Consider the following 119561-nt stretch of genomic DNA (forward strand, 5'->3'; position numbering starts at 1 on the left):
TTGTGTACTCTGGTTGGCTGATGTCCCTAACCATAGAGCTGGCTTAGAGAAATGACTAAGGAACTTGATGTGGTTGTGTTTATGTTTTGGGAAACTCAGGCTGGTAGCTGAGGTGTAACCATAGTGGGTGCACTGGTTGCGGTCACACCTGATGCTTGATTGGTCCCAATGGCCATGGTACCACATAGAAGAACACTAGTACTATAAATGGCACATAACGGTCGGGGCCCTACCCTGAAACTACACATGAAAAGAGCTGTCAGGTGAAAACCACGTGGTTGCCAACTCCACGCACGTTTGAAAAAGTAAACAAGATAGTCAGTATAAGATCTTATTTTAATGTTATTTTTTTTTTTCTTTTTGGCAAACATTATTTTGGCGAACAAACACCATTTTGAATGAAAAAATTTTGTTTTCAATTTGCACTTAAGAACAGCAAATGTATCTATTTACAGACAGAATTGTCAAAATACATCACATTTGAACCATGTAAAAATAATGTGAGTTTCTGAGAGATAATACTGCAGTCTCTATGGTTTCTTACATATATATATTTTTATACTCTTTTCACCCCTTTTATACATGATGGACGGGGCAGTATTCCCTTATTTACTAAAGCTCTCCTATACCAGATCTTATAGAACCAAATGCGATGCATTACACATCATTGACAAAAAAAGCAGTGAAAAAAGTCATTCTGTATTTCTGACCTCGGCCTAAAACCTCGTTTAATAATAGAGAAACATTGATAGTGCAACAGTATTAAAAAATTTCTAAGATCGGTGAGTGGTGGCATCATCTACTATAACTCCCATTATTATCACAAGATCATCAGTCTATTGTAAGTCACCTCAAATTCACATGTCATGAACGATCATGAAACTAAAGGTGAATAAACGGAAAAGATTTAGTAGGCTGTACAGTGTCGCACATTCGACAAAGACACAAAGGTAGACATTTATGAATACTGTTGCATAGAAGGACCCAGACAACAAACAGGTGAGTCCTTGTGAAATAGGTAAGGAAATGAAGCTTTTATCTGACTGTTCCTGGGGGCTACATCACTTCTTGGTACATCAGTTGTAAATGTTCCAGAGTTGATTTGAAGCACCCATACACATAAGGCTCTGTTCATACTAACAATTTGCTCTAATATGTTACATTTTAAAAAATAATATAGGAGAAACATTTCCATTAAGGGCCCCATTGCTTTCAATGGGACTTTTCTAAGGGCAAATCATTTTCATCATTTCATCTCCATTCCATCAATAGACTTTTTTTTTCCTTAGGCAGAATAGCACAGCCTGCTATGCAATTCTTATTAATAACAATCAAGAGGCTTGACTTTCCATTATTTTTACGATTGAAGTCAATGAAAAATTTATTGTATCGTTATGCTCTCTATTTCTAGCCATTAGAAATTAATCCATCAAACATCAGTGTGAACAGAGCCTTAGTCATCGAGTTGTTCTGATCTGTCTACTTCTGTTTAGCTGTCATTAGTTATAACTTTTTCTGGGAATGATGGGTCATAACCAGGATGGTCGCCATAACAGCTTCCCTAGTTGTTGTCACTCAGTTTTCCTAGAATTCTAAATGGCGAATCTGCCAAGGAAAATGGGTAATAGACCATGCAGAAGCTATGAAGGTGGTAACACGGAATATGTTGGTCATCATATAGCTTTCTAAGATACAATAAGTAATTAGGAAACTGATAAATTGAGGTTTTACAGAAGAGAACATCTCAAGGACTGTGATTTTTTTTTGGAGAAGTACTTAACCTATCATTATACCTTCAGATCAACGTCTTAGGAAGCTTTCACTGTGCAAGTTTTTTAACACTTAAAAGACATCTGGTTCAATTTGACTTTTACCACTATTATATTTTAAAGAAGCAATACTAGATGATGACAAGATTGATTTATATAAAAAGCGTTGGATTAGCAGATAGCTATTATTGTGCCTGTCTGTAAGCTGTAATTATACATATACATGCATATATAATATACACACACATATATACAGTATATATACATAGTATACAAACTTGTGGCTTTCAGCAATATATTTCAATGTCTACAGCCACACGTAGAACAGGATTAGATAATCTTTGAGGAGGGTATAGTGTCAGATAAAGCTTGGTGCCAATAAGGTAAGATAATATAGCTCTAGTCTATCCCTACCACCATCAGTGGGACAAGCTACATAAAGTAGGCGGAGAGGTGTTAGTAATTAGAATACTACAATAGCTCCAATTTTGGGGTTGGTTAATTCCAATATTTTGACACTCTAGTACCATTAGAGAAATAACAATACAGAGGCCACATATAGATAACCCTAAAAACACATCCCGCTACAACATGTATTGCAGTATGAAACTAAGACCTAACAGGGAGAACTAAATCTTATGTAATAACGAAACAAATCTTCTAACTCATAAAGTCAAGGACAGTTGGCATGCAGGAGTAAAGCCGGCCATACACATCCCAATGTTTTGACTTGATCGATTCACTAAGCACTGAGTGGTGCATAGAGAGATGTCAAGCTCTTCCATCAATCAGACGCAGTCAATGTTAAAAAAGAACATTTTCCAACTTTTAGGGCGTTCAGTGAGGTAGATTTCTCATGACCATATCTTCTAAACTAATGATATGCAGATGCTTGGCATCTTACAAAGAGACCTCCTAACATGTTGGAAAATCTTTTTACAAATAACAGATTTCCCCAGTGGCATAAAGGGGTTGTCTGACAATGGGAAGATGTCTCAATAGCAGACATAGGGTGGCACCATTTCTGGAAAAAAAAGAGATCCCTTTTTCTAATCCCAGACAACACTATTAACCCCCACATAGAATAGTAACAACTTGAAAAACATCGAAAAGGAATTAAGATCTGTGGTCTAGAAAATACAAGTGTTGATGTTTTGTATTGTTTGCAAGATATTTTGGTGCACTTGCCCTATCTAGTACTGCTTCTTTAATAAGGAGAGGGAACATACTGCTTACTAACAATTACCTTTCTTTAGCTCACAGTTATTATTTAACAAATAAAAAAAATATGGATGATTATTAAAAAAAAGATAGAAAGTAACATACAAACACACATTCATGAAGCCTGGATTCTTACGATGCGTCGTAAAAGCCGTACAAATTTGTAGTAGTCCACATGATGAGATGGGTAAAGGCTATGCCCATCACGGGAACCAGAGAGAACTTGGTGCTGACCATGGTGTGAGCTGAAGAAGACATGATCTATGGTTAAGGAGTGCATATAGTGTAATTTTATAACAAACCAAGACTTCAGAATAGTCATTAGCTTTCTTCAAAGAGGAAATCCAGCATGTAGAAGGTGAAATTAGAATATCAACCAATATTGGAAAATCTTCTTAAAATGAAGCAAAATTGTTCCTATTGTATCTGTAGTAGTGAAGTTGATCTTTTTTCGCTGTAGAAGTAAGAGTAATCAGGAGAACAGCGAGTTCATGTCTTCTGTATTGTTGTCCAGTCAGCTTGGCAATAGTGATCTAATAAAAACATATTCCCACCAGTCATTGAAAGCAGCCATTTGTATCCCAGTGGCCAATAGCACAGTCATTTATATCATCCATCTCCATGTGACTCCCACTTTATTTCACAGTAAAATTCCAAAATCAGGTCTAGTATGCATCTTGCAGGTATTGTCTCACTACCACCAGTGCAAACAATAATAATAAAAATAAAGTCAGCTTTGCAGTGAGTTAGTTCATTGTACCATTTGCATTTATAATAGTTCTCTATATTCCAAAAGTCAGTTATGTCATTGCTTTAACCAATAAGGCTCCCTATTGGCTTCATTTGGCACTACGAGTAAACCAGATTACCACCAGCAGCAGGTTTACAGTCTGCAGTTACTTTGCAGGAAACAGCTTGGGCTATACACAGAAGGGGATCTATGGAAAAAAGAGCAAAGGAAAACCAGCGACATTGCACAACATTTTTTTTATCAAACCTTACTGCCATTTTTGTAGAACAGTCAGAGGCATACATAGAGGACAGGTGGCCTTATAACAAAATTTCAAGTGAGGCCCTTCTATTAGCGCTGGGTCAGACAACACCCCTCTACCAGCTCTTCTCTACCTCTCATACTTTGCAGGAGGGACGGACCAGCACCCTTGCCCCACTTTCTAATGTTGCAGAGTATATGGAGAGAGAGAGAGGGTCCTGTGCAGAATCATACTACCCATGGGGAAGAGACTGGTGAAAACAAACTCGGGCCGTTCCTCTCAAGGGACCCCACATTAGCTGCTGGGGCTGCTGCTATGGCATATGGTACATTGCTTTCCATCAGGAACCTCAAAATCTACCCACTTTAGGAATATGATATAATACACATTGATTTTTTAACTTCAGAGTTGTTAGCCTTTGATAGTAGAGATGCTCAGAGCTTAAAAAAGTCACTAATGGCTATTCCTGTCTCATCTCACCTGCACTAAAAATGTCTATGTATTAATAGTTCCTGTACTTACACAGCTTAAAAAACGTCTTCCCCACTGCATCTGTTCTTGAAAAATGTGTCATTCGGCAGTGCAGACAATGTTTTACATTTTAAGTTAGATTTCTATCTAATGTATTCTGCCAGCCCTGCCCCCCAGCGGGCAGAACATGTCAGAAGGTGTCAATTCTCCACTTTTATGTAAAAAAAAGACTGCAAGGTGTAATTCCAATACAAAAAAAACAACTATATTAGAACATAAACATATTACTGAAACCTGATTATGAACAGTGTGGCCTAGCGTAATGTAGTATAAAGGGTCGGATATATTTTTGGCACTCTGAGAATAAGGCGGATATCCAAACAAAACATTCCCCAAAAATTTTTGTTTCCCAGTTTTAAGACTTGCATCCGTGGAGAGTTTATACAGCACCTTGCTGTGGTGGAACACACACATATATAGCAACATAATGGAGCAAGTCAAAGGAAAATAAATTCAAGACTTACTAGATTTTCATTTAAATGGGAAGTCAATATGATTGATGCTTTCGTGGCCCGAATACCCATGTATGATAAAGAAGGTCTCTACACTTTAAAATGGATTTCAGCTCAGGAAGCTAAGAATTTAAAATAATATGGTTAAAAAAGCAATAAAAAAGAACTGTAAACTGAGGCTGTAAAAACTGCAGTCCAATTCACCTGGGCCCACAAGACATTGACACCGATTGAAGACCAAAGTTGGAACTAGACATCAAATAAAATGGAGTCAGTTTGGCACATTATTTTTTCAATATGAAGAAATCATCTTGCACAGTAGACAAGATAAGAGCTGATTTTCCAAAATATCTGATGAAGAGTTCCGTGCAAGCTTGATTATGAAGAGCATGTATAGGACCGTCAACATTTTCTTTTGAACCTACGGTGCTCGTCTACTCATGGATCTTGATAATCCAGAGAGAAACTACGGTTGTGGAAAAGAGTATATTCGCTCAGACCTAGAGCTCGCCAAGCATAAAGAAAACCTTAGAAAGTCCGTAGAAAAGTAGCATGAGGCTTCACTGACTCCTGTATGACTGTCAGATTTCTTGGCAGGAAAAACATCTTCAGTTTTCAAAAGCACCTGGAGAAAAAGACAACAGCCATGTATCTTACACTACTAGAATTAACAAGGCATGTCAGATTTACTGCCAAAGAAAATTGGTTTAACTCAGCTGATATAAGTCTGCAGGTTTGAATTCATCACTGAACTCCAACCATTTAGATATTTGTAAATGAGCCAATAATAATACTAACCTGCAGATGGAACTACATCAGAATCACATAATGGAACATGTGGTTCTACAGCGGGAGAGACAGTGAATCGGGTGAACCTCAGTGAGTCCATCAGCTTTCCTTCCGCTCGCTTGCCTTGAAGTGCAGGGGGTACTGGTGTAGTAGGACTAATAGGTGACTTTAGAGCTGCGCCTTCAGCTGACAGGGGAAGGAATGTGGAGTTCTGAGTCATCAAGGGAAAGTCATCGTCCCATTCAAAACTTCCACCTATCAGACATAAAAGACACTTTATGAAATAAAAATCTTACATTAGAACAATACTTTGGTACCTAATATATTAGGTGCGGTGCCCCCTTGCTAATCTGGGCTGCTCCTGGTTTAGGCTTAGGAGACACCAGGTCAGTCCATTTGATAACATTTTGGTTCAGTAAGTTTGTGTACCCTTGATGTTTTCAGGCCACTCAAGTCTCTAGTGTGCTCTGTTTAGAAATAAGTTGATGTGTTAATTCCAGGTAAGGGTCTGAGGACGTAGGTGTAGCTAGGGGTTAAGCACAGGAGGGGGGGGGGAACACATCTGAGTGAGCCCCAATCCAGTGGGGCCCCCAGACAGTATAATGACTCTTTAGTGTGCTCCATATAGTATAATGCCCCTATAGCTGCCCCCACATAGTATAATGCCCCTATGGTTGCCCCCACACAGAATAATGCTCCCATAGCTACCATCATATAGTATAATAACCTCTTAGTGCCCGCCACATAGTATAACAAACCCTTAGTGGCCCCCACACAGTATAATGCCCTTATAGTGCCTTCCCACACAGTATAATGCCCCCATAGCTGCCCACATACAATATAACGCCGCATAGGTGCAAAACATACAGTATACTGCCCCCATAGCTGTCCCCATACAGTATACTGCCCCATAGCTGCCTGCATACATTATAATGCCCCCATAGCTATAATGCCCCCATAGCTGCCCCACACAGTATAATGCCCCATAGAGTCCCTCATACAGTAAAATGCCCCCATAGCTGCACCATACAGTATAATGCCCCCACACAATATAATGCCCCATAGATTCCCTCATACAGTAAAATGTCCCCATAGCTGCCCCTTACAGTATAATGCCTCCAAAGCTGCCCAAATAGAGTAAAATTCCCTATTACGGCCCCCCTTACCCAGTATAATGCCCCCTTAGCTGCCAGCACATAGTATAGTGCCTAATAAAAAAATAATAAAATTAATATTTACATATCCTCGTTCACACGACGAGTGGAGAAGATTCCTCTGCTCCTCCGCTCTGTGCAGTCTGTGGTTCTGCGCAGACAGGCGTGATGACGTCACTACATCGTGCCTGTCTGTGTCAAGCCGCTCACAGCTGGTGCTGGCATTACAAAGTGAATGCTGGAGCAAGGAGCCAGCATTGAATTCAACTGTATCTGCATCCTGAGGACACTGATACAGTTGAAACTGGAACACACCACTGCTGGGGGACAAGCCCTGGGCCCCACCATCTCAGTGGGCTTTGGGCCACCGCCCCCCCTGCCCCCCGCTACCTACGCTATTGCGTAGTGTGTACAAAAAAAAAAGCTCAATTTTCAAAACGTAGTCCTTTAGAAAAAGTAGAGTGTTTCAAATCTAGCTAGACTAAAACATTTTGCATTATTCAGTCTAAATATGAGTTTGTAGCTGTGTATGTCAATAGACTATAGGACATTAATTGAAAAATAAATACATTGCTTACTAAAACCATCAGTTGATGAAAAAGCATCCAAACTTGACTCCAGAGAAGGATTCTGGGAAATATGATCATTTTCAGGTGTATTCTGATTACTCAGTTCATTGGTAGGCGTCTCCTGCAAAAAATACATACAAAACACGATCATAGTGGAATACTTATAACCAGGATCAGAATGACTGAAGCACTGTATTGAAATCAATGGAAAGTTGGTAATCCAAGTATATACATTTTAAAGAAGCACTCCGACAAAATTATTCCTCCCTCCGTTTGAAAACGCTATTGAGTAAAAGGTAGTGAGGTTTAATCCCTTACCTGGCACTTTATTTTTCTGTTAGCCACTCCGTTCGGGGCCACGTGATCCCCACTCTGAGTTCCTGAATACTACAATGTATGCTGTAGGCACCGGAAATCAGTCTCACTGCCTTTTACTTAATCACATTATCAAAACGGAGGGGAGGGGGAAATTTTATAAGTATGTATGTATGTTTTTAGGGATATGAAAATATTGGCTGTGGAAATACATGTGACATGCCAGGATGTTACATGATTGGCAGCTGGGATCTGAAGGATGCTGTGAAATAAAACAGAATGGCAGTGCCAAAGATGTGTATTTCCCAGCACTGAGGACACCATTAATCCTGACCAAATCCCCAACTTAATTTGCTGAAATGCAGCCCCAAACTTGCAAAGAACCTCCACCATGTTTCACTGTTGCCTGCAGACACTCATTATTGTACCTCTCTCCAGCCCTTCGGCGAACAAACTGCCTTCTGTTACAGCCAAATATCTCAAGTTTTGACTCATGAATCCAGAGAACCTGCTGCCATTTTTCTGCACCCCAGTTCCTATGTTTTCGTGCATATTTGAGTCACTTGGCCTTGTTTCGACGTCAAAGTAATGTTTTTTTGGCCACAATTCTTCTATGAAGACCACTTCTGACCAGACTTTTTGGCTGCCAGTTCTGAGCTGATGGCACTGCTGGAAATCTTCCGATTTCGAAGGGAAGTAAGCATGATGGATCTTTGATCTGCTGCACTGTTCCTTGGCCGACTACCGCGTCTATGGTCCTCAACGTTGCCCCTTTTTTGTGCCTCTTCAAAAGAGCTTGAACAGCACCAGTCTGCTTTGAAATCTTTGCCTGGGAGAGACCTTGCTGATGCAGTATAAGTACCTTGTGACTTGTTGCTGTGCTTAAACTTGCCATGGTGGACCTGTGACATGAAACTGACTTCCACAGCCTCACTTTTGTAGCAAGTTTGGCTGTTTCTCACCTAGTTTTAAACTTCCTACACAGCTGTTTCTGTTACAGTTAATGACTGTGTTAAATATACACCTGCCTATAATCCTACAAAATCCATGACATTGTGCAAGTCTACCTAGAAGAATTGATGCTCTTTTCAAGGCAAAGGGTGGTCGCACCAAATATTGGTTTGACTTAGATTTCTTTTCTGTTCATTCTCTTTGTATTTTGTTAATTGGTAAAAAAAAACAACTATTAACACTTCTATTTTTGAAAGTATTTTTACTTTGCACCATTTTTCCAAAACTGCCTAAAATGTTTCACAGTACTTTAGGTGTGTGAGAAACAATAGAAGATAACTAATAATTTATTCCTTTAACTGGTTGCCGATACAGGACGAGAATACTCGTCCTGAGCGGCAGGTGCTTGCCGCATTAGGACAAGCATTCTCGTCCTGTGTGACAGCCAGTGTGTGCACGCAATCAGGAGCGGGGCAACAAATGTATTACACAGCTGCAGCCCCGCTCTTCTCTCCACCATTAACCCCTTGCATGCCGCGATCAAAGCTGATCGCGGCATTCAAAGTGAATAGGAGAAGGGGGGACTGCCCTTTGAGCACGTCTCAGGAAATCCCTGTGATGCGATCGAGGCCCATAACTTGAATGGCCAGACAGCCTAGGGTCCATTGAAGGCCCCTAGGGCTGTCTGACCATATTCCATGTTGTTAGAGCATACTAATTGTATTATTTATTAAAAAAATTATTATTTATTTAAAAAATAAAAATAAAATGAAAAAAACCCTCTATGGGATAAAAAAAAAAAGGTAAAATTAATTTAAAAAAAAATGTTAAATTAAAAAAATATATTATTAGAAAAGAAAAACACATTTTTTACAATGAATAAACTTTTTAAAATATAAGTCCCAAAACATGAAATAATATAGACATATTTGGTATCGCCATGATCGTAACAACCCGTGTAACATTATTTATGATGATCGGTGTATGGTGTAAAAAAAAAAATTCAACTGCAACGGAACTGCTTTTTTCCTGCATTTTTGCCAAAATAAAAATGTATATAAATTAAATGATAATGTATTTGTACCAAAAATGGTACCTACATAAAGTACAACACGTCCCACAAAAAAAAAAAAAGTCTCATACAACTACGTCGTACAAAAAATAAAAAAGTTATGAGCGCCCGGATGCAAAGAGGGAAATATAAAAAATGTGTTCTGTCCTCAAGGCAAAAATTGTCCGTGTCCTTAAGTGGTTAGATCACCGGTTACTGTGGCCTAAAGGGTCCAGTAGGCAGTCTTAACCATTGATTGCCAGCCTTAGCTGTGTGAATGTGTGTACATAAATAGCTGCCAATCACTGAGTAGGACTGCCCACAAGCCTGATGAAGACCTCGGTTCGAGGTTAAAATGCATTGCATCTGTCTTCACGGTTTCGAGATGTTTTTGGCTTTGTAGATGGTTTCCTTAATTTTTTGTCAACCTTAACAATTGAGAAGCTCTCTTTTTTTTTTTTTTTGATGTACTAGTGGATAATGTTTGCTTCTGGTGCCTGCAGCTGCTGCTTGCTCTGAGTTTAACGACTCGATATGACTACTTTTGAGGTGCGCCAAATATCACAGCACAGCTCAGCCAGGTGAGCAAAATTCTTACTATCTTGTTTGAACAATTCTCCTGGCAATCGATAATACTACCTTAGAGATGCGCTTTTCCCTCTTTTTTTTTTTTCTCTCATCGGGCCCTACCAGGCAGAAGGGCATGCATGGGTGAAACTGCTACCTCTGCATTCACAATAGCTACACCTGTGCACAGAACAAAATGAAAGGGGAATCTTCTTACCATGCAATAAAATGCAGCACTAAGGTAGGAACATAGATGACGACCGAATACATGGTTTTAGTATGTTGACGGAATTGTTATAACACAGATGATTAAAAATTTATCTTACCTGGTCAAACAAGTAAACAGTTACATCATCAAAAAAGGACACCATTTTTCGCTTTCGATCAAGATCATCATCAACCTCATCAGCAGATTTTGGTGACTTTAGGAGACTCCGCAGGTTTCGTCCATCATCCATCTCAGTTACCACAATTGGGACTCCTGAGACTTCTTCAGTTTCCGAGACTGTTCTCTGCTGCTCTTCAAGTCCAAAGGCTTCATCTTCCTCATCCTCATATTCCTTGATGTAATGTGCATCCTTTTTTTCTTCATCTCTGTCCCAAAAAGACTTGCGTCCACTGGAGCTTGGGAATGCTTGAAGGTTTAATGGTGGAAGAGACAGAGAAAGTCTTGCCACTTTTGCTGCAGGATTGAATAACAAAAGAGAAATGAAAAATTTGAGCACAGAAAACTCTGGAATAAAATATATTCAACTTCTGATTAACTTTATTTGGCTTGCAGAGGGTGCAATTTCCAAATAAATACTGCTAGTGGCCTTGGTTATGCAGTAAGCAAATGTAAAATCCAGCAGCTTTGTAATATATCTTCATTACCTTGTTAGGCTGTTTTCACTTCAACTTGTTTTACTCATCTACAAGCTGTCATAGACAGACCTGTTATTATAACTACCAGAAGAAATATATGAGAGGCCCTGTAATGCACATGTTTTCAATAGCTTTCTTCTGTGCTGAGTTATCAGTACTTTAAAGAGGACCTATCAGTTCTAAGAAAAACACAAAAAGTTACAATAGATTAAATTATAAGTCTTCAAATACATATAATTAGCAAAACAGCAGATTTCCCTCAGTATTCCAGGACAGAGCTCTACTTCCTAATTTCTCTTGATATTTTGACTTTGTAACATGTAGGGGGGGGGGGGGGTTACACCCGAGCAGAAGGAACTCTAACTGCGTGCAGCGATGGCAGACGGACACGCAGTTCAAATGCAGCAACTTAAACTTTAGTATTCAGGCAATGCAAATGTTAGGGTTTCAAATATATACTAGAGACAAGTAATCCGCGGCACACTATACAGAGTGATGCAATTAGTTAAATTTTATTTTTTGAACAGGTGGAAAAACATAAGTAAATATATTTATATTCCATCAAATTAATTGATTTGCATGCAGTGAAAGCCAGAATGTTCAAACATTTTCATATATATATATATATATACAGTTTAACAAGCTTACAGTTACAGTCTCTCACACAGAGGGCACAAACTTGAAAGTTGCAGACATATATGCAATGCCCGTGGCGGTTTGCAGATTGGTGGCAGTTATTCATTTAGGCACAACAGGATTTCTGGTTCCACAATGGGCACAATTCTTACGTACAGTGTTTTGCAAACAACTATTTACGGTGGTTGGCTGTGGTGGGTTCCCCATTAAATGCTCTTTCAAAGTCTTTGGCAGTAACTCGTCAGCGCGATGCGAACCAATGGCCTGGGTAGGAGAAGGATGGTTCTCTCACGATGCCAGGTACCTCTCTGGGTCTCTAACACTTTATTACTCATGGTGGCCCTCTGAAGCCAATCAGTTGTAGTTTACTCCATGCGACTCCCGCTCAGGATCGCAGCACTCAGCCTCAATGAATCTGTCTCTCAGGTCACTCAGCACTCCTTACACTGCCGCAGCCTCAGATGCTCAGACCCCGTTCATATCACAAAGTTTCTGGCACTCTCTTGGCCTGCTCCGCTCTGCTGCATCACCAAATGCGACCTGGTCACTGAATGGTTCTTCCTTCTCTTACCAAAGTCACACGCCCAATGGCGTTTGGCGCCAATGGTACTTACTTTGTAAACTCCAGTTGGCCTGGCCTCCTGAACATTTGAGGGATGTGTACCCACGCCTCCACAAACTGAAGAGTACAACTTCAGGGGAACTGCCACCTTAGTAATGGCTCATTCTGCACATCCTGGCCATGTGACCACAGGTCCTATCTACATACCTCACAACAACACAATATCAAATGCTATTGTGCACAACAGCACAATATTAAATACTTTTGTAGTTTGGCTAGTAGGTAGCATCAACACACTACAATTACATAGAACTGTTGCTGAAACCAACATTTACAGACGAATGCTTGGTGTTGAACCTGCTAAGAAATGACAAAAATAAAAGAATAGTCACATTCACGTTTGGTGCCCCAGGCAAACCTTGCATCTCCTCCCAGGTTTACCAATAGGGAATTTAGATTGTTTGCCCCAATGGGGACAGCATGTAAATATGTTGGCACTATATAAATGTTAAGTAACATAAATAAAATAAATAATTAACTAACTCCATCCTCGGCATCACACTGGAACTGGAACCTGAAACAACTTGAAACCAGAAAGGTCCAGCATTTCTGGACCTTTGAATGGGGGCTCCTTCCACAACTTACATCTGCACTGTGAAATTTTCTTCTTTGATGGGAGGTACCAAATGTAAAGGGTAGGAGCTGATTCTATACAGCATCTGAATGGCAAAGTGAAGGTCTGTGTTCAGATCTAGGCAGGAGTAGGAGTGAGCGAATCAATTTGACTGTTGCCTTTTTGTTGATTTGCTGGTCCACATGATACAATGGGGGACTCGGTTCCCCTATTTCTCGAAAAGCAACGTTTAAATGTAGTGAAAAAATTCGCCAATGCATCGTAATGAGTGACAAATCAGTAAAATGTACATTAGGCAAAAAAACTCCCTCACCTCCAGCCAGGAGCTTGAACTTTACGTCATACTGAATATTGTTATTTTATCAGCCATGTAATAAGATTTCCCTGTGTATTATGCAGTCCAGGCAGAAGAGGAGACAGCTGCTTGTAAAGGGTTAAGCTGCTGGAAAATAAGCAAACAGCTGCTGACAATGGTTAATCTGATAGAGGAGGAAGAGACAGCTGCTTGTAAAAGTTGACTCTAAATCTCACACTAAAATTCACACAGAACCAGCAGCCACACATCGAGGAGAAAGTGGGAGAGAAGCTGTGACAGGATTTACGTTCCTTGTATCTCTGCTGTTCTGGTATTCCTAGTGAGGGATTTCAGATTATCAAGATTCCTCCCCCTTCTCCTCTAGGTATTCTTTAATACAATGGAGAATCATCTAAGATTGCTTGTAATATAAGCACACAAGAAAATGGCGACAGCACACTGCGAACACTAATGCCACCTAAGCCACTAAACATAAATAAATACGCTTTACTGCTAAATCTACTTACAATAGGGAGGTTCTTAGCGCACATTTTGAGCAAATTGTGTGAGCCCACCTGCAATGGCAAGGCGACCATCATTAGGTGGTAAACTATGCTGCACATACACCCAGAACTGAGACTAAGCCTACATATACTTGGGGATGGTAGGAACCAGCAAATGTGCGCTAAGAAGCTCCCTATTGTAAGTATATTTAGCAGTAATTAATATTTATTTATATTTAGCGGCTTAGGTGACATTAGTGTTCACAGTGTGCTGCCGCCATTTTCTTGTGTGCTGTAAAAATTTGCAGTCACAGGCGTTCTTGCACCTGTATACACGTTTTATTTCATTTTGTCGGAATGTGCTGTTCAAATTTGTGTGTTGTTTATGTGCTTTTAATATAACAACATCCAGCATGAAGTAAGATAGAGAGATCTCCACTGTACACACATGCTGCACACTAAAAGTTTACCCCTGACAGTGGACTCTCCCAGCTCAGAAGCTGGAAGTCTCATAGAGCAGTCAGAGATATGGACTGCTCACTGATTCATGTGGGGAGAAATATATGAAATTGATGGCACAAAAAGACCATATGATCCATCTAGTCGTCCCTTATATTACTTCCTTTTTATTTTTATCTTAGGATTGACATATTTATCCGATGCATGGGTAAATTCACGTACAGTTAATTTTCCAACCATAGAGACATCATATAAATTCAAACCACCATTCACATAAATGCTCACATCCTAACTGTGTTGAATATTGGTGTTTGTACATTCACACAATATCCCTACAAGGCCAGTACACAAAAAAAGAAAGTTTGTTCATGAAGAGCTTACAGTTCAAAACTTTGGACCAGTCATTTCAAACACAATAACTCAGAAAAAAAGCTGTTTTGTCAAGTTTCATTTATACAAAGGACCTTTTACATATTTTGTCTAGGAAGATCTACTTTAGGTACTCCAAGTGCACAAGGGTGTACTGTTGTGAATCTGTTGTTAATTCCCCCTTATTATGCACTAATAAGCCTGCTTTTCTTCACATAGTATGATCTGCTAGCCTATTTTATGACAGATTTCAGTCAAGAACATATTTTTCTTCACTAGACAAAAACAAATGAAAACAGCAAAAAAGATAACATATTGCAATGGGTTTCACTTTCAAAATTCTTTAAGCCCCCATATATTCTATATTATAAGATAGAGATCCACGTGTATATATACTGTTTGATTAGACATGATTGGTTATTATTTCAACGATCAATGCTGTATTACCTTTTATAGCTTCACTTCCATTATTTGCTGTAGAGCCAAAGTCTAGAAAGAGTTTTGATTGATCTTCTGACTGTTCTTCTGTTTGTTCAACAGTAGTCTCCTCTTGTTTCTTTACACAGTTTTCAATGGCCTGTTCTGATGGCAGTTCAACAGCATCTCCACTGTTTTCACAGTCTTCTTTTTCTGTGTGGGTCTCATAACAATTGTTCTCATTTACATCTACGTTCACAATCAGCTCAGTAGGATTGCTAACTCCATCTGAAGATATGTCCTTGTAGATGTCATCTTTGTTAGGTTTGCTTTCATCCGGCTCACGGTTGTCAGATGACTCTTTGAACAAAGGTTTATTATTTAATGTTCCCTCAATAACTGCATTTGATATAGGCTCCATAGACCACAACTTCAAAATAGCTTGGTCTTTTAAGACACATGAGTTCACAGTCCCAGACTCAAAGGTTGACAGTACATTTCTGGTAACGTTTTCTCTCAAGGAGACAAGGAGCTGCTCTTTACAAACCTGAACTACAAAACCACTTTCTGGTTGTTTTTTCAGGATGTTATCATTCGAATTTTTTTTATCTATAACCGATTGAGAATTTTCATGTTTCTCTACCATTACTTCACTAGTATTGCTTTGAGAAACTGGAAAACTTATGTCCTCCTCTGGAATTACATTTATCCCACCATTGCAATTCAAAATGTCTTCTTCACTTTCCAGGACAATATCTTGAATAGACTCTGAGTTATGATAGTTTTCCTCTTTATCCACTACTTTTGCTGGCAACACTTCTGGTAATTCCTTGACATTTACACTAGCTTCATTGTTATCCTTTTTTGAATTTTCAACTTGAGAATTTTGAATGTCTTCAGCAGTCGATATGACAACTGATATTTCTTCACTGCAAACTCCATTGAGATTTGCATCAAGTTTTTGTCGAGATACTCTATTCTGCTTATCAGGTTCATTGTCATAGTCAGAAAAATATGCTGAATCTCTATGTGGTGTGGTCAGGTTTAATGTTCTAAGGGAGCTGTCTTCTTCCACAGGTGTAGCCTGTGGTTCAGAGAAGTCCTCTGTTAGAGTTAAGTCGCTAGTTGATTCTGATATAGGAGTTAAAGGTAACTTCAAGTCTTTAAGATCAGTTTCTTCTTCTTTCACTTCTTTGAAAATGAATTCTGGAGAAAATGTGTTTTCGGTTTCATAGCCACTGTCCCCAAACTTCTGTCCAGGGGATGAGAAATGAGAAGCTGGGCTACAAACCTCTGATGAACTAGTGTTGGAGGGAATGTCCAGAGAATCAACAGAGTCTAGTGTTGCTCTAGAGGCATGTGGTGACTTTTCTATTTGAAATGTGCTCTGGTTCCCTGGGAACCTATTTAGCACATCTGGAACTATCTCTATTGTCTCCTCTTCAATGCTTTCCGCTAAGGTGGAAAGAGGTGGGATTTCAATTGGAACAATAACACTGCAGTTGGCCATTGAGTTGGAAATTCCAATGAAAGGGGAAGGAGGGTGGTTAGAAATACTCTTCTGTAATGATTCATAACTTTTTACTTGACGGTTACGATAGTCTTGAATGTCATAACTTTTCACAGCAGCTCCCATTAAAGGATCATAAAATTCTTGGTGTTCTGCTGCACAAAGACTGTCACCAAAAGGACCAGCATAGAGATCTCCATCCCCAAAAGTTCTTGCTGGTATAGAACACTCTGATAAGGAACCTTGTTCAACTTTTAAAGAAGAATCATCATCTAAGCCATAGTGGTCTTGATGCATGGCAACATGTGTGGTCCAATCAATCACAACATCTCCACGTAGCATTGCACAAGAGCATCTCTGCAGACTACCCATCACACCTCTACTACACAGGGGGCAGGAAGGCATGTTGCGATGACTGCTGTTGTCTGTACTGCTACTACTGCTTTCAGTGCTCTGATCTTCCATTAATGAAGGTTCACAATCCCAAGGTGATGCACGATCATCTAAAAACTCTGCTAAGGACTCAGGATCTCCAGCAAGAGTCTCTCCAGCTCCTCTCTCTTCAAGTGTATCTGAATCCCAGCTCCTCCTGTGATCTTCTATGTCTCTGTAAACATTCAAAATTGAATCAGAAGAAAACATATCAGATAGAGAGGGCTCCATTAAGGAAGTCTCCTGTACCTGCCTTTCTACTGGGCCACGAAAAGGATTTACATAACGAGGCAATTCTCTTCCTACGGCGATAAAAGGATTATTATTATTAGGTGTCCATCTATCTATAAGTTTAGGAACTTCATGTAAAATCAGATGAGCAGGGGGATCATCTGGACTTGTTCTACCACTCTCAAGTGGATCCCAGTCAGAGGAAAACAGTGGTTCTAGTGGTGAAGATGGGCTTCCAAGTGATAAGCGCTGATGGAGAGATCTCTGCTCCTGCATGTCATACTTTCTTTCATAGATAGGACTTGGAGCACAGACAGTACAGTCCACACTGCTGTTCCTGTCTGTATGTTCCTCTAACCGTATATAATATTCACTGCTTACTGAAGGGCTACGAGCACTGATGACTGGGACAACACTTGGAGTCTCCAAGCTTTGGCGTGAATGTTGATGGGTGGATTCATAGAAAGGATTAGCAGGTACTGTCAAATTCCCATTATTTGGTGGATAATCTTGACACTGAGATGTTGCTTTCCAGCGTCCTAATCTAGCTTTCTCCCACATGTACTCAAAATTGAGACCACGACTGCTCTCAGTTACAGTTAAGATGTCATCCATGTCTGCATGAAAACCATCCCCACCACTAAAGTTATCTAGCAGTGGGAATGCGGAAATCTCATCGGAGTGCCTCAGTGGTCCCACTGATGATTTCGTTGGCTTAAGTGCATTCCAGCGCCACTCAAAACTTTCCTCTGTCTGATTAGAGCATTCATGTAGCAAGTAAGTGAGCTGCAGATGAAGTTCTTCTACTGTAGGTCTTTGTTCAACAGACAGCCAGCAAGATTGCATCACCTCATACCTAAAGAAATTACAGAAAATTATTGATAAGTAAAAACAAATTGGAACTATACCAGTTACAGAGTTCCAAAAAGTATTTAATTGTTAAAGTTAAACTAATATAAATCATAAAGACGTTGATAACCATTTAATAACAATATATCAAATATTTTTTCATAAAATACAATGAATAAAAAGTAAATGATTCAATCATCATTTGACATATGTTATTTCTCCTTATATTGGCACTTGATGAGAAAGTGCAGTTGCATGATAAAACCTTAATTTTCTATTGTTACGGGTTAAAGTTAATAGTAAACTGTTCCTTTGTCAATAATGTCTAAGGCGTCTTGCCTGATAAACAACTAATATTGTTATATTTAATTTTTCTTTTTATAACTAAAGGGTAACTAAACTTTTAAAAAACTTATGACAGGTCATAGTGACATTTTAGAAGTTTTAATTGGTGGGGGTCCGAGCACTGAGACCCCCACCGATTGCTAAAACAAAGTGGCAGAAGAGCCTAGGTGAGCGATGTGCCGCTTAGAGTATGATCAGCTTTCCTCGGTGTACGGGCACAATAGAAAGTCTATAAGCTCGTACACCGCCAATCAGAAACATAGTAGCCTAGCGTTCACTCGAGCACTTCTGCTGCTTCATTTTAGCAATCGGTAAGGGTCTCATCGCTAGGACCCCCACCGATCAAAACTTCTAAAATGTCACTATGACATGTTAAAAAATTTGTAAAAGTTTAGTTACACTTTAAAGCATACTTTCTGAATAATACCCTTACCAGTAATCAGAGTGGGGCAGCTTTAGTCGTGGTTTCGCCAGTTTCATCTGCTGTTCCTTAATTACAAAAGCTAGGACCTCCTCATCTGATAGGTGGCGATATGGCTGACTTCCGAATTCAAAGAGTTCCCATATTGTTACTCCTAGAGACCTGTTTTGGATTAAAATCTATTTTGTTACATTTGTTATTCACTGCATAGGAAGACTAGGCGTTGAAACTATGTTCATTCTTATTTAAAGGGTTGTCAGAGCGCCAACAAGCATTTTAACACCTTAAGGACCGAGCCTATTTGTTGTCTGCGTAGCTTTTTTTAAGCCTTGTTTTATGGCGTTAACCTTAATTGACAAAATAAAATTATTGCATGGGTCATTATGAGTACACATATACTTAATAATTACATGTTTTTTTTTTACTGTTTAACAATAAAAATTATATATTTTAGCAAAACATTTTCAATACTATTTGGGGAGTTTACATTTTTTTTAACTGTAATTTAATGTCATCACATTACTGCCTGTGCATATAAAATTCACAGACATCTTGTAGGGCATACCCAAGGTATGCCCTAACTAGGACTAATACTGGAGAGACCTGGGGGCCTTTGTTAGCCCCAGACTTCCAGCACAAAATCCTCAGCTCTGTGTTTGCAATGCCAGGACTAATGGGGAGATGACAGGTACACATTCCCACCTTTGTCAGCACCGCGATCAGCATTGCAGAACAGGTTAAATGGCTGGTTACTAAATTTTCTACAATCCTGGGATTAAGTGCAGCTGTCAATCACAAGTGATCACACGGGCACATTGTCTGTGATTTAGCAGGAAGAGGTTAATATCGGAGCTCCCGACACCACCGGAAAACAGCTGATTACTCCAAAGAAAGCCATGACCAGCCATACATTTCAATGTCTGACCATTTAATACATTCCGCCTGAGTGAAAGCCGTACTTGTTAGCGGATCTCTGCCGTGGCTTATAGAGGTTGCTTCCGAGCGATTACATACATATGCCCTATGAGGGAATATGGACAGGGGTTGTCCTGATGGGGCAGCACTTTTAATTTTATCTTTTTAGTTAGTTTTGGTCTTATTAAATAGCAATTTTACCTAGTATATAGATATAATTGGATGCGTAGGCCTCATTGGTTACTCCTTTTTTTAAATGGTTCAATAGAGTGGCCGCCCCCTTATATCACCGAGATGAAGGTCACAAGGGTGGTGTTATAAAGAGTTTGAAATATGGTTACCACAAGTTATTTTACAGAACTCATGCCTTTCTTTATTAATGACTGTTTCTCCCTTACAACATGCAGCAAATGAGGACAATTCTCTGCCCGTCAGCTTACAGAATCATTATAATAATGTATGTTTTGATGTGTGGTCTTAAATAATGCAATACATACGCGTGCATAACTTGTGTACAATAAATTAGCTGTCTACTAAGAAAACAAAAGCAGAAATCTAGGACAGCATAAAAGTGTTGAGAAGAAAGATGGAGACCCACCAGACATTGCTTTCCTTGCTTTGGTCTACCACTACTAAGTTTCCATGAACTTCATCTAAAAGTTCTGGAGCTATCCAGCGCAGTGGGATCCAGAGACGATCTGGAGTGATATAGTAGTCCTCCTACATACAAATAAAAAAACTGTTACCATGTACAAATCACATCTTTTACAGATTTTTCAATCGTCCTCAAAACAACTACCATATATTTACATAGTTAGTATGGCTGAAAAAAGACATATATCCATCAATTTCAACCAGGGGTAGGGAGAAGAAAAGGATGAAGGAATGGGGTAATAAATACATGATACAATTAATTCACTTGCATTAAATTCTGCCTGTATTATAGGGATTATAACTAGACTGTTGGATGTACCAGCACCAAGCACTCTGATATGGGAGCATTGATGCATAATCATCAGCATAAACCACAATGCAAATTACATGATATTCTGAAAATTATTAGAAATAAAAATAAATATATCTATTCCAAATCATTGTATATTGCACCAAGAAAAGATGAGATAAGATGTATTTTGTAGGAAATAACTACTGTTAAGTGTTAGGGTGATTTTACATATGAAGATAAATTTGCATCATTAGCATTCAAAAGACATTTATCTATACTGTGTGTAACAATAATCATAGTTTGTTTTTTTGGGAATTTCGATCACTTTAGGGATGGCTTGTCTTTGCTTATTTGAGCATTCACTACGCCTTGGCCAACATTTCCACACCTCCTGGCATCGGCTGCTGATGGCTAGCAGATGTCTGTTTACACAAGATGAAGCACTGCCACCAAATGATAATTTTTAGGTCATCATTAAAGATTTGATCAACAACAAATGATCAATTTCTCAATGATCGTGCAATCTCTGCACATGTTCACACTGGACAATGATTGTGAACGTTCTGTCAATATTACATGTAAAAGACCCCGAACGCTCCATTGCTTAATGTGAAAATGCAAAACTACACAGCTACTACACAGATAATCCCATTTTGTTTTTCATTCCTTCATGTGGCATGCTTGTTGTGTATGGTTGGTTCTTGTGTGATTGACATACAGATGAAGCAATCTTTAGCTTGACTCTTAACGCATTAAATACACTGTGGAATTAAACTGTAAGGCCTTATTCACACGACAGTGAAAAACGGCTGTGTGATGGCCGTCCTTTTAACGGCCTTCACATAGCCGTTTTCAGAACAATGATATTCTATGGGTGCATTCACACGGCCGTTTTTTTAACGGCCTGTGAATAATGGCTGTCAAAAAATAGGACATGTCCTATTTTTGGGCCGTTTTAACGCCCTGACGGCCCCCATAGAAGTCAATGGATCAGTTTTTAACGGCTGTCAATACATGTAACAACCGTTAAAAACGAATCTGTTACATGGGGATTGGCAAGGGAACTACTAGTTCCCTTGCTGGCTATCGTTGGCATACTCACTGTTGCAGCGCTTCTTCAGGTGTGGTCACTCGTCTTCACGGGTTTGAAGGCGCCTCGATGACGTCATCGCCCCGTCACGCTGCCTTGCCAGATCCCGTGCAGACCAGTGACCACACTTGAAGAAGACAAGAGACGGCACTGCACCCGTGAGTATGTGGCATCATCTACAGGCAGGCTGGTGTGGCATCATCTACAGGCAGGCTGGTGTGGCATCATCTATAGGCAGGATGGTGTGGCATCATCTACAGGCAGGCTGGTGTGGCATCATCTACAGGCAGGCTGGTGTGGCATCATCTACAGGCAGGCTGGTGTGGCATCATCTACAGGCAGGCTGGTGTGGCATCATCTACAGGCAGGCTGGTGTGGTATCATCTACAGGCAGGATGGTGTGGCATCATCTACAGGCAGGCTGGTGTGGCATCATCTACAGGCAGGCTGGTGTGGCATCATCTACAGGCAGGCTGCTGTGGCATCATCTACAGGCAGGCTGGTGTGGCATCATCTACAGGCAGGCTGGTGTGGCATCATCTACAGGCAGGCTGGTGTGGCATCATCTATAAGCCGGATGGTGTGGCATCATCTACAGGCAGGCTGGTGTGGCATCATCTACAGGGAGGCTGGTGTGGCATCATCTACAGGGAGGCTCGTGTGGCATCATCTACAGGGAGGTGTGTGGCATCATATACAGGGAGGTGTGTGGCATCATATACAGGGAGGTGTGTGGCATCATATACAGGAGGTGTGTGGCATCATATACTGGGAGATGTGTGGCATCATATACAGGGAGGTGTGTGGCATCATATACAGGGAGGTGTGTGGCATCATATACAGGGAGATGTGTGGCATCATATACAGGGAGGTGTGTGGCATCATACACAGGGTGGCTGTGTGGCTTCATATACAGGGAGGTGTGTGGCATCATATACAGGGAGGCTGTAAATAGTGTCTAGGTGAACATGTGACCTTCCTTTGGGTGTTTTCAGGGGGCTGGGACAAAAAAAGCCTGACCAATGAAATTCATCAGTTTTTTTAACGGCCATGAAAAACTGATGCAAAATGGATGTCAAACGGCCATTAAAAATGGACAGATGGACTGGAAATGGATGAAAATTTGAAGACACACTGATGCAAAATGGCCGTGAAAAACTGACAGTTTATCAGTTTTTAATGGACATTTTTTTTCACTGTCGTGTGAATAAGGCCTAACCCCTTACTAACCAGGCCATTTTGCATGTTAATGACCAAGGATTATTTTTTTTCTTCTCACGGTCGCATTCCAAAATCGTAACTTTTTTTTTTATTCCATCGACATAGCCGTATAAGGGCTTGGGTTTTGCGGGACAAGTTGTATTTTGCAATTGCACCCTTTTTGGATGCATATAATATATCGATTAACTTTTATTAACTTTATTTTAGGAGAGAGTTGAAAATAAGCAGCTATTCCAGCATTGATTTTCACGTTATAAATTTACACCGTTTACTATGCAGAGTAAATAACAGTTAACTTTATTATATGGGTCGGCACGATTACGGGATACCAAATACTCCTCTTAAATGCAACTTTCTTTCCCCTCAGATGTCCCATTGGGAGATAATAAGATTGTCCATATAGTCATGACATAATCAGTGGGTTTGGCTGACCATGATTTAATGTGATTCAACACGGTAGGATTATAGGTTGGACTTGATGGACCTGTGACTTTTTTGAACCTTATCAACTATGTAACTACCATATTTTTCGGACTATAAGATGCACTTTTTAGCAAGAATAAATCCTGCTAAAAAGTCCCTGTGTCTTATAGTCAGCAATCAAGGGGCCCAGCTGCGCCAAATTCCCTAACCGCTTCCTCAACCCCTTCCCGACCCATGAAGTGCCGGCACGTCATGGAGCAGGGAGGGATGATTGGAGCAGGCTGACGCGCTGAGCCCGCTCGATACACCGCAGGTGTCAGCTGTGTTTTACAGCTGATGCGCTACTCTAATGGCCAGGAACAGCAATCACGCTGTTCCTGGCCGTTTAACTAGTTCAATAGCGACTGCGGCATTTAAACCGTTAGGAGGGGGGACGACCCCCTCCAACAGCCCAATTTCCCTACCGCAATGCGATCGGGTGCCGCCGATGGTTGTCATGTCAGCCCGGGGACTAATGAAGGCCCCCAGGACTGCCTTCTGTCTGCTGGTAAGAATGACAATATTGTAATGATGGGGGTAGGGAAACAGACAAGTGAGCCCTAATCTACCCGCCACTCAGTCCCTGCCTACTTGCAACGACCCGCCCTAGGCGACGGGGTACAACTGGGCGACGGTCCCTACGCTCAATAAGTGCACGACAGACAAACAGACAAGGGTACACAGAAGCTAAGGGAAAGGGGCAGTTGCCCACGGCAACACCGTGAGCAACAAGAGTAGTGAACGAGCCGAGTCAAACCAGGAGTGTACGAGGTACCAAACGCAGAGCAGGAGAGTAGTGAACAAGCCGAGTCAAACCAGGAGTGTATGAGGTACCAAACGCAGAGCAGAAGAGTAGTCAGTAAGCCAGGGTCAATATGAAGCAGGGACAAATAGTTCAAGAAACTGCAGCAGGGCCAGGAAACCAACAGAGAAGAATCACAAGCAAGGAGGAACAGGAAAGGCAGGTATAAATAGACAGAGGGCAGGAGCTAGCTCCGTCTGGCCAGGCTTTGATAGGCTCTCCCACTCCTAAGCCTGCCATCCTGAGTGGTGGAAGATGGAGTCAGTCTCACAGACATAGAAGCAGGTGCAGACTGATTACCTATGGGCGTTGACATAGAAGCTGTGCCTGGCAGATCCTTTACAGTACCCCCCCTTTTCTGAGTGGCCACCGGACCCTTTCTAGGTGGACCTGGTTTATTGGGGAAACGAAGGTGGAACCTCCTGACCAATACCCCAGCGTGAACATCCCGGGCGGGTACCCAAGTCCTCTCCTCAGGCCCGTATCCTCTCCAATGGACCAGGTACTGGAGGGAGCCTTGGACAATTTTGCTGTCCACAATCTTGGCCACCTCTAATTCTACCCCCTCAGGGGTAAGAACAGGGACCGGAGGTTTCCTCGAGGGAGCCAAGGACGGAGAGCAGCGTTTAATGAGGGAGGCATGAAACACGTCGTGTACTTGAAAAGATGGGGGCAACTCCAGTCGGAAGGAGACAGGATTGAGGACTTCAATGACCTTGTACAGCCCTATAAACCGGGGAGCAAACTTCTTGGACGGGACTTTAAGGCGCAAATTTTTTGACGATAGCCACACCAGATCCCCGACCATAAACAAGGGGTTAGCAGAACGTCTTCTATCTGCCTGAGTTTTTTGTATGCTCTGGGATGCCTCTAGGTTCTTCTAAACCTGGGCCCAGACTGTGTACAGTTCCCGATGAACGACCTCTACCTCGGGATTGTTGGAACTACCAGGTGAAACGGAGGAGAACCGTGGATTAAACCCAAAATTACAGAAAAAGGGGGAGACCCCTGACGAGTTACTGACCCGGTTATTAAGGGAAAATTCGGCGAGGGGAATGAATGAGACCCAATCATATTGACAGTCAGAGATAAAACACCTTAAATATTGTTCTAGAGACTGATTAGTCCTCTCAGTTTGGCCATTAGTTTCAGGATGGAAGGCAGAGGGGAAGGACAGATCAATCTCCAACTTTTTACAGAAGGCTCTCCAAAACAATGAAACAAATTGTACCCCTCTGTCAGAAACAATATTGACAGGGACCCCATGGAGACGCAGGATGTGTTTGACAAACAAGGTAGCTAACGTCTTAGCATCGGGTAGTTTCTTGAGGGGCACAAAGTGGCACATCTTACTGAAGCGGTCTACTACAACCCACACCACCGACTTGCCTTGAGATGGAGGCAAATCGGTGATAAAATCCATGGAGATATGGGTCAAAGGTCTCTGGGGAATGGGCAAAGAACGTAGTAAGCCCGCTTGTCGGGACCTGGGAGTCTTGGACCTAGCACAAACTTCACAAGCGGCGACGTAGGCCTTAACGTCTTTAGGCAACCCAGGCCACCAATAGTTTCTGGCAATGAGGTGCTTGGTACCCAGGATACCTGGATGACCAGATAGTGAGGAGTCATGATTTTCCCTAAGTACCCTTAGCCGGAATTGCAGGGGAACAAACAGCTTATTCTCAGGAAGGTTCCCGGGAGCTGAACCTTGATCAGCCGCAATTTCAGAGACTAAATCAGAATCAATAGAGGAAATGATTATACCTGGAGGCAAAATACAAGCAGGATCTTCCTCCGAAGGAGGGCTGGCCATGAAGCTACGCGACAGTGCATCAGCCTTAATATTTTTAGACCCAGCCCTATAGGTAACCAAAAAGTTGAATCTGGTAAAAAATAACGCCCATCGAGCTTGTCTCGGGTTTAGCCTCCGGGCAGATTCTAAGAAAACCAGATTCTTGTGGTCGGTAAGGACCGTTACCTGGTGCCTAGCCCCCTCCAGGAAGTGGCGCCACTCTTGAAATGCCCATTTAATGGCTAAGAGTTCGCGGTTGCCAATATCATAGTTACTCTCAGTGGGCGAAAACTTCCTGGAGAAGTAGGCACAGGGACGGAGTTGAGTGAGGGACCTGGTACCCTGGGACAAGACAGCCCCCACTCCCACCTCGGACGCGTCATCCTCCACGATAAATGGCTCCATTTGGTTTGCCTGAACCAGCACCGGGGCCGAGATAAAGCACTTCTTAAGGACCTCAAAAGCCTGGACAGCCTCAGGAGGCCAGTGGAGGAGATCAGCACCCTTGCGAGTGAGATCCGTAAGAGGCTTAGCGATGACCGAGAAGTTAGCAATAACTCTCCTGTAATAATTAGCGAACCCCAGGAAGCACTGTAACGCCTTCAGGGAGGCAGGTTGGACCCATTCCGCCACAGCCTGGACCTTGGCGGGGTCCATGCGGAATTCATGAGGAGTGAGGATTTGACCCAAAAATGGTATCTCCTGCACCCCAAACACACATTTTTCGGTCTTCGCTAACAGTTTGTTTTCCCGAAGGACCTGGAGCACCTTCCTGACATGCTCAATGTGGGAGGACCAGTCCTTGGAAAACACAAGTATGTCATCAAGGTACACTACAAGAAATACCCCCAGGTAGTCTATTAAAATCTCATTTATGAAATTCTGGAAGACTGCGGGAGCATTACACAACCCAAAGGGCATGACGAGGTATTCGAAATGACCTTCGGGCGTGTTAAACGCAGTCTTCCACTCATCCCCCTCTTTGATGCGGATAAGGTTATAATCCCCCCGTAGATCAAACTTAGAGAACCATTGGGCCCCCTGAACCTGATTAAAGAGATCAGGAATCAAAGGAAGGGGATACTGGTTCCTTACAGTGTCCTTATTCAGGTTTCGGTTGTCAATGCATGGCCTGAGACCACCATCCTTCTTCCCTACGAAGAAGAAGCCAGCACCTACCGGAGAAGTAGAGGGGCGAATGTAACCCTTGGCCAGGCATTCCTGGATATACTCTCTCATGGCGTCACGTTCGGGTCAAGAGAGATTAAATATCCTACCCTTAGGGAGCTTAGCTCCTGGTACCAAATCAATAGCGCAATCATATTCTCTATGAGGAGGTAACACTTCGGAGGCCTCCTTAGAGAAAACATCAGCGAAGTCCTGAACAAACTCAGGTAGCGTGTTCACCTCCTCAGGGGGAGAAATAGAATTAACAGGAAAAACATGACGTCAAGCATTCATTACCCCATTTGGTAAGATCCCCAGTATTTCAGTCAAACGTGGGATTATGCAACTGCAACCAGGGAAGGCCTAAAACCAAATCGGACGATAATCCCTGCATCAACAGTACAGAGCACTTCTCCAAATGCATGGAGCCAACAAGGAGTTCAAAAACAGGGGTATGCTGTGTAAAATAACCATTAGCAAGAGGAGTGGAGTCGATACCCACTACCGGGACAGGTTTAGGCAAATCAATCAAAGGCATAGCTAGAGACATAGCAAATTCCACAGACATGATATTAGCGGAAGACCCTGAATCCACGAAGGCACTGCCGGTAGCAGACCTACCACCAAAAGAGACCTGAAAGGGAAGCAAGATTTTATTATGTTTCATATTTACGGGAAATACCTGTGCGCCCAAGTGACCTCCCCGATGATCACTTAGGCGCGGAAGTTTTCCGGCTGCTTATTCTTATGCCTAGGACAGTTGTTCACTTGATGCTTGTCATCTCCACAATAGAAGCAGAGACCATTCTTCCTGCGGAACTCTCTACGTTGTTGGGGGGACACGGAGGCCCCGAGTTGCATAGGTACCTCCGAGTCTTCCGTGGAAGAACGAAGCAATGGAACCTCGGGAGGCATCATGGGGGAGTCAGAGGAGAAAGCACAAAAGCGTTCAAGTCGTCGTTCCCTGAGACGTCGGTCAAGTCGTACCGCTAAAGCCATAACCTGATCTAGGGAGTCAGAAGAGGGATAGCTAACTAGCAGGTCTTTCAGGGCGTTCAACAGACCCAACCTAAACTGGCACCTTAAGGCAGGGTCATTCCACCAAGAAGCTACGCACCACTTCCTAAAGTCAGAACAATACTCCTCAACAGGTCTCTTACCCTGACGTAAGGTCACCAGCTGATTCTCAGCAAAGGCAGTCTTGTCAGTCTCGTCATAAATGAGTCCGAGAGCAGAAAAGAAAAGATCAACGGAGGAAAGTTCAGGGGCGTCAGGAGCCAAGGAAAAGGCCTATTCTTGGGGCCCTTCCTGGAGCCGGGACATAATTATACCCACCCGCTGGCTCTCAGAACCTGAGGAGTGGGGCTTTAAGCTAAAATAGAGCCTTCAACTCTCCCGAAAGTAGAGAAAAGTCTTCCGGTCCCCTGAGAACCGGTCAGGCAACTTGAGGTGGGGTTCAAGAGGTGAGGGGCACTACCATGGTAGCATCAGGCTGGTTGACCCTCTGAGCCAGGGCCTGGACCTGTAGGGAGAGACCCTGCATTTGCTGAGCCAGGGTCTCAAGGGGGTCCATAGTAGTGTCAGAGACCAGGGTAGACTAGGTATATGGGCTTGTGATTATGTAATGATGGGTGTAGGGAAACAGACAAGTGAGCCCCAATCTACCCGCCACTCAGTCCCTGCCTACTTGCAACGACCCACCCTAGGCGACATAAACATAAGCCCTCACATTTTCAATCGGTGAAAAAATATAAAAGTTATGACTCAGAATGTGGTGAAACAGAACTATTTTTTCTTTTAACAAATAGATTTTTCTTTGTAAAAGTAGTAAAATATGAAATACATTTTTTCTATTTTCTGTTGTCTAAAACCTGGGGGCTTCTTATAGTCAGGTGCGTCTTATAGTCTGAAAAATACAGTATGTAACTTTGTGTATGGTGAGCTTTAACCCCATTGCTTTTAATTATAGACATTACTGTCCTCTTGCGACATTCACTTTTTTCAAACCACAGCATACCCTATTCCTAGAATTTTTGTAATTTTTTTTTCCCTCTTTAGGCTGGAAACACACATGCAGTTTAGATGCATTTTTTTTTTTTAGCCAAAGCCAGAAATGGATCCAGCAGGAAAGAAAAGTAAAAAGTTTTGTTTACACCGCCGTATTGTTCTCCATTATAAAGGAAATCCATGAAGGCGGAGCCAGTTCCACCACATGATGGACACCAATGGAACCCAACGGACCTCAATGCCTATAATGGGGTCCATCAGGGTTACGTTGCGGTTTTTTTAACTAGAAGAATAGCACTGCATGCTGTGCTATTCTTTCCGTCAAATGTGATAGAACTGTTGACGGAGCCTCTGATGGTAGTGTGAACTCAGCCTTAGTCCTTCCTTAATATTTCTCATTCCTTTTGAAGCCACTTCTGGCTTTAGCTCAAAACACAGCATTACAAATTGCCACAAGAACTGCCACAAAAGCTGCATGGGTGATTTAAGACTTGGAAAAACATGAAAGGGGCTATAACTTCCTTTCTCTTCCATGTACTTCTCTCACTGCTCAGTATTTTAAAATATACATTTTTTTCTTACATTAAAATTTCTACTGACCTTATAATTGTTGTGAGATATGCCATAGTCTCCAATTCTGACAGTGAGGTCAGAGGTGAGAAGGCAGTTTCTGAGGGCAAGATCACTGTGTAAAAATAGAACAAAATAAAATCAATTAGTCTAAATTAAAATAAAAAAGCATCAATTCTAGAATATAGTGATTGTATATATATATATATATATATATATATATATATATATATATATATATATACATATATATATATATATATATATATATACAAAGGAGAACCTACACTTGTAAATTAGGGATTGCGTATTGGAATTGCTCTCTGTGAGCAGAAGGGATTTGGAAATACAGCAGCAAACCTGAAGCAAGATCATATGAGCTGCTGATGTTTTAGAAATTGTATGAACAATTTTCTAACATACAAGTGTAAAGATAATTAAATAGGTAAATAGTAACTTCAGAAGTAGAGAACAAGGAATAAGCATCAGTTATGGTTCATTTCTGCTCCTGAGATCACCCAATAAAGAAGCTTTTATGAATCAGTGAGTGCTGATTTTTGATGGAATCTCTTACCAGCACTATTATGTGGGCACTAAAGGGGAACCTGAAATAAGTTAACACCTGACTACTAAAAGGAATGTAAGCGGAACGCAAACTTTTCTGTAGTTTGATTCAAGTGAATTAACAATTTAATTAAAGAAAGCTGGAAACTGTCAGCAACTGGCATTGTAAATGTCCTACACACAAGACTTAGGCATTCAATTATAGCAATGACTACGGCTGATTCATAGAGAGGGGAAAAGGGGCAAATGCCCTATGGCCACCTCCATTTATAGGCCTTCACCACCCTCCTCAGGACGATTCAAAGCAAGGTCTAACTACAAATTTGTGATCTTTAGCATGAAACCCAAGGACTTTCTTTGAGGATGTTCTTTGGGTATCAGGTGGTATTATTAGGGCACTGTATAGTGATATTATTTGGACACTGCATGGTGTGATGTGTGCACTGTAAGGTAATCTTTGAAAAACTATTGTTGTGATTGTTTTACTGCTTGATATATTGTAGCTGCCTGATATTCATCCTATACCCCGTTTGCCTGAGCTAATCTCCGATCCCTTCCTTTTTACACAATGTATTATCCAGGGAGCTCCACAGAACTGAATGCGGCCCTGGAAATGAGCATCATGATAACCCCACTACTGGTTTTCCTGGGGATTGTATAAATGCCACCGCATCCAATGTTATTCCGAGCAGGTGAACGCATGACGGACTCAATTGCTCATCCACTTTCATATCAATTAGGATTTTACAGTAGGATATTATCTAGGCCCCTCACAAATTCTAACAGCAGCAGTTCAATATGAAAAGCTTTGTTAATTTATTAAATACATGAGATCCTTATAGTTTACACTCTTATACCATAACCCATAAAGCTATTTATGGATTATCCATGGCACCATTAAAGTCTACCTATTGTTTTCTTTAGAAGACCCTTAACCTGGTGTAATAAGACAAAAACATTCACACAATATACTCTACCTGTGTATGTAATTGTTTTTATGGAGGTGCATAAGTCCAAGTGTTATCTCATATGCCATTCTCTGCAGAGTGGTAAGATCACATGTTAAGAGGTCAGGGGTCATGCCATCTGCCTTCCGCTGTGCTCTGAGATACCTTTTCAAATCTCCCTACAGAAAAAAGCAGGTACAAAAAGATCAGTGTTGAATGTCAGGCAAGTTGAAAAACCTGGCACAATGTACAGCTCTGCGTAAAAAAATGTTTGCTGCCTTTATGACAAAGCATTGCATGTAAAAGCAAAATTTGGAAGTAAACATTAGGTCCAGATTTCCTGCTATTTTTTGGGTCTCAAAAGGGACAGAAGGGTGTTACTACCTGGTGGCGGTGGACAAATACAGTCGCCTCCATGGCACAAATGCCGTGCCCCTGCAATCATAGTACCATAAATGTATACCGATGGATCCCAAGTACAAACTCCCAGGACCGTACAAGTCGCTAGGGGGTTAAAAAGAATCAGATATTCTGTAGAGCCTTCTGTTGTGTTCCAGCCTGTCTTCTGTTATCTAAAATAGAGAGCTCTGACCCCTGAGATACAGCTCTGAGAGGGTAGGCACCTTAGTTCTTCTGCCAGCTAAGTACCTTGACCCTAACTAAAGTCATTGGAAAAGGGGGGGGGGGCGCTATGGGTGTAATTGTATCTTTGGTTTAATTCTTTGTCTGGGTATCAGACGAATCATATTATTACAGAACAGTAATGTTTCTATGTTCTCTCGCATAATATCATTGTGCCCAAAAGTAAAAGAGAATAAAACTTGTCTATGATGTAGCCTTCCTATGTGGCAGAGGGTCCTTTGTGTGACGGCTACTTCTGCACTACTATAGCTACACCCCTGCACATGTAACAAGTTTGGTTATTAATATACAGATCAAAATGGGTTTACTTGATCCGTATTACTGTGTTTACTTCATTACCCCAAAAAAAAAATTATGTGTCAAGTGGAGAAGAAACTACTCATATGTCCCTATCACTTGTCAATACATAATAATAATAATAATAATAATAATAATAATAATAATAATAAGAATAAGAATAATAATGATAATAATAATAATAATAATAATAATAATAATAATAATAATAATAATAATGATAATAATAATGAGGTTCATGTGCCAAACAACCTGGAGGCCATTCAGTATTTTTGTAATATGTATTTCCTTTATTTTTCTTCTTTGGCACTGTATACTCTATGCAGTAAATATTCTGTAATTCTGAACGGATTAATTTGGACAATGTTATTTTTTTTAAAGAACGACATAATTTATTATGAGAGTATAGTAAACCCTAAACAAGCATTGTCTACATAAGATTTAATTGATTCCTGATTTCATTATTGGTATTTGTATACATTTTTCCTGGGTCAATCGTTCAATTACACTTTATGGTTATTGTTATAACTATTAATTCCTTCCCAACATTTGACGTAAACAAAGTCACAGTCCGGAGGAGGGTGTATAGGGCGCCCCCCACACATAGGGCCAGGAAGCACACACAGTCTTGATGCAGTTTTTGGCTCAGTTTTTTTTAGCCAAACACAGGAGTGGACACAAAAGAAAGGAGATGCATCAGTCTTTTCTTTATACCTTTCCTTCCTTTTGGACCCGCTTCTGGCTTTGACTCAAAGACGGAGGCAAAAACTGAATCAAGGCTGCGTCTGTGATCCTTGCCTAAATGTTATTTTAATAGTCCTTTAAGTAGCTTTTGTCTCTTTTTAGCCTCCTAGACCATTGCAGGTCAATATAATAATACAATGGGCCACGTTGCAAATCTTGAGGCAAGCTGGTCATGGATATATAGGTTTTGTCCCGATACAACGAGAGTCCTGAATTTGATTGGGTATTCTGTACAGAGACAGAGATATACAGATATTTCACTCAATACAATTTTTTTCTGATGGAAAATGTTGTGTATTTGCTTTGCCTTTTATGCATTTTTTGGACGATATTGGTCAGAACCATTAGGGTACGGCCACACGGAGCGGCCCTTACATGGTCGCAACGCAGCCAACAACCGCGCAGGCACTATGTAGGAGCAGCTGTCAAATACCTCGTTAAGGGGTATTCCGGTTGCATGAGCATGCGCACTACCGCTCCATTCATTCTCTATGGGAGCGCCGGAGATAGCCGAATGCAGTGTTCGGCTTTTTCCGGCGCTGCCATAGAGAATGAATAGGGGGTAAGTTGTTGTAATTTGCAAAATCGTGCAGCCATAAAGGGTGCATTAATTCATGGCCGCACGATTTTGCAGATAAAGGGACGGTTTACACGCGTTAACATGAGGCCACTAACAAGCTGTTTGACAGCCGCACCGAACATGGTGCCAACGCGGTTGTTAGCCGCATCGCAACCGTGTGAGGCTGTACCCTTAGAATGGTTAAAAGCAGTGATTTTTATTACCATGGATGTAATGATTATCGCTATTGATGATAAAAGAATTTGGATTGTTAACATTAATCTTTACATCTACGGCCAGTTTAAGTGCTATTCCAAGTGGAATTGCTTTTTTGATAAGATAGAAGTTACTATAATTCCTATAGGTTTTCATTGCCTTTTTCAAAGGTTCATAATTTAAAAATGACAACTGCATACATCAGTGATTATGTTTTGCTACTTTTGCAAAATTTCGAACCTTCTTTCTGTATATTTATCACTTTAAGTCCTCATGCACATAACTTTGCCATGCGCAAGGATGTGCATGGGCCTGGTAAGATATTTTTTACAATATCAGAGCAACTTTTCCATTGACTTTAACGTAATTTCCATGACTTTTGCATGTCAGTGATGGCATACAATTCATAAGACAGACCACAACCAGTTAATGTGCTGGTCATTGTGTAGCCAAGGCCTATATGGGAAAGAGAGCTTTTCATACTGAACTTATACACATATCCAGTAGTTTCTATGGGAATTTTTTTTTCATGAAATTAGATTTTTGAGGGAATTTTCTACCTTTAACACCATTCAGAATGTAAAATAACTCTACACTTACCAGCTGACAAAACTCCATGATGAGGAGGAAGGGGATAGTTTCTGTGCACAGTCCCAGGCATTGTAGAATGTTAGGGTGTTGCAGGCTTCTTAAAGAAAAAAAAAATAACCATCAATATAATGGATCTCAAATGTCCTGAAAATAACAGAAATTATTATGATCCTCATAAATTTTTACATATTAATTATTCTCGACACAGTGCTTGTGCAGAAAAAAATGGATATGCACAATGGGGGGGGGGGGGGGAATATATCAAAAGGTTTACGATGTACACCATAGTTGGCGCACACCATAGTTGCAATAAAATTCGTGACTTTTTACTTTTAGGCCACTTTACAAAAGAGAAAACGGGCAGTGTTTAGCTGACGAAGGTGGGGCCTCCGCCAGAGCAACAGTTTTATCATAGTTCACACCAGAAACTGTCGCAAGTTAGACTACAAATATATACCTGCTCATATTAGATGTAGATTTGCATTTCTGCCACAAGGACAGCCAAAGATTCGCCAAATATACTATGAGGTGTGCACTTCTTAACATATTTGGCGCATTGTGCACCAACGTAGTTTAAGACTGGCGTATGGCCAGTCTTAATATATACTGCTCAAAAGTTAAAAAATCAAGGTAACACTTAGGCTGGGTTTACAAGCTGTGATTAAAATGCATTTCTTTGCCACGAAGGCAAAATGCATTTTGCACCCGACGTGTGAACTCAACTTTAAAGGAGTTTTCCCATGAGAGAAATTTATGACATACCCACAGGATATGTCATAAATGTCAGATAGATGCGGGTCCCACCTCTGGGACCCACACCTATCTCTAGAACGGGGCCCCCTAACCTGGGGGAATCAACTGTAGACTCTGTTGCCGATGTGGCCGACACGATGCAGGACCTGGGGCAGGAAGTGAGTGACGTCACAGCGTGATCTCTTGAGAACACGCTGTGTCTGTGCACTGCCAGAAGCTGGGTGTTAACGAACAGAAGTGGATGATGCTGATTCGTCAGCATCATACACTCCCATTCCTAACGCCCAGCTAGTAAAAGAAGTAAACACGCCCCGATGTACACACATAATACACGCCCAGTTGTACTTTTACTGTAAACACGCCCAGTTGGACTTTAGCAAGCCTCATTTGCATAAATACAAAAATGGCCATAACTTGGCCAAAAATGCTCGTTTTTTTAAAATAAAAACGTTACTGTAATCTACATTGCAGCGCCGATCAGCTGCAATAGCAGATAGGGGTTGCAAAATCTGGTGACAGAGCCTCTTTAAGCCCATGGAGCAGATACCAGGACATGGGCTGTTACACAAGAAGAGCCCTACAGGGCCATAGAAGGGCATCAACCCATCAGCAGGACCGGTATTTGCACTACAATAAGGATCACAGCAATATGCCATTGCTAAAATAGCACTGACATTGGTCTCTAAAACGCCAATTTAGAAACTAACCATAATGAATCGGTGTAAAGACATAATTCCTGCTAAACTGTGACGTCATCACAACTGATAAATCTGAAGTATCGCCATTGTCTTGAGCATAACCTAATATTTGTTTATAGATATATAAATCGCAATAGGGATTAATCAAAGGAAGCATGCGATGGTTATATTGTCATTTAGTACCACTGGCTTTACTGATGGGATGTTCTGCAGCTTCTATGTACAGTGATACATAGAAGCTGCAGAAGTGAAATGGTGCATTTTTATTTAAATAAAAGTAAATAGCAAAAGTTATTTTTAAAACAAAATAAATAAGTTTTATTAAAAAAAAATAAGGGCCCAAAAAGTGTCCATAACGTTTAAATAGGTAAGGGATATGGGGAGACCTTTTAAGGCGCAGCAATTCTTATTCATATTTAATTTACCTAACAAGGACTAGGAGTGTGAAACATATGGAAGCCTTTAGGAAACTCCTATACAGGTGGTACTATACCCCGTATCAGATGTCTAAAATGTTCTCAAATTCTGCTAACGAATGCTAGATCTGAGGAAGGAAAATTTTAACTAATATGCATTCATGGTATGGTAGTAATATTCACCAATATTGGACAGGTATTTACGCAGTGTAGATTTGATGCAGATTTTGCATGCATTTTTTTGAGCTAAAACCAGAATTGGATTCAGGAGGGGAGACACTTTAGGGCCAACCTTTATATAGCAAAATACATGCAAAATCGGAAGCATTTCTGCACTGTGTGAACAAGGCCTTTGGGCCAATTGTTGGGCAAACAACGGTCACGGAACGCTCGTTTGTGATTATTGCCCTGTGTAAACAGGGCAACGATCAGACAATGAATGAGCAAACGCTTGTTCATCGGCTGATTGTATCGTTTATGCAGCCGAAAATATTATCGTTGATGGCAGATATGATGATAATGTATGGGGAAGAGCTATCGGAGTAACAAGTGCTCATCCCCATCAGGGCCGGCCTTAGGGCTGTGTGACCTGTGTCATTGCACAGGGCGCATCACTCCAGCAGGTGGAAGGGGGCACTGCGCTGGCTCCCTTCCCCTGCTTGTTTTAGAAGCGCCTGGGCCTGGCGATTCAGCAGTTGCTTCTTATCTCAGTGTCCTCGCTACCACTGTAGCAGCCATAGCCTTAGGACACAGATACTATTGAACACTATAGCATAGCAGGGAGGTATCTCCCTGCTCTGCTATCTACTAGCACCACTGTAGCTCCCTGAAGGAGCGGAATCCCTGTGTGGCCGGGGATTCCTCTCCTGGACAGAGCACTTGATGTCTCTGTCCATATATGGACAGTGACATCAGAGGCAACTCCTGAAGTGGAATCCTCGTCCACAGCATTGCCGACGCTGTGACCAGGGATTCCTCTTCATAAATGGACAGGGACGTCAGGGGCTTCTCCTGGAGTAGAATTCCCGATGCTGTGACCTGGGATTCCACTCCAGGAGAAGCTCCTGATGTCACTGTTCATAAAAGGACAGAGACGTCAGGGGTTTCTACTGGAGTGGAATCCCCAGTCACAGCGTGGCAACGCTGTGGACGGGGATTCCGCTTCAGGAGTTGCCCCTGATGTCACTGTCCATATATAGACAGAGACATCAAGCGCTCCGTCCAGGAGTGGAATCCCTGGCCGCAGGCGGATTCTGCTCCTTCAGGGAGCTACAGTGGCGCTATCTACAGGAAGGAGGGGGTTCTATCCACAAGGGGGCTGTGTGGCATTACCTACAGGGGGGTGTGGCACTACCTACAAGGGGGCTGTGTGGCACTACCTACAAGGGGGCTTTGTGGCACTACCTACAAGGGGGCTGTGTGGCACTACCTTCAAGGGGGCTATGTGGTCCTACCTACAAGGGGGCTGTGTGGCACTACCTACAGTGGGCTGTGTGGTACTACCTACTGTGGGCTGTGTGGCACTACCTACAAGGTGCTGTGTGGCACTATCTACAGGGGGCTGTGTGGCATTATCTACAGGGGGAATCTGTGAGTGGCGGGCTGATGGTCATTTTAGTGAGAGTGGTGGGCTGATGGTCATTTTACTGTGAGCGAGGGACTGATGGTCAATTTACTGTGAGTGGGGGCTGATGGTCATTTTACTGTGAATGGGGGGCTGATGGTCATTTTACTGTGAGTGGGGGGCTGATGGTCTTCAAGTGGTTTCCACCTCTGACTTCCAATTGAAATTAATAGGAGGCGCTCGTTTGGGGCTTTTTTCCCTGTGTCTTTTGCATTAGCTTCAACGGCTTAAAAAAAAAACACAAAAAAACTCATCAAATTACGTTATCAATTCAAAATCTGCCTCAAAATTCCCGGATTTTGGGGCAGATTTTTTCTTCCTTACAAAAAACACTGTGTGAACATACCCGAAGAGTGTAGTGCTTGTTTTTAGCCTTTCTGTCCTTCTCGAAACTATTTTTGGTAGGGGTGCCCTGAAGAATTTTTTTTCTTCATGGCGTGCCTCGAGTCCAAAACGGTTGGGACTCGAGGGACAGTTTGTCGTGAGAACGGGGCCTAGGTGAGTAAAAAATTTTTTGGGGGGGGCATTGTCTACAAGGGGGAGGTGAGGGGCTGTATGGCACTACTATTTTTTTTTATATGGGTTTGTTTCTGCAGCAGGTGCATGAATTTCTGCAAGTTCCATTCAGATGAATGGAACTGATTTTCAGTCGCAGAAATTTCTGCAACAAAATCTGTCGCAAGTGAATCCACCCTTATTACTGAGTGAAATTTATAATAGCTAGTATTATTGGAAACCACTTGAAATATACCTGACTATGGGGAATATTTTCAAAGTTCAGGAATTTAGACTAAGGCCTGTTATATTGAGAATATGCCTGGTATTGAGTAAGAGAACTGTCTACAAGGGGGAGGTGGGGGCTGTATGGCACTGTCTACATGGGGGACTTGGGAGGCTGTATGGCATGATCTACAAGGGGGAGGTGGGGGATTAGGGCACTGTCTACAGGGAGACTGTATGGCACAATCTACAGGGGGGCACTATCTACAAGGCAGGGCTGTGTATGGCAGTGTGAAAGCCACTAAGCGGGTATTATACTGTGTAGGGGCACTACAGGGGGCAATATACTGTGTGTGGCACTTAGGGGGAATTATACTGCGTGGGCAGAATTAGAGGACAAAATACTGTGTCCTTGAAGGGGTTATAATATATTATATTGTTAAATATTATTATACTGTATGGGGGGCACTAAAGGGATATTATACTGTGTGGGGCACTATATAGGGCATTATACTGTGGGGGGCACTATATAGGGCATTATACTGTGAGGGTGATCATACTTTTTTATGGGGCATTTTTTTTATGATGGGGTGGGGCGCCGAAAGATAATTTTGCACGGTGCGCCATCTATCGGAAGGTAGGCCCTGATCCCCATACATAGCTTCTTGTGAAATGACCAAATGAGCGCTGATCAACAAGCTATCTCATTGATTGGCGCTCGTTTACACGGCCCATATCGGGCCGTGTAAGAGGACCCTAAGGACTTATTTAGATGAGCGTACTATGCACTCATGTGCTGTCCGTTAAAAAAGCAGACAGCACACGCACCCATGCAATTCAATGGGGCTGTTCACACGGCCATTGTTTTAACTGACTGTGTGAAGGGCCCATAAAAAAAATAGGACATGAATGGGTCCCGCACGGGTGCGACTCGAACTTATAAAACAGCAGTTTTTCATGTCTGAGTTTACACTCGTTCGTCTGAATAAGCCCTTAGGCCGTGTTCACACAAAGCGGATACGCTGCGTAAAAGCACGCAGCTTATCCACTCTGTGTGCCGCAGGGAATTCCGGGCGAAAAAGCACAACAAACTGTGGTGCAGTTTTTCACCCGGAATGTCCGCTGCGGAAAACTGCTTAACTAACCGGCCTGCTAGCAGGCCAGCCTCCTGGGATGATGCTGCAGCGGCGGTCACATGGATGAAGCGTGATCCGGCCCTCTGACGTCATATAGGCTGGCCTCCTAGGATGATGTTTCATCCCATGTGATCGCCGCTACATCCTGTGATTGGCTGCGGCGGTCACATGGGATGAAACGTCATCACAGGAGGCCATGCTGGAGGAAGGAACTCAGACTTCTGGGTAAGTATCAGCCTTTTTTTAAAATATTTTTTTGTATTTTGCTGCGTTTTTCCCGTCCGCAATTCCAAACTGAAAAAACGCAGCAATTCCGCTACGTGTGGATAAAGTCCTTAGAGTCTTAAAGTCCACATGCGGCATATTTCTTGCAGAAATTTCTGTGACTGAAATGGTTTGTTTCTGCAGCAGGTGCATGAATTTCTGCAAGTTCCATTCAAATGAATGGAACTGATTTTCAGTCGTAGAAATTTCTGCAACAAAATCTGCCGTAAGTGAATCCACCCTTATTACTGAATGAAATTGAAAATAGCTAGTATTATTGGAAACCACTTGAAATATACCTGACTATGGGGAATATTTTCAAAGTTCAGGAATTTAGACTAAGGCCTGTTATATTAAGAATATGCCTGGTATTGAGTAAGAGAAATGGGAAGGGAAAGGAGGGGGAAGGAAAAGAAAATAGGGAAAAAAAAGAGATGGGAAAAAGAAAAAGATGTTTTTGGGGATTGTATGTATTTGTAGTAATATGTGTAAATTATAAAAAATTACATTCTTGATTGTAAAAGGGAAAATTGTATATGAATACTTATAATCCGCCTAGGGTGTTTTGTTTTGTTTTATATATTATGTGGAAAGCTATTTCTACAAAATAAAAAAACTATTTTTGGAAAAATTAAAACAAAAACACCAAAAATTTAAAAAAATATACAGTATTTCGAATAAAAACATGATTTAAATAATGTAATATTCTAATAAAATACTTTCACTTGCAAGGGTTACACATTAATAACACATAGGGAGATACTAGGTAGGTAGAAGACTAATAAGCTGTGTGTGATGTACTCAAATAAAATTATTTCCTTTGTTATAGAAATCAAATTTTACTTCTGTTGATCTCAAAAATGTCAATTTCTTCAGAGCGTTCTAAAAGGAAAACAAGTCTGCAAGGCAGATATCTAGGTCACATTCCTATTATGGGTAAGAACATCACAGATCAGTGGTTGACTCTGTGCACAAGATAATCCTTCACTGAATACGTTTTGAAATTGGGAAGATTTTCGGACTATATATGGGAGACTATTAGATTGTGCATATATGTATCATGGTAATCCTGTAAGTAGGAGTATTGCTGTCTTATAGTAAGATCTTACCGTTGTCTGAGTGATTAGAGTCACAAGGGCATACAGAGGTCTTAAAAGTAAAGAGATAGTTATCCATAAGTAGAGAGCATATGTAAAAGGAAAGTAGAGGACAAAAAAATGAAAGTGGGGACCACAGAGGAGCATGCAGTGGAGAGATAGAGTCAGGGCCGGACTGGGACTGAAGTTTAGCCCTGGCATTTAATAGAACACAGGCCCACTTGATGTGGTGAATGTGAAATATGTTTGTGCGCTTGTAGGTTATGAGAAGGTGGTGAGTGCAGCATGGCTACAGTATATGTCATATAGTCCACCTGGTATTACAGCTCAGTCTCATCAAAGGCTTGTCCGGTTTTATATTTTTGTATATTTAAAAGATACACAATTTTCCAATATAATTCTTCACGGTTTTCAAGATCAAGATCTCTGCTTATTGTTATTCAGTAGGAACTTTCATTGTTCGCTTCCAGTTGATAAAATTCTGTCCATGGTCATGTGATGGACACACAGGTGCACGGCTCGTTACAGTTTGTGTATCAGAGCTGTGTCTTGTAATGATCCCAGCACCTGTGTGTCTATCACATGACCATGGACAGAATTTTATCAACGGGAAGTAAACAATGAATAACAGCAATCAGAGATCTTAAAAACCATGAGTAATTAATACAGTTACTCTGAGATATAATAAGAGGCACAGTCGCTCTGCCTGGAAATAATGAAGGGGCTGCAGAGCTGATTTAGCGCTCTAACCCCTTCACTGTTTTTCCCTTCACACCGTCATCTCGGCCACCCGCTGTGCCCTGAACTGCAGCACTGCTCCATTCAAGTGAATGGGGTCGTGCTGCAGTTCCTTGCACCGCCGGGTAGCCGAGATGCCGGTGTGCAGGAAAAAACAGTGACAGAGACGCAGTGTTAAATCAGCGCTTCATTCTCAGGTGGGGGTCCCAGAGGTTGGATCCCCACCGATTATAAAGTAATGGCATATCCTAGCGATATGCCATCACTTTTCAAGATGGTAATACCCATTTAACACCCCTAAAAGTTCCTTGTTAAATGCATTCTGCGAGGAAAACTACAACACCCAGCAGGTCCTGAGGGTCTGCAGCTGTCAGGATATGCTGGGAGTTAAAGTTTCTTATGAAGGGTAAGAGGATGACAGTACTTTGTAAATGTATTTGCTTGAATTATCTAGTAGTGGAGGGGCACTGGGCAAACATTATTTTCAGACCCCCTGTCTGGCCCTTACTGTACGTCTTTCTATTTCTGACTGACTTCAGCTGTGTGAGCCAATCCTGATCGCTGTTACTGAGGACGAAGGATGTGGGCGGGCAGCAGCAGTGGCGTACTCAGAAATCACAAGACCCCCCCCCTTAAAGGAAAAAATTTACATGCACACTGCTAAATTACACCGAAATAATAGCATGTACTATGCCCAAATAATGCCATAGTGTACAGAACATACTGGGGGAAATATTTTCTGGTGTAAAAAAAGTCACAAATTTTGGCGCACACCATAGTTGTGCTAATATGTGTGACTCTTTACTTTTCTCGTCACTTTTGAAAAGGGGAGAGATCTTTAGCCAAAGGGGCTTAAATTATGAAACAAATCTAGACCTAGTAGCAGGCTTAGACTTGAATTTTTTGTTGCACGGACAGCCAAAGATGTGCTAAATATATTAGGAGGTGTGCATCTCTTAATATATTTGGCACATTTTCGCCAAGGTAAATTATTTTAACACTGGTGTTTAAGACGTCAGTCTTAATATATTTCCCCCAGTTTGTAATAAAAATGATGCTGTGGAATTTCTAATCTGCAGCTTGCCCCAAAATCCAAGCTTTTCTGCTATGTGCGTGGAATTTTTTAAAAAACACCATACACTCTAATTAAATGTACTTCAACCCTTTCATGACCAAGGGTGATCGATGCCCCTTCTTTAGACGATAATATCTTTGCAACCGCTTTGAATATCACAACTATTTTTACTTTTTTTACAAGACTTTTTGATTTTGGGTGGAAATTCTTTTCAACAGTACATGATGAGAAAATGAGTTTCTCAGCACGTACTGTAAAGGTCCCCGTTCTGGGCCGTGTAAGCGAGCGCCGATCAATGAGACAGCTCATTGATCGGAACTCGTTTGCTCCTTTCACAAGGAGCTATATATGGGGACGAGCGCTCAATAGTACAATCGCTTGTCCTCTTATTTCTATTTCTATTATGTCGGCAGCACATATCCCTTTTTACACAGGGGGATGTGCTGCCAACAACGATAATATTTCTTGCAGCATAAACGATACAATCAGCCAATGAACAAGCGTTTGCTCGTTCACCGGCTGATCGTTGCCCTGTTTACAAAGAGCCTTTGGAGACAGTGGTGTAATGATTCTGGTCGCAAGGAATGCGACCGTACCGAAGGGGGCCTGTCCCGGATCCCCTCAGACTGCCACATCAGGCCCTGGCAAAGGTTTGCTACGCAACGCATACAAAGTCCTGACGCTGGTCAGCATGTATCAGCCTGAGGGAATCCAAGGGGGGACCCCTGTGGACAAAAGAAGAGGTGAGTATATTATTTTTTTTACATGTTCGATCGCTGGGGGTGTACGGGACTCAGCACCAGCTTGTTACACCCCCAACAGGAGATGGATACAGCACCTCTCCTCCTCCCTCTCCCTGCAAAGCGACCCCTGCACATTTCACAGAGCATGCTTCCAACACTCTCCCATCAAAGTTATTGAGTCATTTTCTTACTGAGGTTTCTTAGCAAAAAAACAGGTCATACATGCCTATTAAGGTGCACATAAAATGCTATATGCTGTATTTTGTGTAGTTTATGGCTGACTAGATGATGATGGTATAGTAGATGTTATAGCTTCATGAACTTTTCTCATTAACAAATCTAGAAATCACTAGTTGCTTAAAGAGGCTCTGTCACCAGTTTATAGGAATATCCTACCTAATCTAATAGGCGCTTTAATGTAACAGGTTTTTTGTTGTTTCTTTTAAAAAAAAAATTCTTTTTGACACAGTTATGATCATTTTTAGTTCTATGCTAATTTATCCTTAATGCCCAACTTTGTGTTTTTTTACATTTCACCAAGTGGGCGTTGTAAAGAAAAGTGTATGACGCTGACCAATCAGCGTCATACACTTCTCTTCATTCATGCCCAGCTTGTTTCACAGCACAGCATGATCTCGTGAGATCACGCTGTAACGGGACTTCCTCCCACAGGTCCTCCACCTAAGTGACGGAAAAGTCAACAGACATCACCTCCAGCCGTGCCAGGACGTTTATCCGAATCTGCAGCGGCTGGAGGCGATGTCTGTTCAGTCTTCCATGGCTCTGGTGAAGGACGCTGTGCTGTGAAACAAGCTGTACATGAATGAAGAGAAGTGTATGATGCTGATGGACCATACACTTTTTTACAACGCTCACTTGGTGAAAAGTAAAAAAACGCTCAGTTGGGCATTAAGGACAAATTAGCATAAAATTAAAAATGATCATAACTTGGTAAAAAATAAACGTTTTTTTTAAAAAAAAAAAAAAACGTAATCTTCATTAAAGCACCTATTAGATTAGGTAGGATATAGGGCAGTTATAAACTGGTGATAGAGCCTCTTTAAGGCCCATTTACCCAGGACGATAATCGGCTGTTCCTGATCATTACTATATTATCAATTGGCTTTTGCTACGGGCAGAAATCTGCCAATGTAATGGGACCTTTACTCTAATACCAAGTGCTATGTGTCCTTGTATAACGCACTTTTCTACACTTATCACTTAGAACTGCTAGTCATACAGTGACCACAAGCATAAGGTCAGATATAGCTTATTAACATAAGTATGATGATAAGTCTGTCTTTACATCACTCTTTACCAATGGTCTCCTACCCTTCTTTTATTTTTTATCTTGAAAGCCACTAACACAAGGGCTGGTGGTACAATCTTATCAAGTTGCAGTTTAAAGAGGCTCTGTCACCAGATTCTCAAATCCCTATCTCCTATTGCATTTAATTTTCTACTTCCCCTTTCCAAATTTTTTACTTCCCCTTTCCCATCCCACTTCCCCTTTCCCATCCCTTGGTTGAACTTGATGGACATGTGTCTTTTTTCAACCGTACAAACTATGTAACTATGTAACTATGTGATCGGCGCTGCAATGTAGATAACAGTAACGTGTTTTTTTTTAAAAAAACGTTCATTTTTGGCCAATTTATGAGCTATTTTATATATATATGCAAATGAGCTTTGAAATGGACAACTGGGCGTGTTTTTATTCGTATGTCCAACTGGGCGTGTATTGTGTTTTTAACTGGGCGTGTTTACTTGTTTTACTAACTGGGCGTTGTGGAGAGAAGTGTATGATGCTGACGAATCAGTGACCAATCAGCATCATGTATACACAGTACTTTATTATTTATTTATTATTATTACACATTTACTTCCATGCCCAACACACCACTCCCCTCAAGGTTAGTGGGAGTGGCTATCATTATTTAAACACACCTGGGCACTTCCCATCAACAGCATTCTCTGACCTGGTTGCGTCCTGTTTGGAACGGGTATTTTACCCACCACCTAATCTGTGAGTATGGCCTTTTCTGTGGTTTTAATTACATTCTATGTCCCATTTTTTTGTATATCTTAGATTTTGGAACGAAAAGTTCTAGGTAGGGACTCGCAAGTGTGGGGATCCGTGACGTGGATTGCGAGCTTGCGTTTTTTTGGCCAAAACAACAACTAATACCCCATGTTTTTTCATGGTTACTTACATAGTACATACTTTTTTTCAGGACGCGCCCGGGTCTTATGATGCTGGGATAGCCTGGTGTGCGGATGTTTGGCACTGCATGCAGGGCAGCCCGCTCTCTTACAGTATGGGCGTTATAAATAGGCTGCTATTCGGCGATATATGCTGTGCCTCACTATCCAAACACTATGCCTCCATGTTTTACACTCTACACTCACTTTTTTTGTTTCACTCACAGCCCTGATTTCTACACACTACACTTAGTCATGTCCCCTATACCTCACATGTGCACTATACACAGTACTTTATTATTTATTTATTATTATTACACATTTACTTCCATGCCCAACACACCACTCCCCTCAAGGTTAGTGGGAGTGGCTATCATTATTTAAACACACCTGGGCACTTCCCATCAACAGCATTCTCTGACCTGGTTGCGTCCTGTTTGGAACGGGTATTTTACCCACCACCTAATCTGTGAGTATGGCCTTTTCTGTGGTTTTAATTACATTCTATGTCCCATTTTTTTGTATATTTTTGTACAATCAGCATCATGCACTCCTCTCCATTCATTTACACAGCACATAGTGTTCTTACTAGAACGATGTGCAGCCACATACACAAGTGTCCTGATAATGAATACACATGATCTCCAGCCTGGACGTCATGTGTATTCAGAATTCTGACACTTCTGAATACTTTCTGTGAGATTTCAGCAAGCCGCGCGTAATCTCACGAGATTACGAGGTAACGAGATTTCGTTTCCCTTGCTAGAAATCTCACAGAAAGGATTCAGAAGTGTCAGAATTCTGAATACACATGACGTCCAGGCTGGAGATCATGTGTATTCATTATCAGGACACTTGTGTATGTGGCTGCACATCGTTCTAGTAAGAACGTGATGCTGCTTTGTAAATGAATGGAGAGGAGTGCATGATGCTGATTGGTCACTGATTCTTCAGCATCATACACTTCTCTCCACAACGCCCAGTTAGTGAAACAAGTAAACACGCCCAGTTAAAAACACAATACACGCCCAGTTGGACATACGAATAAAAACACGCCCAGTTGTCCATTTCAAAGCTCATTTGCATATATATAAAATAGCTCATAACTTGGCCAAAAATGAACGTTTAAAAAAAAACAAATGTTACAGTTATCTACATTGCAGCGCCGATCACATGCAATAGGAGATAGGGATTTGAGAATCTGGTGACAGAGCCTCTTTAAGGCAAGTTTCAATAAAGTTATCTGGAGAATATAGAAAATCCTGAACATCTAGGTGAGGTAACAAGAAAACAGAGTATTATAAAGTTTGGAAAAAATGTATTGTCACAAATCACCAGATACCTGTAAGGCTGTGCTTCAGACAGAAACTTCCGCTGTTCTAAAGGGCTGGCATTGACTCGTAGCTCCTTAACAACTACCTGCGCAGGAGTGTAGTCTGAGAATATCTCACCCAAGATCACCTAAGCATTACAGAAAAAGAGTCACAGATTAAAATGGTAGGTGAAATGGACAGTTAATGTGCTTGCTGTACATTATATATAGTAATTTACAAAAGAACCTTTTTAGTAAGCCTCTTATGAACTTTAAAGCTTTGTTACATGTGGCTCTGATGCCCTCTGCATGTGGCACCCTAGTTGTTGGCAGCCACATGACATCCCTGGTACCACTGGTGATCAAGATATTATAGTGTACTAGTGCAACCAGGGTGAAGATTGCATTACTAGAACTTGGTACTAGGGTCAAAATCACATTACTAAGAAAATATCCATGTCCCTGTTAATATTCAGTGTGACTCAACACACCCTGTCATATTTAAAATGTGGTTCGCAATCTACAAAAGGTTGAGTACCTCGGCTTTAAACGTCAACTGTCGTTTGGAAAAACTTCTGATATGTCATTGTGGCATTTCAGAAGTTTTGATCGGTGAGTGTGCAGTTCCTGAGACTACCACCGTTTGCTGAAACGAAGGGGCAGAAGCTGTACCCCTTCGATTGTGGTTGGCTATGCTCGGCTCTTGGTGTTCGGACTTATAGAAAGTAAATAAAACAGAAAATTAGAGTCTGGTCAATGAAGGGCCGTGATAAACCACTCTCGTGGTGCAACATCCCCATGGACAACTCATCATTACATTGTAGCGGTAAACAGGAGGAGTGATGTAGGACTGGATTCAGTGAAACAAAGCATATATGTTACCACTTTATCCTTTTTGATTTTTCTTGAAGAACTTTTTCAAACTTTTAGCTATGCAACTATGTAACTATGTATGTCTACAGTACAGTCTTTTATTCCTCAGTCTCTCCTACTCTTCTCTTTCTCTTTTTTCTTCTCGCTCCCTTTTTCAAAGAATAATATTACTATAAATCTGGTTCAGATACTCACCTTTCCAAACCAGCCGTTTCCAATCTCCTGAAGATAGCTAAGGTCCTGTCGGCTAAATCCTGTCTGTTTTACTGCTTATACAAAAAATGGAGTTAGTACTTGGCTTTACATTAACATACACAGTATGGCAGCTTTACCTGCTCACTAGTCTTACACACAGTCTGAAAGGCTGCTTGAATTTATAAAGTTAGTGAAGAATACAATGCCAAAGGCAACAGGAGGCCTCGACAGGACAGTCACACATGCCCAGATAGATTTATATGAAAATGCTATTGCACCTTGTTACAGAATAGTGGAGATATCACTGAGAAAAGCGACACAATAAATATTTATTTAAAGAGGACCTGTCAGCTCTCCTGACGTGTCTGATTTAGTAAATGCTTGTATTCCTTCGAAATAACAATTTCCTAAATTCACCAAATGTCAATGGGACGTGTCCCTACACAGTCTGACATTGTCAATCAGCGCTGATAGTGTCAGACTGTGTAGGGGCACACCCTATTGATAAGGGGAATGGTAATGCCCAGTTGTCAATTTATTCATACAGTTCCTGGAGGAAGGGTACAACACGAAAAAATAATACTCCAAAATTGTTATTTCATTGGAAGTACAGCATTTACTAAGGAGGTCTGACAGATCCTCTTTAAAAATTCATTTCCTTGAGGTTGACAAAATAGTATCCATTCACCTATAGGAATAGACCTGCAAGAAGAAATCTTTAAAAGACTACATTAAAATGATTTCTGTCAGGTGCCATGTTATCATGGAGACTGTGGATTCCCACTTCTTTGCCACTTAGCTGGGCAGTCTTTTAATTACATTTGCTGGAGAATTCTGACTCGGCATAGGTTGCAACATTGTGGGTACATTGATATTTCAATACCAAAACAAACAATGAATATGATTATCAACCATGCTGTTTTTAGCGCCCAGTGTCTATGTTTCACAATGCTTGGTCCTTCAAGCCACAGATAAAAACATATATATGTATATTCCTATCAATGGCATAGCACTTATCTCTATTGAATTCTAAAAATATATAAAATGTTCCCAAGAAAATTCAGATTTCTTATTAATATAGCAAAGATATCTCTGTCTTGTCACATCTGCAAAGAGATATAGCCTTACACCAATACTCATTGGAGATGGATACCTGTTTTAGGAGCCTGTGTGTTGGGGACAGGTAAAGACACCTCTGAAAGCGGCAGAATGTAGACATCAGGAATAGACTGGGAAGAGGAGGTCTCCTCAGCAGGTGGAGTGTACTCCCCAGAAAACTCTTCTCCATCTGGATTTTCAAACTCCTGAGGAACATAGTGACATAGTAAAATAGAAGAAAATGTACAAAAGGAATGCAATGATATGCGTTAGAAAGCCAAATGTATCTAAAGAAAAAAATACTCCAGATGAAGAAATATATATGTACGTTAATATATTGGATAATAACAGAGGTAACACTATGATGTTTCTAGCGTTGCCTGGGTATACATGTATTCAGGATTAAATCAAGTGTATAATTAGAATCTAGATACTTATGGATACTTTTTAATTAGACTGTAGACTCGTACGTTAGACTATCCCCAAAGGTGACTAGCCATGTCTGTATAGTTCGTTTCTCTGCTCTTAAGTTTGGCCACACAGCCTGATTTTTCTACCGGATAGAACATTATGGCAGAATTTAGGCCATGTACGGGACTTATGATGCTCAGAAGTTCCTGCTATCACTTAGAGATTTATGTTGTGAATCTCCCAGTGATGCTAACAATCCCATTTTTGCATAGTGAAGGGAATGATTGGCACCCTGCAGTGCTCTGGCATAAACATCACAAGGACTCATCCTGGCACCAATAACATAATGAACAGCTCAGACCCAACATCCAATTGATTTTACAAAATTTAATAAAAGGCAGAGCATTTTTTTTTAAATCCATAAAATGCATCCTAACCCCTCAATGTTGCTCCAGCCTACTCCACTTACACCTCGTTTCTGCCCTGGTACATTCCATTTTGTTTCAAGGTACTCAAATGCCGCCAGTTACACTATTTAGCACTGAATAATTCTATCCTACGCTATAATATTTCGTTTTAGAATAAGAGCCAATGGGCAGACAGTTTGCAAATGTTTACACAGTAAACATTTGGCTCTGTCTGAAAAAAAAAAACAACTTCCCTACCATAATAAAAGAAAAAGGATCTGTTAAGATATGTATTTGATTTGCTGAAAAATCAAGGGTGATCGATCTCAAACCCTTCTAGATGGGCATGATATCCTTCTAGAAGAGAAATTGGCTCTAATTTGGGTAAAATCCATCCATATTAATTAGGTAAAGTATTCTCATTTTATAGTGCGTAATTGCCAAGAGATTGTTAATTGTGCAATGATTTGCCTGCTCTCTTGTGTAACTGGTTATAAGTGGACCAGAGAAGCTTGCTTTTACCTTTATAAGGAAGTTTTTAACACTACAATTTCCAGATCAGCGCAGTGTTGGTAATTCGTATGACATCTATCTATCTAAAAATACAAAAATCGTTGCACATTGGCCAAAAATGGATGGGTGCCGGGCCTACCAGGGTCAGGACCAATAACCCAGAAAAACATATTCCAAAATGAGGCAGCACTCCAAGGTTTACAAATGAAAAAAGTGTGGTACTTTATTTATCCATACGTCCAATGAAACGCTTCATCTCTTCCATAGAGCCTTTCTCAAGCAACTGACATAGCATAAGCATTACGTATAAATAGACACCCGGCTATAAGCAGTATTCAATTATACAAAATAGTAATTAATAATAATTACAATAATAAATTAACTGGACAAACTAGAAACTGGCCTTATGGGCATGGTGGATAAATCTAGAAGTTGGGGATATCCTGATCATCAACATAGACGTAGAATTGATTCTATTCCCAGGGTTAATTTACTTAGGAATGAACATTCGGACACTCAAAAAAGAAGAATTATTTTCATTTCCACTTATTCAGAAGTGAGTTATCAAATATGGGATATAATTCATACCCACTGTCCTATGTTGGGTAGATGTCTCCGTGATGTACAAGAATTTAGACAACCGCCACTGCTGTCTTACCATAGGACCCCGAATCTTAAGGACAGGTTAGTCAAATCTGATATGGGTCCCTCAAGAAGTGGTTCCCAAATGTACCTCTCTACACCAAAGAAGGGATGTTACCCTTGCCTGACTTGCATAAATTGTGGACTCATGGTCAAGGGCAACATTTTTAAACTTTACAAATCAACAATTTAACATTTTCTCACGTGTGACACTGAGTTTCTCATATATGTATTAGGGTATGTTCACACGCAGAGTCAAAAACGTCTCGAAATACGGAGCTATTTTCAAGAGAAAACAGCTCCTGATTTTCAGATGTTTTTTGTGCCACTCACGATTCTTGCTGCGTTTTTCGCAGCGTTTTTTACACCAGTTTTTGGTGCTTTTTTCAATAGAGTCAATGGAAAACGGCTCCAAAAAACAGCCCAAAAAGTGAAAAAACGCCGCAAAAAACGCTCTGTCGGAATTCTGCTTCCGATTTTTCGGCCGTTTTTCGAGCATTTACAGCCCGAAAAACGGCCGGAAATGGGTCGTGTGAACATACCCTTACAGTGCTCCTGTCTTCTATTGTACGTGGGCGAAACAATACTTAATTTTAACCCCTTGGAGACACATCCTCCCCGCTTTTCAAAAGCCATAACTTTTTTGGGCTTGTTTTTGGGGGACAAGTTGTCATTTTTCATGGCACCATTTATTGTAACGCATAATCTACTGGGAAGCTGAAAAAAAATATTTGATACGATTACTGCAATACCAAATTTATGTTTTGCTTTATGTTTTACCACTTTTAGAAAAAAATAAACAATTTGCTAAAAAATAAATGTTTTGTGTCGCCATGTTCTGGGAACCATAACTTTTTTATTTTTCTTTCAATTTAGCGATGTGGGGACTTAATTTTTGCGGAGTGAGCTGTAGTTTTCACCGATATCATTTTGGGGTATATGCGACTTTTTGATCACTTTTTTACTTTGAGAGCTAAGGTGACCGAAAAATAGCAATTTGCGTGTTTTATAAATATATATATATATATTTTTTTTTTTACGCCATTCACCGTGCGGGTTAAACAACACTATATTGTGATAGTTTAGACGCAGCAATACCAGTTATGTTAACTTCATTAGGCCCCCAGGCTGCCATGACAACCATTATAATCGGCCGATCGCGTCACGGGGGGGGGGGGCGCGATGTCGTGTTCTAGCAATTTAAATGCTGCGGTCGCGATTGACTGCGGCATTTAAGGTGTTAAATGGGCGGAATCAAAGTGATCTCTGATTCCGCCCGTTGCAGTGAGGCGTGAGCTGTATAACACAGCCATCACCCGTTGAGTATAGAGCGCGCTCAGCCTGTGAGCGCGCTCCATACTACCCCTTAGCGACATCTCAATAATAGTACGTTGGATGTCGCCAAGGAGTTAAAACTCGTTTGAATCACCATCGCTATACTATAAATGAGAAATGTTTGGACCGTCCTGTAGCTAAACATTTTACAGAGGCGAAGCATAAAGAACAAGTACTGAAATTTTGGGTAGTGGATCATGTCCCTCCACTTCGAGGGGGGATCTTAGGGTTAGGTTACTCAAAACTTGTGAATTACAATGGATACATAAACTCAACTCGCTCAGACCTCATGGTCTCAATGTTGAAGTTCCTGCTTGCCCTAAACACCCCTAGTGTTCCATGCAAGTCGGCCTCTCTGTGAGTGTGGTTTATTTGTTTTTGTATTCTATATATCTATGGGTATATATATTTTTATACTCATGGGTAGAATTTTAATTTTATTGTTCTAATTTTACAGATCCCGATGTATTAATTTCTGTGAAACATGGATATACTCACCGGGAAGGACACTGGTTGATATCATTTACTATCTGTTTATACTGAATAAATCATTCTTCTTTTTGTCATTTTTAAGTAATTTCTATGTATTTGTCAAATTAGCTGATGGTTACCTCCCACACCTCATATTGTTCTTCTTTTTCTAACTAATAAATTGTGCGGAGTAAGTATTTTGATTTATTTAAATATGACTTCTCTGAGATTGGCGTACTTGGCATTTAATTTACAAGACTCATATGACATGTATTGGTGGCTTATACCACAGCCATTACTTTGGCGTCTGCAATATACCTGTTATATGGGGTCGTAGGACAGTTTATCGCATTATATATGGGATCAGTAAACATCCGTTAGCCTAGACACTGTTGACTGTCCTCTCTGATTACAAGGAGAGTGGACAGTGTGCTCCGATTGGGTGCCGTGTTCTGCCTGCTGAGTTGGCTTTTTAGCCTTGTGGATGCGCTTGCAATTAGTGATTTTAATCGATCTATAGATCATTTTGATTAAGTGACCTAATGGCCGCTTCTACGCCTATTAATTCTCTTTGATCTCATTGATAGTTCTATAATTCCCTTTGTACAACAAGGGGAGTATAGCTATGGCGTCTGTAGGGTTAATTTTATTTCACTCTACCTATTTGTTTGTAAAAAAATATATCCCTCTTGATCTTTTGGTCATAATAAGTTACACTTCCTGAAGTAAGATGGCCGCTCTCTGTAATTTTGTGCTATGCGTGGACATGCGCTTTGAGGTAACAGGCGCCTGACATCTGATTATCTCCTGATATGCGCAGGAGCACTACTGGAACGCCACTATCCGCATGTATAGTTTAGAATAATGTGGAACAGCCATTCTCCAGATATGGTGGGCACCTTTAGTCATAGAACTCAGATGATTTTTCTTTATCACTTTGGTGTTCGGTGTGAACAACAAATTAAACTCTTGCCCATAGTTGCATGTTTTTAAGCCCCAATTTGCTGCTACATCATACATTAACAGTACAAGTACTGTCAATGGCAAATATGCATTACTATGGGTAGAGAATAAACCAATGATTTTAAATAATGGCTGCAATAAAAACTTCAAGTGGCTATATACTTGTATATCAGACCAAAGATGTAACTTGATGCTCTTGGGTGCAAATGTTGTACCTAGACCCTCAACCAGACTGCTGATTATGTTACTGCACTTAGGACCAAAACAGGGCTCATAGAGAGGGTATATGGCGCACATGCCTTGGGCAAGCCCGAACTTCATCTGATCATGAAGAGAAAGTTATACAGAAATAGAAGGTAACATAGAGAACCCTACAACTGTATGGACCTCTAAAATATTCCATAGTGGCCCACTCTTGTGTACATGATTTAATTATATTTAGTGCCACCAGTCTCACCTTGAATCCGACATCTCCTCTCTTGCAGCAGAGACAGGTGAGGAGCAGGAAGATGAAGGCTAGTAGACCAGAGCAAGAGATAAGTACCACAGCATATGGTGGAGCAAGAGGGGCCCTCTGAGACGAGCCATCTACAAGAAGAGAAAGAAAAATGCATTATTTGAAAATGGTAGTGGAATTATAATTCAGAATTGATTTATTGCACATGATATATTTTCAAGGCTCCCCAAAGACAAGACATGAATTGATATTGTTTAACAATCTGAATGCGGAGCACCTGCCTTTACAATGTAGAATCAATTGTGGGATGTCAAATACTACAAAAGTGTTACAATACACATCTCCAGCTAAAAGGAGCAGAACCCATTGCTTGCAATACAATGCAGCAACAGCTATTCTAGACTGGAGCTCTTATGTGGAGGAGACTCTTAATTCACATTTATATTATCAATATATATTAAGGGAAAACAGCACATAAAGTAGAAGCCAAGGAAATAGATAAGGATGCGTAAAGGAACACTGCTTACAATGGAGGTTCATTCTCACTACTTTTAAATAAATACTTCTTCAATAAAACAGAATGTAATAACATAGTCCACCCATAAGACATTAACTTTTATTCTTCATTGTTAAAAATGTGGATAAAATATTTGTAGTATTTGGCGTTGCACTACCGAGCATTCCTATGCTTTTCAGTATTACCACTCTATAAAAGCACAATAATCCTGAACTCATGAGAAGCTTCCAACAGAGGTAACCCTCCTTCTCCAAACCCCATTACATGCTAAATACGTCTAGAATATAGAGACAACGAGCTGAGAGACGTCATGTCCAAAACCAAAGACTTTGATTGGTTGCTATAGGTAACTAGGACAGTTTTTCCTATAAAACGGGTTTGATACATGATGCACGATTACAATGAAATGTCTTTGAGATGAGCATCCGATCCAGCAGTGAAAAATGGTCTTTTAAAACAGATGTCCTCTCAAAGAAGAGAGCCAATATACATAAGGGATATAAGGGAATTGAAAACTGATTGGTCAGCGTCATACACTCCTCTGTACAACGCCCACTTGGTCAATAGTAAAACACGCCCAGTTGTCCATTGAGAAACTCATTAGCATAAAGCTAAAATCGCTAATAAAGTGGTGAAAATAGATCGTTTTTCTAAATAAAAAGCACTGCTGTCACCTACATTATAGCGCCAATCTCCTTATGTAGGAGATAGGGCACTTATAATGTGGTGGCAGGGCCTCTTTAAGGTGCATCCTCAGTATAAACACTTATCCAGGTCAAGACAATTCAATGGACCTGAGGATATCTATTGCTTTATTATATGCTAAGCGGAGAAACTTGACTCCTACTGTCTAATGCAGAAACTTAAAAAGGGCCCCCACTTACCATGGGCCATTTATAAAACTGGTGTCTCCTTATGTGACAGAGGGGTTTTTGGACACCTCAGGTACCAGGGCTTGGGTGTAATTGCTAACTCTATACCCCTCCCTATACCTATGCCCCTGGGAATAATGTTATTGGATTGTATTGTATGGAAAGCTGCATAGACCTGAATGTAGGATGGTGATGTGCAGAGGCTGTTGTTTCTCCGTCTTTAGTTTGATTCCTGTATTTTTATGTTTTAACTGTTGACAATCATATCCGGATTAAATGTTGAAGATACAATACATCAGTGAAAAAACAGCCAAGGGAGCTTTTAGCCGGGCAGAGAGGTTGTCTGCTGCAGTGTTAAATCTGACTTGGATGCCAACCCGAGCTATTAGTAGAGAAAACGCTGTATTGCATCGTCTCCCCTGAGTATATTGTGGGCACATGAGAAAGATTTGTCAGCCTAAATAATATACAAGTAACTTTGATATAAAAATAATATGTTCTGTATATTAATAATAATTGGTTGCTCTGAGACCCTATGATTCCTATGATAACACTGCGCTGCTTCAGTACAGTGACAGAAAGTTTTGTCATAGGGACACTGGCAGAGAAGCTCTTCTCACAGGCAACCTATGATAACTCAAGGCCGGAGTAAGACATATAAATAATTTATTCTGTAATAATTTATTGTCTGGTAAGTTCCCATTAATAATTAATGACTATAATAATTTTAACTCTAAATGACTGACAATTATATTAAATAGTATTGATTTGAATATGGTTAACCAACTAGCCACAGTTCAGCATACAATATTTTTACACATGTGGCCTCAGGGGTGGTCTTTTGGTATAGTATAATAAAATAATAGTCATTCCAAAGCAAAATATATATTGACAGAGCTTAAATGGGTTGTCCGGATATGAACCATTTTTTCATACCGATGACTTATCCACAGGAAACGTCATCAGTATATGATCGTGGGGGTCTGAGCACCGATCAGCTGTTCTGGCTGTCTCGGATGTTTTACAATGCTCTAAATACTGTATAGCAGCCGTGCTGCAGAACTGCAACTCTGCTGTGATTTTCTTGAATAGGAGCCGAGCTGCAGTAACCATGCACGGCAGCTATACTGTGACCGTAGCCATCTGCTTTCAGCAGCGACCATTGTATAACTTCCGGTTCCCGGAGGCAGCCGGAACAGCTGATTGGTTCAGGGACCGGGTGATGTCACCCCCACCGATCATATACTGATGACCTATCCTGTGGATAGGTCATCAGTATGATAAACTGCCCCATACTTGGACAACCCCTTTGAACAGTAGAAAAAGTTGTTCACAAGAAGGATGGCAGATGTCATTATTAGATGACGTCAAACGCCTAAACGAGCGTTCATACCAGCACGAAAGAAACGTGCTGAATATGCCTCTTGCCACTGCAGAGCCTCTAAACATATACAAAAAAAATCAGCTCCAGCATAAGCCTCACTACATGGGCTATTTGGCTGTACCTCCCCTGATAAATCTGGGCCACAAAGAAACACGTCGGGAGAAAGAAATCATCTATTTCAGAATTTCTAGAGGAGGTTTCCCAGTCCCCTTGCTGAGAACTGGAATTCATCCCGTGGAGCTATAGGAATGGGTAGGGGGTTGATCACCACAATAAGTTTGATCAGCTTACCGGTGACATAGGAAATTGTACCCTGTTTTTAGAAACATATTTTTCTGTTTTGGAGCATGTTTTTTGCACACCCTGCAAATTAATCAAAAAGGTTAATGTGAAATGGCCAGAAATGGTTATACACCCTGGAGAAAAAACAAAAGGGGTTAAATCAATTTGCATCCCTGGCTGCTCTCGCAACAAGGAGGGAAAACAATCTCTAATTTTTTGCAAAATGTTTTTTGTAAGTCTATTATTGTATGTAAATACATTTTTAGAATATTATGAGTTAGGCTGTGTTCACATCTGCATCAGGGCTCCGTTACGACGTTCCGTCTGAGATTTTCGTCGGAACGGAGCCCTGACTGACCCAAACGGAAACCACAGGTTTCCGTTTCCATCAACATTGATTTCAATGCTGACGGATCCGGTGTAAATGGTGTCCGTTTGTCTCCGTTGTGCATCAATAGCGTAGTCGACTACGGTATTGCTTCTGTCAAAACTACGGAACCCTTGCACAACGGAGAAAAACGGAAAACATTTGCACCGTATCCGTCACCATTTAAATCAATGGTGATGGAAACGGAAACCCATGGTTTCCGTTTGTGTCATTTAGGGCTCCTTTATGACAGAAAGTTCAGACGGAACGGAGCCCTGACGCAGATGTGAACGAAGCCTAAAAGTTATATTTTAAGAAAACCGCAGTCCTACTCCAGTGATTTTTTTGTCAATGAAAGTGGACAACCCTCTATTGAATTATACCTTTGGTGAAAGGTTTCCAAGTTCACCATTTTTATTCATCCAAGAATAAGAAGTCTGACGTGAGCAGCTGCTTATAGGCGGTCAGAGGAATAGAGCAACGCAGGAGCATGGATGGCTTAAGTTACTGATACAGTGTCTGGAATTATGGGGCACTGTGGTTTGCACTACAGGGCATTATGTCTACCACTCTGGAGAACTATTGCTGTGAGAACTATAAAAACATTATGGCATTGTGGGGCACCGGGGCTGTAGGCACTAAACCAGCATTATAAATTTGTGATTTTGGACACTTTGGATGGCATATTCATGGAACACTATGACTGTAGGCATAATACTATACATGTGAGCATTATGGCTTTGGGCACTATGACTGGAGTGGTTTGGACACTATAGAAAGGAATTATTGCTGATCTTCTGGGCACTATGGCATGTAAAACATGGTCAGTATGGCTGGTTTTATGTTTGCAGGCATGGATTATCTTTCTTTTGTGAATATTTATTCCCATTTAAATCAGATTTTAAAAATACCAGTGTGACTGAGCCCTTATTAGTGCCCCTAGGCATGACACTTTTGATGTTACAAGCTCCTTTTCTTCTAATAGCCATACATTTTGGCTAGATTTACTAATTGGCTTGGTTTATTTCACTCTCATTAGTTTAGTATATGATTCCCTGACTATTTTTTTGTCTTTGGTTATTACAGAAATGCATTATGGGAGAAAACAGCCAATCCATTATTTATTTCTGTTGCTTTCATTGTGCCAACATATTCTGCAATGCTTAACAGATAGTGTCACCCCTCACAGCAGTCACTGTACCCAGAGGGTACACAATCTAAAAAAAATCTAAAAACTCTTTTTTAAAAACATACACACATGCCAATTTCATAAGAAGCCAATTAACCTATCAGTATGTTTTTAGAGTGTGGGGGGAAACTGGAGAACCACCGAGCCACCAAGCTGCTCTTTGCTGATACAGTAGACCTAAATATTTAACCAAGAACTACATGAAAATAAAGAAAAACAAATTTACTTTCCCTTGGCCTATTCATTGATACAAGCCGCTATGAATAATTCTGATACTGAATGTATCAAGAGCGGAGGATGAATTAACCACAAATGTCATAAATGAACGGAGAGAAGCATTTAGTTAGACAGGAAGCGCATGTATTTAAAAAAGTGTAAGCAGATAGGTGAGGATAAAAGCAAAAACATAATGAATTGTTAAGATATTAGAAACTGGGCAACATACTATAAGAAGCCATAAAATTCAGAGGGGAAGTAAACACGATATTATTATTAATACTTGTATAGTGCCATTAACTTCCAGGGAACTCTACATATGAAATACACAGGGATTGAATGCATATCATATTAATAAATGAAAAAAAACAAGCAGGTACTATACACATGAGCTTATTGAGGGACAGACTAGTAAGGAAGGAGAGAGGGCCCTGCCCGCGAAGTAATACAGTCTGAGACCCCATGCACACGACCATAATTTTGATCCGTCATTACGAACCGTAGAAATGACCCGCAAAAAATAGGACACGTCCTATTTTTTGATTTTACGGACCGTGCTCCGAGACTTTAAAATGAGAGCACGGCCCGAAAATGCGGGTGACTGTCTGCAGCAGTCCGTGCCTGTAATCACCATCCGTGATTACGGGCACAGTCATGTGCAGGGGTCCTAAGAGGAAAAACAGAGAGAGATAGTAGGTGGGGGTAGAAGATGGTTATATAGTTGTGTAGTGAAGACAAGGTTATAATAGGTGGTAAGCTTTTCTGGAAAGATGAATTTGCAGGTTGATTTTAAAAATTGGGATGGTGGGAGGGAGTCTGATGTGTTAAGGTAGCAAGTTCTAAATTATGGAGGATGCACAGAAGAAATCTTGGAGACGATGATGTGAGGTCCATAAGGGGAGGTATCTAGAGAATGGATTCAAGAAATGTTTTGTATGGTGAGAATCCACCATAAAAGACTGTATCGTAGATGTCCAACACAAGTGTATTCCTTAACAGCAGACTACTGCGCCCAATAAATGTCAATAACTTCCTTCCTCAATGTTTCTTGAGGACAGGTTTGTTGTCCACCCCTGCTGCAAAAACCATACCTAGCCGAAAAATAATAATTTGGCTGGCTAGTACAAAGTACATGGTACTGCAATAGTACTGCAATTATGTATACATTGTAAGTATTACATAGCTGGTGTGCACCTTTCGGAGAATCCAGTGTTTAATCTCATTGTCATGAATTACTATCCCACGGTAGCACTTGTAGCTAGTTCCAACCAGCTAGTATTTAGGAGGAAATGCGCTATTAGATCTGACACAAGGGCCTACTATGGCTGCTAATGTATGCATGCAGCCCTCAAGATGTACAATGAGCATTGCATGCTGGCCTCAAGATGTTGTGCATATGGGACTGGCATAATAGTGACATTATTATATTATTATACATCACTTATATAATATATACGGAATATGTATAATAAATAAATAATACAGATCAATTTAAGATGCCAACTTAAATAAAGGCAGATACTTAAATATATGTAAGACAACCTACTTTAAGGTTCCCCTGGCTCTACGGTGAGCAATATGTACCCCTTCTGTCCTGATTAGACAGTCTGATCCGCCTTGGAAAGGGGAGGTAATTAGTACTTATGAATCTTTTTCAAAAAAAGATTAACATTTATCACCTATAAATATGTCTGATCTCTGGGGCCCCATCACTAAGACCCCCATTGATTATTATAACGAGGGTACGGAACAGCTGTTTCCTCCTCACTGCACGATCGCAATGAGGAAGGGCTTGACTGGAACAGAGGACACTACATTTAATGTCTATGGAGCTGACAGAAACAGCCAAGCGCTGTACTCGGATGTCTGCATCAGTCCCATAAACTTTGAATGGAGCGGGAGTGCACATGCTTGTCTTCCACTCCATTCAAACTCTTCCTCACGTGATCATGCAGTGAGGAGGAATGGGGGTTTTCAGGACCCCTATTCTAGTGACCGGTGAGGGTCCCAGTGGTGGGGCCCCAAATGATCAGACATTTATTACTGATCCTGTTAATAGGAGATAAATGTTAATCTTGGAACAACCCCTTTAAGGTTGGGTAAACGTCTTCCTGGCCATGCATAAGCCGTCATCCCTCCATTAAGTTCGGCGGATGGTTCTCTACCTCGATAAGTGTCCCAAGTGCCAGAAACCCAACATTTAGGCTTATATGTCATATCTGATTGACATAAAATTCATTAGAAAATCCCTTTAAAAAATGACATGAAAGATAAGTCAATAAGGATTAACAAGATGCACAGAAAGTAAGGTCGAAACTAAAAAGAGGTTACCAAAGTTGCAATGATCGTAACCAAGAAATAGTAAAACAATCCTAATGTTTGTTCAATATGTTTTATGTGTGTGTGTGTGTGTGTGTGTGTGTGTGTGTGTGTGTGTGTGTGTGTGTATATATATATATATAACGACATATAAAGACCTGCCTAATATTGTGTAGGTCCTCCTCGTGCCATCAAAACAGCTCTGACCTGTTGAGGCATGAACTTTACAAGACCTCTGAAGGTGTCCTGTAGTATCTAGCAGCAGATCCTTCAAGTCCTGTAATTTATGAAGTGGGGCCTCAATCGATCAGACTTATTTTTCCAATACATCCCACAGATGCTCGATCGGATTGAGGTTTGGGAAATTTGGACCCGGCCGTCCACATGACTTAAAAGAAAATGTGATTCATCAGACGAGTCCACCTTCTTCTATTGCTTCTTCTATTGCTCCATGATCCAGTTCTAATGCTCACGTGCCTATTGTATGTGCTTTCGGCGATGGACAGGGGTCAGCATGGATACTTTTACTGGTTTGTGGCTAAGCAGCAAACTGTGAATCACTGTGTGTTCTGACACCTTTCTATCATAGCCAGTAGTAACCTTTTCAACAATTTATGCTACAGTAGCTCTTCTGTGGCGTCGGACCAGATGGGCTAGTCTTCTCTCCACACAAGCATCAATGAGAGTTGGTTGCCCATGGCCCTGTCACTAGTTCACCAGTTGTCCTTCCTTGGACCACTTTTGGTGGGTACTAACCACTGCATACCAGGAACACCTCACAAGACCTGCTGTTTTGGAGATGCTCTGACTCATCTGATTCTAAGTCATCTGGCCATCACAATTTGGCCAAAAATGCTCAGATCCTTAAACTTGCCCATTTTTCCTATTTTTTTTTCTCCTGCCAGTGTGGATAACATATGTAAAACAGTATGTACAATGCAATGCAATAATATCTGAAATATTTCTATGATATGAGCTCTTCCAAGAAGATAGCATTACATAATTCGCTTGAAAAATGCATTTGTATTGCAAATTAGTTATTAAAAGTATCCTTCATTACGAGCATTAGAGGAAATAAAGTTTCCACATTACCTACAGGCTTCATAGTCAATAATTAATTTCATTAGTAAATGAGTAAATGAAGGGAAGAAAACAGAATTCAATTGCAAAGAAAAGCAAAATGCGTAGCCTCAGTAGTAGAATCCAGAACATGGAACGGGAAAAGCTTCTGTGGAATGAAAATATGCAATAACTACATCTGCATTTTCACTTGCTGAGCAATGATGTTTTTTGCTACTATGTTTTCAGTTTGGAGCATTATAAATGATAGAGGTTTACTATTGATACTAAGAGATCTTGCTTGAGTGCAAACCTCGAGTGAGCTGGATAGAAAATCACACTCTAGCATGACCAAGCATCTACTTGTTGCCGTGTTTGTCAGCTGTTAATATAACATATATATTTTTAATGTGGTACCATCCACATAATTTTTCCATCACAATTACAATTTCCATTCATATTGACAACCATTTTTTTTTGCGCCTGGGGCATAGGGATGCTGCCCAAAGTCAAAGAGATCTAATTATGGCATCTAAACTAGGGTGTTCTGCAATTAGATGTATTAAGGTACCAGTACCGCTTTAAATTAAATGTTTTAACCAAGCACAAGTATCTTGCTTAGCATTTTAATGTTATGTAGTTGGACTATCAAACAGTAGAACAGTGTTTCCTAACTGGGGTCCAAGAAACTCTTGGGTTTATTGGAAAGTGGTCAGGGGATCCCATGAAGACAGCGGCAGCAAAGAACTTGTCACATTTACTGTATGGTTAGGCTCATATCAGCCTTCTTAAGGACGCTTGGCAAAGAGGTCAACAAATTTATGCCAGAATATAGCATTGGGCAGAAATTATAGAATGCTTTACCCTACACAGGGTTCCACCATGGTCATAAGGTTGGGAATCACTGCTGTAGAGTCTTTTAGAGTTATGTGCAGGTATAGTACTCATCACTTGTACTTAACCCATTCAAACATATACAAAAAAAACTCAATCATAAACCAGCAGTGCCCAAATGTCTTAACTTTGACTGTACAAAAAAATGCAGGGTATACCCCAAAAAATTTATATACTTGTAAAACTGACTTATGAAAAATAGATTAATTACCAGAAGGAAGAAGTGACTCTAGGGTTGTGGTCTGGGGTGGTAATATAAGCTAAATGCCAATAAAGAAATACTTTGTGAACCAATAAGGATCTACCAACACCAGCACCAACAGTCACCTAGAGTCTAATTTTTCAGACGCATACCTCAAGCCCTAAAACTATTTCTTACGCAGTACCAGGGGTAACCAGGATTCTATAATTCTGTACGTTACAAAATTGTCAAATATAGGAGTGCCTATTGTGAGTCTCACTAAAATATCCTATGGGATTTTTTTTTTGTATAGCTCAGTTGAGTTTCTAGAAGATACCTGAAGAAATGTCATGTAGACGTGTAAGAAAATAAGATGTGTCAGGAATTTCTGTAATGACAAATTCCAACCAGCCACAGTCCCTTTGTTTGACGAATTGGTGGAGGCCTGAGATCACGGACCCGCACTACCCTATCATCTGAGACATCTATACAACATGTCAGAATTTACAAGTGTAATGGAACAGAGTTTTTCACATGACTGTAGTTTTCGATAGCAACGTAGCTAAAAACATTCTCAGTTATTTTAATTCAGTGAGTTATCACAGTGCGCAGTAGAAACCCTTCACAGTAAATTCACTCTGCTGCATTAGTACTTTAGCTGGATTTTCCTTTATTGATACACATAGCCCCAGAGCATATGCATGTTGAAGTAGATAAATTTTACACTTAACTTTTTCACAGCCTGGCTAGTGATAAAATAAACCAAAACCGACCATGCATGTACACTATGTCCGGATATATGTGAAGTACTGGCCATGTAGAATTTACACTCATATAGTATCAGACCGCAGAAAGTATAGCAAAGCTTTTTATGTTAGATCTCAGCTGTGTACACACAGGGGAAGGATAAACTATAGGCCCAAGGGACTGCTTATTTAGGCCATGCTTTGTGCTGAGATAAAAAAAAGACAACAAAAAAGAATGGTGGATTATGTCCAGGACACTATTTGTAGGTCGTCTGTATTTTCAGAGTTACAGAGGTTGAAAAAAGTCCATCAAGCTCTCGAAATCGAACTATTTGGTCCAAAATCAAGACATAAGGCTCTGTTCACCTCACGTTTTGCATATATCTCCCGATGTATATGTACAAAACAGAATGGCCCAACATGTTTCACTGGATGTCATGCGTGATATATTTTTTTTTGCAATGGCCCACTATCTAGGAATGTGCAGCAGTCTTTGCCAATTTATACAGTATAGGTACCCAGCAGATGCCAAATGGAAACCTTTTTGCTATCCACCATGTCCATAAAGCTCTACACATACAAATGTATGCACCTGGAATATCTTCTGATGCATGCGCTAAACGTACACACAAAGCATGCTGTGAGGAGAATATAACCCTCCCTGGCAGTTGTGGCCAATTATGGTTATCCCACCATTACAACTTATCACCTGCTGCTCCATTTATTCTCTATGGGACTGCTGGAGATAGCCGAGCACAGTGCATGGCTATCTCCGGAATTCCCATAGAGAATGAATGGAGCGGCAGCACACATGCGCGACCATTGTTCACTGTTCATTCAGGGAACTCGGGACCCCTGTTCTCTTGATAGGATAGGTGATAAGTTGTTGTGGTGATATATCCCCTTTAGGGCAAAAGGGTAGTCAAACAACCTTTCTTTTTGTTAAATAGAAGCTCCACCTATATACAAGGACCCTTGGGAAGCTGCCATTTGGAGCAGCGGTGCGCGTGCTTCTCATTCCCAAACGGTCACACATAATCCTTCTTATATTATTTTCATCTCTATCTGCATTTATTGGTAATTGGTGGTTTAGCTATTCTCACAAGTTACTTTTTAAATGTCACATTATCATTTAAATAATGGTTCTTTTGGTGCATTTGTTTATTATTTTGTTTGGCACTATGCAATTTATTTAGATAATCTTTGTTGGACGCATATCCTGCTATTGACTCAGATAATTCCCATGAGGAGGATATACTGTTTTTGCACATATTGATGTATGGTTTTTGTTTAGTTGACAATTTATAGGAGGGTTGTGCGATACTTTGAGTAGGGTTCTTATTGAGACAGACCCTTTAACATGAGTATTTAAAAAAATATATATATATGTGAGGCTGGATTCACACGAGGTCATTACCTCCATAAAGGACGAAACGTATTTCGGCCGCAAGTCCCGGACCGAACGCACTGCAGGGAGCCGAGCTCCTAGCATCATAGTCATGTACGATGCTAGGAGTCCCTGCCACTCCGTGGAACTACTGTCTGAAAACTGAAAACATGAACTGAAAACATGATTACAGTACGGGACAGTTGTCCTGCAGCGAGGCAGGGACTCCTAGCGTCGTACATAACTATGATGCTAGAAGCCCGGCTCACTGCAGTGTGTTCGGTCCGGGACTTGCAGCCGTTCCATCCTTTACGGACGTAATGTGCTCGTGTGAACCCAGCCTGAGTGTGATTTATAATAAAAATGTAATTATTTAATTGAAGTGGAGCTAGTGCAAAAATATTAAACTTTGTAATGTATTTGTTTTAGCAGTTTTCTTACTGAAATCCAGCCTCATGCAGCCCACTGTAATGAAGCTGAGTGTGGGTCCTATGTGTCTCTAAGCCACAGGACCACCATAATATCTATCAAATCTGATAAACATAGAAGTGATCGATATTATGGTGATCCATCAACTTAAATGTGATCAATATTATGGTGATCCTGCGTGTAAGAGACACATAGGACTCGCTCTCATCCGATCAGTTCAGCTGAGTGATGGATTCGGCTGATAGTGTATAGAGGATACATGGAAGCTGCATTTTAAAAACGATTGAGCATTTTTTAATACAAAATTATTATTATTTTTTTAAAATACCTAAAACATTGATTTAATTAAAAAAAAACAAAGGTGTCTATAGCCTTTTAAAAATACCTAAAACATTGATTTAATTAAAAAAACAAAGGAGTTCATAGGCTTTTAGTTCCTATATTAATGATGAACACATTAATGTATCCTGAGGACAGGATACATTTATACATATTAATAAGATCACCTTTAGGCCTCATTTACACGAGCGTAATATACGCGCGTGCGACGCGTGTGCTTTTCACGCGTGTCGTACGCACCTATATTACTCTATGGGGCAGTGCAGACAATGCGTGAATTTTGCGCAGCGCGAGTGCGTTGCGTAAAACTCACGACATGTTCTATAATCGTGCGTTTTTCGCGCATCACGCTCCCATTGAAGTCAATGGGTGCGTGAAAACCATGCATGCCGCACTGAAGCACTTCCGTGCGAACTGCGTGATTCGCGCAAGAGCTGTCAAACTGAATGTAAACAGAAAAGCACCACGTGCTTTTCTGTTTACAAACATCCAAACGGAGTGTCAGAATTTAGAGATGAGCGAACCGAACTTCACCGGGTTCGGCTGAACTCGTTTTGACCGAACCCGGCAAAAAAATTTCCGGTACGCGACGTCAGGAGACAGTCATTGCCCAGGATGCTGAAAGAGTTAAACTGTTTCAGCACCCTGGACAGTGACTTCCGATCACAATATACATGAACGTGTAAAAAAAAAAAGAAGTTCTGACTTACCGATAACTCCCGGCTTCTTCCTCCAGTCTGACCTCCCGGGATGACAATTCAGTCCAAGTGACAGCTGCAGCCAATCACAGGCCAAGCACAGGCTGCAGCCAATCACAGGCTGCAGCAGTCACATGGACTGCCGCGTCATCCAGGGAGGTGGGGCCGGATGTCAAGAGAGGGACGCGTCACCAAGGCAACGGCCGGGAGACCGGACTGGAGGAAGCAGGAAGTTCTTGGTAAGTATGAACGACTTTTTTTTATTCACAGGTTGCTGTATATTGTGATCGGAATTCACGGTCGAGGGTGCTGAAAGAGTTACTGCCGATCAGTTAACTCTTTCAGCACCCTGGACAGTGACTGACGTCGACTAGCCTCATCTCTATGATGGCGGCTGCGTGAAAATCACGCAGCCGCGCATCATACACTGATGACACACGGAGCTGTCAAGTGCCTTTTGCGCACGCAAAACGGTGCACTTTTTTGCGTGCGCAAAACGCACACGCTCGTGTAAATGAGGCCTTAAAGCATATTTTTCGAAATAGCACTGTACAGTACATGAACCTGCCGTGTTTATGTGCGTGTGTGTTTTAGACGTAGTACGAATTTGAGTTCTGTTGTGACAAGTATTGATGTAAATATAAATATGTTTGCACAGTAAAGTAAGATATGTTGGTGCTATACAAATAATGAATAATGTTCAGTGCAATGTTCTACAATAAGAATGATCATCTTCTGGAAAGGTTGCTCAGTCTGCGTGGAAAAGTGGTTAAAAGACTTCTAAACCTTTAGGGCACATTCAGACGTGGCGGAATTGCTATTGAATTCTGCTGCAGCAGCTGTTTTTAACATTGGTTTCTATACAATTTTAGGTAACTTAGTTCAGATGTTGCGGAAAATAACTGTGCGGAATGTAGGCTGCGGTGCAGAATTTTCCCTCCGCAGCATGCACATTTTGTTGCGGAGAATCAGCGGAATTTCACTGCGATTTTCAGTCTTTGTAATACAAAAGCTGAAATCTGCGGCAAGTCCGCTGTGATATCCGCAATGTTTGAATTACCTGTCAAATATGCAAATGTTGCTGCAGATTCATTGCGTAATTGCCGCGAATCCGCACCAACATTTGCAGTGGAAAAATTCTGCCACGTCTGAACGTGCCCTTAAAGGGGTTTTCAAAAACCTAATTTTTGTTTTCTTTCTTCCGCCTGTTATTATCATAAATAAACCCTCCTGATTATCGTTTTTTAATTTTTCACTGGGAAAATTGTATTATTTGTTTACCTATTTTGGTTTATTTATTTCTGTGTCTCTGTTCCGTCGCTCTTCCAGGCCTGCCACTCTCAGCACACACCTTTTCTCTACCAGCATGCCATGCGCCGGGAGCAGTGACTAATCATTATCATTGAACAGTGCATTCATGATTCAAATACAGATTAATTGAACCGCGCATGCACGAGTTTGCTGCATCGTCAACAGGAATGGCCCACGAAAGGAACGGCACTGATGATGCGCTGTTCAAAGAGCAGCCAGGAAGAGGAGTTCATCCGGAAGTTAAGAAGGAAGTAGACTGATCGGGACGTCATTGGAAGTTCGATGGGTGCAGAGTCACGTGATACTACTTGCAATTAGAAGAAATCAAGATCTTTCAATAGGTATGTGTATTAGAATGTTAGTTTAATTTAAAATGCGTTTGGAAATAGTTTTTAAAAGGTGGAAAACCCCTTTAATCATGAATAGCTAATGAATTGCTAACACATGACTGGTCATCTGAGGGGAAACTACTGGAATTATGTAGTAAAGCTCACCCAGGGAGCTTCGATGTATATTTTTCTGCCTGGACACAACCTCTGGTGTGTTGTTATACAAACCTAGTTGGCTTACTGCCTACTGTTAATATTGAGTTCAATGTATAACAGTATGCAATAGGGTCCTAAGCTCCCTCTAGTGGGTGCTGCAAATAGCCAGGATTGTATCATTTAACTGAAAGTCTATGTAGAAGTACTGTAGAAAATTAAGATCCAATTGCTAAAAATGATGTATTAAGAAATATATTGGCGCTGAATTTTGGATGTAAAAATTACATGCGAAAAAATGTGGACATTTATTCTAAGTCACTATTAAAGTACACCATAAACTATGGTACTTTATTATTTTCAATAATGCCATCGAAAGAAAATTTATAATATAGAGTCACCTTTGAACTTACCCTGATTGCCTTTGCTACCGCGGTAATTTATAATAATTTGATACTAAGAAAAGTTCCCTATGTAACAGCTACTGTGAACATGTGGGCTTCATCACCCTGCGAATCAGAGAAAATTTAAGGTGATGGTCAATTGCAAAAGTACAATTGATTGGAAAGAGGCAAGACTTTAACATTGCCCCCTCTAAAATCATTATTTTTTTCCACTGGACATTCACTGCATGACTCATGAGACACCACACTATCTACGGACAGAGTTTTTGATGCCTCAGTGGTATCAGACCTATCAGCATTTCAACCATAGGTTCAGTTCTCCTGAGGACATCATCTGCATAAAGTTAGCATGTTCTCTTCATGTTTTTGTGTTTTTTATTTTGGTTTTCTAGCGCAGACCAAACAAAACAAGTGACTCAAGTGGTTTATTATAAGATTGTCCCATGCACATGTCATGGAGAAATTATACAATAGCCTCCATATGGATAATAGGAATTACATTTTATAAAGCTCTGTCAGCCCATTATATCTAATTCTGCAAGTTAAAATTTAGTAAGGAGATTTTCATTATCTAAACATTATGCAATTGACCAATTTAGTCCGAAGAACTTGCAAAATGAAGGTGTTAATAGTAGTCTACAAGTAATAAGGCAATTCTATTGACTGGCACCACTTGTACGAGCAGTTCATAGAATCGTACTAGGACTGCACATTAACCAGTACTTGTAGTCCCACAACTAATGGTTATCCAGACCCGCTCATTTAAACTCCCACGCACGTTGGCTACCTTTGACACAAGGCGACATTTCCTGATTACCAGTGTAGCCATCGGAGTGGACTCTTCTCACTAGTCAACTTACCCTCATCATATAAGTAAGCTAGCGTGATGTTTGGTGTGGATCAAGTCACATAATGGTAATAAACAAATATGGCAGAAGAAAGAATTACCCAGAATTCCTTCATGTTTGTAAGAATAATTTAACTCAATTCAAAATATAACCAATGATCATGTTTGATGGGAGGCCCAGTACAAACGCCCCTAAAGAACATTGGATTGAACTGCACTGCATTAACCAATCTTCCAAATTATTTAAAAAAACATAGAATAAAGAACATCAGCTAGGAAAATTAAGCAACCACACGGCTTAAGGCGCTACAAGAGGAACAACCCATTGGCTTTTTTTTTATGCCATCTATTGCCTTAAGTTACAGAGGACCTATTAGCTCTCATGACCTGTCTGGTTTAGTAAATACTTGTAAGTCTGGAGCATCTTTTCTTAGAACGCTGCATTGTGTGTGGTTGCTCTTTTAGTCCTCCTGGGGACAATCCATTCAGTGCTAACAGTGTCAAACTGTGTAGAAACACAACGTATTGTCAAGGGAAATGGAAATGCCAAGTTGTCAATTTATTTATACATTTTCAGGAGGATTAAAAGAGGAACGGCACAATGTAGAGCTCTAAGAAAAGATGATCCCGAATTTTTTTTTTATGGGAATACAAGTATTTACTAAAACAGACACTTCAGGAGAGAACACAGGTGCTCTTTGAGGCGGTTATTCGGAAAGAAAAAATTGATGGCTTATCCTTAGGATAGTCTATCAATATTGGATCTGTGGGGGTCTGACTCTCAGCACGCCGCTGATCATTCATTTGTACCGGTGGTTCACAGTATTACAGCCTTCTCTTATTAAAGTGAATTTAAGGCTGTAATACTGTGAACTGCCGCTACAAGTGCATGGGAGAAGGCTGTAATACTGTACTGTGAACTACCTCTACACATGAATGGGAGAATAATGTGAACTTCTGCTACAAGTGAATGGAAGAAGGCTGTAATACTGTGAACTGCCGCTACAAGTGCATGGGAGAAGGCTGTAATACTGTGAACTGCCGCTACAAGTGCATGGGAGAAGGCTGTAATACTGTGAACTGCCGCAACAAGTGCATGGGAGAAGGCTGTAATACTGTACTGTGAACTACCTCTACACATGAATGGGAGAATAATGTGAACTTCTGCTACAAGTGAATGGAAGAAGGCTGTAATACTGTGAACCGCCGATAAAAGTGCATGGGAGAAGGATATAATACTGTGAACCGCCGATACAAGTGCATGGGAGAAGGCTGTAATACTGTGAACTTCTGCTACAAGTGAATGGTAGTAGGCTGTAATACTGTGAAAAGCCGATATAAGTGTGCTGCAGTATGTAGCAATAAAAGGAATGAAGGGTTAACAACGCTTGCACGAACACCACTGCCCCTTCAAATGGCTGATTGGTGGGGGTGCCGAGAGTTGGACCCCCACCGATCAGATATTGATGGCCTATCCTGAAGATAGGCTGTTGATTTTATCTCTCTAGATAACCCTTTTAACCCCTTAATGACCAGCCTATTTTAGACCTTAATGACCAAGCTATTTTTTAAGTTTTTGAATCGTCGTATTCCAAGAGCTATAAAGTTTTTATTTTTGCATTGACATAGCTGTATAAGGTCTTGTTTTTTGCGGGACAAGTTGTATTTTTTAATAGCACCATTTTTAGGTACATATTATTTATTGATTAACTTTTATTAACTTTTTTTGGGGGGGGAATAGAAAAAAATCTGAAATTTCACCACTCTTTTTTGCGTCCTAAATCTACGCCGTTTACCGTGTAGTATAAATAACACAATAAGTTTATTCAGCGGGTTGTTACTATTGCAACGATACCAAATTTGTATAGATTTTGTATGTTTTACTACTTTTACACAGTAAAAACGCTTTTTTTTCAAAATTATTTGTTTTTGTGTCTCCATATTTGAAGAGCCGTAACGTTTTTATTTTTTCGCCGATGCAGTTGTATGAGGGCTTTTTTTTTGCGGGAAGACTTGTAGTTTTTATTGGTACCATTTTGGAGTAGATGCGACTTTTTGATCACTTTTTAATCAAATTTTTTTAAAGTCAGGATTCACAGAAAACAGCAATTTTTCAGTCGTTTTTTCTTTAATTTTTTACGACGTTCACCGTGCGGGTTAAGTAATGTAATAGCTTTATAGTCAGGGTCGTTACGGACACGGCGATACCAAATATGAGTGAATTTTTAACTGTATTTTGGTTTTTTAATAGTAAAGCAGTTTGGAAGGGGAAAAAGTGGGTTTTTCATTTTTTTTTCAAATTTTTTTTAATTAACTTTATTAAACTTTTTTTTTCACTTTTTTACTAGTCCCATTAGGGGACTTCACTATGCGATAGTCCGATCGCTATTATAATACACTGCAATACTTTTGTATTGCAGTGTATTACTGCCTGTCCGTTTAAAACGGACAGGCATCTGCTAGGTCATGCCTGCGGCATGATCTAGCAGGCATTCATTACTGGCAGACCTGGAGGCCTTTATTAGGCCCCCGGCTGCCATTGGAGACACAGACACTCAGCGATCGTATCGCCGGGTGTCGGTGGGATGAGAGGGAGCTCCCTCCCTCTCTCCAAAACCACTCAGATGCGGTGCTCGCTATTGAGCACCGCATCTGAGGGGTTAAACGGGTGAGATCGATACTGATATCGATCTCACCCGGCAGAGCAGGGACGCCCACAGCCCTCAGCTACCTCTGGCAGCTGAGAGCAGGGAGATTTGACAGCTCCCTGCTCTGTTTACTTATTCCGATGCCGCGACGTAAAAAGTCTATGGCATCGGAATAAGGCCCGTTAGTGACCGACGTAAAAAGACTATGGGCCGGTCACTAACGGGTTAAAGCACTTTGTCCAGGCAGCAGATTCCCTTTAACATGGTTTTTACTAAATGTAGATGTGTACTTCATTACCCTTCCTCTTATTTCAACATATCCTTAAACATGTGGCGCAAGATGACGAGCTTAAGAAAACAAACGTTATTTTGCGATACTCTGTCACGAGATGTCTATGCTATATATGTATTTCTGTGGCCACCCAGTGGCCATGATGTGATTTGCAACCTGTCAAGAGTTTTGCTAAGCATGTCGCAATATTGTATTGAATTTGTTTCATGAGAAATTGGAACCCTTAACCAAATTGAAGCAAAGGTAAGGGTGGACACATCAATATGCCATTCAGGGTATGTGAATGTCAATATAGAGATATACAAAAAAAAATTGTACTAAAGCAAAAATAACTCGATTCTTATTTACAAGCCCCATACAGGGTTGAAACATCAGGCATGGAGCGGACTTCAATAGTGCAGAATAATCTTTTTAGAAGGACTGCAAGAGTAGTGAACAACACCCCCAATCTCTGCACCCTTATACTACTGTCTCAAAACAGTGGAGCTTTAAGTATACAGGTTATTGGAATTCTGTCAACTGCTGGCACATGGGTGACATTGGTACCTTTGGTACTGTAGGAATAGCCGCATATTTACCTCAATAAAGCTGTAATGTAATGCTTTATGAAATGTTGGCTTTATTAGAAGTTGTTTTGAAGCATTGGCAGCTTGTGATACGTCTCCTTACTTTGAGAATCAAGAGAAATATTCAATCCAGTGCATGACTAATCGAGCCCCATTTATGAGATAGGAGATCAATGAACTTTTAGGTATTTACCTTTATTTAAATAGATAATAATTGTCATCGCTACCTTGTCTCATTGAGGTCATGGATTTCATATCAGCCAGGGCACAATTTACTCATGAAACGTTTATTTACAAGGGTTTTCTATCATGGAACAAAAACATAGAGGTAGTTTGTCTGTAATCTAATAGAACTGGCCCACAAGTGTGCACACCCAACCCAAAAAAATTTGATTGTAAGCTCAGATTGGGCAGGGCCAGGGCAGATTCAAATGAGTGTGTTCTCTTCAAAATGCTGCAAACCAAGATTTTATATAGAACTGCACATTATTATGAAGGTATATGAACATATTTTATGCCCAGTTGCCCTTGTAGGGTGTATTTTCTAGAACTATGAGTATGGCCCAGGGACACTGCACTAAATAGCAAGAAACGGGTTCTCATTATTTGCTGTGTAGTACATTACGATGTATTGTGCGCTGTCCACTGCTTCACAGAGTGATATCATTTTCTGCTGATATAAAGTACAATCACACCCATGTATACCATGGGGAGCCTTAGAGGTAAACACTTGACAGAGCCTCAGGGATTTAATGGAGAGAAGCCACAAATGTTCAAGTGTTTTTCATTTTCACAAATGTAAAAGGAACCAACATTTAATCTTATTTTACATTCAGCTAGTCTGGAAGGACTCATAGGTTAAGCCTTCCCCCGGAGAAACAGCATATCCAAATAATGTACCTCATATATCTCAACAGTGTAAGAAGCAAGCAATAAAGCTATGCAGCGATCAAAAACCTGCATTAAATACACGACTTGACCACAGAGGAAATTGTTTTGCAATTTTTGTGTCATAAGGCACAGCTTACAATGACAGGTTGCATATAAAAGGGTTAAAAGATAGCGACCACTGCATTGAAGGTGCAATCCATTTTTTTAGAAATCCGATCGAAGAACACTTTAAGAATAGTGAATAAAACAAGGGTATTTTAGGGGTTAAAAATGGCTGAGGCAAAGATAAATGAATGGCTAGTGAGGCGATAACTGGGACGCTGTGGGCAACACTAGCCTAAAATAGGAGAACGGCAAGCGTATAATAGTAACAAAGGTTTGCAGATGCTTGAAATCAACATCGAAAGTCCAGGTAAAATAGCAGCACATGCGTCTGTATGAAATAGGATGCAATAGAAGAGACACAGGACAAAAGGAAAAGGGGGGTGGGGAGCTCACCGCTTTCTGCTGGGGCTGCCAAGGCCTTTTCGGGGTTGAAATACGACATGGAAACCACCAGGATAAAGAGGGGGTCCACTCTCAGCATCTTAGGTGGACAAATTTCCGTGGTCTTGGAGAGATCACACTCAGCTACAACACAAGATATAATAATAGTAATAAAAAAAAAAGCACAAACAGAATGCAATGCACATCATGAATGCAGATAGCGTGCTACCACATCTCCAGTCCGAAATAAACTAACATAAAAGTCTATGCCTCCTGCATAATGAAAATCCCCACATCACTAAAGGACATAGCAGAGCGATGCAGTGTATGTGTGGATTTGTGTGTCTGTATAAATTATGTCAGTGTCCCTATTGTGCCTGCCTGGAATCATCATCATCATCATCATCCTCTACGCAAAAAGAGATGGAGAGTCAAAAGGGCCATAGAATTGCCCCGTCTTACCTGCTTCCCCATTGGTATGAAGGCATTGTAGAACGGAGGGATCTAGGTCTCATGTCAAAAATAAAACTCTGCTCGTCTGGAGGATAAAAAATATATTTATGGAATGATTAAGTAAAAAAATACAAAAAAATACAAAAAATCTTCCCAGACAGATGCGATGTGGTTATGGATGATGTTATTTCAACACTACGGTTCGTGTCTGCGATTAGGCATGTAAAAAAAAAAACCTCAATGATAGGAATATGGACATGTCAATCTATACATGTATGTGTGTATAGGTAGAGGAAAAATAAATGATGTATGAAATAAATATAATGAAGCTGAGATTGATATTTTTCTGCTCTGTATGTAGCAAGGGCCCCCCCTTCTATGAGATGGATAAGAGACCCTCCTATTGTCCCGCCTGCCTGTCTTTAGATATAGGGATAGTGATTGGCGGTCAGGTCTGTCTTTTAGGATCTGGAGTAAAGGAGATGCTGTAAAGGGAGGGAGGGAGGAGGCTGTCGTCATGGAGACCATGGTGCTAGCAGCCTCAGCAGCAGCTCGAACGGAGAATCTGCAGGAAAAGGACTGAAGCTAATTTGGTGGAAAGGCAAAGCTGACTTAACCTCCATTGTGATGACGGCTGACAATATAAGAAGGCTAAAAGGCATACGTGTCATTAGGTCCTTCATGCCATTCCTACACCTGAGCAAGTGATATTAACAGAGATGAGGTGGACCAAAGGCTGGCCAGGCTCTACCTATCATAATGATGACCCCCCTCCCCTACATAGCATGACGCTGGATGGACTCTACAAGACTACGTTCACATTGGCCGGTTTTCCCTGTGGTTTTAAAACGAAAGCAAAATATGCAAAACGATTAAGCTGAAATTTATAAAACTCTAGTTTGGAGATTGCATTTTTTCTGTTCCTTTTGGAAACGCAGAATGCACTAGGTTTTATTGTTTTTTTCTCTTAATGAGGAAAAAAACCAACTATATTAAATTTTATACTTCACCATACTATATTATACTTAATAAGTCACCATATTATATTATACATTATATGTCACCATACTATATTATACTTTATACGTCACCATATTATATTATACATTATAAGTCACCATACTATATTATACTTTATACTTCACCATACTATATTATACTTTATACTTCACCATATTATATTATACTTTATACTTCACCATACTATATTATACTTTATACTTCACCATACTATATTATACTTTATACTTCACCATACTATATTATACTTTATACTTCACCATACTATATTATACATTATACGTCACCATACTATATTATACTTTATATGTCACCATACTATATTATACTTGGAAACAGGGAGAGAACCTCCAGCTCACCGGTCTGCGTCTCCTGGTAGCGTCAGTCGGATCCCCGCGACGGCCCGCGGTATAGAATATCAATGAAGAGAAAGAAATGATCCAGCGCTGGTGGTGGTATTAAAAGGGAGATGAGAGTCCCATGTTTATTGGAAAAAAGTTGTAAAATCGGAAGGGAGACGCAGTCCCAAGATGCAAGTAGTCAGGATCTGAACCTGAGCCTGGTTCAGGTTCAGATCCTGACTACTTGCATCTTGGGACTGCGTCTCCCTTCCGATTTTACTACTTTTTTCCAATAAACATGGGACTCTCATCTCCCTTTTAATACCACCACCAGCGCTGGATCATTTCTTTCTCTTCATTGATATATTATACTTGATAAGTCACTATACTATATTATACTTTATACTTCACCATACTATATTATACATTATACGTCACCAGACTATATTATACTTTATACTTCACCATACTATATTATACATTATACGTCACCAGACTATATTATACTTTATACTTCACCATACTATATTATACATTATAGGTCACCATACTATATTATACTTTATACTTCACCATACTATATTAATCTTTATACTTCACCATGCTATATTATACTTTATACGTCACCATATTATACATTATACGTCACCATACTATATTATACATTATACGTCACCATACTATATTATACATTATACGTCACCATACTATATTATACATTATACGTCACCATACTATATTATACATTATACGTCACCATACTATATTATACTTTATACTTCCCCATACTATAATATACATTATACGTCACCATACTATATTATACTTTATACTTCACCATACTATATAATACTTTATACTTCAACATACTATATTATACTTTATACGTCACCATACTATATTATACTTTATACTTCCCCATACTATATTATACATTATACATCACTATATTATACTTTATACTTCACCATACTGTATTACACTTTATACTTCCCCATACTATATTATACATTATACGTCACCATACTATATTATACTTTATACTTCACCATACTGTATTACACTTTATACTTCCCCATACTAATACATTATACGTCACCATACTATATTATACTTAATAAGTCACCATACTATATTATACTTTATGCTTCACCATACTATCTTATACTTGATAAGTCACTATACTATATTATACTTTATAGTTCACCATACTATATTATACATTATAGGTCACCATACTATATTATACATTATACGTCACCATACTATATTATACTTTATAATTCACTATATTATAGTTTATACTTCCCCATACTATATTATACATTATAAGTCACCATACTATTTTAATACTTAATTAGTCACCATACTATATTATACTTTATGCTTCACCATACTATATTATACTTTATACTTCCCCATACTATATTATACTTTATACTTCACCATACTATATTATACTTTATACTTCACCATACTATATTATACTTTATACTTCCCCATACTATATTATACATTATACGTCACCATACTATATTATACTTTATACTTCACCATACTATATTATACTTTATTACTCGCCATACTACATTATGCATTATACGTCACCAGACTATATTATACTTTATACTTCACCATACTTTATTATATTTTATATTTCCCCGCACTATATTATACATTATACGTCACTATACTATATTATACTTAATAAGTCACCATATTATATTATACATTATACTTCACCATACTATATTATACTTAATAAGTCACCGCACTATATTATTCTTTAAACTTCAGCATACTATATTATACATTATACGTCACCATACTATATTATACATTATACGTCACCAGACTATATTATACTTTATACTTCACCATACTATATTATACTTTATACTTCACCATACTATATTATAGTTTATACGTTACCATACTATATTATACGTCACCATACTATATTATACATTATACGTCACCATACCATATTATACTTTATATGTCACCATACTATATTATACACTATAAGTTACCATACTATATTATACTTTATATGTCACCATACTATATTATACTTTATACGTCACAATACTATATTGTAATTTATACTACACAATACTATAGTATACTTTATATGTCACCATACTATATTTATTATACTTTATACTTCACCATACTATATTATACTTTATACGTCATCATACTATATTATACATTATACTTCACCATACTATATTATACTTTATACGTCACCATACTATATTATGGGGGGGGCACAAACTGGGAAATTGCCCAGGGCAACCATTCTCTTAGGGCCCCCTGCTCGTGGCTGCTATAGGGCTTAAAGAAGCCCACGCCTCACGGCCCATAACATTTATGGTGCTAGCAACATTAATTTGTATCTGCGTCCTCAGGACGCAGATACAAATGAATACTATAGGTTGCAGGCTGCAGACTCCCTGCGCAGTCCGGCGTGATGATGTCACTGCATCACACTGGTCTGCGCATGCGTCCCGGCCGGAGCCTGTGCAGTGCTCTGTTGTGGGAATTGGTCAAGGTAAGTACAATATTATTATTTTGTTTGGGGGGGCTGTGTGACACTATATACCAGGACAGCTGTGTGTCATTATATACAAGGGGGCGGCTATGTGGCACTATATACAAGGGTGGGGCTGTGTAGCACTATATACAGGGGGGGCTGTGTGGCACTATATATAGGAGAGGGGGGGTCTGAGTGGCACTATATACAAAGGAGGGGGATGTGTAGCACTATATACAAGAGGGTCTGTGTAGCACTATATACAAGGGGAGGGCTGTGTGGCACTATATAAAAGGAGAGGCTGGGTGGTACTATATACAAGGGGCGATGTGCAGCACTATATAGAAGGGAAGGGGTGGGTGGCACTATATACCAGGGGGGCCATGTGGCACTATATACCAGGAGGGCTGTGTGTCACTATATACAAGAAAGGGGCTATGTGGCACTTTATACAAAGGAAGGGGGCTGTGTGGCATTATATACAAGGGAGGGGGATGTGTAGCACTATATACAAGAGGGGGCTGTTAAGCACTATATACAAGGGGAGGGCTGTGTAGCACTATATAAAAGGAGGGGCTGTGTGGCACTATATACAAGGGGGGATGTGAAGCACTATATACAAGGGGAGGGCTGTGTGGCACTACATACAAGGGGGAGTATGTGGCACTCTATACAAGGAGGGCTGTGTGGCACTATATGCAAGGATGGGCTGTGTGGCACTATATACAAGGAGGGGCTGTGCGGCACTATATATAAGGGGTGCTGCGTGGCAATATATACAAGGGGGATGTGTGACACTATATGCAAGGGGGGCTGTGTTGCACTATACAAAAGAGGGCTGTATGGAACTATATACAAGAGGGGTATGTGGCACTATATACAAGGAGGGCTGTGTGGCACTATATACAAGGAGGGGCTGTGTGGCACTACATACAAGGGGGGCTTTGTGGCACTATATACAAGGAGGGTCTGTGTGGCACTATATTCAAGGGTGGGCTGTCTGGCACTATACAGGGGGGATTAATCTGTAGCACTTTAAACCAGGGGGGCTGTATGGCACTATATACAAGGGGGGGCTGTGTGGCACTATATACAAGCGGGGGCTGTGTGGTACTATATACAAGGGGGGCAGCTGTGTGGCACTATATACAAGGGTGGGGCTGTGTAGCACTATATACAAGGGGGGCTGTATGGCACTATATACAGGAGGTGGGGGTCTGTGTGGCACTATATACAAGGGAGGGGCATGTGTAGCACTATATACAAGAGGGGCTGTGTAGCACTAAATACAAGGGAAGGGGTGGGTGGCACTATATACAAGGGGGGGCATGTGGCACTATACACCAGGAGGGCTGTGTGTCACTATATACAAGGGAAGGGGGCTGTGTGGCACTATATACAAGGGAGGGGGATGTGTAGCACTATATACAAGAGGGGACTGTGTGGCACTATATACAAGGGGGCATATGTGGCACTATATACAAGGAGGGCTGTGTGGCACTATATACAAGGAGGGTCTGTGTGGCACTATATACCAGAGGGGGCTGTGTGGCACTATATACCAGGACGGCTGTGTGTCACTATATACAAGGGGGGCTGTTGTGTGGCACTATATACAAGGGGGGCTGTGTTGCACTATACAAAAGAGGGCTGTATGGAATTATATACAAGAGGGGTATGTGGCACTATATACAAGGAGGGCTGTGTGGCACTATATACAAGGAGGGGCTGTGTGGCACTACATACAAGGGGGGCTTTGTGGCACTATATACAAGGAGGGTCTGTGTGGCACTATATACAAGGGGGGGGGCTGTCTGGCACTATACAGGGGGGATTAATCTGTAGCACTTTATACCAGGGGGGCTGTATGGCACTATATACAAGGGGGGGCTATGTGGCACTATATACAAGCGGGGGCTGTGTGGCAATATATACAAGGGGGGCAGCTGTGTGGCACTATATACAAGGGTGGGGCTGTGTAGCACTATATACAAGGGGGGCTGTGTGGCACTATATACAGGAGATGGGGGTCTGTGTGGCACTATATACAAGAGGGGCTGTGTAGCACTAAATACAAGGGAAGGGGTGGGTGGCACTATATACAAGGGGGGGCCATGTGGCACTATACACCAGGAGGGCTGTGTGTCACTATATACAAGGGAAGGGGGCTGTGTGGCACTATATACAAGGGAGGGGGATGTGCAGCACTATATACAAGAGGGGGCTGTGTGGCACTATATACAAGGAGGGCTGTGTGGCACTATATACAAGGAGGGTCTGTGTGGCACTATATACAAGAGGGGGCTGTGTGGAACTATATACCAGGATGGCTGTGTGTCACTATATACAAGGGGGGCTGCTGTGTGGCACTATATACAAGGGTGGGGCTGTGTAGCACTATATACAAGGGGGGCTGTGTGGCACTATACACAGGAGATGAGGGTCTGTATGGCACTATATACAAGGGGGATGTGCAGCGCTATATACAAGGGGAGGGCTGTGTGGCACTATGTACAAGGGGGGGTATGTGGCACTATATACAAGGAGGGCTGTGTGGCACATTATACAAGGAGGGTCTGTGTGGCACTATATACAAGAGGGGGCTGTGTGGCACTATATACCAGGACGGCTGTGTGTCACTATATACAAGGGGGGGCAGCTGTGTGGCACTATATACAAGGGTGGGGCTGTGTAGCACTATATACAAGGGGGGCTGTGTGGTACTATATACAGGAGATGGGGGTCTGTATGGCACTATATACAAGGGAGGGGGCTGTGTAGCACTATATATAAGGGAAGGGGTGGGTGGCACTATATACAAGGGGCGGGGCCATGTGGCACTATACACCAGGAGGGCTGTGTGTCACTATATACAAGGGAAGGGGGCTGTGTGGCACTATATACAAGGGAGGGGGATGTGTAGCACTATATACAAGAGGGGGCTGTGTAGCACTATATACAAGAGGAGGGCTGTGTGGCACTATATACAAGGAGAGTCTGTGTGGCACTATATACAAGGGGGATGTGCAGCACTATATACAAGGGGAGGGCTGTGTGGCACTATATACAAGGGGGTATGTGGCACTATATACAAGGAGGGTCTGTGTGGCACTATATACAAGAGGGGGCTGTGTGGAACTATATACAAGGGGGGCTGTGTGGCACCATATGCAAGGGGGAGGGCTGTGTGGTGCTATCTACAGGGAGCTGTGTGTGGCGCTATCAACAGGGGGCTGTGTGTGGCGCTGTCTACAAGGGGTACGGTTACTGATAGGGCACTTTTATTGTGTCAAGCACTGAGGGATCATTATTACCATCTGGGGCACTGTAGATTACGAGTTTGTTTAGAAGGTGGGGTATAGGTGTGGAGGATCCGTTAAAAGCAAGAAACCAACATGTTTGTGTGTCAAATTCTGCAGAGACGAATCGTGGCTGGAATAAGTCGGCACACTTGTCTGGGCCAGATGGAGAAAAAAAGTGAATGTCTCTAATCAGAGAAAACATTACCTGTGAGTCACTAGATATAAATGTGCTGTAATCACTTATATCTTATGCAGAGCTCATGTGTATAACTGGCATCTACCACTATATGGTCACTACATGGAGGTAATATTGGTCTTTGTATAGTGTTTTTTATTTAGTAACAGTATGGGGATATTATTCAGTCACTATGTGGTTATGGTGTGGCGGTATTATTCAGTAACAGTATGGTGGTATAATTAAGTCACTATGTGGTTATGGTGTGGCAGTATTATTCAGTAACAGTATGGGGGTATTATTCAGTCACTGTGTGGTTATGGTGTGGCAGTATTATTCAGTAACAATATGGGGTATTATTCAGTCACTATCCGGTTATGGTGTGGTGGTATTATTCAGTAACAGTATGGGGTCGCCAGCACTCACTTCAGCACCGCTCTGTAGTGCGCACGCTAGTGCCCGGCCTCAAAGGCCCACATTAAAATATAGTTTTAATTAGCCCTAACCACCCTGGACTATAAATCGGCCTCTTGCCTGAGCGTTGTTTGTATTCCTCTGTTAGTCTTGCAAATGGTCCCAGTGTTCCCGTGCCCTGCTACCTGTATCCCGTGCTGTATTTGTTCCTGTGCCCTCTATAGTGTTGGAGTCGAGTTCTGCCGTCTACCACATCTGCTGTGTTACACCATGTCTGGTGTCATCTGCCACGTTTTACATCACCTGCCGTCAAGATCCCACCTGTGCCTAAGCCGCTGCTACTGTCTGGACTATTACAGGTACCCTTGTGCTTGGACTTTATATTGATTTGGTACACTGTTGTTTGGTCGGCTGCTAGCCCGCTACGGCAGAGTGGCACAGTGGGTCCACATACCCACAGATCGTGACAGTACGTTCAGGCCGTGGACCCCGCTGGTCAACCCAAGACCGTGATGAAGTCACAAGCCATGCAGGCAGACCTGAGAGACCTTCAGTCATGACAGGAATAACTCCCCCTGGAAGTGAACGCCAGGAGGAGTTGGCTGAATGCGCAAGCTGCAGTCCTCCTGCTACACCCGGCTGTTCCTCCTGCTACACCTCCTGTCAGTACCAGTACCGACTCCCAATTCTCGCTGCCACTACCTCCTCGCTACGACCGAGACACGAGGACCTGCATGGGATTTCTGAACAAATGCCAGATCCACTTCAGTCTACATGCCAAAGCATTTCCTTCCAATGGCACAAGGATCGCATTCATAGTCTCTCTCCTTACTGTCAAGGCCCGTGACCCGTGACTTCCAGTGTTTCCTACAGACGTTTCGCACAGTATTTGGGGAACCTGGACGAGTCTCTTCTGTAGCTGGATCCCTGCTGACTCTTCGCCAAGTAGACACCTCCGTGGGCGAGTACGCCATTCAGTTCCGTATCCTGGCGGCAGAGCTGGTCTGGGACAACGAAGACTTAGTGGCCAGGTTCTGGCAGGACCTATCTTCTGATATCAAAGACAAGCTTGCCGCTCGAGATCTGCCTTCCACCCTCCCTAGATGACCTCATTCTTCTAGCCACCCGGATTGACATGAGGATCCAGGAACGGTCTCAAGAGGTTCGCCGGGCCAGAATACTTCCTAGGCTGGCTCCTACATTCCAGCAACCCCTGTTGCCCTCATCAGCTTTTCCACCAGAGGAACCTATGCAGGTAGACCGTCTCAAGTTATCTGTCCAAGAGAAACAATGCAGACGCACTTCGGGACTCTGTCTGTATTGCGGCCTTGGAGGCAATTTGGGCGTCTGTGTCCCCAAAAGCAAAAAAAAAAACAGTTTATAGGATTGGTTGGAGAGAAAACCCTAGGTGGGATGGCGCTAAATAAGAAACTCTGTCCCAAATTCTCCATTCCCATGACCATAGTATCTGGTGAGAAGACGCACCACAGCAAATTTCATCCAACAGGACCTAGTGGATTGGCTCCAGTTGCCGACGGCTCCCTTGGAGACACCCCTGGCTGTTGCCTCGGTGAATGGACCAAGCCACTGAAGCTCCAAGTGGGAGCTTTTTATACTGAGATTACATTTCTCATTTTGCTCAAAGCCATCAATCCGGCGTTGCTGGGTCTGCCTTGGCTCTGGCTCCGGTCCTGGACTGGAATTCCAGAGAAGTTCTCCAGTGGTGTTCCAAATGTCTCCACCGCTGCCTGTTACAGGTTCATCCTGTTCTGCCTTTTATATCTCAGTCGTTGACAGGACTACCTATTCATTTTGCGCAGTTTGCGGACGTCTTTGGCAAGAAGGAGGCTAAGATGCTTCCTCCACACCGGGCGTACAACTGACCAATTGAACTGGTTCCTGATGCTTCACTTCCCTGTGGACGCGTATACCCCCTTTCCTTGCCAGAGTCTCAGTCCATGTCAGCCTATATCAAAGAGAATCTGGAGATGGATCCTGAGAATGTAACATCCATCCTGGAGTGGCAACGTCCTCAGGGCGTGCAGGCCATACAGCGTTTTCTGGTCCTCTATTCTGCTGGCAGTCGATCACATGAAGCGAAAGGTGGATAGAAGAAGAAGAGAGCCGCCCCAGTATCTTCCGGGTACCAAAGTCTGGCCGTCCTCCAGGAATATTCATCTGAAGGTGCCGTCATACAAATTCGCTCCCAGGTTCCTCTGACCTTTCGAGATGCTGCAAAACATTAACCCAGTCTCCTATAAGCTTCGGCTGCCTCCTACCCACAAAATCCCCAACTACTTTTATGTGTCCCTCCTGAAGCCTGTGGTGCTGAACCGCTAAATTAATACTCCTAGTCCTGTAGTTGCTCCCAGTGGTTCTTCCGATGTATTCGAGGTAAAGGAGATCTTGGACTTCAAGAGGGTAGGAGGAACGACTTTGTATTTGGTGGATTGGAAGGGGTTTGGTCCAGAGGCGAGGTCCTGGGATCCAGAAGAGAACATCAGTGCCCCTACCCTCATTAACAAATTCCTCTCTCGCTTTGGCCCCAAGAAGAGGAGGCATAAGAGGGTGGGATACTGTAACGTCCAAAATGGGGTCACTTCTGATGGGTTTCCATTGCTTTGATACCGCTGGGGCTCTGCAAATGCGACATGGCACCCGAAAACCAATCCAGCAAAATCTGGACTCCAAAGAACAAATAGTGCTCCTTTCCTTCTGAGCCCTCCCATGGGCCCAAATGGAAGTTTATCACCACAAATGAGGTATTGCTGCACTCAGGACAAATTGGGCAACAAAATGGAGTATTTTGTTTCTTGTGAAAATAAGAAATTTTGAGCTAAAACTACATATTATTGGAAAAAATTATTATTTTTTAAATTCCCAGCCTAATTCAAATAAGTTCTGTGAATAAGCCATGGGGTCTAAATGGTCATATTACCCATCAATTAATTCCTTGAGGGGTGTAGTTTCCAAAATGGGGTCACTTCTGGTGGGTTTCCATTGCTTTGATACCTCTGGGGCTCTGCAAATGCGACATGGCACCCGAAAACCAATTCAGCAAAATCTGCACTCCAAAGAACACACAGTGCTCCTTCCCTTCTGAGGCGAGCAAATTTGGAGTTCCATTGGCGCCCGAGAAAACTCAGGGACCTGCTACGGTCATCAAGTTTCTGGGGATAATTATCGATTTGGATATGATGGAATGCCGTTTGCCTGATGATAAGTTGCAGGAATTGAAAGCCTTGGTGTCGCGTTTGTTGCAAATGAAGAAGATACAGTTGCAGGAGTTGCAGTCCCTGTTGGGTCATTTAAATTTTGCATGTCGGATAATGCTGATGGGGGGGGGGGTTTCCGTCGGCGGTTGGCTAGGCCTACCGCGGGGGTTCGTTCTTCTCATCATTTTATTCGGTTGCCGAATGAGTTGAAGGCGGATTTGTTGGTGTGGGGAGAATTTTTGAAATGCTTCAACGGGCGGTCGGTTCTTATGGATGGGCCAGTCTCTAGTGTGGATTTGGAGCACTTTATGGATGCATCTGGAGTGTATGGCTTTGGGGCGTATTTTCAACGGCAGTGGTGCACGGGGGGTGTCAATCTGCATGTAAGGAATCTGGCTTGGTGCGTAATTTGTCATTGCTTGAACTTTTCCCGATAGTGGTGTCTGTGGAGTTCTGGGGTGACTGTTTGCAAAGTAGGAGACTGCGTTTTGTGTGCAACAATTTGGGAGTGGTTCAGGCCATCAATGCTCAGACGGCCAATTCACCTCCGGAGGTGCGATTGTTGCGATATTTCTTTTTGCGGGGGTTGGTGTTGAATTTTGTAGCTGTTCATGTTACAGGGGTGCTTAATTCCATGGCTGATTTCTTTTCTCGTCAACAGTGGGACAGGTTTCGTCTGCTAGCTTCGGGGGCTGAGACTCACGGAGCATCTTTGGAAGGTGGTGTGACAGTGGCGATGTCATTGATTCAGTGGTCTGTCAGTGGGGCCACGTGGAAGGCGTACAGTACATCTTAGCAGGTTTGGGAGGACTTGTTGGGGAGTGCTCAGGTGAGAAATGAAGCCGGGGACCGGGTGGCATGTCTGCTGTATTTTATAGTGAGGTCCTATAGTGATGAGGTGTCCTCCTCGGGCATGGCTAGGCGGTTGGTGGCCCTTGCTTTTTGGTTTAGACTAAAGAGGAAGAGGATGTGACTTCTTGGTTAGGCAGGTCATGAAGTGTTTTCGGAAGGGTTCACTGAATAGAGACTGTAGGAAACCTGTATCTTTTGATCATTTTGAATCACTTTGTGTGCATCTCTGCGCTGTGTGTGTCGCAGTTTGAGGTTCTTCTATTTACTTTGGCTTTTTCTTTGGCATTTTTTTGCGCTTTCAGGATATCTGTGTTGGTAGTGTCGAGCAAGCGGGTGATAGGTGGCCTGTTGTTCATGGATGTTACCTTGCATGGGTCCCCCTTGTCATGTTTGCTTCACAGGTCAAAGACTGTTCAAGCGGGGAAAGCTTTCTTGGTGTGTCTGGGTACGTTACCAGGGTCTCGGCTGTGCCAGGTTTGTTGTTTTCAGGATTATGTGGCAGTTAGGCCCGTGGAGCCGGTATCTTTGTTGGTTCATGACAATGTTTTGTCTCTTTCGAAATATCAGTTTGTTCAAGTTTTTCGCAAATGTATTCTGTTATCAGGGCGAGTGGGTTTAGAGTATAGTTCACACACTTTTCGGATTGGTGCGGCCACGGAGGCGGACAGGTGTGGTCTATCCTCGGCTATGGTCAAAAAGATAGGAGAAGTGAGAGTCGGACAGGTACAGTATTTATATTCGTCCTCATATGCTTTAGATGTTTCTCTGGGATAGTGTAATTTGTGAGATGTTGGGGTGGTGGGTTGTTGTTGCTTTCTGATGTCTTAATCTTCTTGTGTATTTTGTTTCAGATGCAGACCCCTCTTTGATGTGGATAATGGGGCACTCATACGTACACGTACACTAGAGAGGTGTTAGAGCAGATGTTCGCCCGTCTGGACGCCAGTTGGGCTTCGCGCAGGCCGATGTTCAAGTCAGATGGTTGGGTTTGAGGGGCATGCTTTGGTGTCGGCTTTTGCCGAAACTTCAATTTTATGCGGGTTTGGTTGGAGCACGGGATATTTTGATCATTCACCTTGGCGAGAATAATTTGGGGGTGAGGTCGTCCAGGGATCTGATGAGGGATGTTAAGCTGGATATCTTGCATTTGGGGGCCTCGTTTCCTGGTTTGATCATTGTATAGTCGGATATCGTTGCTCGCAGAGTTTGGCGGCAGGCGCGTTCAGTGCAGAGTTTGAACTGTGCCCGGGCAAAAGGGAACAAAGTTGTGGGAAGATTTGTCGCTCGCAACGGAGTTGTAGTGGTCCAACATAGGGACTTGGAGGGGGATGAGGTTGACTTCCTTCATTCTGATGGGGTACATTTGAATGACGTGGCCTGGACATGTGGACTTTGGGCATTCAGGACGGCCAGGAAAAGGCCCTGCAGCTCTGGAGGGATGTTCATGTGTAAGGGGTCACACATGAGCGTCATGGCGGTAGGTGGAGCGGTCTTTGAAGTCACGTAATGGGAAGGAGAACAACATAAAAGTTTGATGGTAAAATAACTAGGGGCATTTAATCCTGGATAGTATTGTGGGGCCTGGGAGTGGTTACCCAGCTTACCCAGCTTGTATCATACATTCCTGATGGGCTGGGTCCCCAGGAAGGGTAAGGTCTTGGAGATGTTTGTGCCCTTGGATCAGGTGCAGCACGGCTGACAACAAAGAAAAGGATGAAGTGAAAATATATTTATTGAAGTGCCTTCAAGGATCCTTTAACAGGGGAATATTTGTAGAATAGTGCAGGTTGTTGTTTTATAAAATGTTTTATATTATGGTTATGCTATGATTGCATTTAAATATTTAGTGTATTTACTAAATGGCTGCTATGGCCTTTACACGAATTTCAGGTTGTGGTCCATTATTTGGGGTATTGGTGGGAGGTCATAGAAAGCACAAAACATCAAGCCTAATCGGCTTGCTGTCAGTGAATGACTGACAAATCTAATACATTGAACTACATAGGTAGTGCAATGTATTAGAAAAAAAATCTCACAGTTGGACCTTCAAGTCCCCAAGTGGGACTAATGAAAAGTGTAAAAAAAAAAAGTGAAAAAAAAAGTTGTCAAAAATATAATTTAGGTTTCAAGTAATAAAATAAAATACAATCGCGCTTTTTCCCTTATCAAGTCCTTTATTATTGAAAAAATAAAATAAACCGTACATATTTGGTATCACCGCGACCGTGACGGCCTAAACTATAAAATATTATATTATTTATTCCACGCGGTGAACGGCGTAAAAAAAAAACATAAAAAACAATGCCAGAATTTCTGTTTTTTTGGTCACTTTGCCCTACAAAAATTGAAATAAAAAGTGATCAAAAAGTCGCAAGTATCCAAAAATGGTACCTATAAAAACTATAGCTCGTCTCATAAAAAACAAGCCCTCATACAGCTCCGTCAACGAAAAAATTTAAAAGTTATGACTCTCAAAACATGGCGACAGAAAAAATATTCTTTTTACAAAAATAATTTTATCGTGCAAAACGTTGTAAAACATAAAAAAGTGCTATAAATTTGGTATAGCCAGAATCGTACTGACCCACAGAATAAAGTTAACATGTAATTTATAACGCATGGTGAACACTGTATAAATTATTTCTAAAAAACTATGCCACAACTGCTGTTTTTTGGTCACCTTGCCTCACAAAAAATAGAATAAAAAGTGATCAAAAAGTCGCATTTACCCCAAAATGGTAACAATAATAACTACAGCTCGTCCTGCAAAAAAACAGCCCTCATACCACTACGTCTATGAAAAAATTAAATTAGTTAAGGCTCCAATAAGTCAGGAATTAAAAATATACGGTTATGCAGGCCCGAGGGGAACATTTCTTCTGTATCAAAATTGATATTTCGAAAGAGACAAAACATTGTCATGAACTAACAAAGATACCAGCCCCACGGGCCTAAAATTAGGGAACCAGGAAGGGTAGAGCCCAAACATATCTGCTGGAAGCGACGGTGCCCGTATTATACCAGGACAACCCTTTCCCAGCAAAATTCCCAAAACTGCAAAGGTGCAGAGTTTGGACCAAAAGGGGGCTAAGGAAGGACATTTACCAGTGCGACACTGGCCTTTGCAGAAAGGATTGCTTCACAGCGTAACACACATCTGTGGATTATTTTATTGTTTTTTATTACCACATTTAGAGATGAGCGAACCGGGACAACCGAACCCGGTTTCGGTCCGAACATTGGGAAAAGTTCGGTTCGCAGCGAATCCGAACTTCACCGGGTTCGGCCGAACACGTTTTGACCGAACACGGTCAAAAATATTATACAATTCGGCAGCCACTTGTCTCTATCAATCACTGATAGAGAAAAGAGGCTGCTGATTAAAAATAAAATAAAAAGCATTTCATACGTACCCGGTCGTTGTTTTGGTGACGAGTCCCTCTTCTTCCTCCAGTCCGACCTTCTTTTGTGACACGGCAGCCTGTGATTGGCTGCAGATGCCAAGACAGCCTGTGATTGGCTGCAGAGGCTGCGGCAGCCTGTGATTGGCTGCAGCGGTCACATGGGCTGTAACGTCATCCAGGAATGACGTGCCGGAAGTCGAGAGGGACGCATCACCAAGGCAACGGCCGGGAGACCGGACTGGAGGAAGCAGAAAGTTCTCGGTAAGTATGAACGTCTTTTTTTTTTACAGGTTACTCTATATTCTGATCGGAATTCACTGTCCAGGGTGCTGAAACAGTTACTGCCGATCAGTTAACTCTTTCAGCACCCTGGACAGTGACTATTTACTGACGTCACGTAGCAGCGCTGCCGTAATGATGGGTGCACACACGTAGTCACCCGTTATTACGGGGCCTCATGTACACGACCGTAAAAACACCCGTTATTACGGATCGTAATTACGACCCGAAATAGCGGGCCCATAGACTTCTGTTAGCCACGGGTACCTTCCCGTTTTCTCACGGGAAGGTGCCCGTGCCGTTAAAAAAATAGAACATGTTCTATTTTTTTTATTTTACGGGCTGTGCTCCTATACTTTATAATGGGAGCACGGCTCGGAAAAACTACCGGCTGCCCGTGGCCGGCCGTGCTCATCTCCTGAAATACTCTGTTCTGCCTTAAACTCTGTGGACAGGTCAGGATCCTGTTTCTTTTAAATGCTGCTGGGGAACCCGCTCAATCCACTATATAAGGCTGCGCTACAGTGCTTGGGAATAAGTCACTTGGGCCGAAGAGGATGGAGGCACAGCCTTATATAGCGGATCGAGCGGGTTCCCCAGCAGCATTTAAAAGAAACAGGATCCTGACCTGTCCACAGAGTTTAAGGCAGCACAGAGTATTTCAGGAGATGAGCGTGCGGATCTTGTGCGGGGTGGTAACTTGCCAATCATGTGACTGTGTTATTGAGGACAGGAGTGGAGGAGAGGTAACAGACTGAGAGCTACGTAATGGTAAGAGCAGAGTTCACAGCAGCACAGAGTATTTCAGGAGAGGAGCGTGCAGATTCTGTGCTGCTGTGAACTCTGCTCTTACCATTATGTAGCTCTCAGTCTGTTACCTCTCCTCCACTCCTGTCCTCAATAACACCTTCACATGATTGGCAAGTCACCACCCCGCACAAGATCCGCACGCTCATCTCCTGAAATACTCTGGGCTGCTGTGAACTCTGCTCTTACCATTACGTGGTGACTTGCCAATCATGTGAAGGTGTTATTGAGGACAGGAGTGGAGGAGAGGTAACAGACTGAGAGCTGCGTAATGGTAAGAGCAGAGTTCACAGAAGCACAGAATATTTCAGGAGAGGAGCGTGCAGATGTTGAGGAGTGTATGACGCTGAGAGGCCGCGGCAGCCTGTGATTGGCTGCAGAGGCCGCGGCAGCCTGTGATTGGCTGCAGAGGCCACTGCAGCCTGTGATTGGCTGCAGAGGCGGTCACGTGACGTGCGTGACCGCCACTACAGCCTGTGATTGGCTGCAGCGGCGACATGGATGAAACGTCATCGCTGGAGGCAGGACAGGAGGAATGTAAGTATGAACGTATTTTTTATTTTTTTTTATTACATTAAAATTGTATTTTCCGCATGCCGAGCATGGTACTGTCAAGGTTGCTGAAAGAGTTAGTGCAGCCCATTAACTCTTTCAGCACCCTGGACAGTACCATGCTCGGCGCACGGAAATTACAGGTTCGGTCAGAACTAGTTCGGTCCGAATCGAACTTTTTCGTGAAATTCGGTGAACTAGCCGAACCGAACTTTTCATAAGTTCGCTCATCTCTAACCACATTATTATACCACCTGATTATGCCCCTGATGTACTCTGCCCAGCTCACATATGCCCCACATTATAAACTGAAATATTAGTAAAATTCCACAAACAAAACTACTACCAAGCAAAATCTACGCTTCAAAAGCCAAATGTCGTGCCCAAACAGCAGTTTACTTCCACATATATGGCACCGCAATACCCGAGAGAATCCTTTTAACAATTTTTGGGGTGTGTGTCTCCAGTGGCATAAGCTGGGCATGACATATTTGCCACTGAATTGGCATATCTTGGGAAACATTTAAATTTTTACTTTGCACAATTCGCAGAGCATTCATTTATGGAAAAGACCTGTGGGGTGAAAATGCTCACAACATCCCTTAATAAATGTCTTAAGGGGTGTAGTTTCCAAAATGGGGTCACTTCTCAGGGTTTTCTTTTATTATTTCACATCAGAGACTCTGTAATTGTGAACCAATACTTTGTAAGTCCCCAAATTAGGCCTCAATTTCGCATGGTGCTCTTTCACTCCTGAGCCATGTTGAATGTCCAGGCAAAAGATTAGTGCCCCATGTAGGGTGTTTCTAAAACTGGGAAACACATTTTCACTCTGCAACATCGAGTGCACACTCATTTCTGCAAAACACCTGCAGGGTTAACATGCCCACTAAATCCCAAGGTGAATACCTTGAGGGGTGTAGTTTGCAAAATGTGGTCACTTCTGGGGGGTTTCCACAGTTTTGGTCCCACAGGGGTTTTGCAAATGCTACATAGCGACCAGAAACCAATCCAGCAAAATCTGCACTCCAAAAGCGAAATGGCGCTCCTTCCCTTCTAAGCCCTGCCGTGTGTGCAAATAGCAGTTTATGACCACATATGGGGTATTGCTGTACTCTGTAAAAATTGCTTTACAAATGTTCGGGTGATTTTTCTTATTTCTTTTTTAAAAAAATGAAACATTTTGAGCTAAAGCTACGTCATATTGGAAAAAAATAGAATTTTTACTTTCACCGCTCAATTCAAAGAAAATCTATGAAACACCTGTGGGGTCAAAATGCTCATTACACCCCTAGATTAATTCCCCAAGGGGTGTAGTATCCCAAATGGAGTCCCTTTTGGGTCGTTTCCACTGTACTGGTACCTTAGGGGCTTTGCAAAATCGACATGGTGTCAAGAAACCAATCCAGCAAAATCTGTGTACCAAAAGCCACATGGCGCTCCTTCTCTTCTGATCCTTGCCATGTGCCCAAACAGCCGTTTATGACCCCATATGGGGTATTTCCGTTGCTTTACAAATGTTGGGGTTCTTTTTTTCCTTTATTTGTTGAAAAAATGAAAAATTTGGAGCTAAAGGATTGTTTTTATTTTCACTGCCCAATTCTAATAAAATCTATGAAACACCTGTGGGGCCAAAATGCTCACTACACCCCTAGATTAATTCCTCAAGGGGTGTCGTTTCCTAAATAGAGTCACTTTTTGGGTGCTTCTAAGCCCTGCTGTCTGTCCAAACAGCCATTTATGACCACATGTGGGGTATGTTCACATGGCCTATTTTCGCCCATTTTTCGGCCCGTAAACGCCCAAAAAACGGCCGAAAAAACGGAAGCAGAACGCCTCCAAACATCTGCCCATTGATTTCAATGGGAAAAACTGCATTCCGTTCCAATGGGCCGTTTTTTTACGCGCCCATTTTGAAAAACGGCCTCTTAAAAAAAACAGTCGCGAAAAATAAGTACCGGTCACTTCTTGGGACGTTTTTGGAGATGTTTTTCATAGACTCTATTGAAAACAGCGAGTGGCTTAAAAAACGTCTGAAAATCAGCAGCTGTTTCCCCTTGAAAACAGCTCCGTATTTTCAGGCGTTTTTGACTCAGGGTGTGAACATACCCTTAGTCCTTGTGGAAATGGGAAAAAATTAGCTAAACCTACATTTTCTTTGAAAGAATGTCGATTTTCATTTTCACAGCCTACTTCCAATAATTTCTGAAATAAACTTGTAGGGTCAAAATGCTCACTATACACCTAGATAATTTCCTTGAGGTGTGTAGTTTCCCAAATGGGGTCACTTTTGGGGGATTTCCACTGCTTTGGCACCGCAAGAGCCCTTCAAACCTGACATGGTGCCCAAAATATATTCTAATAAAAAGGAGGCCTAAAATCCACTAGGTACTCCTTCGCTTCTGAGGCCTGTGCTTCAGTCCAGTAGCACACAAGGGCCACATGTGGGATATTTCCTAAAACTGCAGAACCTGGGCAATAAATATTGAGTTATGTTTCCCTGGTAAAACTTTGTGTTAAAAAAAATTGATTAAAAATGTATTTCTGCAAAAGAAAAAAAATCTAATCTGGAAATGTCACCTCTACTTTGTTTTAATTCCTGTGAAACGTCTACAGGGTTAAGAAACTTTCTAAATGCTGTTTTGAATACTTTGAGGGGTGAAGTTTTTAAAATGGGGTGACTTATTGAGTTTTTCTAATATATAAGGCCCTAAAAGCCACTTCACAACTGAACTGGTCCCTGAAAAATTAGCCTTTTTAAATTTTCTTGAAAATGTGAGAAAATGTTGCTAAAGTTCTAAGACTTGTAACGTCCTAGAAAAATAAAAGGATGTTCAAAAAATGATGCCAATCTAAAGTAGACATATGGGGGATGTTAAAGAGGCTCTGTCACCACATTATAAGTGCCGTATCTCCTACATAAGGAGATGGACGCTATAATGTAGGTGACAGCAGTGGGTTTTTATTTAAAAAAACGATCTATTTTTACCACTTTATTAGCGTTTTTCGATTTATGCTAATGAGTTGCTTAATGCCCAAGTGGGCGTATTTTTACTTTAGACCAAGTGGGCGTTGTACAGGGGAGTGTATGACGCTGACCAATCAGCGTCATGCACTCCTCTCCATTCATTTAGTCAGCGCATAGAGATCCGGCTATATCGCTATGTGCTGTCTTATACTAACACATTAACGATACTGAAGTGTTTAGACAGTGAATAGACATTCCACGGGATGTCTATTCACAATCTCTGCACTTCGTTACTGTTTCTATGGTAGTTACATAGAACAAACCTAAAGCACTCCAGGAATACTTGGAATTAATTTTCAAAAGTATTTTATTTTATTCCAAACAGTATTTTTGGAAAAGCGATAAATGTTTCGGCCCAACCAAGGCCTTTCTCACAATCGCTGTATATAGTAGTGATAGCAGGACGGTGTAGAAAGGCCTTGGTTGGGCCGAAACGTTTATTGCTTTTCCAAAAATACTGTTTGGAATAAAATAAAATACTTTTGAAAATTAATTCCAAGTATTCCTGGAGTGCTTTAGGTTTGTTCTATATATCTATAGTGTGGGTTCCCAAACCCGAACCTATACAGCACCAACAAAGAGTCAATTTGGAGTGCATCCTTAGATATTTTTGTCATAGATAATCTATGGTAGTTACAGCAGAGGAAGCGTGATCTCGCGAGATCTCGCTGTAAATGACAGGTTACAACGAGATCACGCTTCCTCTGCTGTAACTACCATAGAAACAGTAACGAAGTGCAGAGATTGTGAATAGACATCCCGTGGAATGCCTATTCACTGTCTAAACACTTCAGTATTGTAATTGTGTTAGTATAAGACAGCACATAAGGATCTAGCAGGATCCCTATGCGCTGAGTAAATGAATGGAGAGGAGTGCATGAGGCTGATTGGTCAGCGTCATACTGACGCCCACTTGGTCTAAAGTAAAATTACGCTCACTTGGGCATTAAGCAACTCATTAGCATAAATCTAAAATCGCTAATAACAGATTGTTTTTTTTAAATAAAAAGCATTACTGTCACCTACATTATAGCGCCGATCTCCTTATGTAGGAGACAGGGCACTTATAATGTGGTGACAGAGCCTCTTTAATTAGCAACAATTTTGTGTGGTATAACTGCCTAACTTACAAGCAGATACATTTAAATTTAGAAAAATGCAAATTTTTTAAATTTTTCACTACATTTTGGTGTTTTCACAATTAAATACTAAATGTATCGAGCAAATTTTAAAAGTAACATAAAGTCCAATGTGTCACGAGAAAACAATCTCAGAATCGCTTGATAGGTAAAAGCATTCCGAAGTTATTACCACATAAAATTAAACATGTCAGATTTGAAAAATGAAGCTCTGTCAGGAAGGTCAAAAGTGGCCAAAGCGGGAAGGGGTTAACCACTGACAGGTGCAGTAAATAACATTGATTTTCTCATTACAATGACGCCTGTCAAGGGGTGGGATATATTAGGCAGAAAGTGAACAGTCATTTCTTGAAGTTGATGTGTTGGAGGCAGAAAAAATGGGCAAGTGTAAGGATCGGAACGACTTTGACAAGGGCAAAATAGTGATGGATAGACAAAACTGGATCAGAGTCTCTCTGAAACAGAAACGCGTTCCCGATATGAAGTGTTTAGTACCTACTAAAAGTGGCCAAAGGAAGGAAAATCAGTGAACCAGAAACAGGGTCATGGGCGCCCAAGAGTCATTGATGTGTGTGGCGAGCAAATGCCAGTTCGTCTGGTCCAATCCGACAGAAGATCTACTGTATCACAAATTGCTGAAAGAGTTGAAGCCTTGGCTACATAGACGTCTTGCAGTGTATTGTACAAGTAGTCAAGCGATCATAGTACTAAGAAACTTTTTTAAAAAGTTTAAGAACATTTTCAAGAGTATATATAAAAAAACATTAAAAGTTTAAAAAAAAAAATCCTATATTTTACATAAAATAATGCAAATGATAAAAACATAATTGCTATCAGCTCTTCCGAACTATTAAAACATAACGTTATTTCTTTAACACAATTTTTATTAAAGGTTTTTCAAAGTTATACAAAAATAAACAAGACATTAACATTGGAAATATTGAAATGTTTTTTTCCAAATTTATGAAATCGCAAAAAGCATAAAGATTTTAAGTTAATCTAATAGTCAGTATACACATACATGTATTAGAAACATACTGGGTACATAATAAGATAATCATAGTGTCGTTAATTAATAATGTAACCAGAGTTGAACTTCCATAAGTTTAATTTTTACTATTTTACACCTTTCCAATGTAAAAAAAAAACAAACACTAAAAACATACAGACAAACATAAAGTCCCTGCTCTAGGATTTAGAATATACATAAGGACCCTAATACACTTTTATGAGGTCTTTCTATAAAGGAAGCTGTGAGCCATTAAAAGCAAGCCATTTAGACCATTTGTAAACAAATTCCTGTGTCTTATGTAGTCTTGTGGAAATTAAATGTTATATAACGTTATTTATCCCGCACTGTGAACAGCGTAAAAAAAAATAATCCAAATTTATGTTTTTTGGTCACTTCACCTCCCAAAAAAGGGAATAAAATGTGATAAAAAAAAATTTAATGCATCCCAAAATGGTACCAATAAAAACTACAGCTTGACCCACAAAAAACAAGTCCTCACACAGCACAATCAACAGAAAAATAAAAAGGTTATGGGTCTCAGAATATGGCAACACAAAACTTTTTTTTTTGAACAAATTGTTTTTATTATGTAAAAGTCATGAAATTTTTTACCTCAAGGTGAACGCCGCTAAATCAAAACCCGAAAAACAATGGCAAAATTGTGATTATTTTTCCATTGTACCCCACAAAATAATTTTTAATAGTTTTGTCAGTACATTATATAGTAAACTAAATGGTGCAAACAAACAAGGCACCAAGGTGTTATTGTGGCTATGATAAAAAGATGTCAGAACACAGAATGCATCACAGCTTGCTGTGTTTGGGGCCGCAGACCGGTCAGAATGTCAATGCTGAGCCCTGTCCACCCTGAAAGCACCTACAATTGGCACGTGAGCACCAGAACTGGACCATGGAGCAATGGAAGAAGTTGGCCTGGTCTGATAAATCTGGTTATCTTTTACATCATATGGACAGCCGGGTGCGTGTGCTTCACTTACCTGGAGTAGAGATGGCATGAGGATGCACTATGACAAGAAGGCAAGCTGGCACATGCAGTATGATACTCTGGGCAATGTTCTGCTGGGAAATCTTAGGTCCTGGCATTCATGTGGATGCTACATTGACACATCACCTACCTAAACATTGTTGCATTCCATGTCCCCCCATTCATGGCAATGGTATTCCCTAATAGCAGTGACCTCTTTCAGCAAGATAATGCCCTACACAGTGCAAAAATTATTCAGGAATGGTTTGAGGATCATGACAAAGAGTTCAAGGAGTTGAATTGGCCTTAAAATGTCCCAGATAGAGAAGCTATGATAATCAAGAACTTTACAATCAAGAGTGAGTGATAGTGATTAGTCTAATGGAGAAAATACACAATAGATGTAAATAGATGTGAAGCACAAGAGAAATCTTGGAGTCATGAATGGGAGATTTTGATAAAGAACAATTATTGTAGGACAGTAGCAGAACTCTACAATGGGTGAGGTGGTATACAGTGATCAGAAAAGAGATGTAGGAGAGTGCAGAATTGTAGACAGCTTTATGAGTGTGAACCAGTGCTTGTGGTGTAGGAGTAATGGTAGCAGTGTACACTGTGAAAGAAACACAAAACAATAGAATACTGGTAGGAGGGGGTGATGAAAAGGAACTGAAAAGGTTAAGTTTTAGGTAAAAAGAGGATATAAAAGATGTGCAATTGACAGTCGCTGGAGTTTTTAATTAAAGTAGAAGATATTTCATAAAAGGAAATGCATATTGTCAGCTTAGATATAGATTGTAGTGAAAAATCTAATTTGTTTGGTGGTATTCCCAACAGTGTAGATCCCCAAAAAATTTTAGGTTAGAGGGAGTGAATAGATGAAAAATTCTCCTAGTGGGAAACTTAAAAATCTACCAAAGGCTTATGGGCCCCTGGTGCAAAAGTCCTTCTTGGGCCACCCCCAAACTTCTTCTCATGGGCAACGGCCCACAGCTTTTAGCTGAATCGCTGGGTCTCCTAAGTGACCCAACGATGCAGCACTAGCAGCCAGGGGCGTCACTAACGTCTTAAAACATATGGGGCAATAGCCTCAAAACATATGTATCCCCCATAAAAATGTGTATGCATGTAGTTATATATATATATATATATGAGACAGCATAGCACTACGACCCTATAGCTATGAACTATGCGCACAGGAATGGTATTATTAGACTGGGAAAGGCCAGAAACCATGGCCCTTCCCATCCTGGTAATGCTAGCCTGCTGCTTCTATGTTGTATCTGTCTAGTTATGAAAAATGTGGGGGACCTAATTTTTTCCAATAATTTATTTATTTCCAATGACGTGGGGTCCCCCCAATTTTTCATAACCAGCTAGATACAGCATAGCAGCAGCAGGCTAGCATTACCAGGGTGTGAAGGCCCACTGTTTTTGGGCTTTCCTAGCCTAAAAATACCAGCCTTGGTTCGCCCCAGTGCCCGAACGTCAATATAGATGGTCGGGTACTGGATTGCACCTGGCTCTTCCATGTACCCCTGGTGGCGGTGGGTACTGGGGTAATAATAGGGGTTAATTTTAGCCTCTGCACTGGCTAATACTAAGCCCCGCCTTAGTAATGGACACTGTCAATCAGTCAGTGGCCATTACTAAGGCGGTAGTAATAAAGTTTAAAAAAATACAAAGATATAGAAAAGATATTTGATTGAATTTAAAAAAAAAAAACACACACAACACTCGTTAACCATTTTATTGAAAATAAAAAAGCTGTCATCCAAGTAGTCCTCGAATCCAAAGTAGTCCAACAACCGAACCTGTAAAAAAAGAACAAATACAAAAAAAAAACATTAGTAACACGTGGTAGGCTTAGATACAGGGCCCATGTGACACTGTCTGTTGGACCCAGTATCTAAGCCTAAAACATAGTGCCCAGCAGACACTTATAGAGTATAAGATTACTGTCTGCTGGAGCCTTGTATCTAAGCCTACCATGTGGTAAGCTTAGATACAGAGCCCATCAGACATGATAACACATGGGCCATTTATCTAAGCTTACCATGTGGTAGGCTTAGATACAGTGCCCAGCAGACAGGATCACACCATGTGGGATACTGTCTGATGGGCCATGTATCTAAGCCTACCACATGGTAGGCTTAGATACAGGGCCCCAGCAGACAGTAATCGTAAACAGTATAAGCCCATGTAGTTTATTACATAGGCCCCAGTTACTACAGTAACTTTTAATAGACGTGATGCGGGTGCCATGGGCCCACCTGGCTTTGGGGCCGAGTTGCAATTGCAACTGCTGCGACCCCTATAGCTATGCCACTGCTTATCATTGACACATTGAAAAACTGTGGCCCACTTCACAGAAAATCTATCAAGTTTTAAAGATTTTGAAATTTGTAAAATGAAAAGTAACCAAAATTGTAAAAGGAAATACACAGAAAAACAGTAGAGAGAACTCACAATCCCCAAATAGATTAGGTACTTAGTCCCTCACCATAGAAACCTTGATTTGCAGTTTATGTGTTACATTCAGGATTTGCCAAGGATTTCACTCTTTGCATTACAACGTTTGAAATCCACTGCAAATCCTGAAGAAATCAGGATTGGAAAATCAGCAGCATGCCCTCAGATCCACACAAATTTTTTCCACTCTATGTGAATGAGGTTTTGTAAAGCCACTTGTGAACAGTGCCTTAAATGGGTTTTCCCATCTCGGACATTTATGGCATATCCACAGGTCATGCCATAAATGTCCGGTAGATGCGGGTACCACTTCTAAGTCCCACATCTATCTCTAGAATGGGGCCTCCTTGAACCCATTCTACCTTGCCTTCTTGACCAACATCGTTGCCTGACTTTACAAATGTGAGCCAGCCAACCACCATCCACCTGCCTGAAGCACCATATGTAAGTGACTGTGCCTCTCATAGAAGTATTGCTTGTTCTGCTGTGACCATGGTTACCATTAACACTGCCTTAGTACAGTTCAGTTGCTGCAAACATCTCCAGTCTCCAACCAGCCACATGTGAGAAAAATGGCGGACTCTGAAATCTACCTGGCCAGCTGCCGCTGGTATTGGCCAGATGTCCCAAAGGTGCTGGAGGAGATCCGCTAGCTCCAGTTAGAGAAAATGGAGCATTGCCCCTGGAAGAGAGGCAGAGGATGTTCCCTGATCTGTGCCCTGGAGGAGTCCAGGACGATGGGTGAGCTCTGGAGAATGATTGGTGGTTGCCGAGTGAACTCGAGTGAAACTGAATGGCAGAGCACGGAGGGAGGCCAAGACAGCAGCCCGAATGCGGCTGCTTAACTGCCACAATGTTCATTGGCAGGAGAGGCAGAGGTGACCAGGTCGCAGCAGGCTGGCAAGCCCCTTTTGCATGAGTTAATCCGCATTCTGCAGGAAAACTGAATCTGACAGAAGCTGAAGGCTCCAGAGAACCTGGCAGAGAGCAGAGAGTCAAGGGAACTGTGGCATCGTTTAGCAGTCAAAGGGGCTTAGGCTTCGCCGTCAACAGGGAGAAGTTCATCCACTGGAGGTCCCTCCAGTGGTCTGGCATGCCGAACGCCTGGAGAACCTGAGAGCTGTTGAACAGATTAAGCTCACACTTACAGGTAGGCCAAAAGAGAATAGGAAATGAGGTATTGTGTTTTTTCCCCTGAAGAAGGGACTGTTTCTGTTGGTCCAATTACACCAAGCCCACCTTACAGTAATACAGATTAATTCACTACAACCCCTAGAGTAGATGTGTGGCAGCAACAATGCAATGTTTCAAGCCATGACTCATGAAGTTCTATTCTTTTATGTTCTGCCTGGTCCTGTTTTTTTTGCATTGAGCGGTGCAGGAAAACAGCTCGATGGTCCAGCAGGTGGCACTGTACAGGTGCTGATGCTAGTGTATCAAGTCTTTAGCTCCTCCCCGCCAAGCATGTGTGCAATGTGAAATATACCTTCAAACATCAATGCCTCTCCATTCAAACTATTAAACAAACTTAGTTTTAAAAGCGTATTCGCATCTTAGACATTTATGGCATTTCTCCAGAACAGGGGTCCCCCGACCTGCCTGTGGAGGTGACCCACATATGTGCATCTTTTTCCATTTATTTCTATGGGAGTTACGGAAACAGCTGAGAAAGCGAAGAGAGAATACAATATATTTATTTCTATACTACAGCGTAATGATATCTGTTGTGGTCGTTTACTGCATACTGCAAAACCATATGTTGATACACTTGCCAGTCACAATAGAGCGAAGAACACAAACACAGTAAAATATGTCACATATGCTCCATGACAGCTTATCTGTAACTGTATTTTAAAAGTGAAATAATTGCATGTCACGTGTCACGTGTTTTGACATGGTGACAGAAGACCTCAAAGTGGAGACTTAACATGAATCAAATTAGAAACATTTCATACAAACTCATATGAGTGACACATGAAATGCTTAGTAATTTAGTATGTAGCTGGATGTAAGTAATCCGTAGATATCATATAAAACATATATACTGTAAAGGCACTGGTTAATGTCCGGCCTCCAAAGAAGCCTGTCAGTCACCACAGAGAGGGACGGGGAGAGGCGGGGGAGCGCTCCACTAATGAACATAGCAGACTCATCACTACACGATTAGACTGCTAGGAGTCTATTGTCAGCTTAAAATCAAGAATAAATATTGGGATGCACTCCTCGATTCGTTAGTGTGGTGCTAGTAGGGTAGGGACGAGATCCCACAATATGAAGAAAATAGAACCCCAGCACACACGAAAGTACAAGAAGAATCAAGATGCAAAAATAGTTAGGTTTTGTTGCAACATAAATGGCAATAATTATAGTAGTGAGCGACTTGAGATATATTTATATATATTGTTAAGGATCTGCCAGGCACAGCTTCTGTGTCTACGCCCATAGGAAATCAGTCTGCACCTGCTTCTATGTCTGTGAGACTGACTCCATCTTCCACCACTCAGGATGGCATGCTTAGGAGTGGGAGAGCCTATCACAGCCTGGCCAGACGGAGCTAGTTCCCGCCCTCTGTCTATTTATACCTGCCTTTCCTTTTCCTCCTTGCTTGTGATTCTTCTCGTTTGGTTTCCTGGCCCTGCTGCAGCTTCTTGAACTATTTGACCCTGCTTCATATTGACCCTGGCTTACTGACTACTCTCCTGCTCTGCGTTTGGTACCTCGTATACTCCTGGTTTGACTCGGCTTGTTCACTACTCTCCTGCTCTGCGTTTCATACCTCGTACACTCCTGGTTTGACTCGGCTCGTTCACCTCTCTTGTTGCTCACGGTGTTGCCGTGGGCAACTGCCCATTTTCCCTTGCTTCTGTGTACCCTTGTCTTTTTGTCTGTCGTGCACTTATTGAGCATAGGGACCGTCGCCCAGTTGTACCCCGTCGCCTAGGGCGGGTCGTTGCAAGTAGGCAGGGACTGAGTGGCGGGTAGATTAGGGCTCACTTGTCTGTTTCCCTACCCCCAGCATTACATAATCACAAGCCCATATACCTAGTCTACCCTGGTCCCTCACACTACTATGGACCCCCTTGAGACCCTGGCTCAGCAAATGCAGGGTCTCTCCCTACAGGTCCAGGCCCTGGCTCAGAGGGTCAACCAGCCTGAGGCTACCAAGGTAGTGCCCCTCACCTCACCTCTTGAACCCCACCTCAAGTTGCCTGACCGGTTATCAGGGGACCGGAAGACTTTTCTCTCCTTTCGGGAGCGTTGTAGGCTCTATTTTCGACTAAAGCCCCACTCCTCAGGTTCTGAGAGCCAGCGGGTGGGTATAATTATGTCCCGGCTCCAGGAAGGGCCCCAAGAGTGGGCCTTCACCTTGGCTCCGGACGCCCCTGAACTTTCCTCCGTTGATGTTTTCTTTTCTACTCTCGGACTCATTTATGACGAGACTGACAGGACTGCCTTTGCCGAGAGTCAGCTGGTGACCTTACGTCAGGGTAAGAGACCTGTTGAGGAGTATTGCTCTGACTTTAGGAAGTGGTGCGTAGCTTCTCGGTGGAATGACCCTGCCTTAAGGTGCCAGTTTAGGTTGGGTCTGTCGAACGCCCTGAAAGACCTGCTAGTTAGCTATCCCTCTTCTGACTCCCTAGACCAGGTTATGGCTTTAGCGGTACGACTTGACCGACGTCTCAGGGAACTTGAATGTTTTTGTGTTTTCTCCTCTGACTCCCCCATGATGCCTCCCGAGGTTCCGTTGCTTCGTTCTTCCACAGAAGACTCGGAGCAACTCGGGGCCTCCATGTCCCCCCAACAACGTAGAGAGTTCCGCAGGAAGAATGGTCTCTGCTTCTATTGTGGGGATGACAAGCATCAAGTGAACACCTGTCCTAGGCGTAAGAATAAGCAGCCGGAAAGCTTCTGCGCCTAAGTTATCATCGGGGAGGTCACTTGGGCGCACAGGTATTTCCCGTAAATATGAAACGTAATAAAATCTTGCTTCCCTTTCAGGTCTCTTTTGGTGGTAGGTCTGCTACCGGCAGTGCCTTCGTGGATTCAGGGTCTTCTGCTAATATCATGTCTGTGGAATTTGCTATGTCTCTAGCTATGCCTTTGATTGATTTGCCTAAACCTGTCCCGGTAGTGGGTATCGACTCCACTCCTCTTGCTAATGGTTATTTTACACAGCATACCCCTGTTTTTGAACTCCTTGTTGGCTCCATGCATTCGGAGCAGTGCTCTGTACTGTTGATGCTGGGATTATCGTCTGATTTGGTTTTAGGCCTTCCCTGGTTGCAGTTGCATAATCCCACGTTTGACTGGAATACTGGGGATCTTACCAAATGGGGTAATGAATGCTTGACGTCATGTTTTTCTGTTAATTCTATTTCTCCCCCTGAGGAGGTGAACACGCTACCTGAGTTTGTTCAGGACTTCCCTGATGTTTTCTCTAAGGAGGCCACCGAAGTGTTACCTCCTCATAGAGAATACGATTGCGCTATCGATTTGGTACAAGGAGCTAAGCTCCCTAAGGGTAGGATATTTAATCTCTCTTGTCCCGAACGTGAAGCCATGAGAGAGTATATCCAGGAATGCCTGGCCAAGGGTTACATTCGCCCCTCTACTTCTCCGGTTGGTGCTGGCATCTTCTTCGTAGGGAAAAAGGATGGTGGTCTTAGGCCATGCATTGACTACCGTAACTTGAATAAGGTCACTGTAAGGAACCAGTATCCCCTTCCTTTGATTCCTGATCTCTTTAATCAGGTTCAGGGGGCCCAATGGTTCTCTAAGTTTGATCTATGGGGTCCGTATAACCTTATCCGCATCAAAGAGGGGGATGAGTGGAAGACTGCGTTTAACACGCCCGAAGGTCATTTCGAATACCTCGTCATGCCCTTTGGGTTGTGTAATGCTCCCACGGTCTTCCAGAATTTCATAAATGAGATTTTAAGAGATTACCTGGGGGTATTTCTTGTAGTGTACCTTGATGACATACTTGTGTTTTCCAAGGACTGGTCCTCCCACATTGAGCATGTCAGGAAGGTGCTCCAGGTCCTTCGGGAAAACAAACTGTTTGCGAAGACCGAAAAATGTGTGTTTGGGGTGCATGAGATAGCATTTTTGGGTCAAATCCTCACTCCTCATGAATTCCGCATGGACCCCGCCAAGGTCCAGGCTGTGGCGGAATGGATCCAACCTGCCTCTCTGAAAGCGTTACAGTGCTTCTTGGGGTTCGGAAGGGTGCTGATCTCCTCCGCTGGCCTCCTGAGGCTGTCCAGGCTTTTGAGGTCCTTAAGAAGTGTTTTATCTCGGCCCCGGTGCTGGTTCAGCCCAACCAAATGGAGCCATTTATCGTGGAGGTTGACGCGTCCGAGGTGGGAGTGGGGGCTGTCTTTTCCCAGGGTACCAGGTCCCTCACCCATCTCCGTCCCCGTGCCTACTTCTCCAGGAAGTTTTCGCCCACTGAGAGTAGTTATGATATTGGCAACCGCGAACTCTTAGCCATTAAATGGGCATTTGAAGAGTGGCGCCACTTCCTGGAGGGGGCTAGGCACCAGGTAACGGTCCTTACCGACCACAAGAATCTGGTTTTCCTAGAATCTGCCCGGAGGCTAAACCCGAGACAAGCTCGATGGGCGTTATTTTTTACCAGATTCAACTTTTTGGTTACCTATAGGGCTGGGTCTAAAAATATTAAGGCTGATGCACTGTCGCATAGCTTCATGGCCAGCCCTCCTTCGGAGGAAGATCCTGCTTGTATTTTGCCTCCAGGTATAATCATTTCCTCTATTGATTCTGATTTAGTCTCTGAAATTGCTGCTGATCAAGGTTCAGCTCCCGGGAACCTTATTGAGAACAAGCTGTTTGTTCCCCTGCAACTCCGGCTAAGGGTACTTAGGGAAAATCATGACTCTGCACTATCTGGCCATCCAGGCATCCTGGGTACCAAGCACCTCATTGGCAGAAACTACTGGTGGCCTGAGTTGCTTAAAGACGTTAAGGCCTACGTCGCCGCTTGTGAGGTTTGAGCTAGGTCCAAGTCTCCCAGGTCCCGACCAGCGGGCTTACTATGTTCTTTGCCCATTCCCCAGAGACCTTGGACCCATATCTCCATGGATTTTATCACCGATTTGCCTCCATCTCAAGTCAAGTCGGTGGTGTGGGTTGTAGTAGACCGCTTCAGTGAGATGTGCCACTTTGTGCCCCTCGAGAAACTTTCCAATGCTAAGACGTTAGCTACCTTGTTTGTCAAACACATCCTGCGTCTCCATGGGGTTCCTGTCAATATTGTTTCTGACAGAGGGGTACAATTTGTTTCATTGTTTTGGAGAGCCTTCTGTAAAAAGTTGGAGATTGATCTGTCCTTCTCCTCGGCTTTCCATCCTGAAACTAATGGCCAAACGGAGAGGACTAATCAGTCTCTAGAACAATATTTAAGGTGTTTTATCTCTGACTGTCAACATGATTGGGTCTCATTCATTCCCCTCGCCGAATTTTCCCTTAATAACCGGGTCAGTAACTCGTCAGGGGTCTCCCCCTTTTTCTGTAATTTTGGGTTTAATCCACGGTTCTCCTCCGTTTCACCTGGTAGTTCCAACAATCCCGAGGTAGATGTCGTTCATCAGGAACTGTGCACAGTCTGGGCCGAGGTTCAAAATTACTTAGAGGCATCCCAGAGCATACAAAAGACTCAGGCAGATAGAAGACGTTATGCTAACCCCTTGTTTGTGGTCGGGGATCTGGTGTCGCTATCTTCTAAAAATTTGCGCCTTAAAGTCCCGTCCAAGAATTTTGCTCCCCGGTTTATAGGGCCGTACAAGGTCATTGAAGTCCTTAACCCTGTCTCCTTCCGACTGGAGTTGCCCCCGTCTTTTCGAGTGCACAACGTCTTTCATGCCTCCCTCCTTAAACGCTGCTCCCCGTCCTTGGCTCCCTCGAGGAAACCTCCGGTCCCTGTTCTCACCCCTGAGGGGGTAGAATTCGAAGTGGCCATGATTGTGGACAGCAGGATGGTCCAAGGCTTCCTTCAGTACCTGGTCCATTGGAGGGGATACGGGCCTGAGGAGAGGACTTGGGTAACCGCCCGGGATGTTCACGCTGGGGTATTGCTCAGGAGGTTCCACCTTTGTTTCCCCAATAAACCAGGTCCACTGTAATGACGGGGGTGGGGAGACAGACAAGTGAGCCCTAATCTACCCACCTCTCAGTCCCTGCCTGCTTGCAACGACCCGCCCTTGGCGATGGTGTACAACTGGGCGACGGTCCCTACGCTCAATAAGTGCACGACAGACAAACAGACAAGGGTACACAGAGCTAGGGGGAGAAAGGGGCTTTTGCCCACGGCAACACCGTGAGCAACAAGAGAAGTGAACAAGCCGAGTCAAACCAGGAGAGTACGAGGTGCCAAACGCAGAGCAGAAGAGTAGTAAACAAACCGGGGTCAATATGAAGCAAGGACAATGGTACAAGAAGCTGCAGCAGGACCAGGAAACCAAACGAGAAGAATCACAAGCAAAGGAGGAACAGGAAAGGCAGGTATAAATAGACAGAGGGCGGGAGCTAGCTCCGTCTGGCCAGGCTGTGATAGATTCTCCCACTCCTAAGCCTGCCACCCTGAGTGGTGGAAGATGGAGTCAGTCTCACAGACATAGAAGCAGGTGCAGACTGATTATCTATGGGCGTTAACCCCGAAGCTGTGCCTGGCAGATCCTTTACATCCACCTACAAAGGGTCCGGTGGCCGCTCATAAAAGGGGGGGTACTGTAAAGGATTTGCCAGACACAGCTTCTGTGTCGACGCCCGTGGGCAATCAGTCTGCACCTGCTCCTATGTCTGTAAGACTGACTCCAGCTTCCACCACTCAGGATGGCAGGCTTAGGAGTGGGAGAGCCTATCACAGCCTGGCCAGACTGAGCTAGCTCCCGCCCACTGTTTATTTATACCTGCCTCTCCTATTCCTCCTTTGCCTGTGATTCTTCTATGCTTGTTTCCTGGCTTGCTGCTGCTGCTTGTACTACTCATCATCTGCTTGTTATTGACCTTGGCTTTCTGACCACTCTCCTGCTCAGCGTTTTTGTACCTCGTTCTCTCCTGGTTTTACTCGGCTCGTTCACTACTCTTGTTGCTCACGGTGTCTCCGTGGGCAGCTGCCCCGTTTCCCTCACTTCTGTGTACCCTTGTCTGTTTGTCTGTCTTGCACTTACTGAGCGTAGGGACCGTCGCCCAGTTGTACCCCGTCGCTTAGGATGGGTCGTTGCAAGTAGGCAGGGACTGAGTGTTGGGTAGATTAGGGCTCACCTGTCTGTCTTCCTACCCTGTCATTACACCCTACAAACACAAAATCTGCCTGACACCTGGAGATGTTTTACATGCTTGAGATTTCTCCCACTATTTAGACCCACGTGATTCATAATTCATAGACACTGGACTACTTCCCCATGAGAAATGACCCCCTTCAATACTGCATATACTTTTTCATCACTCATCGATTTGTCTCTATTTTTATATTCCAACAAAATTACCCAGATCCAACAATGCATCAAAACTGTTGACCGAGTGATATAGGGGAGGTGGAGGGCATTTGAAACACCTTTTTTCTCGGTCATGCAAGTTGCTTGACCGAGAAACTGACGCTTGATTTCCCCGGCGCCTTGGTCACAAGTGCCACTCCCTTCTCTGAGTGACGGCTCTAATGGCCAATCAGGAGACACCTAAAGCAGTCTCTCAGGGTTGGGGACAGGGCTTGCAGCATGCAGTGTAGGAGCACTTGCACATTAACGCGTTAGTGACCACCCATTAGTGTTTTTACGTTGGCCACTAACGGGCTTTATTCCTATGCAATAGCCTTTTTACGGCATCTTAATAATTAAATAGAGCAGGGAGCCATTAAATCTCCCTGTTCTCAGATACCAGAGGTAGCTGAGAGCACAAAGCAGCCCTGCTCTAACAGGCAAGATCGATATCAGAATCGATCTCACTCGTTTAACCCCTCAGATTCGGCGCTCAATAGCGAGCGCCGCATCTGAGTGGTTTTGGAGAGAGGGAGGGAGCTCCTTCTCTCACACTACCGGCATCCTGCGTATGATCGCAGGGTGTCGGTGGATTCTATGGCAGCCGGAGGCCTAATAAAGGCCCCCAGTTCTGACACTAGTTATGCCAGCTAGGCAGATGCCTGTCCGTTTTACATGGACAGGCACTAATACACTGCAATACAAAAGCAGTACAGTGTATTATAAAAGCTATCGAAGGATCGCATAGTGAAATCCCCTAGTGGGACTAGTAAAAAGGTAACAAAAAAATGTAATAAAGTTAATCAAAAAAAATAAGTGGGGAAAAAAATGAAAACCCCACTTTTTCCCCTTACAAAATGCTTTATTATTGAAAAAAAAAAAAAGTTACATATATTTGGTATCGCCACGTCTGTAATTACCCCATCTATAAAATTATTACATTATTTAACCCGCACGGTAAACGGCGTAAAAAATATAATAAAAAACAATGCAAAAATTGCTGTTTCCTGTGACTCCTCTCTTACAAAAAATGTGATAAAAAGTAATCAAAACGTTGCATCTGTTCCAAAATGGTACCAATAAAAACTACAAGTCGTCCCACAAAAAAAGCTCTCATACAGCTGCATCGGCTGAAAAATAAAAATGTTATGGGTCTTGAAATATGTTGACACAAAAAAACTTAACTGTGTAAAAGTAGTAAAACATACAAAATCTATATAAATTTAGTATCGTTGCAATCATAGCAACCTGCTGAATAAAGTTATTGCATAATTTATAACACATGGTAAGCGGCATAAATTTATGACGCAAAAAAGTGTGGCGAAGTTGCGGTTTTTTTTCTATCCCCCCCCCCCAAAAAGTTAATAAAAGTTAATCAATAAATTCTATGTAGCCCAAAATGGTGCTATTAAAAAAAAAACTTGTCCTGCAAAAAAAAAAGACCTTATACAGCTATGTCGACGCAAAAATAAAAAAGTTATAGCTCTTTGAATGAAACGTTAGAAAAACTTAAATAATAGCTTGGTCATTAACCCCTTCCCTGTTTGGCTACTTTTGACCTTCCTGACAGAGCCTCATTTTTCAAATCTGACACGTGTCGTTTTATGTGGTAATAACGTCGTAATGCTTTTACATATCCTAGCGATTGTGAGATTGTTTTCTCGTGACACATTTGACTTTATCTTACTATCTTAGTTTTATTTGAGTATTGCTGGTTGTTTCCGTTCATAATGTGAGGGTACATGTAAGCTGGGCAGAGTACATCAGGGGCATAGTCAGGTGGTATAATAATTGGGTTAAAAAAAACAGTAAAATAATCCATAGATGTGTGTTACGCTGTGAAGCAATCCTTTCTGCACAGGCCAGTGTTGCATTGATAAATGGTTCTTTCTTATCCCACTTTTGGTCCCCAGTTCGCACTTTTGTAGTTTGGGCAATTTTGCTGGGAAAGTGTTGTCCTGGTATAATACGGGCACTCTCGCTTCCAGCAGATATGTTTGGGCTCTCCCCTTCCTGGTTCCCTTATTTTAGGGCCTTAATAATTTGCCTCTTGAAACAGAAGAAATGTTCCCCTCGGCCCTGTATCTTTTATTTCCTGACATATTGGAGCCTTAACTAATTTTATTTTTTCATAGATGTAGTGGTATAAAGGCTGTTTTTTTGCAGGACGAGCTGTAGTTATTATTGGTACCATTTTGGGGTACATGCAACTTTTTGATCACTTTTTATCCTATTTTTTGGGATGCAAGGTGACCAAAAAACTGCAAATTCTGGCATCATTTTTTGTTTTTTTTTATACAGCGTTCACCATGCTAAATAAACTACATATTAACTTTATTCTGAGGGTCAGTACGATTCCGGCGATACCTAATTTATAGCATTTTTTTATGTTTTACAACTTTTTGCACAATAAAATGACTTTTGTAAAGAATGTATTTTTGCTGTCGCCAAGCTGTGAGAACCATAACGGTTTAATTTTTTCGTTGACGGAGCTGTATGAGGGCTTGTTTTTTGCGAGACGAGCTATAGTTTATATAGGTACCATTTTTGGATACGTGCGACTTTTTGATCCATTTTTATTCCAATATCTGTAGGGCAAAGTGACCAAAAACCAGAAATTCTGGTATAGTTTTTTACTGGTTTTTTTACGCCGTTCACGGCGTGGAATAAACAACATAATATTTTAATAGCTCAGGCCATTACGGACGCGGCGATACCAAATATGTATGGTTTATTTCTTTTTTTCAATAATAAAGGACTTGATAGGGGAACAGGGCTATTGTGTTTTGTTTTATTTTATTACTTGAAACTTTAATTATATGTTTTAAAACTTTTGTTTTACACTTTTTTATACTTTTTTTTTGACACTTTTTTTCAAGTCCCACTGGGGGACTTGAAGGTCCAACTATCAGATTTTTTGTTCCTAATACATTGCACTACATAGGTAGTACAATGTATTAGATCTGTCAGTCATTTACGGACAGCAAGCCAGTTAGGCTTCGCCTCCCGGCGGGGCCTAATCGGCTTCCGTAATGGCAGAGCAGGAGGCCATTGTTAGGTCTCCTGTTGCCATAGCAGCAGTAGCTAGCCCTGATTGCATGGCAGGGCTACCGATCTACAAGCAACCGCTAAGATGCAGCGATCGCTGCATCTAAGGGGTTAAAGGCAGGAATCTGAGCTAACTCCAATTCTTGTCGTTACAGGTGGATGTCAGCTGTAACATACAGCTGACATTCACCGCTGATGACGCCGGCGCCATCTTGCTGTCGGCTACGGAAGCCTTTCAGGCTCTGCCGCCGGGCGGGTCTTGAAAGGCTTTCATGCTAGGCATACCGGGAGGCTAGTATTGGGCTTCCAGTTGCCATTGCAGCCACCGGAACCCCTGCAATTTCATTGCTGGGGGTCCGATGAGCTGCAAACAATCGGTTTTGACCGCTGCATTTAAGGGGTTATTGGTGGGGATAGAAGCTAATTTCGGTCCCAGCTATTACAGACGGATCTCAGCTGTAATACACTGCTGACATCCGGCGATGATGGCACCATTGATGCCCACCATTTGACGTATGACTATGGCAAAATGCGGGAAGCACTAGCATTCCATGACGTATCCATACAGCAAATGTCGGGAAGGGGTTAAGGTCTAAAATAGGCTAGCCATTAAGGGGTTAAAAATATGGCAATACCAAATATGCATATTTTTTATGTTTTTTTAGTTTTTCATTATGTGTATTTTTAAATAAAAATTCTTTCATTTTTTTACATTTTTATTATTAATCTAGGGGACTTGATGTTGTGATCGCTTCAATAAAGCACTGCAATAGACCTGTATCATAATGTATTATTGCCTGTCAGTGTAATATTAGAAGACAACCTAGTAGGCACTGCATAATAGACACATACACTTGGCAGATCTGGAGGCCTTTGTTGGGCTCCCGGTAGCCATGACAAACCAGCTATTTAGTCACAGGTTGCCAATGGGGTGACAAAGGCATCCAAGTGGTTAAAGGTAAGGGAGTAAGTTATAGCCAGCACCTGCTGGCGATGGCACGGGCATAGCTTCTGTGCCCACGCCATCTCCATAATTTTAAGTTATGGAGCAGGAAGAGGTTAAAGAGAACCTTTCAGCTCTCCTGACATGTCTGTATCAGTAAACCTTGAAATCCTTATTAAATCAAAGTCTACACTGTCCAATCAGTTATTACAGTACTGTGTAGGGACACACGCTATTGTCAAGGGAATGATAACACCTAGTTGTCAATTTATTAATATATTTCTAGAAGTAATAACAGAGGAATGGCCCAACAGAGGGCTGTAAGGAAAGGTGCTCCAGTATTATTTTATGAGTAACTTTCACATACTAGTAGATTGCGGTCCATCCTTTCCTTAGGGATAATAGATATACGTTATGTGCGAATAACATCTGAGGTTTATTGAGTTTGCGTAGTAAAGTGTCACCAAATGATGAAGCAAGTTGGGTTGGAAGGTTATCTAATAATATGAGTGTTGACCATCTGAGCCGGGCCATTTGCTTTTAGGCATGGATTTATTTTCCATGGAAGGTCATGACCTCCTCATCCATAGTAGTGGGTAAGTTTATAGATGAGAGAAAAGACTTCTAAGGAGACTTATATTTTTTTTACAAAGTATATCTCATGGATTATATTTGGTCAGTATGGTTTGGAGTGGAATTTTCGATTTTTATGTATCAGTTCGCTTTATGTGGTTTTACATGTAGCAGCATGTACTTGTGAACTTGGTGGGTTTAGTATTTGAGCTGATAGGTAGAATTTAGCATATTGCAAAGTAAAGGGAACCTGTTAGCTATTTTGAGACCTCAAATCAGCTGACAGAGCGATAAAGGAAAGGGGGAGGCATTTTAAACATAACTTTTGTCTCAGTCATGCAAGTTGCAAGACCGAGAAAACTGTTTAATTCCCCCAGCGCGCCAATCACAGGTGCTATTATGGTGGGACACAACCCATATGATAAAATAAAAATAGTATTTATACCAAACAGTAAACAACCGTAAAAAAACAAAAAAACAAAAACAAAAGCGGAATTGCTTTTTTTTTCTATTAACCACCCTAATAAATGCATGAAACTTAATCAATGAGTTATATATACGCTAAAATGGCAAAACTGAAAAGTATAACTTGTCTGGAAAAAAAAACAAAACGGCTTTGTATACTAAAAAACACAAAAAAGTTATGGCTCTCAGAATGTCGTGAAAGAATCGCTGGGTCCTGAAGGCTAAAATGGTCAGCGTGCTTAAAGGTAATGTGTCGCTAGAAATGTTTTTTTTTTTAGTTAAACAATTAGTGTATAAATGATTAAACATTGTTCTAATTTTTTCACGAGTCAGGAAATATTATAAAATAGATTCTAATTTATAACATTACCCTGTGCTGGTCACTAGAGGGAGCAATTCCCAAAATTGCAGCATTGGCATATGGTAAAGCAACCACATTACTTTATGCTGCAAATTTGGTGGAAACACACACGCACTAGTGAGCTCACAGAATCCCCCCTCCCTTATCCTGGCTAGTGCCAGGAGAAAGGAGGGGATTGAATGTTCAAACCTCCTACAATGTGTGTCGCCATTTTTTGAGCGAATACACAGTGTAGTAGGCTTACATACAGTGGTAGTCACACAGTAAAACACGAACAAACACAGACATAACTTACCTGCTCCTGCCGCCGCCGCTCCCTCCGGTCCGTCCGCTCCATCTGCTCCCTCCGCTCCTAGTGCTTGCTTCAGAACACATGTCCGGAAGCCGCGACCGAAAGTAGTAATCTTACTGTCCGGCCGCGGCTTCCGGTCCACAAGTAAATGGCGCCGGATGGCGCTCGGCCGAAGACCTTTCATTTGGACTGTGTGGGAGCGGCGCATGCGCCGTTCCTACACAGGCGGCGTACACCATAGTGAATGGAACGGCTCCCGTTTGCATTCTCTATGGGGATGTATGTGCCGTATTCCATGTCAAATGGCAGCCCCCATAGAGAAGAAAAAGTTAGAAAAAAAAACAAAACACAAACACACAAATAAATATTTTTTTTTTAAAATAAAACACTAAAAGCAAATTGATATAAAAAAATAAAATTTTGCGACACCCTTCCTTTAAAGGGTTAAGTCACTCTGTCCTTACCTGTGCTATTTCATTAATATTCCCAATTCTGAATAGGAGGCACGATTTAGCATGTATATCCTAATTCACTTCCACTTCTTACTTATGGATACTTTACTGCTATTTATAAAACTTTCCAATAAAAAGAGTTCTAAATGTCCATTAATATTATATTGGAGAAATAAGCTTACACATTAGTAAATTAGTCTAAATGAGCACCTCATTATTGTGATACTGTCATCTTTTTACTCTGCGAGGTAAGTGTGATACATTAGTTGTTTATTATGCCCGGATGTCCATGATTTCCCATCATTTCTTTTCTATCCCTGAGTCACATAGTTAATAATTGAAAGTACGTCACTGCTTGATCTACAGGGCCTCCATTGAGCAATACTGTCTGCTGATAAATCTGAAGATATTCTGGAGGTGCGCTTCCTGTTACATGATGACTTCACACTAGGACTGGAGAATGTGAAACGTTCCAGTGAAGGAGATAAAGCATTAATGCTGAGGAGGTAATTTATGTGGTCGTGCGTCTTAGGGTTCCTTCGCACGGCTGCATTATGGCTCGGTACAAATTCTGAGTTGTACTGCAGCCCCCATAGAAATCTATGGGGCCACACTTTGCCTCTAACTTACAGAGGTTTTTCTGTCAGAATCACATTGTATAAAAAATGGGGAGGACCTCACGTCGTTTAAAAAAAATAAAAAAATTAAACATGACAAATATGACGTGGGGTTCCCCCCATGTTTCGTAACCAACCAGATATAACATAGCAGCAGCAGCCTAGCATTACCAGGCTGGGAAGGGCCACTGCCTTTGGCCCTTCCGAGCCTCATAATACCAGCCTGCGGCCGCCCCAGTGCCCGACCATCACTACAGATGGTCTTGTACTGGACTGTACTCAGCTTTTCCCAGCCCCCCCTGGTGGCGGTGGCTACCGGGGTAATAATGGGGGGTTAGTGCTAGCCTTTTTACTGGCTAACACTAAGCCCCGCCTTAGTAATGGATGTCGTTAAACAGACAACGGCTATTACTAAGACGCTAATAAAGTATTAAAAAAACAGAGGAATAGGAAAATATTTTTATTGAAATAAAAATTTCCCAACACAATCCTCGCTAAGCATTTAAAAATCAAAACAAAACGTAGATCATCGCAGTAGTCCACCGAAATCTATGATAGTCCAAAAGGTCCAGTGGAATATCCAAAACAAAAAATATAAAGTTAGGCCTCAAGCACACCTCAACACTTCAGTAAAAAGTTTCAGTGTGCTATCCGTTTTTTTTTAACGGATAGCACACTGACTTATTTATTTATATGGGGACATACACACATCTGTTATTTTAACGGAACCGTGTGGCCGTTTGGACAAAAATAGAACAGGTCCTATTTTTGCGGAACAGTCTCGGCCATTCCATTAATTTGGTCTGTTGATGGAACGGACCGCACATGGAAGCCATATGACGAGCAACGGATGTGTGCATGAGGCCTTAGTAATATGAAAAATAAAAATACTGATATTCACCTACAGCAGACATCAGTCTTCCCCGCTGCGCCGCCATGTAAAGTAGGGGCCAATGAAAAATAATTCCCTTAATTTCACACGGCACTAAGAAAAAATTACGTGTGAACGTATCGAATACACTAGCATTTCTTGTGAAACGATTTTTAAATTACAGTGATTTTGACACATTTTTTGTGGTTTTTTTGCGTGTTTTGTGTACTCTTTTTGCATGTCTTTTGGCTCATAGTTATGACTTCCACTGAATCTGGGAACATTTGGAGCATTTTCCGCACCAAAGAATTGATGCATTTTTAAAAAAGCTTGTGTAAAAAAGTGCGTAGCATGTACTCGCTTTTCCATTGATATAAATGAAAAGCTTAACCCCTTAATGACCAGGCCATTTTGCGCGTTAATGACCAAGGATTATTTTTTGTTTTTTCACGGTCGTATTCCAAGAGTCGTAACTTTTTTTTTATTCCGTCCACATAGCGGTATATGGGCTTCTTTTTTGTGGGACGAGTTGTATTTTGCAATTGCACCATTTTTAGATGCTTATAATATATCGATTAACTTTTATTAACTTTATTTTGGGAGAGAATTGAAAATAAGCAGCTATTCCAGCATTGCTTTTCACGTTATAAATTTACGCCGTTTACTATGCAGCGTAAATAATATGTTAACTTTATTCTATGTGTCGGCACAAATATGTAAAGGTTTTATATGTTTTCCTACGTTTGCTCAATATAAACCCTTTTAGAAAAAAAATGCTTGTTTTTGCATCGCCGCATAACTTTTTTATTTTTCCGTCAATGTGGCCGTATGTGGCCTTGATTTTTGCGGGCCAAGGTGTAGTTTTCATTAGTACTATTTTGGGGTACATAGAACTTATAGATTAACTTTTATGAATTTTTATGGGGGGAATGGGAGAAAAGAGAGAATTTTGCCGTTGTTTTTTTTTTTTACGCCGTTCATCCGGCGGTTTAATTAATGTGTTCATTTTATTGTTCAAGTCGTTACGATCATGGAAACACCATATATGTGTATGTGTTATTTGTTTTGACACTTTTACTAAATAAAACGTTTATTTAATTTATTTTATTTTGACAGTAATTTTTTTTTTTCACAAACTTTATTTAACTGCTTTACATTTTTTTTTTTTAGTCCTACCAAGGGACTTCACTATGCGATCTGCTAATCTGCTCTGGCATGGCCTAACAGGCATTTGCTGAAGGCAGACCTGGGGGCCTTTGTTAGGCACCCGGCTGCCATGGAAACCCAACGGCGCCCCGCAATTTCTTTCCTGGGGCGCCGATGGGGTGACAGAGGGAGCTCTCTCCCTCTGTCAAACACATTAGATGTCGCTGTCGCAATTGACAGCGGCATTTAATGGGTTAAACTGCCTAAATCGGACCGCGCTTCGATTCCGGCAGTTGCGGCAGGAGCCAGGCTGTGTATAACAGCCGTGCTCCTGCCAATGATCGCGTGGGTACACTGGCAGTACCCACGCGATCAGGATATATCTGTCCTTTTGCGGGAACTAACTCATGCACAGGACGGATATATCCGTCCTTCGTCGTAAAGGGGTTAATCAAGCATTTTTTTATGCTTTTTTCATGTGTTTTTTTACGCATTTTGTGTGCGCTTATTGCACGTTTTTTGGAGCATAATTAAGACTCCCATTGACTATGGGAACATTTGGCGCATTTTACAGGCCAAAGAATTGACTCGACACTCCTTTATTTACGCAATGCATTTTTTTTAAAACGCTTGCGTAAAAAAGCGCGTTGTATGTATTAACGGTGCGCTTTCCCATTTATGTAAATGAAAACGTAATCAAGTGCCAAAAGACAAGTCAAATACACTCTGTGTGAACTTGTCAACTGAAAAGTCATTCACCACGGGGTCTTCCCTCTTGACTTTCATCATTCTTAGCCTTTTGGTATGTCGTCAAGCTTCTGCAAGCTGCATTGTACAATCTCTTTATAAATGGACCTGGACAGTGCAATTTGTAGACCCCCTTGCCTGGGTTGTAGCCAAAAATAGGGAGGGGGGTGAGTCTCCCTCCCACATTTAC

At 41.6% G+C, this 119561-nt stretch overlaps 1 protein-coding gene across 3 annotated transcripts; it reads right to left on the reverse strand.

Annotated features, from left to right (window-relative positions):
• Positions 1 to 331: 331 nt before the first annotated feature.
• On the reverse strand, positions 332 to 76224 carry LMTK3 (lemur tyrosine kinase 3). Of its 3 annotated transcripts, none has more exons than XM_075839949.1 (16): positions 75832 to 76224; positions 75382 to 75513; positions 54564 to 54694; positions 49420 to 49570; positions 48267 to 48340; positions 47229 to 47347; positions 34430 to 34514; positions 31402 to 31550; positions 29891 to 29975; positions 20402 to 20523; positions 18901 to 19050; positions 15131 to 18129; positions 10688 to 11043; positions 7487 to 7598; positions 5764 to 6009; positions 332 to 5590 (listed from the first exon to the last, which is right to left on the reverse strand). In XM_075839949.1, the coding sequence occupies exons 2-16, from the start codon at positions 75467 to 75469 to the stop codon at positions 5574 to 5576; spliced, it is 4884 nt and encodes a 1627-aa protein (XP_075696064.1). In that variant the 5' UTR covers positions 75470 to 75513; positions 75832 to 76224; the 3' UTR covers positions 332 to 5573. The 3 variants fall into 3 exon arrangements, with proteins under 3 accessions (XP_075696064.1, XP_075696063.1, XP_075696062.1); XM_075839948.1 differs by having other exon boundaries at positions 34430 to 34517; positions 48267 to 48337; positions 75832 to 76223; XM_075839947.1 differs by having other exon boundaries at positions 34430 to 34517; positions 75832 to 76223.
• Between the last annotated feature and the right edge of the window lie 43337 nt (positions 76225 to 119561).

Source organism: Rhinoderma darwinii, chromosome 10 (genome assembly GCF_050947455.1).
Source record: "Rhinoderma darwinii isolate aRhiDar2 chromosome 10, aRhiDar2.hap1, whole genome shotgun sequence".
Taxonomy (NCBI): Eukaryota; Metazoa; Chordata; class Amphibia; order Anura; family Rhinodermatidae; genus Rhinoderma; species Rhinoderma darwinii.

Coding starts and splice junctions, on each gene's coding strand:
- LMTK3 (XM_075839947.1), bottom strand. CDS start 75,469: ATGCTGAGAGTGGACCCCCTCTTTATCCTGGTGGTTTCCATGTCGTAT. Junction 54,695..75,381: donor GGCAGCCCCAGCAGAAAGCG/GTGAGCTCCCCA, acceptor CTCTTCTTGTAG/ATGGCTCGTCTCAGAGGGCC. Junction 20,524..29,890: donor TATCTCACAACAATTATAAG/GTCAGTAGAAAT, acceptor ATTTGTATGTAG/GAGGACTACTATATCACTCC.